This window comes from Cylas formicarius, unplaced genomic scaffold (assembly GCF_029955315.1).
Source record: "Cylas formicarius isolate icCylForm1 unplaced genomic scaffold, icCylForm1.1 PGA_scaffold_6__28_contigs__length_40554024, whole genome shotgun sequence".
Taxonomy (NCBI): domain Eukaryota; kingdom Metazoa; phylum Arthropoda; class Insecta; order Coleoptera; family Brentidae; genus Cylas; species Cylas formicarius.
Genome location: NW_026844347.1, coordinates 7206777 through 7350183, shown reverse-complemented (window position 1 = coordinate 7350183; position 143407 = coordinate 7206777). Strand labels below are relative to the sequence as shown.

The 143407-nt window shown below is 33.1% G+C and overlaps 12 protein-coding genes across 24 annotated transcripts in view; 9 read left to right on the top strand and 3 right to left on the bottom strand.

The window, feature by feature from the left end:
- LOC132703379 (helicase domino) overlaps window positions 1-37257 on the bottom strand; it is a 55643-nt gene extending 18386 nt beyond the window's left edge. For 2 of the 4 annotated variants that reach the window (XM_060672602.1, XM_060672600.1), the window contains exons 1-18: window positions 36870-37256; window positions 35756-35931; window positions 29597-31939; window positions 27471-27607; window positions 27226-27412; window positions 26171-26468; window positions 24547-24750; window positions 22909-23039; window positions 22709-22840; window positions 21275-21549; window positions 19071-19443; window positions 17905-18101; window positions 17038-17152; window positions 15352-15684; window positions 10668-10889; window positions 5901-5936; window positions 1089-1621; window positions 192-377 (exon numbers count right to left, since the gene is read on the bottom strand). In XM_060672602.1, coding sequence (XP_060528585.1) covers window positions 192-377; window positions 1089-1621; window positions 5901-5936; window positions 10668-10889; window positions 15352-15684; window positions 17038-17152; window positions 17905-18101; window positions 19071-19443; window positions 21275-21549; window positions 22709-22840; window positions 22909-23039; window positions 24547-24750; window positions 26171-26468; window positions 27226-27412; window positions 27471-27607; window positions 29597-31939; window positions 35756-35920 — 5867 coding nt within the window. In that variant the 5' untranslated portion in view covers window positions 35921-35931; window positions 36870-37256. Of the gene's footprint in view, window positions 1-191; window positions 378-1088; window positions 1622-5900; window positions 5937-10667; window positions 10890-15351; window positions 15685-17037; window positions 17153-17904; window positions 18102-19070; window positions 19444-21274; window positions 21550-22708; window positions 22841-22908; window positions 23040-24546; window positions 24751-26170; window positions 26469-27225; window positions 27413-27470; window positions 27608-29596; window positions 31940-35755; window positions 35932-36462; window positions 36711-36869 lie in introns of those variants that run through there. The other 2 variants (XM_060672601.1, XM_060672603.1) reach the window with 2 other exon arrangements.
- A 736-nt stretch (window positions 37258-37993) lies between these two features.
- On the top strand, window positions 37994-43026 carry LOC132703955 (protein-tyrosine sulfotransferase). The gene is made up of 4 exons (XM_060673534.1): window positions 37994-38217; window positions 38320-38650; window positions 38728-39279; window positions 42520-43026. The coding sequence occupies exons 2-4, from the start codon at window positions 38376-38378 to the stop codon at window positions 42839-42841; spliced, it is 1149 nt and encodes a 382-aa protein (XP_060529517.1). The 5' UTR covers window positions 37994-38217; window positions 38320-38375; the 3' UTR covers window positions 42842-43026.
- A 2429-nt stretch (window positions 43027-45455) lies between these two features.
- LOC132703375 (Bardet-Biedl syndrome 1 protein homolog) lies at window positions 45456-62994 on the top strand. Its single transcript, XM_060672597.1, has 10 exons — window positions 45456-45536; window positions 48522-48784; window positions 51424-51619; window positions 51680-51896; window positions 53364-53606; window positions 53657-53885; window positions 56395-56547; window positions 56602-56729; window positions 60974-61108; window positions 61747-62994. Exons 1-10 carry the CDS (start codon window positions 45526-45528, stop codon window positions 61948-61950), a joined length of 1779 nt encoding a protein of 592 aa, XP_060528580.1. The 5' UTR covers window positions 45456-45525; the 3' UTR covers window positions 61951-62994.
- Window positions 62995-64070: 1076 nt separating this feature from the next.
- Window positions 64071-65461, top strand: LOC132703376 (putative acyl-CoA-binding protein). The gene is made up of 3 exons (XM_060672598.1): window positions 64071-64222; window positions 64281-64395; window positions 65205-65461. Exons 1-3 carry the CDS (start codon window positions 64208-64210, stop codon window positions 65330-65332), a joined length of 258 nt encoding a protein of 85 aa, XP_060528581.1. The 5' UTR covers window positions 64071-64207; the 3' UTR covers window positions 65333-65461.
- Window positions 65462-68958: 3497 nt separating this feature from the next.
- LOC132703265 (solute carrier family 25 member 35-like) lies at window positions 68959-83797 on the top strand. Its single transcript, XM_060672414.1, has 4 exons — window positions 68959-69481; window positions 72395-72633; window positions 81320-81545; window positions 83247-83797. The coding sequence occupies exons 1-4, from the start codon at window positions 69238-69240 to the stop codon at window positions 83456-83458; spliced, it is 921 nt and encodes a 306-aa protein (XP_060528397.1). The 5' UTR covers window positions 68959-69237; the 3' UTR covers window positions 83459-83797.
- A 529-nt stretch (window positions 83798-84326) lies between these two features.
- On the top strand, window positions 84327-90718 carry LOC132703266 (solute carrier family 25 member 35-like). Its single transcript, XM_060672415.1, has 4 exons — window positions 84327-85674; window positions 86909-87147; window positions 88575-88797; window positions 90459-90718. The coding sequence occupies exons 1-4, from the start codon at window positions 85431-85433 to the stop codon at window positions 90668-90670; spliced, it is 918 nt and encodes a 305-aa protein (XP_060528398.1). The 5' UTR covers window positions 84327-85430; the 3' UTR covers window positions 90671-90718.
- A 365-nt stretch (window positions 90719-91083) lies between these two features.
- LOC132703435 (methionine aminopeptidase 2) lies at window positions 91084-97627 on the top strand. Its single transcript, XM_060672691.1, has 6 exons — window positions 91084-91219; window positions 91270-91604; window positions 92141-92480; window positions 93672-93806; window positions 95183-95357; window positions 97292-97627. Exons 1-6 carry the CDS (start codon window positions 91099-91101, stop codon window positions 97542-97544), a joined length of 1359 nt encoding a protein of 452 aa, XP_060528674.1. The 5' UTR covers window positions 91084-91098; the 3' UTR covers window positions 97545-97627.
- A 9-nt stretch (window positions 97628-97636) lies between these two features.
- On the bottom strand, window positions 97637-114483 carry LOC132703434 (mutS protein homolog 5-like). Of its 6 annotated transcripts, XM_060672690.1 has the most exons (14): window positions 114236-114280; window positions 114104-114183; window positions 113961-114050; window positions 112879-113279; window positions 110734-110968; window positions 110232-110405; window positions 109684-109885; window positions 108558-108759; window positions 105707-105897; window positions 105301-105346; window positions 103846-103984; window positions 101453-101819; window positions 99442-99712; window positions 97637-97800 (listed from the first exon to the last, which is right to left on the bottom strand). In XM_060672690.1, the coding sequence occupies exons 5-14, from the start codon at window positions 110958-110960 to the stop codon at window positions 97691-97693; spliced, it is 1929 nt and encodes a 642-aa protein (XP_060528673.1). In that variant the 5' UTR covers window positions 110961-110968; window positions 112879-113279; window positions 113961-114050; window positions 114104-114183; window positions 114236-114280; the 3' UTR covers window positions 97637-97690. The 6 variants fall into 6 exon arrangements, with proteins under 6 accessions (XP_060528673.1, XP_060528668.1, XP_060528672.1 ...); XM_060672685.1 differs by lacking the exon at window positions 112879-113279 and adding an exon at window positions 114462-114483 and having other exon boundaries at window positions 113961-114183; window positions 114236-114391; XM_060672689.1 differs by having other exon boundaries at window positions 112879-114050.
- Window positions 114484-116331: 1848 nt separating this feature from the next.
- LOC132703536 (histone RNA hairpin-binding protein) lies at window positions 116332-120203 on the top strand. 2 transcript variants are annotated; one of them, XR_009619101.1, is made up of 5 exons: window positions 116332-116508; window positions 116596-117083; window positions 119176-119325; window positions 119720-119919; window positions 120061-120200. XR_009619101.1 is itself a non-coding variant. In XM_060672855.1 (4 exons), the coding sequence occupies exons 1-4, from the start codon at window positions 116452-116454 to the stop codon at window positions 119844-119846; spliced, it is 822 nt and encodes a 273-aa protein (XP_060528838.1). In that variant the 5' UTR covers window positions 116332-116451; the 3' UTR covers window positions 119847-120203. The 2 variants fall into 2 exon arrangements, 1 of the variants encoding a protein (XP_060528838.1); XM_060672855.1 differs by having other exon boundaries at window positions 119720-120203.
- A 370-nt stretch (window positions 120204-120573) lies between these two features.
- On the top strand, window positions 120574-128729 carry LOC132703559 (palmitoyltransferase ZDHHC23-B). Its single transcript, XM_060672885.1, has 4 exons — window positions 120574-120819; window positions 122224-122722; window positions 126305-126481; window positions 128444-128729. Exons 1-4 carry the CDS (start codon window positions 120795-120797, stop codon window positions 128694-128696), a joined length of 954 nt encoding a protein of 317 aa, XP_060528868.1. The 5' UTR covers window positions 120574-120794; the 3' UTR covers window positions 128697-128729.
- Window positions 128730-130309: 1580 nt separating this feature from the next.
- LOC132703560 (protein RER1) lies at window positions 130310-133134 on the bottom strand. 3 transcript variants are annotated; one of them, XM_060672888.1, is made up of 6 exons: window positions 132965-133134; window positions 132591-132675; window positions 132262-132366; window positions 130964-131060; window positions 130688-130905; window positions 130310-130604 (listed from the first exon to the last, which is right to left on the bottom strand). In XM_060672888.1, the coding sequence occupies exons 2-6, from the start codon at window positions 132663-132665 to the stop codon at window positions 130512-130514; spliced, it is 588 nt and encodes a 195-aa protein (XP_060528871.1). In that variant the 5' UTR covers window positions 132666-132675; window positions 132965-133134; the 3' UTR covers window positions 130310-130511. The 3 variants fall into 3 exon arrangements, with proteins under 3 accessions (XP_060528871.1, XP_060528869.1, XP_060528870.1); XM_060672886.1 differs by having other exon boundaries at window positions 130688-130908; window positions 132965-133133; XM_060672887.1 differs by having other exon boundaries at window positions 130688-130908; window positions 132591-132920; window positions 132978-133132.
- Window positions 133135-133673: 539 nt separating this feature from the next.
- On the top strand, window positions 133674-139165 carry LOC132703841 (NECAP-like protein CG9132). 2 transcript variants are annotated; one of them, XM_060673347.1, is made up of 5 exons: window positions 133674-133836; window positions 133901-134106; window positions 134343-134527; window positions 136045-136238; window positions 136704-139165. In XM_060673347.1, the coding sequence occupies exons 1-5, from the start codon at window positions 133751-133753 to the stop codon at window positions 136750-136752; spliced, it is 720 nt and encodes a 239-aa protein (XP_060529330.1). In that variant the 5' UTR covers window positions 133674-133750; the 3' UTR covers window positions 136753-139165. The 2 variants fall into 2 exon arrangements, with proteins under 2 accessions (XP_060529330.1, XP_060529329.1); XM_060673346.1 differs by having other exon boundaries at window positions 136042-136238.
- The last annotated feature ends 4242 nt before the right edge of the window (window positions 139166-143407 follow it).

The window sequence follows — 143407 nt, the reverse complement described above, 5'->3', positions numbered from 1 at the left end:
ATAGAAATAACACGTTAAAAAATGAAATATGGAAAACTATCACTGCAATTTATCTGAACTTTGCGATATAACATTTACGTGCTCCACTCTGTTTAATGATACTTGCCATTGCAAATTTACATTGCATTAATCTCTTGCACTAAGAAACAAGTTTCCCACCCAAAGTTTCCCGTTAAAACCCCTTAGCTCACCTCTCGTTCATAATCTGCGTAAACGTCGAATTGTTGTCTTGAGCGTAGAGCTGCGCCGTACGCGCCGGTCTGCCCGATTTCTGCACCGGAAACTTCGGCAGCTGCCCCGTTTTCTTCTTCTTTTTCAAAATGCTATCGATCAGCGGGTACCTGCCCTCTTCTCTGTGCATCAAATAGTTCTCGTATCTGAAACAACGTTCGAAAACGTGGGGAGGTAAAAAACGACGAAAATTATCTGCTCACGGTACGCATTTAATACATTACTACCTACCCGGTAGCCAATTGAGGGCACTCGGCCCTATCACCAAAAGTAATTGACTTTGGATGACAAAACTAATAACCAAAGCACCCACGAGAAAATGGGAAAGTTTCTATCTATGGTTTTTTGAGAAACACAGATAGTTAAAATGGACACTGAGATAACTTCGGTTTCCTTTCGTAAGAGAAAGCGGTGGAGCGTGTCCTAATAATTTCGGAAAAAATTGTCAATAGCTTTATAAATCAACCCTTAAATCGTTATTTTTTTCGTTCTCCTCCTCATTTTTTTCACTCAACGCATCAAATAATCAATATATGATTTGAAGGCGGGATATCGGTCGGTATGCATAGTTTTTCTGTTAGGTCTGATTTTATATGAACATTATTCGTTTCTACTTCAATGGTGAAACATATGTTGTATCTGGAAGGGATTATTGACAATGAGGCCAAATAACTAAAGTGTCATCAACGTAGCGTCTCCATAGTTTGGATTTTACATGAACAGTGTGATAAATATATTTGCGATGCCGACCGATAATGGAGAATAATGGTTGTTCCTGATATTTCTTCATAAATTTCACCGTTACAACAAAATCGATTTTCGATTTTTTTTTGGCCCGAGCGAGTCTAAATGCTTACCGTTGTCTACACTGCTTCGGCGATCTATAAGCTATGGAGACGGTGTTGACGTACTCCGCGACAAAGTCCCAGTTTGGGGTGTGGCCCGGACACATCACAACTAAATTCAACGGCAACCCTTGGAACGACTGTATCACCTTTAAAAGAGCCATGTCCTCGTGGACGGTCCACTCGTGATACAAAGGTTGATCAGCTACCGATTTCTGAGCGCTTTGTTTGCCCGGCATCGAGACCAACGGTCGCATCAGACCTCGATATTTTTGCAGTTTCAGGTCCCGTTTCATCTTCAAAATGGCCGGCGAATAAAAAAGGGACTTCGGCGCGATAACCGAATCGTCTTTTCTCGGAATTTTCGCGGCCCTACGGCCGTCTAGACCGATGTCGGCATCGACGCGGGTCCTCTTGGTTTCCCTTTTTACATAGATGGGTGGCAATTGAGACTCGGACATTATGTTGACGTCGTACAAGAAGGAAACCGTGTGGTCGATGTAGACGTCGGTTTCTAGCTGGGGCGGAGTTGGAGGACACCACATCTACGAACAAGTTCCCATTAACTTGGATTCTTTCCAGTTGGGATTAGTGTTTAATTGAGGTAGTTTTCTGGTATCAAACTCGATAGTAAGTATCAAGTTAGTGGTAGAAATTAATGATAGCCAATGTTTCATTTTTGAAGTTGGAAAAAAAATTAGGCGAAGAAGGCTATGGAAACAAATTTCGATGCATTTCCTGCAAAGTTTAATTCTTTATTATCTCTGTCACTTCGTGTTGTATGCTTGCTTGTATTGTTGGGTCTAAACCTTATCAATAAATGGCTCAACGATGGCGTGATATGAAACATCTTTTACCTTAAGAATGTGCCGCTGCGATAGCATTTGTGGAAACAGACATACCACAAATTCAAGTGGCATTCCGATGTGACACAATATTCAGAGCACTGGCAGAAACCAGAGCCCAGACATGGACAAAACACGAGCGAGAAAAAATAATCAAGATCGGTTTTTGCTCATGCACTATGAAACTGATTTATTACACGGAAAATAATATTATTCCTTATAGGGCTGTAACTGGTCCTTTACTAACCATAGAAAAGAGCAAACGTAACGTCTTCCGTTCGCCCGCGCAAACCAAAATTGGAGAAGCCGCGAATGGAACCATGTACTGTTTTCTTACGAGTCATCACAATCTTGCGTTCTATGCGATAATCGCAGGAGAAGAGTGTATAGACAGGCGATACGCCCAATGATCAAAAAAAGCCTCCAAAATTGAGGTTTATTTAATTATTAATGAACAATAGCACAAAATATTGGACAAGCTTCATATCCCAGTATAACAACCAGAAGTCCTCTGACGATGGGCGTGTCGCCAATGAAAAGGCTTCGTCTAGTAATATCAAAAAAGAAAATTCTAAAACGTCGATTTTAAATTGATTTAGTCATTTATCAAAGTTAGAGTTGATTATTTTGTTATAAACTGATGAAAAAAATAACTTATCGGAAAAGAATGCGATTTGACGAATTAAAAAACTCGATACCACCAATGAGAGCTAAGATAGTGTTGTTATTTTTATTTTTTTTTAAATCACTGTAGTTTTGTTATGATCGTTAAAAATGGGCAGTGGAAGGGTCAAAATTTCATGACCTTGGAAATAGTTTCATGTTGTAGCTGTCAGTCAGTATGTGTTAAATGCTGGAGCTCAAAAACTAGGCTCGGACCCTTCAAGAGATGGTTCTCACCTCCATAGTTCAAAAATCGGTGGGGATAATTTTTGGTTAGTCTTGGCTCGTTTAATCGAAAAACAAAGAAAAATTTAACACCAAATAAGATGGTTTTGACTACCTATTATACCCATATAATATTGTCCTCGTTTTAAACAAAAACAAGTCCCGCATAACAGAGAAGGGTAGCTTCATAAATAAAGCTATAGTTGTTTTTTAAAAAAAATCTATTTCCGTTCTTATTAATCGTATCTAGTTTTTTTTTTAAATTCGTCAAATCCACTTATCGGCGTTTCAATTGCATTATTTTCCAGTGAATTATTCTATTTTTTTATAACAAAAAAATGAAATTTAACTTTGGAAAATGATTTAAACAATTTTAAATAGACTTTTGATCATTTTCTTTTCTGAAAAGAAAGTTAAGAAATGAATGGTTAAAAAATATTGACGATATTTACTTGAAGTTTTCAGGGCTTGGTAAAGGTCCAATAGCTCATTATGTTGTGCTATTTGTATAAAACTGTTTTTGTAGATTCGGCCGCGATTAAAAAAAACCTATTTTTTCTAATCCCTTCTGTAAAAAAAATAAAAAAATAATACACTATAATTGTTAACAAATCGATAGTTAACCCAAGTTTCAACATGAAACATTGCCAATTCATTTCTACAACTCTCCTCAAACTTACTTTCGAGTCTGACATCCCCTAGATGGCAATTACAGATGCCCTAAATACTAATTCTCTTGCATTATCACAACAGAGCACACAAGCCATTGGTATTGCCAATCGGTTTCTAATAGTTAGCGCACTAAATGTAAATGTTTTTAATGAAGTAATATACAATCTAGAAAAAAGAAACAACCTCTTCCACAATAATTTAATACAAAACACTTTTTTGCAGAGGCAACCATACGTCAGTTTAGTATGTCTTAAAGTACATCGTTCGAGTTTCGAAAAAGTTTCTTATGAATATATCACTAATTTTTCCGTTATGTCGAATCAAAATTACTTATATGCAAAACAAATTGTGTAAAATATGCGTGTGAATGTTTAATATCATTAAAAGAAACTTGCCTACTGACAAAAACACCAATATCCTCGACAGAGAATATTGTTAAGAGTAAATTGGATAAAAGGAAAAACGTTGTGATTTTCAACCCCAAGCTGACAGATGAAACCAATATAATGATTAGCTCTGCCACTCTCCACAGGGTTGTTTGTAAAATGGTATTTAAATACCGTAAACTTGGTTAGACTATCACGAAGATACAAGTGCAAAACTTTTTGATAATTAAGCTATTATCTTCATTCGGGTTTAAAGGCCGTCGTCGATTGGAATTACTTCCTAACGTTTCGCTAGCACGAGTGGCGAGCTTCTTCTTCTTAAATACAACCTGCGCAGGAGAAATCGTCAGTCTACGTCCAACATCGGAGATGGAAGGACCTCTGAAGAAGCTCGCCACTCGTGCTAGCGAAACGTTAGGAAGTAATTCCAATCGACGACGGCCTTTAAACCCGAATGAAGATAATAGCTTATCAACGGGCCGCGAAAGCCTTAACCAATTTATTTTTGATAATTGGTTTCAAAATTACCTTTTAAAACCTATTCCGGATAAAAATGTGACAATTTAGCTGATCAGATGGGGGATAATGTTTTACGCCTTCCTCTATATCATTGTATATTCGCTCTCCCATAGAGTACGTGCACCAAGTAAAATCAATTGTAAGAGCAGAAAATTTTACATTAAGTCCAATTAATACTTAATCTTTATATTTTTAATACACCTAAGTCCGACCCTGCTATATTATGTAAATACTACTGGATAGGTGCTTTATTTTGCAGTCAAAACATAACACTATATACTTTGAGATGGTACGCGCTCTATTACGAACATCTGAGTGATTCCCTCTCTGATTCGAGGAGCACGAGTTACATTTTTCCGACTGCCTATTTAATCAAAAGATTTTATTTTAGGGTAGTATTAATTGTTCAGTTTATTTGGTGAAGATCTGAAAGTTTCAACATTTACGGTCGAGATCGGTTAAATTAACACGAGTTCCTTTTACTTTCACTTATTTTAGCGCATCAAGATTTACTCCAACCTGCTACTTCTGGGACAAACGTAGTATTTGTATTTGCGTACCTAGTATCATGTCAAAATCTTGACTTGAAGTGAAAAAAATTATAAGCGGTCAAGAGAAAATGCTGGAAGTTATTTTTAAGTTTCTAGAATAACCAAAAAGGGCGTAATTGCATTCTTGATTTTGAAATCCCATTTTTAGAAAAATAATCTTTTAATAAAGAGACCTGATAGAAAAACTGCTTTAAAGCTTGATTAAATTTGATTTTTTTATTGGTAAATAGTTTTTGCTCTATCTGTAAGCGAAATTGGTAAGAGATGTCCAAAAATTTTCGGACATAAAAGTGTTGTAAGTGTAACATTTAGTATTCCGATTTACCGCTACATTAGTTAGTCCGTGAACACTCCACACATAGGCCCTAGCTGAAGATAAGAATTTCAGTGCTTGCAACATGTATTATGCGTAAATGCCCTTTTAAAAAAAGTGTTTTGCATTAAATTCATTAAATTACGATGGAAGACAAGGTTGTTTCTTTTCTCTTGAGTTTCACTTTAACTGATCAACTCATGCTACTTTAAGACTATAAGACAATTAAAGACTATAAAATGTAGCTCTCAAGACTTGACAACTGATTTTTTTTTCAAATTTGTAAGGCCGTGTGGCAAGAACTGATTGATTAAATTTGATATTGAGCCAAATATGCATCCTTAGAGATATACAGAACATTAAAGCTTAATTCTCGAAGTTGTTATTCCTCTATATATCGCTGTTTTTGAAATCGACATAAGGAACAATTAAGTTGTATTTTTCACATAATATGAAGACAGCGCTGGTTTGACCCCTATTGTTAAATTTTACCTCCGACATCAATTTATTATTTTTGTATAATCCTCCTTACACTATTTTTTGTCCAAAACATAACTCTAATTTATTACAACCATATTTGAATTCGTAGAGCTGAATATTAGATAAATATTCTGGAAGACAATTAAAAACCCACTCAATGATATACTTACTGGCATTTGTTCCAGAGACCCCTCAGACATCCAAACCTACAACGTTAGCTAACGTTAGATTCTCGTCAAGTCACGCACAAAATAACCTGCGACCTACATAGGGAGAAGGAACCAACTTTGCTGGACTTTGAATAAAGGGACCTTTCTGAAGGAATTCACCGACTTTTGTCTCATGTTTAAAATTAAGTTACCGACACAATTAAAAAAAAATGTATTTTTCATTTTTTATTTCTTCAAACTACCACCGATAATAAACATAAGTAATTAAACCGGTTGCCGGCACAAAATTCCTACTACTCCGATATTTTATATACTCAAGAGAAAGTAAAAATATAAAGGTATAAAATAAAAATGTAACGATTTTAGAGCATATATATAATAAATTTTTCAACCCATGCATTGCTTTAAATTTCATTTTCTTATTTGGAAAACGGAGCCATTATGAAAATATTGCAGAAAGTATTTTCTATAACAGCATTACTTCCATAAATTCTTCTATTTATTCTCAGTTTTTAATACAAAAAATAAAAAAATATTTTTCCGTAATATATAGCAAACTACTCTTTATTTTAAATAAAAAATCACCTTCATAAGTTCTTCGCATGTTTTGAAACATCGAGAAGAGCATACAAAAAAATTTGCCGAAGTTTGCTTTAGTTTCCCTCTAAAAAGTATTGAATATAATAGAATCTAATTTAAGGTTCAGAAGTTTTGTATATTTTGATACACATTGTTAAATTGTAAACTGGCTTTAAAAAACTTTAAAAATATGTAAATTTGATACCTCTGTAGACTTTTTTTCAAGCGAATTTTTGAAATTCGACTAAGACCTCAGAACTCCGTGCTTTTTTAAACATGTATGAGATCCTTTAGAGAACTCTTCAAATGAAATGCCGACTTAACATATGTCCTGTTATGGCTAAAATGTATAGGATAAAACTGCAATACTATTCTTAAAAAGTAATAAATAAGTACCGAATAGCAATTAAAGAAGCCTCAACAATGATTTTTAAGTATTAGTATTTTCTGGTAAGGCGACATAGTTATTTTTGTGAAAAAATATCATATGCAATTTTTAACTTTTTTCTTAAAAATATTTTTTAGATCATTTTCATTAAGTGTCCTTTGCTCTAGTTATTTTTTAAAGTTTCTGAAAATTGGCACTTATTGAGTTATTATTTTTTTGCAAAAGTTAAACTAGACCAAAAACCCTCGAGTTTTCCATATTGGTCTGTAGAACTACCAAACTTTTCGGGTTTTTTCCGAATCAGTGAGGGGAACGAGGAAACGTACAGAGGGAAGGTCGCAGGCTTTGATAATTCAAAGAAGCCCCCTTGCTCATGTCCAGCGGGGCAAAGTTTTGGTGCCCTACGCTGCTGCGGACATTTGAGCAAAGAGGCACCAAAACCCACGTCCTGCCCCGCCAAATCAAACGAGACGCGACATTTACAAGAGAACTTCTTTATTTTCCAATGAGAAAAATTAATTTAAATCACATTAAACCTAATGGTATGTACATGGCCAGTAACCGAGTCCATCTTGCCACTCTACGCGATTTTCGCTCGCACAGCCCGAAAATATTTAACATCGAATAAGTTCAACACGACGTGCACATATTTACACAGAATGTACAGGGTTTGTTTTCGATAATGATAAAAGTCGACCTCCCCCGCCCCTTGGGACTCTTTGGAATTAAACTTAATAGCGCTATAATACAAAAAAAAGAGAAAATCGAAAACACGCGAGAGGTCGGCCTTTTTAAGATTCGAAGAGATGATTTAAAAAAAAAGCTTTATTAAAAGCGATTTAAACAAAAAAAGTTCATGTGGCGACGATATACACACTCATACTGATATAATTTACAGTTACTCACAACAAAATCGCCGGCTCTGTAAAAAAGATATATATATATATGTATTACATACATCGTAGATCACAAATTTGCACATAGATACAGAGACGAAGTTTCAAGTTTGGTTAGGCCTTGCACTAGTTTTGCACTAACAACTTCGTGTGAAGTTCTTTACGAAGCATACTGGTTTTACACTGGGAACTAGCTTCGTCAATTTATTTGCCGTCTCAAAACCTCATCTAACAATTCAACCGACTCAAAGTATTTAGTGGTTATGTTTAAATGTTTTTGATGTTTTGGTATAGGCTTTATTCATAATAGTAACTAAGGTGGTAGTAATTTTTGAACTAGTTTTCTTGTTTCTAACTGAAAACTTAAGTAGGTAAAACGTATCTCAAATTGGGATTGGAAAAAATTAATTTTTAAGAAGTACGTAGAGGCGAGTTAACTCCTTCGCATTTTATAAACCTCATTTGATGGAAATCCAGACTGATATTAGAAAAGCCAAGGCAGCAAGTCTTGTGCTCGGAGTCTCAAAAATTCATTATTTCCTTTTTCGTGCCAAAAGATTATATTTAGTAGAGGAACATTCGCTACCTTTGCGCACTAATTTTTGCGCGTAAGTTAATAAAAAATTGTTTTTTATTATTGTTTCATAACGCTGGTCGCATTTATATTTTATGGTATATCATAATATAAGCTTGCCGTTTGATTTCAACAGTTGGCTTTACTTATTGACGAAAATTAGAACAAGTTCTGTTTCATGAATAAATTACCCCACACGAAATAAACGAAAATGGAATTCAGTATGCTATAAAATTAGTAATTTTATTAAAAAAATCCGATTTACATATATTTTTTGAGATATTGGATGTCGATAGTTTGATAAAAAAAAAAACGTTTTATAGCATGAAGACAATTGTGTGTTAAAAAAGTGTGGTAAATTTTCAAACTCACAAGACATTGAAACGTATATTGTCTGTGAACATTGTTATTGTCCTTTGTCTAAACATTTTTAACCTGGAAAATTGTTACCAGATAAAAGATAAAAAAAAACATTTTTTTATAATTTCTCAAAAAAAAAATTAGTTCATTTTAGTAGCGTCTATTATTTGAATAATCTTCAAAAATTTTTTAAGCACGTATTTTAAATTATGTTGAGATAATAATAATAATAATAATAATAATAATAATAATAATAATAACGATAATAAAATTGACAACTTCCTGGTTTGGCAGATGTTTTTAAAAAATATTATAGTCAAAATAGCGGTCACCGTTAGAATAAACTAACTTTTGATATATGCCAAAATAACATTGCATGGCTCAGGATGATAAAAATTAACTTATTTGTTTTAAAGAAAATGAAAAAAAAAAAGTTTTTAAATCTTTTTTACCCATTCCTCAATGAAAACGAAATTATCTACTGTCAATTTTTAATGTTAAAGCGTAACAATAAGATTTTTTAATTATGCTTTAATTACTAATCTTCATAATTTTTTCAAAAAACAAAAACAATGTTTAAAAACCTAACTTGAAAATCTAAACTAAAAAAATTCGTACCTTGAAAAATAGACACTAATATTTTTTGGTATGCTTTTTTTTGTTTGTACCGTTTTAATAGTATCCAAAGAAATATTCGAAAAACTATACTTTTTTAACAAAAAACTAACCACTTTTATTACCATTATGCTTAATATTAATAAGTGCTTAAAAATATCATTAAATTCGGGTGAAGTCCATTTTCCCATGTATTTTATGAGGGGATCTTTATATATTTGGATATTTTATATATTTATATATTGGGATATTTATATATTTGGCGAGTAATTTTGATATCAAAGTGAAAATAATAACATAACCTTCCTTTCTCATCAATTTCAACAGTTGGCATTGTTAAATTGACGAAAAAGTTTGCCGAAAATTAGAACAAATTCTATTTTCTGAATCAACTTATGAAGAATTTCGTGACGAATACTTGACATCAGAGTGATAATAACATAACCTTATATTTTCACTTTTCAACAGTTAAATTAACTTCGCGAAATTCACAAAGAAAATGTCAGCGTAAAACTAGTTTTGGGCAGTTACGAGGGATCGCCGCCATCGGCCATATTACCGTCCGCGGCGTCCTTACCAGGCGTCGTTTTAGTAACCCACCCGTCCAAAGTGTTGCTGGTAACTTGCTTGTTACTTTTCCTGTTTAATGTTTTACACTCCGAGTCGGAATTTATATCGTGAGAACGAACAACGTTACAATCGACGTCGTTCTTATCGCGGGTAGCGTTTTCCAGGACGTCATCCGGTTCTGCTTTGTTTAAAATTTCGACGCCGTCGACGTCCGCCATTTTATAATGACCCTCGGCCATGATATCGTTTAACATGACGGTGCACACTTTTTCCACCTCGTTCAACGAGTTTTTTTCCGCCTCCGGTTCGTCGTCACGCGACGCCATTTTTTTAAGTTTTCTCGCGAACCGTTTCGACTCGTCCGAATCATTGTTCTCGTTATCGGACACCCGTCTCACCCTCTTTACGAATTTTCTTTCGACGTATTTGACGGGCTTGACACCCGGCAGTATCGGACTGACGTCCAGCGTCCACAAATTGATCGCCACCCTACCGTGCGAACGCGTACGCGGCGAATTGTGGTCGACGCGGTTGTTCGGATGCACAGACGCTTTCTGCGCCGTCTGCGTGGTATCCGCGTCGCTATAGCAACCATTTTCGTCGCCTTCGCTCCGCGTCGCGTCCCCGTTGGTCACGTTGACCTCGAGTTTGCGTTTGCGTCTCCTTCTCCGTTTTCGCATCATCCTCCTCGAAGATCCTTTGCCATTATCGGGCGGACGGTTGCCGAATTTACCCTTAACCGACGCCGCGGTGTTTTTAGATTTGACGATTTTTTTTATGCTAACCTGATTCTGCGCGTCCTCTCTCGCGTACGATATGATCTCGTTGTCGTTCTCGATTTCCCTCGCCCGTCTCTTCTCCTCCTCCCGCATCGCCGCCATACGGTTCTGTTCCCATTCGCGCTTTTGCTCCTCGATTTCGCGTTCAGCGGCGGCCAACTGGTCCGCCGACCATGCCGATTCGGTCTGCTCAATGAACTTCATCGCGTATTTTTCGATCGGCGACAACTGAAAAGAGACGAATAAAAATAATACATAAGCAGCGAGAAATTTTCGAAAGTAAAACGTTACCCATGTTAAAAATTTAATTTTTATGGGTAAGGTGGAGTATTAGTTAAAAATGCTTTGGGACTTATTGTTACAATTGGCTCTAACATTTGATCTATTTTCTGCCTTAATATCTAAAACGTATCTAAACACTTACACGTATTATTCAGAAATACTTTTAACTGCGTAAAATTGGGTAGATCAAATCTTGCATGCTTCATTCCAAATCCCTGTAAAGTATCAGAATCGAGTTTCATTAAGAGCAAAAAATCCCATTCCGCAGTACGAAACTTCAATAATTTTAATGCTTCCACATTTTCACAAAATTTGTCAACCACATTACGCAGTACACGATTGGATGGATTTAAAATTTTGGGAATGTTCATTATTTCATTCAAGTAATGAGTTGTGAGTGATTATATGTTGATTTTAAAGCCGTACTTTAAAGTCGTTAATTTTATTTGGATCCTGTGTAGCAGTCGTAGATTTGTTTTAATTTTTTTATGAATCAACTTCTTCTATTTACTTTTGCGTCTGTCATGCTCAAAAAATGTAGCTTTAAGGTGACAAATCATAAAGTTATGTGGCGCCAAAACACCACGTAATTATTTTAAAATCTGCAAACGTAAACCCCACCAAAAATAATAATAAAAAAAAATCCTATTTGTAAATAAATTGGAAGACCGCAAAAAACTCTAAACCTTTTCATTCTTTACCTATTTTGCAGATACTTAGCGCAATTTATGCAAGGTTGTATTTATTTTAACGTATTTATATATAATACAAAATCACGATTATTTCCAACAATTTTTTAACGAAAATCAAATTTAGAAAATGCTATTAAGGAAAAAATATTTTTAACTACCGATGATTACGACACGAAATTAAGACACGGCGAAACAAACGATCGAACTTAAAATTCTACGCCTACCTTCTTTGAATTCTGGAGTAAAACAGCCGGCTTAGATTTTGTTGTCCACTCAAAAAGACAATGGTAACAATGGAGTGGGGATTGACCATCGCGCACACGCGGAACTATAACCGCGATAATTCGGCCGAAAACAAACCCCGGGAGTTCGTAATTGGATCGTGAAATAACACGCAGTTGGTATAAGAAATTATTAGAAATAATTTACTTAATGAGAGATATTGGTGGAAATAATTCACGAACACTAAAAAGATTAAAAAATCAAAAGTATAGAAAATCAAACATTACCTAAAACCTGAACAGTGATGTTTCATTGTTTTAAAAACTTACGTACAAAGAAAACAACATATTTTTAAGTAATTTCTAACAACCATCCGCTTAGTTGAATAGAAAAACTAGATTTCGATAAAAAAAAGGTTGACGAATCTTTGTTCTTAACAAATCGTTTAAATTTTCTCGGAAAAAACGCCTGTCTGTTAGACCCAAAACAGCGGCTGCAATGGCTGCATTGATTCAAGATGAAAGAAGCAAGCGATATATTGCCCATTTCGAGTATCACTATACACAACACGTATACACGTCTTTTAAAAACTGGAGGTTACACTAGAAGAACTCGAACTAGTGCCAGTCTGCGAGATCGTCATATATAGTAATCAGCAATCGACTTCATCACACTGAAAGCCAATATCGCCAGTCACAGACCAGCAACAACAAAGATTCTTAACGTCATCGGATTGGGCTACTTCAGTTTGCCAGGAATCATGAACAAATGGGTAACAGTATATTATGCAACAAGTGCGGCCAACGGCATTTGAGCGAGTGTTTTAATAAACGAGGGGCTTAAAAAGTTTACCGAACGTGTTGCATACTGTTCATACATTTTCGCACAACACGAATAAATTCACTGACACGACCGTCAGAATTGACAAACGTCAAAATTCAACATCCGATTGCTCCCAAAACAGTGCGGTAAAATCTCGGAAATGTCCGAAGTGGCTCAGATCCGTGGGAAATGAAACTGACGCATTAACGTGGTGACTAGATCAGTGTGTAATTAGGCCGTTTTCCAGACGGGAATAGAAAATTAGTATATTATGCAACAAGTGTGGTAAACGTTATTTGACTCACGAGTTTATTTGACAGGAGCGGAGCGAGTGTTTAATGAACGAGTGACTTAAAAAGTTTACCGAACGTGTTGCATACTATACTTTTTCTACGACCGTTAGTTTATCAGTACATTTTCGCAAAACTACACGAATACATTCAATGACATTACCGTTAGACTTGACAAACGTCAAAATTCAAGGCCTGGGAAATATGCGGTAAAATGTCCGAAGTGGCTCGGATCCGTGGGAAACAAAATTGACGTCGTCAAGTGACGCTTCCCGCACGCTAGAAATTTAACCTGCAATCTCCAGATGGTCATGGGAGGACATATCGAAGATCACAAGAACTTTTTGCAGAATATACCAGCAGTTCTAAGGCAAGCTAGGGGGAGGGGGGAATTTTTTTCGAAGCACACACAGGATTGTACATCGATCCAAGGGGCGCTTTAACTGTTGTCTGAGAGATTTAATTGTCTCTTATATGGATTTGGTTGGATTTTATTCTGATCCACCGTAAGCCAGACTATATACCGCCAAAATTATTGAACAGAATTTACACGATATGAACATTCCTGTTTTGGAGTTACCAGCGTTAAATCGAGATGAGATCCCCATTAAACATTTTTGTTTTTTCATAGTGTGGTAACAAAAGAGTTTTTTTTTCTCTTTAATATATATGGCTGGTTGTTGCTAAAAATTATTTAAGAAGTGTGGCTTTGTTTGTGTGTAAGGTATGAAAACAATAACACACAACATTAAATCTTATGTATAAATTTGCTATTTTTCGTAAGGCCAGTGTAGAATAGAATATAATTTTACTTGACTTCCTTTGTATAATATAAATTTACAAATTGTACATGATCTGAAATATCAAAACTTTATATAACAATTACTTTAACAAAAAATAAATGCACTCACTACAGTCCAGAAGTAGCAATTTAAAGGTTTTCTTCAAGTTTTGAAGATTCAGCCTCCACCAGGGAGAAAATAAAAAATCTTAAAATCGAAACACACTCACACCAACCATTATCCGAAGAACTCTTTTCTTTATTATAAAAGTCCATTTTGCAGCAGTGCTACTACTATACCATAAGCCAGCCTTGATGGAGTAAAAAAAAGTTCATAACATAACTGATCTAGGCAAGTTTGCTGTCATCGATAAGAAATTCGCGAAACTGTCATGATGGTCCAGTCATTTTTATCGCAAAACTAAATTATTGTAGTATACATCTATTGTATTGTAGCCTGGCGTTGTTTCGCCACAAGCTAATCTGTCAATACGGTTATGCTCTTCCAGACAAAAGCCCTAATATCTAAGAAATGGCTAAAAATACGTCTAGGATTATGTTAATATTTTTTTCTCTGAATTGAACTTTGAACATAATAAAATAAAATTACAGAGTGTCCCATTTCAAATAAAAATATCATTAATACTTGTCAAAAAGTAACCATTTTTTGGTACACTCCAGCCTTAGGAAATGCTAGGCAGCTTCGTGGTCAATTATTCCTGTATACATCGTGCTTTTAAGTTGTTTACCTATATTGAGTAATTTCATTTTAAACAAAGTCTGCATCTGACATGAGGAACTTTAAATAAAAGTTTTTCAGAATTTTATTGAGAATTCAAAAATGCAACTTGTTTCCGTTTAAAATAACAAAGCTTATATTGACGACGACTACATGACACCCTGTACAGTTAAACCTATTTTTAAAAGGTGAATTAGCTAATAATATTAAAAAAAGTCCTTCTTGACATACGTCTAATAGACCAAGCCGTTTTTGACCACTATGTTGCGCGTTTTATCGCGGTCACGAATACAGGCCCTGTAGAGGTGTGATCAGAAATTAACACCCAAACGACTACCTCAAATTTCCCACGAATTTATACAGTTCGTTAAAAAATTCCTCAACTAGGTTCACGTTAAATAGGTAAGTTAGGTTATTTTTTAAGAAACAATTGAAAAATGAACAAAAATATAGGACTCCTCATTTAAAAATATAAAGTTGATGCCCCCACTATTCAATACACCTTGCAGGCATGAAATTATTATATTTTAAAATATCTCAACAAACTGTTAAACTTTTGTATTAAATTTTTTCCTATATCTCTGCAGATTTCGAGATGTAGGTAGCAGTAGTATAGTAGATAGTATAGGAAGTTTTATGTACACAATGTACTTTTTTTTTGCAAGTACCGGGTGTCACAACGATAGAATAAAATTAATTTTTGCCACTCTGGTACTCTCTACCTCTCGTCTACACCTATCTTCAAGAGTTACTGGGAAATGTCAATTTTTGCCCTTTACTCTATTTTTGAAAAACTCGGTGGGATATTGTATACCTCGTCGTCATTACAGTGATACTTTAAACGAACCGCTTATTAGCTCACCTTTTCGATGATATTGCTGATTTCTTGCTCGGCCCTGCTGATCTCCGGCTCCTTCTCCTTCTCCTGGTCCTGATCAAACGGAATGTTCTCATCGAACTCAGCCAAATCGGCCACCGCCTCAGCTTTCGCTGAGCAGGCGGCTTGGGCATCTTGGTCATCTTCGCACGCCGCCAAAGCGTTCTCCAACGCGCCCACCATCGTCTTGTCGTCACTGACGTTACCAGAATCGTTCGGCGGCTTATCTTGCTCTTGACGCGTCTCAGTCAACTCTTTCATACGCTGCGCCGCGCTTTCCACGGTGTTATCGATATTAAATAAGTCCTGTATGGTGGACTGGTGAAGAAAAAAACACTTTAAATTTACAAATATAGGTTAGGTATATTTTTGAGGGCTGTCTGAATCTGTTCTGCATGCATTTGAAGTTAAAACCTAAAATGTCTAGATCCGGACGGCATACTATTGCGTTTAGCAAACAGAATTTATTTAAATTCTGTATCTAAGGGGTCTTTTTAATAAAAAAAAAATCTTTTTGTGTTTTACTGTTATGTATGGGCAATATACAAATCACATTGTGGCAATAAAACCATAACTTAAAGGCAACGAGAGTTCAACTGAACTTCTGTTGCTGAAAGTTTATACATACACTTTCGTTGTGGAATTGACCTGTCAAATTTTTTTGTGTGAATTGACCGAAATAATTTTAAAAATACAATGAATTTATATTTATTTGAATTGGGCATCGCGTCGTTAGTATCTTATTCGTGTATTCATTGAAGAAGGTTCTAGATAAATTGGACATCACAAACGCATAAGAATTTATTATAAAATACATATTATTTATGAATGATAGATAACATTCTACAATTGTTCTTTCATACATTTTGATCGAATATGACTAGTTAATTAAGAAATGGTCGATTGGCGGTCAATTGACAAGTTTATTAAGAAGTGATCAATTGACACTACAATGGAGGGGAATTACCGACATTCATTGGTCGAGCTGAGAAATTTAACAATATAGCATCCTTTCTCTCTGTTTCAAGAATTTTCAGGGTTTTGGTTTCCAACAAAAATTTTAAGATATGAAAATCTTAATCTCACTGGGGAATAAAAGTTTTCCTTTTTCAATAATAGCTACATTAAGTTCTAGAAGGTGGCAAGTCTCCCCTAGAAATATTGCTAATGAGAGATGAAAGTGGGAAACCCAGCGGCGTTCTTGCTATTTGTTCATAAATTTGTCAGTTACATCTCAATCAGCAGATAGTTTTTCGGATTTCCGATATCTAAGTATTCTGAAACAGATGATGCTTTGATAACGCATTTAATGTTACATTCTATATGAATTTTGTCTTGACAACAAATGCATTTCTTTTTTCTACTCTGAAACTCTGATTTTGTTATATTCACTTTGGGAGGTCTAGCTTGCGTTCACATTCATTCAATTAAAAAGATACAATTTCTCAGAATCATTTAAACAAAGTAATTCCGTAATTCGGTCATCCGTGAAGCAATTAATTTCCCCACCCCGCTTCCCATGTCACGGACAGATATTAAGATGGATGTAGAGCAATTGATCCTCAGTTTCAGATAGCGCTTTCAAGAAGCCAGCTCTATTTTTGGCGAAATGTCAGCAACCATGACAAATAAAGAAGTAAACCCTGACGTTAAATTTTAAATCAAACTTACGCTCTTGAAATACGCAGTGGTAAAGTTCCCGCCTTCGATGGCTAAGTCTCCCAGCAGTCTTTTCTGATTCGCTTTTTTCAAAATGTTCTCTTCAATTGTTCGTTCGCTTACTAGTCTGAAAAGGAGAATTTTTTTGGATTAAAATGGTTAGTATTGGTATTTTTAGTCTTTTTCGAAATCGACACACTAATGAAAGCTTTATTTCAGAAATATTGTAATTCATGACCTTTTATGCCTTTTTATTGTTGCTTTATTGTGCAAGAGATGTAGGTGTCAACTTTAATATTGATTATGCAGTTAATAAAGCATTCAAATTACCGTTTTGTTAAAAGAACTTATAATGCATTAAAATCCCATTTTGCTCTTATGTAACGTCGATTTTGGAATATACTTGTCAGATTTGGTTTCCCTAATCATTGCATTCAGTCAAATGTTCAAAAGAATGAAATAGTGCAAAAGAGGTTCATAAAATTTGATGGGTTTTAAAAAGATCTACAAAATGAGGATATTATATATGAAGAATTACTCCACTCCCTTAATCTCAACAAAAGGAGAAAATTTGTTGATACCTATCTAAAATATCGTTAATAGATTGTCCAGAATTGCTGCCTTTGATAGGACTTAATGTTCCACAGAGAACTCAGAGAGGGATCTACCCTTACAACAAAATATGATTTATCTTCGTCTCTGAGACACTTTTCGGATAGTGCAAATAAATTGCATACGTGGCGTAGAGAGACATATTTAAACGTGTTTAGCTAGAAAATTAAAAAAAGTCCTGTGACTTATACTAATTATATTTTTGTATCTTGTATTTTTCTCCTCTATTCAAAAAAGTGGTGCCCTTTAACGAGCGGGCCCACCCACCTGTAAATATGTACGTCTCTGGTTTGACCGATCCGATGGCACCTGTCCTGCGCCTGCGCGTCCATGGTTGGATTCCAGTCGGAATCGTAAAATATTACGGTGTCCGCGCCGGTCAAATTCACTCCCACTCCTCCGGAACGGGTGGACAATATAAAAGCGAAAATGCGGGGATCCCCGTTGAACCGCTCCATTAGGACCTAAATTTGAAATTGTGTAATCAAATCGATTTGATTGTGGGATATTTCAGTTAGCTTTGCATCACCACCCGCTGGTTTCCAAGAAACTCTTGATGGAGTTCTGACTAACATTAGACACCAAAAGGATATTGTCATAATGGGTGACTTAAACTCTAGAACAGCAACAAAAGGAAAAGATAATATTGGTGCATTTGGGGAAAATATACCAAACAAATAATGACTATGTAAACACACCAACTGATGATTATTAATGGATATTTCTATCATAAAGAAATCCATAAGTTAACACGGCATCAGGACACAAAGTTTGAAATCCATAATTATATCACGACAAATTAGCAAATGGAAAATAATTGATATAATAGTACTTAGATGAATTGAATGTGGTCAGACCACTACCTAATGAGGGTAGGTAAGCAGAGTAAAAGGAAGAAGAATCAGAAAAGATCAGTTTTACCTAAAGGCACCTAGAATGTTACTGTTATCCAGGTATATCTTTTAAACTATTTCATGGAACCGCCATGACTTAAGTCTAATAATTATTTTTCCTTTTACCTTGCTTTTGCTAGAAAACTGCAATGTAACATTATTTCGGAACAATTAATTACTTATTGTGGAGCCATAATTAACCAAATAAATAAGTAATACTAATTACAAATATTCTGGATGCGTCCTGCGTCAGTTGTTGATGTTGAAACAGTTTCAGTTTCAGTTAAGCTCTGAAGACGCCAACAGGATGCTTGCCTAAACGTCAGAAAGTTCACTTCTTCAACAACCGACGCAAAAGGAATCCAGATTTGTAATTAGTATTACAGAGCTCGTGGAAATTTCTTTGAAAAAGTTAATAAATAAGTAATGTGTCCAGAGGTTTTCAAAATTAGAAACGAATTACTATTGACGTGGTACGGGGAAATATTGACCCGAAATAAGTGAGATATCCTATAAAACTGACACCCCGTAGGGACCCACCTGTCGCTGATCGATTTTCGTAGATCCGTCCAATCGGAGATAAATGTGTCCGTGGAAATTCAAAAACACCTCCAACACGTCGAGCATTTTCGTCATTTGTGTGAAAATTAAGACGCGGTGATTTTCGCTTTTCAAATGACGCAGCAAATTGTCCAACGTCTGCAACTTGCCGCAGTCGTACTGTATAAGTCTAGGATCCGGGAACTGGGTGACCATAGCGGAGGCGATATGATGCAGCGGCGTCGCCGGCTTGGAACACAATTGCTGGATCAGCTGTTTTTCGTGCTTTCGAGCCCAATACTCGCTAGGCGGAGGATGCCACACATGCAGCTCCGCTTCGCTACTTTTCACCGCGGGAACGTAAAAGATAAACCTAAAACAAATAGAGTTTATATGGTTTTTCCAGTTTTTGTGTGTATTGTTACTGAGTAAACACAACAACCAATAATTTATTCCTATCCAAGGAACAAGATACAAGAGAATTAGGTAGATGCCGACTTACCGAGTATTTGCGATTTTAAAATTCAATAAAACCTCCGCCGGAAAAAAAATTTTTACAGTGCCTTTATGGCTTCATCGTAAATTTTAATTTTAAAGGAAAAGCTAACCTGTTTTCAATACAAATTGCTCTGTCGATGGATGTCACTCTAGGAATATTTAATAACAATTATTCTAATAATAGTTCTTGGTGTAAAATTTTGTACTTTAAGTTTATCGGTTCCTGCAGTAAACTGAATTACATGTTTTGCTTATAATAATGCTTCGTCTTGTACAAAATTTTTATATTATAGTTTAAACACGATAAAAACCGGTTGGTGTTGGTCTGCGAAGAATATTAAGGACTCTAGTTTGGACTATCATGACCATACATGGGCTGAATTTTTTGAAAATTGGTTTGAAAATTATCTTTTAAAAAATATTCCGGCAAAAAGTGTCACTGCATTATACTCTATTTTTGAATATAACTATCAGACTCTCCTAAATATAAATGCATACGCAGTCATTTCTAAGCAATCTTATGGCCCCTTTTGTATAATAAAAATTATTTATACTAAACACGAAAACAGCTAGCACTTGAAAACGTAAAAATGCCGGCAAGTAATATAAATAAAAAAATTTAGCTTTGAGTTTAAGTATGATTTGGAAGCATAAATAATAATTTAACGTTTTATTTGGTAAATTCCAGATATTCATAATAACCCGTTAAATTTTTTATTAATATTTTAGGTTAGGATAGATATTGGCATGTGGATTTCACTGGATTATTGGATTTATTTATTATTAGGTTAATTACCACAAAAATAACTAATAGATGCATTACTTCCTTTCTTATAAAATTATTTTTTTGCTATCATAACAGAAAACTTAACCTGTTGGCAAGTTGAGCAATCATAGACATAGCTCATAGCACCGCAAAAGCCCTTCCAAGTTAATTAAAATTAAAGTGCATTAAGCCTTTTTGGAAATATGGACAATTATTTAATAAAAATGATCGAAATCCACAGTCCAGTTTCCTTTCAGGGCATTAAGCAAAAAAGTTTTAAATTTAACATTAGAAATTTTTCAAAAAACTGAACTTTAAAATTCAAGATGAATATTTTTTTCAAATTTCTAGGAACATTCGGTTCCCTAATACACCTCGATGCCTTACTGGGATACAAGTACATATTATTCTAAAGTAGTATTATTTCTAAAAGCACAAGGTGTGCCAGTTTTTCGCAAAAAAACAAAATTTATTTCCCCTAAAACACTGTTTTAATTGTTAGTTCGACTAACTATCTCATGTCAAGGGTTAAAATTATTGTATATAAGGTTGCTGCATATAATACAGGGTGCGCAAGATATTCTAAGTGTTCCCAATTTTCAGCTATCAACGCGAAATTTGATTTCAGAAAAACTCTTTTTATGAAAACTACTTGCAATATAGGCAACTTTTCAAACCAGGAAACATAAGAGGTCTGGACCTACAGCTTTTATTGCAGAAATTTTGTTGGATTATGTAGGTTATGAGACACAAAAATAAAAGTTTTGCGATTTTTGGGAGTAAATTACTGACAGTAAGTGAAGAACCATGAAAATTGGTGCAATTTTCCAAAGTATGGCATATATATAAGCCTTTACAAATTTTAGGCTTTTTACAACATTCTTTAATAAGTACAAATACAAGAAAAGGGCGAAGATATATTTTCAAGCAAAATTATTACCTTTCACATATACTTTTCAATTGTTCTATCCTCCGTTCCGGATTGTGCAGCGCATTCCGGAGAAAATTAGTCGTGTTTTCCTCATTCTTATCGAAAAGGGCGTTCAAACAATGGATATGTCCGCCGGTCCACGAACACATCCTATGGGGTACCAGAATTTTGATGACGTCTTGAAAATCTCTCCCGTACAGAGGCAACGAAGAACAACGGCGTTCGTTTACTTTGGTCATTAGTTTTAATCTTCTTTTCTCTTCGCTATTTACATTTTCGCGTTCCTAAAAATATTACTCGAAATTAAACGACTTGTGTAAAAAAATGTTCGTTAGTCCATCCTAGATTACATAGGGTAGCTTGCTACTGCGATATTCTTTTATACTTCCATATTAATTAATTATTATAAAATATTAACTTTGCTGCGGAATTTTGTAAGTCGTGGGAAATATACGCCCTTTCCTGAATATTTCCATAAATATCTATCTGGCGAAGAAAGACACATAGTGACTGATCCGTGATCCGGGCCAGAGCGTTTTTAATATATTTATTGGCAAGATTATTCAACAAAATGAGGGAGAACTTTAAATAAAGGTGAATTCTTCAGTTCATATTCTGTGGCTGTCAAAAGGAATGTGGAAAACGATGAAGGTATGGTTGCACAACAATTTTCTCTAACTGTTGTAGACAGAGTTGTTTAAATGCCGTTGGGATGAACGACTTCGCTGAGGCAAATGACTAATATACTTATATTTCATTAGCAGAAATAGGACAGAGGAAATCGCTTTAACAACAAAATAGATTGAGAGCTCCAGGCTATCTCACGGGTGGTGTGGAAATGAGCTAGAAGTGCAGAATCACAGGAATAAATAAATTATGATATGAACACAAACACTTCGTTATAAATATCTTGTTTTATATTAGCCTAGTAAAGAAAGATCTGCTCTTCTGATTGTGTACATTTTTTGCTTTCTAATAATTCTCAATATAATCGCCGCAGGGTTAATTTTTCCCTTCCCGCTCAGAACTATTTTTATTTTCCAACGTCATTTTTCAGAGTTGGTTTGAAGATACGCATAGAATATAAAATATAATATTTTCTCATCGAAGTTACGGTTTACGGGCAAAAAGCTGAAAATGGCAGTAAGGTGATGCTGATGATATACATATATACATTTATGTATAAATTTTTCGTTTTATTTTTTATACCAATCGTAACGTAACTGGTACGATAACGCCTAAAGAAACTTCGTAGATAAGAGAACATATCAGAATTATAGTTACTTACCATTGTCATTATTTTAACTTGTCAATTTCCTGTACTTAATAAAATAAAATTCCTAGAGCTACATCCATACAAATAACCTTTGCATTTACATTTTTCGATAAAATAAACTATAATGGAGAGAAAATATTTCCACGGTAGGTAAGAAATGTTCTTACCTCATCTGTTACCTCTTCGCCGCTCCACCGGATATCGAGATTGTTTTGTTTTGAGTATAACCTTCCTAAGAAATCCGACTGCACGGACCTCAATTTGTCGCCCGTCTTGCTCAACACCGAAGTCGACGAATTCTAAAATTGTTGCTATATTGCTTTCGCACCCTACCGCTTCTTTTCCAAGTCCCATTTACTTTACCTACCGTGGACGTTATTGTCGATGCCGTGGTCACGGACGTGATTTGAAATTTGACAAAAGCTTTGGTAAGGGGCTGGTTCGTGCCGCTCGGCGTCAGAAGCGGCTGCTTCGATAAAAAAGTAAACTTGGAACCACCTAAAAATTATTGTTAAGAAATGTTTAGAAATGCCTAAAACGTTAGTTTTGCCAGCCCATTAGGACGTTGGTACTCTGAATATTGAGATTAAATGCACCTCTGGTGGGATTTGGATTATTTGTTTCTTTTTCCAAGTATTTAATTATATTTAGTATTTCGAACACCCAAGATTTTCTTTCAATTCGAAGAGTAGGCAAACTGACGTATCACAATGAAACATGACAAAACAAAAGAACCGAGTACTACCGAAATGGCATCTACTCTATTTTTTAAATTTTTCAAATTTCTAAGACCGAAACAAATTTAATTAAAAAGATCTTAACATTTGCTGTAATAACACAATAATAAAATAGTGACTAATTTAGGTGGTCCAAAACTGTCAAGCATTAATTTTCTAAGTCACAGAAAGTCAAAATAGGCATGCCTATTTAACTTTCTGGTTGCCATATTTCATCGAAACAGCATTTTTGGAAAAACGTTTTATTGCTAATATTTCGAAATATATAGCTTTTTCAAATAGGAAACCCTGTGGAATATAATATAATAATAATAATAATAATAATAATAATAATAATAATATGGTGTTTCCATTTCAAAAAACAAAGGCTTCTTTAAACAAATTTTAAATCTTTTAATCACTTTGAATGAATGGTTTAACAAAAAAATAAGGGTTAAAATGAAATTCTTTCCTTACTACGAGTATCTTACTAGGTCGTCTTTGGTACAGGGTTGGTGAATGGATATCAATAGCCAAATTGCATAAATTGACTCAAACCCAGGTGATACTACCTGCACTCGATATGAAGAAAGAATTTTGCAATGAGTTCGATGGCGCACAATGAAAGTGGCTTATGAATTCTTTGGGTCATTTGGGTCACTTTTAAATAGACTATAACTATAGTCGGAATTATACCCATTGTAGTAACGTCACGCTGGTTATGGAAAACGTATGTTGGCTCATTATTACAAATTACAGACGCCTAATTGAATTTCACTATTTATACAATAATGCAGAAAAATATGTTACCTTGATCATATTAAGATAACGCTCGGTGCGTAGAGTTTCAATTTCATTTTTAAAGGTACCAATATATTTAAAATTATCAGCTGCGATTGTATTGTATTCTTTTCTTGACATTTGATAAAATTTTTCGATAAATTGAGAAACCCAAGTTTATGATAGAATGTGACGGAAATTTTACATAACCTTAAATAAAGAAATTTGTTGTCACCGCTGTTTGGAATATATTAAACAAATAAAAATGAAGTCATTGCAAATGAGTATAATTCTGACTTTATATCCGATACATAATCCCCACAAGTTGGCAATAAGGACACCCCTCGCCGATAGAGTTTTCCAAAAAAAAATTCTTCTGTACAAATTAATTTTTAAGTCTAATCAACCACCTGTTAACACTTAAAAGACGATTTACGTGAATTACCCCAGTAACCGGAAAAAAAAAATCGAATCAGTCGTTCGCAGATAAATAAATACGCGTTCCTTACCGATAGCGGACGATGATATCGGAATGTTGCCGGTTATATTTGGGTTTGAAGTTAGTAACAAATGCTTGCCGGTCGATGTTTGCACTAGCTGAGCGAAATTTGCCGAAATTTTATCGGCAGATGTAAGCACGGACGGCACATTTATCGCAGCGCCTTGTATTGGCCCAGACGAGTTAGTCTGGGAAATATTGAGTAGAGGGATCGCTACAATACAAGGACACGTGGATGAAACAATTACACACGAGGATCAATACAATACGAAACGACAACAAAAAGGACTTTTTGCCGACGTCGCCATACAAATTAATAAATGAGCAAAGCTCTATTTCTTAATGCGAGAGTGTAAAAGTTAGTGGTCTTAGCAGTATTCCATAAACGCTTCATTCATTTACTAGCTTATTTTAAATAAGAAGCAATTTCAGAAAAGGAGCTACAAGAGATTGTAAATTTAAATAACCCTGGAATATGTGATTGAAATAGATAAAAGAATGTGTGTTATTCTTCTTTCTATACATAATGCTTTCTTTAATTGATCTTAAAATAATTAATATCACAATTATTTGCTCATTCCTACCAAAACTAAAATACGGAATTTATCGGAAACTATCATTGCAATTTGTTCAGCTTTAGTATTTAACCTTCAAGTCCAATACTCCCTGTTATTGCAAATAACGCTGGATAATTAACGGATTTATGGCAAATTATCAAGTAAGCAAAGATGCTCTCTATGCTCTAAAACATTTAATTCGACAGAAAGCTCAAGCTTCCAAATTATTATTTCTAACCTTTCTAAAATAGAAATTAATTTTCATTATTTCAAATAATGTTTAAGTGACTCCAAACTAATAGTAATTGACTTAAATTTCAAATGAATTCACTTATAATACGCAACTAAAATGCGTTTGCGAATAGGGTTAAAAAATCTGCATACTCCGTAATACGTATCGAGTGCCCAATTAAGAAGCGCACTCGACCCTATCTCTAAAAGTAATAATCGTAACGACTTGTGGTGGAAAAACTTATTACTAAATCGCCAAGAGAAAATGCTGGAAATTATGGACAGCTTTTAAAGTTAGGATCAATTCAATTTTTTTCGTAGAATACTTTTTGCTTTACCTGCTAAAGGAAAGTGATGGAAGCGTCCCAACATTTTCGGAAATAAATGTTAATAACTTCAGAATGGGTGAGAGCATTGTGTCAAATGTTGAAGTCGTTGAAAAGGGTTCTTCTTACCCCATTGTATAGTCGCTAGAGGCGTTTTTTCACCCCAAGTCTTTTCGAGATAAGACCGAGTGTCCCTTTTAATTGGCGACCTAAAGAATGTCAGTACTACTGTTGGTCCGATGGACGATAGACCGAGATATTTTAGAGGTCGATTCCTTGCTAAAATATATATTTTTTTATAAAAATGAGGCCACAAAAATATCTGCCTATATATTGCTTTTATAAGGAAACTGCAACACTGTCCGGTATAATTTGACATAAATCAGATACTTCCTCCGATACGACTGTAAGTCACCCGGCATACCTTAGAAATTAAAAAAAAAACTACGACTTAAAACAGGCGTCAACATCAAAATAGCTTTTGTACACACCAAAGGATCGCACCTTTTTCTCTACTCACTTTTTATTATGCCTTGGGATACCAGTTGGACACCGGAAACTTTCATTTTCATATTCGACGGCACGACACTGACTTTCGTATTCTGCGGTTGCTCTTTTTTTTTCGCCTTGACTCCCTCCCCGTTTTTCAGGTTCAGTTTCATGCTAAGCCTGCAGGGAGGACAGGGCGGATGAATTTCCTTGACGTGATTCCCGACGAAACACTTTTTCGCGGACTGCCTCATCCTGTAGCACTGGTAAGCGTTTAAATGTATTTCAAGCATGATCAGTAAGAGATTCATTGCGTATAGGTTTACGTGCTGAAATGGAAATAAATTCATCAGAAATGTACAGTCACTAGCACTCGGCTATTTTGTACAAGAAAAACAAAATTTAATGTTTTATTTATTGTTCTAATATCTTGGACACAAAACAAAACAACATATTTTAAGTAATTTTTAACAACAACCAACCATATATATGAAAGGGGAACCCTAAAAAACAGAAATTTATATATTGTGTTAATGCAACCTTCACAAAAATTAAAGTGTATTGCTTAGACCAAAAAATCGAAAAGAAAATTTTTAATGAAAAATATATCGACATAATCATTCACAATGGCGAAAAAAATCATACATTGCTTTTATATTTTCAAAATTTTTGTTCTAGTCCCATAATATATAATATAATTTTGAAGGAAATTGAATTCTCTATAAAAAAAAAGCTCTGAAACCCTAAACATTAATAATTTACCCTTATTTTTTTTTTGTAAAACTTCTTTATTTCGGAATTTTTAAATTTTGCAATAAGAGCTTTTCTTTCTAGAGAATTCAATTTCCCACAAAATATATTCAAATAAATCTCATCAATCGTTTGGCCGTTAAAAAACTACTACTAAAAATAGATTTTATTAAAATGTAGTAATTTCTTTCACATAAGCAAGTGATAGTTGTTAGAAATTGTTTAAAAGACGGTTTGTGTGTGTGTAAGTTCTTAGAACAATAAAAAATAACAAAACAACTCTTTTGTATAAAATGGAAAAGTGCCTTATAAACACCAAAGGCAGGGAATAAAAACCTTAAAGGGGTCGTATCGCACGGCCTCGTACACGATCGAAGGAATGTGCAAATTGATTTTTTCGCATTGAAACGACGAAATGGTCGGCCTGACTTCAAACAAATTCGGATGGTTGCACACTTTTCTCAACTGCATGAGAATGTTTATTACGCTCAGCAAGTTGCCACTGGCCAGGGTCTCTTTGGTCCTGATAACAAAACAAAAAATTAAAACAGCATAATCGGTGTACGAGAATGTTGGTTTACTTTGTTCGTGACATATAGTCGTCGTAAAGAAAACGTTGTCTCTTGGATAGTCGACACATCACAACATGTTCGTATTTTTTTGGCATCTGTTTCTCCACTTCCGACTTTAGTCTCCGTAAAAGAAATGGCCGCAACACCTAAAATTCAGTTTCAAAATCCTCAAATTCAGAAATTTTCTGTCAAATGGTGAAGTTCGCGTAGAGTACATACTCTAAGATTAGAAACTAATGCGTGATTGACCACTTACAACTATTCAAATACCCACTTAGAATTAAACACTAGGTACAAACAAAAGCTTTTAAATTCATTTGTGCGTTTTGGTTTTATGGTGAAAAATATTTTTCAAAGTGAAAAAGATTATTACTATTATTATTATTATTATTTATCATCCAAAAAATGTGAAACATCAGCGAAAGGTCAATTTTTTTACTGAATTTTAATCAATTCGGAAATAAAATTCTTCACCAAATTTTTATGGTAAAAAGTAAGTATATCAAAAACATGCAGTCATGTACTGAACACTGGCACCAAACAGTTTTTGATGAAATTAAACAAAAAAAAGTAAGTCAAATTTCATCTTCTTCTGAATTTCAATCAAATTCCTACCAACACCACCTTGTTCGCCAATTTCTGTAGTGAAGAGTAAATATAGTAGAGTATAGTATAGTATAGTATAGAGAGTAAATATGTAGTCGTCAACTGAATAGCAACACCAAAGAAGAGCTTTTGATAAAATTAACGTAAATTACAACAAAAGTAGGTGAAAAACCACATTTTCTTCAAAATTTTAATCAAACTCCGATCAAAATCACCTTGTTCACCCATTTTTGAAGTAAAAAGTACCTTAAAATTGCAGCCATAAAATGAACACTAGCACCAAAGAGCTTTTTATGAAATTAATTTAAATCACTACAAAAAGACATTGAAACTTTATTTTCTTCTGAATTTCAACCAAATCCTGAAATATCAATATAACCTTGGTCAACAATTTTTGTGGTGGAAAGAACCTCAACGCCTGCAATTATCAACTGAACTTACACACAAATTACTACAACAAGTCAATGAAACTTTCTTGTCGATTTTTTATTAAACTCAATTAAAATAATCGACAATTATCAACCAAAAACTACTAGAGATTTTCTTTTGAATTGTATTTAAATTGTGGCCCGTAATCAATTGAAAACTTTACTTCCTGGGTTGTGAACACTGGCCAAATTTGTCAAAATAACTACTTTTTTGTGGTAACCTCGAAGAAAAAGACTTTTTTCTACTCCCGTCTGTAAAATACCTAATTACCCACCGATCTAGCGTGCGGGAAGCGTCACTTTACCACGTCAGTTTCCTTTCCCACGAATCCGAGCCACTTCGGACATTTCCGGGATACTATACTATACTTTTTCTACGACAGTTAGTTTTTGGGTACATTTTCACAAAACACGAATACATTCACTGACATCACTGTCAGAATTGAGAAACGTCAAAATTCAAGGCGTGGGATGTATCTCCAAAAACACCCGAATGCTCCCATATCCGTGCCGTAAAATCCCAGGAAATGTCCGAAGTGGCTCGGATTCATGGGAGACGAAACTGACGTGGTAAAGTGAAGCTTCCCGCACGCTAGATCGGTGGCTAATTAGGTATTTTACAGACGGGAGTAGAAAAACTTTTTAACTCACTCGTTTATTAAAAACTCGCTCCGCTCGTGTCAAATAAACTCATAAGTCAAATGCAGTTTACCGCACTTGTTGCGTAATATACTATTATCTGAAAGGTTTACAGTAACTCAATATATGAGGACAGGATTATAAAACTAGGTGTGCAGAAGTTTAAATTCTACCCCATAGCTACGGGATCCTATAGGATATATACCAAGTTGGTAAGGTGAGAATGCGGGCTTCAGCTAATACAAAAAAAAAACAAATTTCAGATCTTTAGCAGCAGAATACCCAAAACTTGAAAAAACGATTAGAAAAAAATGGTAATAAGTCAATTTTTCTTTAACTTTTACCTATAACACTCACTCAATTATCTAAAATCTCAAAATGATGGTGGATTCCACTACCATAACCTTCATTCCTTATTTCAACTATTTCGCAAAACTACTGCAAAATATACAAAATGCTTACCTTATGGAGCCGCTTTATAATACTATCATTGTATTCGGAATTCCCTTCGATCATGCCCGTCACCGGGTTCGAGAACCACTCCTTGAACTCTCTGTGCGATTGAAAAACGTTTGGCATCAGAAAGTGCATCAGCGACCACAGCTCCATCAAATTGTTCTGCAGGGGGGTACCGGTCAGTAGCAGCCTCCGGTCCGTCTGAAAGTTCAAAAGCAGCTGCCACCGTTGCGACTTGAAATTTTTTATGTTCTGGGCCTCGTCGAGTATGAGATACTTCCACCGTTTTCTGCGGAAACTTTGATGGTCCTGGATGACCAGCTTGTACGACGTGATGCATACGTGAAACGTGTTGGGCTTCGTCCAACCGACACGTTTCATCCGTCTCTCTTTCTGCGTTCCATAATACGTTAAAATCTTAAAGGCCGGACACCACTTTTTCAACTCCATCTCCCAGTTTAACATTACCGAGGTCGGCACGACGATCAAGTGCGGACCCCAGTTGCCCTTTTCGCAGGCCAGGTGAGCCAGGAGCGCGATAGTCTGGATAGTCTTGCCCAAGCCCATCTCGTCGGCCAAGATGCCGTTCAGTTTCCTGTCGTACATGGTCACTAACCAATCTAACCCGATGTGCTGGTACTCTCTCAAAGGCAATTTCAAAAGGAACGGTATATTTGTGGAAACTTGCGTGGAAGACAACGTATTCCCTTTGGGTTGGATGCTTTCGGCGATCGCAGCCGCGTCGTTGATAATGTCATCTTTTTTCTCGTCATCAGTCTTTGTTTCTCCATCGTCCTCGTTTACGAGATGTTTGAGGCAAGGGTTTTCCGTCTGGCAGCCGTCCTTTTCATCGCCGCTACGAAAACTGTCGTTCGAGTCGTCGCTGTGCGAATCCCCCTCTTCCTCCGCCACAAAACTAGGACTTTTCTTCTCCCGCTTATCATTCTCCGATTCCGACTCGCTCAGTCGGATATTATCCCTATTCAGGAGGTAATTCCTGAGGAAGTCATCCTCCAAGAGGTCATCCAGCTCCAATTGAGATTCCCTTCGCAGAGCTTCGACCTCCTCATTCTGATCTTTGGCGCAGAGCGCCGCCTCCTCTTGCTCTATCGTTTCCTCGTCATCTTCGTCGCTCTGCATTTCCGGATCGAATTCCTCGTCCGATTGTGCTCTAGACACGGACCTGGAGGACACCGTGCTCGACGGCACCTCGACCGCGCTCTTGTTCATGCCCTCCGCCAGCAGTTGCGAATACTTTTCCGTCTGATCAACGATGAAACTGAGCTGCTGGTCGAGTGCTTTCTTTCGCTTCTCCTCGAGAATCGTATGCTGCTTGTACTCGACCAGCTTCTCGACGTTGTTCCAGAATATCTTGATCTCTTTCGCGCAGAAAGCCGCTATCCTGCGCAGGTGTTGCTCCTGAGCTTTCTCCGCTTTCTGAGCGGCCAAAGCTTTGTCCTGGAAATGCTTCTGGACCATTCGGGCGCATTTCTTGGCAGCCGCTTTCTTCCATTTGCGTTCTTGTGCGAAATCGGCCGCCAACCACACCATTTCTTCCAAAAGGAAATCCCAGTGGGCTTTCGCTCTCGGCATCTCTTGCAATTTGGGCAACCGCTTTTCCGACCACAGGCCGTCCCTTTGAAGGTCCATGATCCGTTGAACGACGTATGCTTCCTGTTTGGCCTTCTCCACGATATGTTCCTGATTCGAATTCGACGATTTGATTTTCGTTTGAATTGTTTGAGGTTCGGGGGTCGATGGAGCCGATATCGGAGGAGTGCTAAGGGGCGGAGGTGATTTCACTTGGTGCGTATTAGAAATACCGGGGAGAGAGCTGGCCGCGGTAGCGGATGGAGCTACAACCGTCGGAGTGGAACATTTCTCCTCGTGATCGCTAGGATCGATGGAGTGCTCCCGAAGGTACGCCAAGTAAGATTGACTTTTCGGTCTTTTCGCGTACTGGTACAAATCCAAGATGTTGCCGCCGGCGTCCAGATAAAAAGCTTCCAGCAAGTGTTCCGCATATTTCTCCTTCACCAACTTGGACCTCACGATCCTGTGGTTCATGACGCGTTGCAATTTGGCAGAGTAGGAATCTTTGTCAGCGATGATGGTGGCCGATGGTCTTTTGAGGGAACGCGCGTGCGTAGGTGACGAATGGTTAGCGGTGCCATTATCGTTAGGGAACAACTGTAATCGCACGTTAGAGCTTCCCCGCGCTTTGAGGACGTTAACTATCGATTGATTAGTCAAACTCGGACGCAACGGGGACGTTTGGCCCCTCGATGGGCTGATGTTTATAATGCGCGTGACCGCGCCGTCCGATCCGGGCAGACCGGAAGAATTTATCTGGAACAATATGTAATTTTCTTTCAATTCCGCAAAATTATAGATTTTTTTAAGTCCGAATTAGGCTGTCCAACAGAATTTTATCTACTGCGTTTTTGAGATATAGCAAATCGTTGTTGATTCTCTTATGGAATACTGAAACTTTGATCTAGTTTTATGTTTAATTACTTTTTTATTTGATTTTCATTATTTTGTTGAAAGCTGTTTTAGTTGTCCTTAATTATCTTATATATTATAACATTTTCCGATTGGGTTCTAGATCATGCAGCAATAAACCAAACTATCGTTTTTTCATAAAAACCTTAAAAACGGAATTATCATGTCCCATAGTTGACGAGAAAATCACATTTCGTAGGGATGCATGAAATATATGCATAAACTTGACAATCGTGCTTGTTATACGCAAAAGAAAATCGCCAGTAAGTAAAAGAAAACGTAAAACAACAAGCAGGAAAAATGTCCAGTATCTGTCCGAATACCAGTATTCCATGTTGACCGAGGACAGAGGCTTTGAAATATTGGAGCTTGATACTAAGAAAGGTTGATCCGTTAAATTTTGCAGTCAAAACCGAAACCAAAAGTTACTAAATATAAACACTTATTAGACCTAAACTTATAGGCTATATAATCCTGATTACAATGATTGAATCAGGATATCTCTGGCTTTCAGCTATAGATTTGTTACAAAAAAAAAAGAAATAAAAATATTTTTTGTTGATATTTCGCAAATAAAATACAAATGCAGTACGTTTATTACATAAAAAGTATTTTTTAATACTAACCTGAAATAAAAAACAAAAGTGATACAATTTGTAAATAATCTACTAAATAGAAATTTTTTTTAATAAAAAGATTTTTAACATAACTTTCAAAAGCTTTAAAAATTTCTTATTTGCAAATATTTGTGAGGTTAGAACTACATGCTTCTAGTACTTAAAATAACTTTTTTTTACATTATCACTATTTGTAAAAACAAGCTGCTTTCATACAAAACCCAAAGACAGCTAAAATATTAATTTTTTAAACATAATCTCTAACATTGAGTTTTTGGTTTTCTAGCAAGAGAACGTTTTTTTCTTTGAGTAACAAAAACATTTATAGTGATGGATAACCAAACGAAAAAACAGGCATCATATCCGTAGCCTTTCGTCAACATTAGCAAAATAAAATGGAATCAGGTAGTTGATTTTTAGCACTGATTTTAATTATCTCAGAACTTTGGGAATATACTTTTGATATTAGGTATTCACAGTTGAAATTTGTATCAATATATAGACCAAGAAATGTTATATTGTCGCTAAAAGGGATCTTTTATTTGTGCAATTCAATTTTAGTAATTATGTATTTATTTATATGAGTTTGACTACTATTAATTTTTTTAATTAATAGTAATTAATTTTTTTAATTTAAAGACGAAGCGTCATCTTCTAAAACTGTAAATAAATCATAGTGTCAAATGGATTAATAAATAATATGAAGAATATCGAACCCGGTTTGAAATATTTCATAAATATTAGGTAAAATATTTTGAAGTGAAGAGGGTAATTTTTGTTAAGTTTAGTGCAGTCCCGGGAGGTACCCTAACGAATAATATTGTCAAATAGACGTACGGCACTGATTTTTTTAGCTTTTTTTTGTTACACGTTCTATGAGCCACCAAAAGTATTTTTTTGACTCTTTGCACATCTTGCCTTGTTTTCAAGCGAAAAAATAGAAGTTGTAAATTGAAATACTATATTCAACCTGATCTGCGTGGAGGCCAGTCCAAAATGTCAATATTCGCATCATTTAAATAATTTTGTACTACTCTTGGCACTATGTCATCTGGTCACCTAAAACTCCAAACTCCAAACTTATACATTAAATTCAGTATTTCACTTAATAAATGAGATAGGAGACGTAAATACAAAAACAGATGAGAACACATGGGACACGTCCAACTGAAAATTTTATCGAAATTTCATAAATTTTCCAAAAAAAAAAAAAGATTTGCAGGTCTTTTGTAGTACTTGGACTTCGAATCTCTGTCTAATGAAAAGCCTTGTATATCCAGTTCGGTGATACCTAATAGTTTTGAAGTGGAAAGTCGTACACTTCGGGGCAAATGTTTGTCCAATGCTTTTCTTTTCCTAATTGAACTAGCTTTCCAAGAAAATCTCTTTGAAAAGACAATAAGTCAAATTCACGATGAGGATTGTTACAATTTGTTACCAAAATCAGGATAAATTGCAATTTTTCTGTGGTTTGTTTTTTCCTAACTTGTCTCTATAGCAAAATTGCTTTCCACACGCTTCAAATTTACTGTGATACTTAAAAAAACCAGATAGAAAATAGAGAAATTTCATTTTGACAATGACTCACAGACCCGTCGAAGGGAGGTTTAACAAATAAGGTTTATTTGGGAACATTTGACCGTAAAGAGAGAATATTTATCCAATGAACAAATTTCAAAATTGTAAACAAAAAACACTATATTTTTCAATAACTAAAAAGCAAAAATTAGCAAAATCTAAAAATACGAAGTCAACGAAAAATAAAGCAAAAATTGGTACTTATAAATGATTTTCAAACCCCCTTACAAAAAACTAAAATGATAAAAGTTTGAAAATCTCAAAAACAAATGAGTGCTGAATCCGGCTCCCTCGATCTATTTTCGTGTGCAATGCAGACGGCTATTATGCTGATAACACAGAAATTTATGAAGCAACTATGAAAACAACCAACCAACATGACCGCTGAGAGAGATCTTGTCTTGACATGTTGTGACAAGTGAACTTTGAATTTATAGTATTTTTTCTCCTTTTCTTGTTCTGTTTTGTTTTCTTCGTTATCACTAAAATTTTTTATTTGATTAGTTACCCGCTGTGCAAATGATATTATCCGGTTAACTGGTTGTTCTATCCCTTTGTATTACAAGCTTGGTGTTCTTCGAATTAACTCGCCTTCAATAATAATTTTAAAAATGTTCTGCTGCCAAAAGTGCATACCGGGTGTTCCTTTTAAGTGATTGTTATTTCCGAAAAACTGATAACTTTTGACGCCAAATTCTTTTTTTTTTGTTTTATTTTGTAAAATGTTGTATCGTGCGTCTGCGGTTGACATCTTATAAAATTACAGAGGTGCATCAGACGCATAACCTAAAATTATTTTTAAATATACAGAATGTTTCATAAATAAAGAAAAAATATCCCAAAAAAATTGATCCAATTTATTTGTGTCAATGGTTGATTCTGTCACGATAAAGATATATAACAAGAATAAACTGCCGTTGATTTTCATTAAAACTCACAGGAACCGATTGCTTTATTCCTAATATACAGGGTGATTCGGATCTTAGTAGTGAAACTCAGCTCATTAAAAAAATAACAATAACTTTAATTACTGTGTAAATTAAATCGCAACACGGCAAACAAACAATTACTTTAATGCAACTCTTACAAAGTACATTTGGGATTATCAGACGAACGACTGCTTTTTAACCATTTCCATTGTAAATGATCCCAAGCTAACTTTAAAATACATTAAAAAATACCCGTTCCCACTGAAATCACCGTAAGATCAAGTTTAAAACATGTTAACAAATAGGTGGCAAACTAGATTTGAATACACACGTTATACTAAAATTCAAACAAAATTCAGAAACAAGTTGAGTTAACAAACAATGTCCAATTATGTATTAGAAGTTTTAAATCAAATCTTCCAAATATCACTGGTAAATTTTTATAAGTTTTTCGCATCAAAACGAACATATTGTTATTTGAATGTGAATTTGAACATGAATCACTTCACATATTAATAATGCGTACTATAATTTACCTGAGTAAGCACTGAACTTCCATGAGGTTGTGGAGTTAGAACATACTGCCCACTAGCAACCTGCGTTATCCTCATAGATGTGGGTCGGTCTACTGACGATTGAGGAGCTTGTCCCTCCATTGGGGGCGGAGCTCCCTGCTCCACCCCCGGAGTATCTTCATTCATCTTTGATCAATCTATTAACCATATTTTGCGACGGTTCATTAAAATTGAGAACATTACTTTGAGAATATGAAGCAATCTAGTTTTGTCAATGCCATATTTCATTTAATAAACAATATTACTTATTTGATTTCATTTTTTAAAGGTGTTTGAACAAAATATCCTTAAAATGTAATTTTGAATGTTTTATTAATAAAATGGTCCTTCAACAACGCGCATATACAAAAAAATTAAATATTCCTCAATAAAACTCGAATTAAGAAGATTAACCATCTCAACTTTATCTTTCGAAATGGTCTTATGGCTATGGCCATGCAGTATTAAAAAATTATTTTCAGAACTATAACCAATCGATTCGGCTAAATAAAAACAACTAACGTATAAACACAAAACGCGAAGTTTTCAGGATTCATGACTTCCTTACAAACGTGCTTATTTTATAATGTAATCCCTTTTGGTTGAACAAAGCCAGATTCGAAAAATCTACCAAATAAAATTTATTAGAATGACATCGAAAAAGCCGGGATCGTAAAATAGTTTCTAACCTGTATTAACAGTCTGAAGATGTTTTTGTAATAACTAAACACAGTAATTAATAAATAACTCAAAATTAAACAAAAACATGGAATACATTCATTAAAATTATTACATAGGTGATTCAATATTAACGAATAAAAACGTTCCAGAATAAAAAAAAAAAGTAACCTTATCCCTAGTATACAACTCCCTATTTCAAAATACGGCTAGGGATAGTGAATTTTGAAATATTATAAAAACAAAATTTGCAAAGAAATAAAAAGCTAGTTGTTCCAAAACAGCTAAATTTCACTTATTTCTCACACGAAATACTTTAAAAAACGAATTATATTATTTTTAAAGATTTTCATGCAACATTGGGCAAATAACAAAGAACCTTCCAGCCGCCATGTTGAATTTCAATCGTCGAACTTACCATAATGTATTCCCAAAATATCTGGTCAAAACTTGCTCGTAGGATAATAAAAACAACACTATCGTAAAAATTAAGGTTCCAACAGCAATTGGATACTTCACGTTATTAAAAACTAGAAAATGCTCCCAACAATAACAGCATTAAACGCGCTCACATCAAGGACACGGCGTCCTTTCCAAACATGGCGACTTCAAATTGTGAGACCGACGGCACTAAAGCGCAGTCGATGTTGCCATGTTACAAAATTGAGTTTTTATTTTTCCAATTTAAGGAGGAATGATATTGAAGCTTGAAATTTGTCGTTTTTTCATACATATTGTTGAAAAAATGCTTCGTTCATTTCGAAATCCATTCATTAACAACCCAAATAATTTTTGTAAGGAATGTACTCCATTTTAATTATAAGAGACGCACGGACGCGTGATCTGTTGAATGTGTAGAAGGTGGGAGAAGCCCCCATAGATTAAATCCAAGGAAGTGTTCGAATTTGCTTATTACCCTTTTAGCTTAGATGGAATAGAATGTATTGTTGTTTTGGTTAATTCGACTGCAAGCAACAATAATAAGATTCCCATTGTCTAGTTTATAAATATGTACTACATATATTATTAATTATTAATTATTAATATTTCTGCTATTTTCAAATTATTTGCTACTTAAATAAGCAACAATAGATTGCTGTGCTAAATTTTTTCCATTGAATTTTCGTTTTATTTTCGTTGGACCCATGTTTTTTAATTGAGAGGATTATAACGATGTGTTTTTGTGAAGTAAGATGTGGTTCAAAAACAGAAACAGTAAATAAAAGAGGATAGTTACTTCTCACATTAGCCAGATGCCGGTCGACCGCAAATGTCTCTTAGTTCATAGATTAGGCATTAGTTATTATATCCTTCTCTAGAAATTTATCTTTCCAGGAAAACATTGAATTAAAAAGCAAAGTAATAGATTAAAATTCTAAGATATATATATGAAAATCCTTGGCACGACGATTGAGGACATCACTGCTTGTTCCAATCTGGCGAAAATAAATCGTTAATGGTTTCCTGTCCTGGGGTCAAAAAGTAATATAAAATTTTATACTCTATATAAAAATTTATAAAATTTGCTTTCATTTATATTTGTTTTCTATGGTCTATGGTTTACGTTATCATGGTATAACTGAGGTTGTCAAATTATATCTATCGTCAAATGTTTGTCCAGCGATCGAGGAGAATAGTAAATAATACAGCGACAGAATGCGGAATCAAAATACGAGGAGTGTAAATAAAACATAATCTAAGCTAACAGTAAATGTGGCATTTATTCAATACTAACAAGATTTGAACAACTGAAATTTGGGGTCTAGGTAAAATTTTCAAATTTATTTAGGTTGCAGGTTTTGCTGAAGTACTTTTGAAATTTATCAACGTGTTTTTGCTTAAGGAACCATACTATTACTATATTTCAGGCAAGATTTCGGAATTACTGAGATGCTGTGATTATAATGACAAAATACTAACCATCATGCAGCTTCTGAGACGACTAAGAGGCAATATACGGAAGGCCATAGGTGGTTTTTTACTTATCCTGGTTCTATATCTGGTACTGCATCTTATTATTGGCAGTGCTGATATAAAACCTTTTGCACAAATGGTATCTTCTGAAAACAAAATCATAAAGGGTTCCAATAAAAGGGTGTATGAATATAATAGGAAAATGCCTTTAATATTTATTGGTGGAGTGCCCAGATCAGGTACCACACTAATGCGAGCAATGTTGGATGCCCATCCTGACGTCAGGTATGATATATAACAGTATTACAATATATATGTTGTATTAAAACCAACAAGTTACAACTAGTTCATTATTTTTATAGATGTGGTCAGGAAACCCGGGTAATCCCTAGGCTACTTCAACTTCGTTTCCACTGGCTAAAGTCAGAAAAAGAATCAGTAAGACTGGAACAAGCTGGAATAACAAAAGATGTGTTAAATGCAGCCATTGCAGCTTTTACATTAGAAATTATAGCAAAACATGGTGAACCAGCACCAAGACTGTGCAACAAAGATCCATTATTGATTAAAATGGGCACCTATGTTGTTGATCTCTTTCCCAATGCCAAATTTATTTTTATGGTAAGAGATGGTAGAGCCACTGCACATTCGATCATCTCTCGAAAGGTAACCATAACAGGTTTCGATTTGACAAGCTATAAACAGTGTTTAAAGAAATGGAATAGCGCAGTGGAAGCAATGAACAATCAATGTAAAGAGCTGGGTCTGAACAAATGCCTAAGAGTGCCCTATGAGCAACTAGTTTTGCATCCCAAAGAGTGGATGCAGAAGGTTTTAAAGTTTTTAGACATTCCGTGGAATGAGTCGGTCCTTCATCATGAGGATTTTATCAACAATGGAATCAGTCTTAGCAAGTAAGAGCTTTTCGGTCTTCTACAAATTTTACGTATTAAACCTTTTCTCTGTGTTTAAATTTACAAGGAAAACTGCAAATTTAAAACTATTTACATTTATGCTAAGTAGACCTATTTAGCCTTTAGTAAAATGATTCAGAGGTATTCAGAGGTCTTATTACTTCAACTAACACCACAAAAAGCTCCCCATTAATTTCTGGTATTGATTGTTGGTCATTTTATGCACCTTTGATTCTAATTTTTCTTTTCATTTGTCATTAATTCACAGTTTGAAAAAACAGCAACACTAAGAAATGGTCTCTTTATCGATACACAGGATAATATTTTTAGTATTCAAGAGCTATAGGTAAAGTAGAAATTTAAGTCAATATAATTTTTAAAACATATCGTGCTCATGGAACATTGCCCACAAAATAACATAATTCTTTTTAACAATAGCGAGGTGGTTGGTAAGAAATGTTTTTTTATAAAGTAGCTTACTCTGTTGTAGGGGAGATTTCACGTGCGTCTTGTACTACCTCTGCTTTTGTTTATCTTTTGTAAGAAAAGTGACTTTGAAAGTGAAAACATGTTTTTGGATTTTGCTATTACAAAAACTGCTGGTAAAAGTATTGCAATACTGCGAAGTTTGCAATGAACTTCAAAGTCCTGAATTCTGAAAAGTGTTTAATATGCAAGTGTACTTATTTTTTTGTTTTGTGTATTTGTTCTTAGTATTATCTATTGTAAAATTTCAAAGAATCTTTACAGGCATCCGCTGTGGTTTGCATTATCCCTAAAAATGTGTCAAATTTGTGAAATTTAACTATTTTTAATGTAAATATCATTAATCATTTAATATTTTTTACTTTATAATAGTTTCCATCCCGCACCTCCTCAAAGAAGTCTCAGTACACATAGTATTTTCCAGTTTTCTTTTAGTTTCTTCTTCCACTTACATTTAATTAAGAGTAATAAAAATAAAAAACAAATCATTTGAGACACTTAATTTGAACGATAAAAAATAAGGGAGTTTTAGAAGCAAGAAACTATGTCAAATAAGCCTCCATACAGTTCAATAAATCACTATTCAGAACTGCAGGTAGAACCGTTTATTATCAATATTTTATCAAGTCAGCTTGTATCAACCTTCGCTCAAAGAAATGAGTTACACTTGTTTATTTTTGACGCCACTTTTAAGTCAGTGGTTTTGAACCAAAAACAAAATTAGCGCTAAAAATTGCGAAATTCCAATTGTGTTTCGATAAATCATAGTAGATTTATGGAAAGAGAAAAAATCCTTTAGAGATATTGGTAAAATAATTTAAAAATAACGTTCAAATGCACAGTATGTAATAAATCAATACAAATCCAACGGATCTTATAAAGTGCGGTCACGCTCTGGTCGTCCCAGGAAGTTAACTGCACGAGAAGAGTCTTCGGTTGTGAAAAAAATTAGAATTAATACTAAAAAAAGCGCTCCAAAACTTGCACGGGAGATCGGGGAAGAGTTCGCAAAAAATGTTAACCCTCAAACGATTAGAAACTGCTTGCATCGAGCAGGTTATAACAGCCGCGTTGCCAGAAGGAAACCATTAATTTCGGAAAAAAATCGAAAAAAACGTTTGGAATTTGCCCGAGAACCCATTAACAAAACCAGGGAGTTTTGGGAAAACGTTATCTTTAGTGACGAAACAAAAATTAATCTTTTTGGGTAAGATGGTCGGGATAAAGTTTGGAGATAAAAAAAATACAGCTCTGAAAATCGAAAATGTCTGTCCTATGGTGAAGCATGGTAGAGGTAATGTTTTATTGTGGGGGTGCATGTCAGCTAACGGGACAGGCAATTTATCTTTTATTGACGGAATCATGGACCAACATGGTTACTTGAACATCCTATAGAATAATTTAAACCAAAGTGTTGAAAAATTTAACCTTGATGGGCGTTATTGTACGTCGCTGGATGATCTATAATTTCCGCCAACAATCTCATACATAACCACAATCTCCGGATGTTTCCGGATGCTAACCCCGTAGAGCACCTGTGGGAAAAATTATAAAGCGACGAGCGAAAAAACGTCAAGTTAGGAGTAAAGAAGACCTCAAAAATAGGATAAGAGAAGAGGAAAGCATATCGCCAGACGTTACAAGAAAACTTGTTTTAAGTCTACCAAAAAGACTTAATGCCATTATTAAAGCAAATGGCAATTGTACAAAATATTAGACTTTAAGAAATTTTTTAATTTATCATAAGAAATAATAGTGTACTTATAGACTTATTTGATAAAGCTTTTTGCTTTTAAAACTGCCTCATTTTTTTATCGTTTAAATAAAGTGTTTCAAATGATTTTTATTTCATTTTTATAACTCATTTTTATAAAGAAGAAACTAAAAGCAAACTGAAAAAATACTGTGTGTACGGAGAATTTTTTGGACAACTGTATGTCTATATTGAAAACTAAATATCCATACAGACTATCTGAAGAGTATTCTTTCATCAGAAAACACAACACAAGCTTGTTCCCAATTATTTCAGCAACCGAGAAACTAACAAAAATCAGCAAGCGGAGCCGCCACTTGTAAAAAGTTTTCTGAAAATGCCTTCATGAAGACTTCAGAAAACTGTCAGTTGTAATAAGTTGAAAGATTTTAATATTACCATGCAAGGTTATTTTAAACTTTGTCCTCATACTGTGCCGTCGGTTATCTCGAATAGTTTTCAGTATGCATTTTTAAATCCACCACTATCAAAAAATCATAAAATACTGTCAGGAATTCAGCATGGATTAGAATTGGTAAAAGTACAATGTCAGCGCTACACCTTTTTTATGAAGGGCTGATAACTTTAATCAATATGGGTGCGTTGTTGGAATCTTATGCGATCTCATCAACGCATCCGACTCTGTCGATCGTAATAAATTTTTTGTTATTACAAAAAGTGTAGTCTTGTTAGTGGGTGTTTTGATTGTCCAAAATCTTTTTTAACAAACGCGCAACAATATTGATTTAAAAATAATATTAAAAATTTCACCTCAGCCCCTCAAGATATTTAAATACAAATATATATAAAACAATACCATCTACCTTGATATGCCTATAATTATTGTCGATGAAAATAACCTTATTGCATTGTTTTGAATCACAATAACAGCTAGTTTATGAATGGCTTATGGGGTTTCTTGTAATTGGACGCCTATGCACTATAGTTAATTGCCTCCAGATGTAGTATTAACTTTTAATCAAATTTTTTCGTTTCTCCAGAGTCGAACGATCATCGGATCAAGTCATAAAGCCTGTGAACTTGGAAGCGCTGGCCAAATGGGTCGGTCATATCCCCGACGATGTTGTCCGCGACATGGCCGACATAGCCCCGATGCTTTCAGTTTTGGGCTACGACCCTTACGCCAATCCACCTAATTACGGTCGTCCCGACGAACATGTCGCGGAAAATACCAAAAATATTCAAAAAAACAAATTCGTGTGGGAGAAAAAAGCCAAAGAAATGTTCAGTGTCGCCTGGGACAATAACGGCGGCGACACTTTGTTAGATAGGGAGCCCAGTGACAACCCGAACAACACGTGATAAATGCAATGAACTTTTGGATTGGATCATCCATTGAAGTGATTTGAATTTTCCTTGAAGTTGTTTTAAAAAATCGTCGGCAGGGTCGAAATGCGGCAATTAATTAGCTTTTCATATCTTTAAAAATGAAAATGTTGTATAATTTAAGCAGATTTTAGATAGATATATTTATTGTAAAATTTTAATTATTTATAATATAAAATGTTTCGGGTCACCATTGAAATCATAAACTTTTTACGACAAACTGCGCTTTATTGTACCAGATTTCCTACTAAGGGCATGAGAAACCATTGTAATGCGAAAACGAAAACGGAATTTTTACAAAATCTTATCTAGGAAAGAGGTGTTAACCATTCATTAATCGCATCGTTTTCGTAAACGTCATGGCAGAGGCCAAAAATCGAAAAATATACAGATGAAGTATATCTCGGGTATACATTGATAACTCAAAGTAGTTGATTTGTCGAAAAATAAATTCGACTTATCTAGACTTCAGGTGTGTGGAAGGTGGGTATCACTGGGGCACTAATTTTTTCTTTTCATATTATATAAAATTTAAAACAAAAAAAGAAACATTCTTTTTTAAGCTATCTAATGGAAGTGTCTGTATAATTTGATTTTTAAATGTGGTTTGAAACGAAAATTATAAAAAACAGTGACAATGTATTGTTAACTTGTCATTGGTCTTAGTAATAAAGTGATCACTAAAGAGCAGAAAAAATGCAATCGAAAAACCTCAATATATGCGCATTTAAATGCTTAAAATTTTCAGAATATATGCGTAGAAATGACCAAAAAATGCAAAATGCAACTATGCATTTTTATTATATGAAAAATTATGAACGGTTATGTTATGTTAAATATAGCGAGAACTTAGGGTTGTGGAATTGACCGAAATAATTTTAAAAATACCATGAAACTTATATTTATGTATTTATATTTTGCCTTACGTCGCCGTCAGATCGTTCTTTGAATCAAATGGTGTCGCTATTATTATTGGGATTCCGCGAATCGCGAAGTATGGTATTGGGATGTTCCTTGAATATTTGTTATAGATAAAACACACATGCATAATAATTTATTATAAAATATTGACCAGTTCCAACACTACGAGAACTATTTCTTTATAATTAAACCCGATCTTCAGAAATCATATAATTTATTACCTATACCACAGACCTATTAAAATAAATCGTAATAAAAGTGTTTTATTCATAGATACACACATTGCAACTTACATGACAAATTGCAAAACATAAAAAGTTTAATAGTGACACAATATTATTTGCGCTTATAAAAAAAATTATGTGCATTAATGAATTCTCAATAAACATTTTTTTTTTAATCAACAGTCCTGTTGAATTGTTGAATTAATAATGGGTACATTCAGATAATAGGAACTTGCACAATATATAATTGACAAATTAAACTATTCTTTGCAGTTATAAAAACAATTGATAACTAAAAGTTTTTCAAAATTTATTATTTATTACTACCACTACTTATTTTAAAGAGTTAAACCAAACCTGAAAGACTAAAACACAACAAAATAGTGATTAAATGTAATGTAAATAAAAAGAATTCTGCCTCTTTGTTTATGCATAGTTATGTGGATTTGGTACATTTTGATATAACTTCTGCCAATACTGGCAACATCTGGAATGTCTGAAAAATGACAACGATGATAATTTTTTTCAGGGTAATTAAGGGAGTTTCATGTTCTGATTAATCAGAATACTCAGATAAACTATAGTCGTTGGAGTACAGAAAAATAATAAGGATGGCTTGACCCGCGCTTTTTAAATTTTTATTCATTAAGTTACTCAACTTTCGTCCAGATAGTAGGTATTCCTGTTTTCGTCTTTATTTGTAAAAAATGATTTTCGGTTTTGGCTTTTTTCGTAACGAAAATTCATTTCTTTCAAAGATTTCGACAATTTCTTCTTACCCATGGGTGGAATCAAATAATGCTTTTTCCAATCAGACATTATTTGTTCCAAGGTAGGTATTTCTTTTTTTAAGAGTATATTTCTGATGGCAGTCATTTAATTTTTTTGTCATACTTCTCTTTGGGCCCCGTTTATCTTCATGCACAAGTTGATATATTGTTGACTGTACAACACCAGTTATATTCGAACATATTTCAACAATTTTTGCAACTCCTAACGTAAGATTTCAGAATAATAATTATAACAATAAAGTGCAGTTTTTCTAATCTGTTTTTCAACAACAACTTCATTAATACTAATTATTCTCAAGAACCTGAGTATTACTGGAATTATAATTTTAAACACACTATCTGTCCGCTACTCTCAAGACCGTTGACAATAATCATAGGTTCAATAATTTTACATTGTAATAACGCGCTCGCGTCAAGAAACAGAGCACAAAAGGCAATCAGAGAAATTTTACGAGATCATGAATATCTTCGTAATAAATGATAATGGCTTCACATTCCTCTGCATGTTTTATACAGAAACCGTGTTTCTTAAAAACTGTAACATAGTAGTAACATATTTTTTTAGGATCTTTTTCGAGATCACACAATTTTGTCGTAAAATAAATTCGCATTATCATTTAAATTTGGCAATCCTGATAACATTAACTTGGAACTGTTTAGTCCTCGGTCGCCTAGCAACCTATTAGTACACCTCATTGTAAACAACGCTGGTTGAAGGGTCATTATGAATAGCAGGTACGTATGGCTTTATTTTTCAAAATGTTCATGATACGCCTTACAAAAGTTCTACCAGCATACTAACACTTAAAGTGAGTATATGCAGTCAGCCATTTTTTGACCTATACTAATGGAAAAAGTAGTGTCATAATAATACAATTATGAATAAAATTATCGAATATTTTTTAATTTTCATATTTTTTTAAACACTATATAGCAACGAAAAAATAGTTAATTATAATATATTTCAGTGATCAATCTTGATAGTGAAAAAAAAAAGCTACACGTTTTTAGAATGAAGGATATTTAAATGATGATATTAGTACTTTGCCTCACTATCGAGCCACTCTGTAGGTGAGATCAATTATTATTACCTCGTAGATAATATATTAAATTGACAACAGTGCGCGGTTGTCTGCAACTGGTTTATTTTCATTGAAGTTAATACTCAGTGGTTTTGCTTTCCTAAAGTCTATTTCAGGAAAGGGGTGGAGTAATTTTTCAAAAAAACTTCCACAGACTATTGTAAGACTATTTACAGAACTTTTGGATTCCTTCTTCGTCGGTTGTTGTTGAATCGAACTTGCTGACGATTCGCCAATCATGTTGTTGGCTTCATCGGAGCTTGCCTGAAACTGTATTATTATGTATGCAAAAGCAATGCACAGTGACCCAACGAATACTAACGTAGTCAATAGTTGCAATTCCGGTTTCAGCGGAAACGACAATAACTTTCGAATTTTAAATGGCACAACCTATATTTTTTGCATGTTTTTATTCAGGAGATTCTACGTAGGATAGGACGGTTTTTCTCTTTTTTTTTGTTTTTTTGAATTTTTATTTAATTTTTGAAAATTGTGACCATCATAAATACTATTTACCGTGTCACCTGATCATGGGAAAAATTGTAAATGAAACTATTTTTTACTTGTCTAATGGCAAATAGTATTTAATATAATGACCTATTAATTTTTTAGGATAACCTAGTTTTTTCATATAGCAGTAGAAAAATAGTGCGGTAAACGGCATTTGACTCACGAGTTTATTTGACACGAGCGGAGCGAGTTTTTAATAAACGAGTGAGTTAATATCCGAGGAAATCTGAGGAAATATCCGAAGTGGCTCGGATTCATGGGAAACGAAACTGACGTGGTAAAGTGACGCTTCCCGCACGGATATTTTCGAGGTTTTACCGCACGTATTTGGGAGCAATCGGATGTTTTCGGAGATATTCCCCACGCTTTGAATTTTGACGTTTGTCAATTCTGACGGTCATATCAGTGAATGTATTCTTGTTGTTTTACGAAAATGTCCCCAAAAATTAACGGTCGTAGAAAAAATATAGTATGCAGAAAAAGTATAGTATGTATCGGTAAACTTTTTAACTCACTCGTTTATTAAACATTCGCTTCGCTCGTGTCAAATAAACTCGTGGGTCAAATGCCGCTTACCGCACTTGTTGCATAATATACTATTTTCTAATCCCGTATGTAAAATACCTAATTATCCACCGATCTAGCGTGCGGGAAGCGTCACTTTACCACGTCAGTTTCGTTTCCCATAAATCCGAGCCACTTCGGACATTTCCGGGATTTTACCGCACAGATTTGCGAGCAATCGGATGTTTTCGGAGATATTTCCCACGCTTTGAATTGTGACGTTTATCAATTCTGACGGTCATGTCAGTGAATGTATTCGTGTTGTTTTGGGAAAATGTCCCCAAAAACTAACTGTCGTAGAAAGTAGTATATTATGCAAGAAGTGTGGTATACGTCATTTGACTCACGAGTTTATGTAGGCAAAAACTAACGGTCGTAGAAAAAGTATATTGAAGCAACACGTTCGGTAAACTTTTAAACTCACTCGTTTATTAAAAACTCGCTCGTGTCAAATAAACTCGTGATTCAAATGCCGTTTACCGCACTTGTTGCATAATATACTAATTTTCTACTCCCGTCTGTAAAATATCAAATTACCCACCGATCTAGCGTCACTTTACCACGTCAGTTTCGTTTCCCATGAATCCGAGCCACTCCGGATATTTCCGGGATTTTACCGTATGGATTTGGGAGCAATCGGATGTTTTCGGAGATATTTCTAACGCTTTGAATTTTGACGTTTGTTAATTCTGAAGGTCATGTCAGCGAATGGTCGTAGAAAAAGCATAGTATGCAACACGCTCGGTAAACTTTTTAACTCACTCGTTTATTAAAAACTCGCTCCCCTCGTGTCAAATAAACTCGTGAGTAAAATGCCGTTTACCGCGCTTGTTGCATAATATACTATTTTTCTACTGCTATATAAAAAAAGTAGGTTATCCTAAAAAATTAATAGTTCATTATATTAAATGCTATTTGCCATTAGACAAGTAGAGAATAGTTTCATTTACAATTTTTTCCATGATCAGGTGACACGGTAATAGTATATTATGCAACAAGTGCGGAAATGAAGCTGACGTGGTAATGTGACTCTTCCCGCACGCTAGATCGGTGGGTAATTAGGTATTTTACAGACGGGAGTAGAAAAATAGTATTTATGATGGTCACAATTTTCAAAAATTAAATAAAAATTCAAAAAAAAAGAGAAAAACAGTCCTATCCTACGTAGAATGATCTCCTGAATCCAAAAATGCAAAAACAATAGGTTGTGCCATTTAAAATTCGAAAGTTACTATCGTTTCCGCTCAAACCGGAAGTGCAACATTGACTACATATTGTCAAAAAAATGTAGATCTCAAATCGCAATCTCAAGCCGTTTAAAAGTTATAGAGTGTACTTTTTTTTTAAATTCTCTCGAAGGGCACCGCATTACCCCATAGCTGACATTTTTGAATATTATCAATCATTTTTCCATTAGAAATTACGAAAATAATATCCAACATTTTGTTTTGACCGAATAATTTAATTTTTTGTTCAACTTTGTTAATTCTGTTTTGGCATAGTCCTTCATTGAACTATTGCGAAATTTGAATTATATGTATATCTTTGAAACACTGTATTTCAGAGAACTCACAACGTCCCGATGGTTGGAAGCGTACGTTGACAGGAGTGCGGGCTTAAGGACCCTACCGAGAAATGCGGTCCTAGCTGACGTAACGGGAGACGGAAGCTACCGCTTGGTGCTCACCGACATCAATCTAGAGTATTACTCACAAAGCAGGCTTAAATCATATAACGGAACACAGCTGGTATCAGACGAAATTCTTCACGACGTACCCAATTCGTTAATTACGTTTTATTGCGACGAGTTAGAGCCGAGGATACCAGGTATGGTCTGTTCATTGGGATTATCCAAGGGTGGTCATTAACATACAATGCAACAAGATTATTACCTAAAGTTTCGGAATTTAAATTCAGGTAAAATTGTGGTCCGTAATAGAAAATAATTTTATACCTGCCTGTCTTTAATATTCTTTGGTTTGATGTACTATTTAGTATAAGTTTATTAGTAATCATTCGTATGTAATACAGTGTGTGTTGAATCGTGTGCGGATTATGCAAAATATATGCGAGTCTAGTGTATCTCAGGAGATGCTTCCGCCCAAATGTAGAAAACACAAGTTATAAACAATGTTTATTTGACTCTCATTGAACGTGGTGCCAGCAAGCAAGCATCTTTAGAAGAAACGGCCACATTGACGAAAATTCCAACATCAACTGTATGGAAAATTGTGAATAATCGCGCCATCAAAAAGAGATAAAAGAATAACTATTTTGCATGCTGGCTCTAAAGATGGTTGGATTCCAAATGGACTTTCTCTGTCTGCGAAAAATATTAAAAATTCTTCTTTGGATTACCATGACGACACCACCGCTGATTTATTTGAAAGTTTATTATGTGAATAATTTTAAGTAATTTAAGTAGGTAATAAAAATAATTTGTAATTTTATTTTAGATTTAAACATAAATACATACATAAATAAATAAATATTCTTTAATATCTTTACTAACAAAACCTCAAATAATTAAATTCTAAGCAAAGTACGGACCTGTTCGGCCATATTTCATTCTTACAGCTTGCCCGGATCTTTCCTTAATTCGTATCAGTTAATCACTTTCTTAAATCTATGAACAGACTTTAATGAAAATCAAAGTTTTCGGCAAATTAGAAGCTATCTACGTAATTAACTATGTGTCAGTAAATTCATGTAAGCTTTGGTAAGGTCGCGATCCACGCGTGTGACACGCCAATGTCCTCTGCTATATGTGAAATTGTAAAAAATGTGTACGAATGTTTAATACGTTGAGGATTCATTAATCTACAAAAATGTCAATATCCTCGATGAAGAATATTGTTAACAGTTGAATGAAAGAAGAAAACCTAATGATTTTCAATCTCACTTTAGATAAATTGAAATGGAGGCTCGAAGAAGAAGAAACCGACATATTTATTAGCCCCGCCACCCTCTATTAGAGTTGTTTGTAAAAAAAATTATTTTAAAAAATATCCCCGACAACAATGTCATTACAAATCCAAGCTTTCACAGACGCCTACAACCAAAAGGGCATCAAGTGCAAAAATGATTCTTATTTCGAGCCCAGTTAAAAGAAAGGGTAACTTTTGGAAGGTTTAAATTCATATGCTGTTGAAAAACCATATCGTTAACTTTTAGTCCCACGGTGCGTACTTTACTTTCGATTGCAGCGAAGGTATCTAGTATTTATATCTAGTGAGGTGTTGGCAACTATGTCCACAGCATCTGCAAACACCAATAATACTTTCCGTTCATTGTTCGTATAAAGACTACGGTAGTTATGCATCTCAGCTTTTCTCACGACATATGCCAATGCAATATTGAAAAGAGTTTGGGATAGAGCAGTTTGTTTCAAGTCACTATTGATTTCGATAACATATATGGATTTGCGGACTATTCTCACCTTACTTTGCGTTCCGTTAATGCAGGCTTGGCTCATCTTTACTAATTTTTTCGAGATGCCCAGTTCCTTCGCAGCTTTCCACAGTTGAATCATCTCGACCCAATCAAGTTCTCAGCTGCTTTTCATCAGCTAACTAGCAGTTAAAAGCTGCTCGATGATAGAACTCCTTTGCCTAAACCCGAACTATGGTTTTAATCTTTCTATTGTGATGCTCGCTGACATATCCATATTTCCACGGGGAGGTTCATGTATGGCTCGGTGTAATCTTCTCCATAGTATTTGAAGCATTCTGAGGGTATAATACCACTTCCTAGCGCTTTGTTACCCACATCCAAATTCACCCAGTAATATTCCTCTGATCTAATCAAGGCTACACCGAACCACCTATACGAACTAATAGCGACACTATTTAGAATGAGTCTTCGGGTAGAGCCTACATCTTATCTTCGTAGAGGGAATCCGGAATATTAACTGTTAACTGCATTTTACATGGCCTATTCATAAAAAAAATAAATATTGAACAGTTGAAATAGCTCTTATATGTTTTATATTTTTTAGACAGGTTGTTCCAATAAAAGAACACAAGTTTAATAAAACGCGAATGCTTCTTGAAAATAATTATTTTCGCATGGTTTGAATGTTGTTTTAGCGCCATATTTCGAAAAATAATTATTTGTGGACCTAGGCTTTAATGATTTTTTTAAAATTACCATGTAATGTTAAGATCCAATAATACTAATATAAAATCAAATTTTGCGGGACGGGACGAATTAAATTTTGTGAAGGTCGCTGTTTAACATGTATTAAAATGTCATACCTGCCAAAGTTAAGCTTAGCCAAAGTATTAATTTTAGGCCCACTATATTATATAATAGCGATATGGATGTTCGTAATGGATGTATGTAATTTCTGTCGAAATATTTGCACCATAAAATTGAATACCGAAATTTTGAGTTCTACGTCCGCCACATTTATTGCAGTTTCCGAAAACCCGAAAACCGAGTGATACGATGTTTGTTTCTTTTAGCCATCGGAGTGGCATGTGGATCAGACTTGTTCATGTACAAGAACTTAAAGCCATTCTACAAATTCCGCGTGCCTAGCTGTCCTCTGACGTCGGTAGAATCGGAGGCGTGGAAGAAGGTGCTAGATGAAAAGCAGGTTCAAGTCGGCACGTTTTTGGAAACGTTGAAAAGCGTGCCGTACCATTCGTTGAGCTCGAGGTGAACAATTAAAATTGGTAAGTGAATATGCGTATCGATTAACCAATAACGTTTCGTTAGATCTCAGTATCTCCTCAATTTGCCATCCGACCTCAAAACCGAGGAATTTGTCAACAAATATATGAACAGTTTACCGACGAAGGATAACACTATAACGTGCACCACCACGCTGAGAAAAACTTCGCATAATAAACACGACTTGTCTTGTCCCGTTGTCGCCACGGAATTTGGGAACGTTTATGTTTTGGATCCGCAAAATTTTTCTATTCTTCAGCAGGTAAGGGCTAGAATCTCCACGTTGTATAACTTAGCAAGTCTTGTTCGGTCTTGGTCGGTTCTATATTTGGTTTTTTAATGCGAGAGACATAGATCATTAATCAGGGTCAACAACTTAAAGGTTATATCTTAAGGTTCTAAAGTTTTCGGTATTTTAGTTTTTAAAACCTAGACATCTCGAACCGTGAGTCAAGATTAATATTACGCAAATAAAGTTTAGACGCATTTGATAAATTTGTGATGTGACTATCACATTGGTCCTACTCCTAAAATTATAAAACACGTTAGCACTACGCTGATTCTAGCGTAGAATTAAAAATGGGACAGTTTGAAAAATTGTTGACAAGTTGGACAACCTGAACTTAAATAGTTAAATAGTTTGAGTAACAAAAATTGATCAAATCACCTTGGAGGATAATATTCATATAACATAAGTGAACATATTTTCGGTATTTACGCTGGATACTCTCCAAACTAGGAGTACGATTTTCGTAAATAGGGGAGCAACATATTATAGATGACTGAAAAATTATGAAAGTTTATTCCTTATAAACGTTGTGTCAACAATTTTAAGAGGGAAGAGATGTTGGACAGACCTCGCCATTTTCTAACACAGTAGTCCACTAATTTAGATGCGCTTGCCGGTATTCTTGATACGTGTTCAATAAAACTAAAGTTAGTGTCAAACACAACACCCAGATCCGTTAAGTTTGAACATACGACTATTATTTGTAATTCCTTGCAATCAATCTGTTTGGTGATGTCCAGAAAAAGTCTTTAGGTCATCCGAATACGACAAATGAAGCAAGTTTAACTTCATGGACAAATCGTTGATGAAAATCAAAAAAAGTAGGGGACGGAAATTCGACCCATGAGGCATCTATGCCGCAGCAACAAAAACTCAAGTTTCTATATTAAACATGTTGTCGAGATACGATTCTATTAAAATTCTAAAGTTCAATACTCTGAAAATTACGCAAATTACGACCTGTTGGCTTTTGTTCAAAACTTCTGAGATATTATGAGTAATATAGACAAGGTTAGTAGTGCATGAGACGGTGCTGGTGCTGGAAATTACAAAAAATACAGACATTGTCATGCCTTCAGAATTGGACAAAATTTAGATTTTTTCCATATATATGGATAAACTTTACTCCTTAAGACATGATTGAAATATAACCAGAAGCCGTGATATTTGGAGAGCAAGAAAATACATTTGAAAAGAACTTTACAACAAAACTGTGACGGGTCACTGTTGTTTGCGCCATCCTCCATTTCTCAGTTTCTCTCCATAAGAGTTTCCAATTCGTATTTATCAAGTCAAAAAACCTAAAACTGCCAATTTTCGATTTCGATTGAAGCATGTTGACCTCAATAATAATATTTTCGTGCCTAGTATCTCCAGTATATTCTTTATGAATGACCCCGCAGATTATTTAAAATGTTCTGCGATTGCATTTTATTTCAGGCGAACGTTTGCAGCATTGAAACCACCCCGTTCATCATGAAATCCGCGGGAGCGTACGAAATAGAGTATAAAATTGTAATCGCGACCAGGGAAGGGCACGTCTGCATTCTAAAAAGAGAATGGCTTGAAGGAAAATCGATTATAAACTGGAAAAACGATATCGTAGATATGGAATTGATACCGGGCGACAATCTGATCGTGATAGCTTGCAACGACAAGACCCTAAATTGTTTTACAAAACGAGTAACAGTTTTTCAAATTGTATTTTCGAAATTCCTAGTATCTACCTTTAGGGTCATCGGTTGTGGTCTATCGTCATGACGAATTCCATTACTTGTTTGTGCGTAGTCGATATCCTCCATTTGAATACGCAGTTGCTCGCTGTTGGTGTTAAAAGCGGACCCATTCACGTGTATAGCAGTAGACATGTGGTCGACTACGTGTCTGTACCCGACACCCCGTCTGTTCTAGCTTTTGGTCACCTCGGTCAAGAGGAAAACGTTATGACCATAATCACTTCAGGTATAGTACCCTAGTTATCCTACCCTAGTGGTTTATTGTGATTATTTTCAAATATGTCAGTTAGTTTTTGTTAGTTGACATTTCCTGTAAGTATTGTGTGTTACGTTAATAAATCTGTTCTTCAATATTTCTTCTTATAAAAAGCTTCTAGATGATAATTAAATATCTGTAACACTGTTATTATTATTATTATTATTATTATTAGGATTATTATTATTATTAAATTGCTAACCATATCGAGTGATTTCGAGGTAAAGACCAAACCACAGAAATTTTCAAAAAGTTCTCTCTTAACGCAACTAGAAAATATGTTGTGGTACAAGATGCGAATATTTCTGGTAATTGCCGTTCTTTTGAATTTATGAATCTTTCCATTTTATTATTGTTTTATATATCTATAGATAGATAGATAGATAGTTCTTTATTTCAGGTTAACAATAAATGAAATGATGTTAAAGACCAAAGGTCTTCTACGACTAGAGGCACTTATTGCTAGAACAATCGTAATACTACATTATATGTTACATAAGGATTATTTACATGTTTAGATAGTTGCTATAAGGCTTAAGTTCAATTAAGAGTTTTTTAATTTCTATTTTAAACGCTTTCCTATTATTAATACGTCTAACATTCAGAGGTAGTTTATTAAAGAGTTTTACACATATATACTTAGGACGCTTTTGAGTGATTTGTAAGCGATAGGTGTTATATTCCGATCTCGTATTATAATTTTCTGTATTTAGTTGTTGAAATAAATGTTTATTTCTGTGAAGGAACATATGGCATTTAAATTTGCATAGAGCGTATACTGTCAACCCATTTCGGCACATTTGATTATATTCCATTATAAAACTTATAAAACATGAATAGTAATATTTTTCCCCAAAAGATTATTCCGTATTTCATTCCTGATTCGTACTTAGCAAAATATAAAACTGTTAGTGTTTATTAGTTCATATACCTACCAACCGCCCTAATACGATAGCAGAATTAATTTTTAATTATTAATTGTTTATGTTCAGATGTTCATTCAGTAATATGCCCAAAAATTTTGTATTTTCAGACATGCGTAGGTTTTTATTGTCTACGCTGGGATTGCCTATTGTTTTTATATTAGACTGTTTGGGTTTTGGTTCTGAAGAATACGGCATTTGCTTTGTCTGTTAAAAATTAATTTGTTATCCAGGTACCATAAAATAATTTTATTAAGAAACGATTGTAGATCAGTGTATGTTATATAGTTAACAAATGTTTTTTTTTAAATTTGAAGAATTTTAAATTGTTTAGAATGGACACCTTCAAATTTTATAATGAATGTTTAAATTTATTGAAGCGCACACCTCAACTATTTCGATTTAAGGATAAATACTTCATGAATTTGTTGCATCTTATAGGAAGCAGTTGCGACAGCTTGCATTATCCATTATAGTGACACGCTATTATCCAGAATATTTTTTAAAACATCATTTTTAAAATAGTTTTAAACTTCTAAATTTGTATCTTCATGATAGTCCAAGCTAAAGTCGCAGAAAATAGCAATCTGTTTGTAATAAATCCCTCTTCCGATCCAGTGATATGTTTTTTTTATGTGAAGGTGCCTTTGTTTGATACTTTTTATTAGAATCAACTCGCCCTTTGGATTATGTATCGGTCCAAGTTTCATCTACATAAATTATGGATCTATTTTCGGATCTACACCTTTTAATTTATTGGAGGTAATTAAATCTCCAACTGCTATTCTATTACTATTAAGATTCTATGAGAATGGCATGTAAAAAGGCTTACTTTTGTATACATTGCTTAGTTTGATATGTTAGAGATTCTGCTTGAAGTGAAGAAACTTCGTAATTTTTGACTGCCTATAAAATAGCACAAACAGTGGACAGACCTAAGTTTTGCTACTCGTTGAAAATGCAAAGTCCAAACATTAAAATTTCCTATTTGGTCACACGGAACAAAGGACATTTGTAACAAAAATGAGACGAGTTCCCTGCAAGGACTGTTTCGGAATCTTGCAAAATTCATAATCCGAATATAACCTCCCTCAATCAAGGATATGAGCATATAGATTTGGCAAATTCACATTTTTTATATAAGTGCTACCAACTGAATCATGAGCGGGAAATTTAAATTCCAATTAATTCAGCCCTATAGTTGGCGATGGTGGTTTTTAGCAATCGCGTCATCGATGACGTGACTAAAACATTATACCTACGTATAAATTATCGGTTGCGTGGTCATAATTACTTTTTGGAGGAGAAACCGTCAAAAGCCAACTTTGAGACCCACTTTAGTGAAATCAGAAACGCCCTGTATATCCTAAATCCACAAACTGCTGCAGTTTATTAATCGTTTATAGTGGTCATACGTCCGAAATCCCTGAACTGCTGTAAAGGCACAAATAAATTCTAATTTTAGAAGTTTATTCCTATTGAACGGTACATGATATTGAAAAAACATATGGCAAAAGTGTGACAAGTGACCATTAACATATTGTAAAATGTTTCAGACGGCTCTATAATATTCAAGATATTAAAAAGGACTGCCGAATTTAAAGTCAGAAACCAGGAGTCCAATCAAACTACTCAGGGTACGTTGTCTTTACCCAAACGCAGCAAACTCTTTTTGGAACAAACCGCGAGGGAACGACAACACGCTGTCGGTCTGTATTTCCAATTTGCGTCTTCTTTTGTTTTTAATATTTTAGCTTTTTCAGAAATCCACCAGATGTTTCAGCAAGATCTGTTAACATTCCGACTGACCGTCGCCAAAGCAATTTGCCAAGCGTTTACCGATCAATCCTCCACCGGCAATCAAAAAGAACAAATAAAATTGTCAGCGCAAGTAGGTATTTCAACAGGAAATAAATGTCGAAGTTTAGGTGAATTGGCTTATTATTAGGTTTGTTCCTAATAGTCTCCGCATCGGTCCACAAAGTAGTCAGCTAAATCTTTACCGTTGAAATCATCCATCCGAAAAGCTTGTAGTAAAGTTTGCATGAATTTCAGGTTCAAAAAAAGCATGTATAAAGTTGGCGACGTAGGTACGTCATATGAAAAAAAATTTTATTAATAATTTTAAGAACAAAAACTTATTATTCTTAAAATCAGGCATCCATTTTTTCCAGTAGAGTACTAGTTTTTTGCTCAAGAGTAAAGAACCTTTTAATTTTCCAATATCCAAAAATGTTTTCTACAAAAATTGATTACTAAACGCTACAGCAAAATATGGGCTTGAAAAAAAAATTCAACATCCATCAGTTTGTCAACCAATGTTAGATTACACGGAACTACAGCAAAATTTGCATTGTTATTGGTGCGGGTGATCCATTATAAGATCTAATTTGGTTTATATATTTTAGATAACAAAGTTTAATACAAAAGTTGCAGTGTGGCAAAAAATTATATTATATCAAATTGTATTTTTTACATTTTACATTGGAAATCCTGTATATTATATGGAAAAGAAAAGCCTTTTACGCTGATTTCAGAAATATTTAACATGTTATAATAATTTTCTACATTAAGGTCAGAATTATCCAAAAGGGCGCCATGCCAACGCCTTTTGTTTAATTATGACAGTTCTGGTATATCTTGAATTGTTCAATTCAATTATCCAATTGTTCGAAAGTGGCGAAAAAATAAAATAAATTCGAAATATCTATTGAGCTAAATGTTGAAAATGTCCTTCATTGCAAATTATTAATATTATATATTTCACAACAAATTAATTCTTTAACAATGTCATCTATATTGCAATGTCATGTTTTGTAAACAACCCCACAAAAAATATCTGGAAGAGTAATCTCTGAATATTAATTGCAGCAACATTATAAGAAGAAGCGTCATCGTATTGCCATATAATTTCAGTTAATTTATTCATTCCGATGTTTTTTAAAAGATTTTGTAAATCATTTCTTCATAATTCCTAAATAGATTTCTCCAATCATCGTCGAGGAGTAAAAAATGTGATGTTAGTTATTTTTTAAACCCCGCCAAAGGTTTACCTATTAGGCACCCCTGCTGTAGCAAAAGCTAATTCGCCAGTCATTCTATCATTGCATCATATATCTATATCTATATATTTGGCAAATTTAAAAGGGTTGAAATAATTTTTTAAAGTTTTCCAAATTTTTCCAAAACTCTTCTGCAGATTAAACATTAAATTAATTTTGAAAAATATAAATTTGATATAATACGCTTTTTTTTAAATACATTTCAAAAATGAATATTTTTTTTTATGTGAATTGGTGTAATCGCGTTAGTCCTGGTCAACTTGTTTTAAGAACATTTCATTAACATTAATAATAAAAAAAGTCTCCCATATGGTTCCAACTTACTCATACATATTACATAATATTCTACTTAATATCAAAAAGGAGCCAACACGAACATTCCAAATTTTATGCAAGTTAAGAATATCGGCCCCCTTCTATCTTCGAATGTTAAGGGCTTAAAATGCGTTCTCGCGTCATTTAAGTCCTGGATGATTAACATTTTCTTTGTAAGAAAGGAATTTCAAAAATTTTTTCTGTAAACTTTGAATTGTATTTTTATCGATGTTATACTTATACTACTTCAAATGATAGAAATAAACAAATTAAGAAGGTAACCACGCACCCTAGTCGCCGTTTCAGATACTCGACAATAATTTCCAGAATAATCCTCATATTATTGTAGATGAAATATATCCTTTAGTTTAGTTTTCGCCAGCGCGATATTTATTTATTTATTATTTCTGCATGCAATTACAAAGGGTTATGTTTACATTATTTCTTTTTGCGGACGTGACCCGAACACAAAAGCAAGCCGTTTTGCGGTGTTTCCTGAAAGTTCGGGTCTACTTTTGATGCGTACCGACGAAGGGTTTAAAAGCGGGTCACGACACTTGACCGGGGGCATTATGTATTAGACGATTAAACTAAAAAGACGCAAAAGACGTGGGTAACGCGGAATGCCGTGCCGCTTACTCTTTTTCTTTAATCAGACGAAAAACGAGTAGACGAATTGTTAGACGAAAGACGAGTAAACGAATTGTTAGACGAAAGACTGGTAGACTAACTGTTGTTGTCCATGACAAATGTAAAAGAAGTTGTTGTGCGCTGTGTAAATAAGTGAAAATATTATAGTCTTATTTAATTTACCAGAACGTCGGACTGTGTTTATTTCCTCAGAACCTTAGACTAACGATAAACAATTCTACATTATTTTTCGTTATTTGGAAAGTGTTGTATTCGTTACAGTTCTTACTTAGTTGAAATGTTTAAGTTACAGTCTTTCTACTGTCTTGGTAATTAATTGATGTTCTTGATTATATATATATATATATATATATATATATATATATATATATATATATATATATATATATATATATATATATATATATATGTGTGTGTGTGTGTGTGTGTGTGTGTGTGTGTGTGTGTGTGTGTGTGTGTGTGTGTGTGTGTGTGTGTGTCGAAAGAAAGTTTTGATATAATGCTAAGTCTTGTGAAAGCCCAGACGCAGTAGTTGACAAATTTCTATTCTGAATTTGTTGCTCAGAAAAAACGGATTAATAAAATTACGCTTTCCAAAAATTCGCCACCAAAACATTCGGAGTTGGAAAAATAGTTAAAATGTGTTTAAATATGACTGCAGTTGGGCAGTCAATAATATACCGACTTGTGTACGACAGTAAATGCGACCTCATCAGGTCACCAGAAAAGTACAAGAAAAAAAACTGTAATAAATATATCTGAAAAGACTGACAACAGAAGAATAATACATTCGTTTTATTTGAAAAAAGAAATGCTTGCCTGGGACAAAATAACATCGGAAATGGAAAGGGATGATTTCATGACAGGTTAAAAATTTAAAAAGAGCGAGGCAAGCGTTTATAGGACGGTCCACTGGAATAAAATCACCATCGGGAAAAGTAAAAGATTAGCAAAGATGGATTGTTCGTGGCGGTTTATTAGCATTTCAATGAAAATGGTCTGGGGACTGTCATGTAGACAATTTCCAGCAAATGCTAGATCTTATTCCTTCACTTAGGAAAATCCGAAAAAATACCAACGTTTTCTTCGAAAACAATTACATAATTCATTGGCTTACTTTGGAATAAACCTCTTTATACGAAATTTGTTGTTGAAGAAATTGCTTCAAAACGAATATTAAGCCTACCTTAGGTTTCAATAGTATTGAACCAATTTCAATATTGATCATTGAACGTGTAAGGAGTACAGTTTTTTTCTTATCATATAATAATAATAATAATAATAATAATAATAATAATAATCAATAATATTGATTCAATAAAATGTGTAGGGTAGTCCTTTTGCCACATCAATGTGAATTAAACCACATACTAATCTATTTTTTTTTTCAAAGAAACTTCCACAGGCTTTTGCTTTTTACAAAACTTCTGGATTCCTCCTGCGTCGGTTTTTGCTTAGTCGAAATTGCTGACGTTTCGCCAATCATCCTGTTGACTTCTTCAGAGCTTGACTGAAACTACTCTACTATTATCTCACTACTGTATTATTTTCTTTCTAAACAGCGATATATACATCCTTTTTACCTGAAGATTTAATGGGATCTGGGCAGATTTTGAGAACATACTGACGTAAAAATCCTGTCTGCGGCCATGTTGCTTGTTGAATGCCTCAAGATTCTTGGTGAAAAACGAGATTTTAAATCTCGCTAACACGTATATTGATTAAAGTTCCTGTATTATCAACATCGGCAGGGCCTTTATATTTCTAATAGCTATATGATTACACCAGTTGGCGTTACTGAATTGACGCAAAAATTTGCCGAAAATTAGAAGTTTAATTTCGTGAATAAATTTGATAAGAACTTCGAGAATTTGTTTGACGAGTATTTGCTATCAAAATGGTGCATACTATTCGTCAAATTGTTCGCGAACTAACGTCGTGAATTATGTTATGAACAAATTGTCAATGGAAAATCTATACTCTTCATATCATCATTACAACAAACCAAAACTTCTTGTATGGTATTACATCTCTTCGGGAAGCCAGAATACAGTTTTTCTTAAAGTATGTAATATCAGCAACATAAATTAATTCAGCAATGTTTTAGGTTTTGGGTTTGGGTCCAAAGTTCACGGTCGTGCTTAGCCTGGAGAATATCAACCCGGAAAATCACGTCAAGGGTGTTTTCGTTACCTTTCACGTCAATCCGTCATTATACAAACTTAGCCGCCATTTTGTTGAGGTAAATACTTAAATGACCACCATTATTGTTTGAGTTTATTATTACATTTTCTACCGAAATTGTTATTTCTGTCGCAAGGCGTCTATATAAAAGTTGGTCGATTACATTTTTGTTAGATTTCATAAAACATTTGCAATAAATCTGCCGATTTTCATAACAGTTGGATGAAAAACATTTAAGAAAATGACGGTATATTTCCCTCCAAGATCGAAGATAAGAAACACTCTGTATGAACGTATAATAAGAGCATTCAGTGTGTTTTCTGTTTGTGTTTAGCAATAACCAAAATTTTGAAAACTGAAATACAGGGTAAGAAAAAATTAAATCTAAATTCCAAGATTTTATAAAACGAAAAAGAGTAATTAATTGAAAGAAAAACACGAAAACTTAAATAAACATTAACAAATAACAGGAACAATATTTTTAGTAACAAATCTCCATACACTAAATATTTCAATTTTCAATGAGTAAAAACTTTCAATTTTTGTGAGTGTTTAAATATCATATGATATTTGTTGTATACACACTTACTTGACGTTGTTGAAATCTTTCCCCTAATTGGATGAGCCTAGAATTAAGCTGATGACAACGACGAGATTTGGCATTTTTATTTTTTATATTCGTCACAAAAATTGTAGATACCACTAATACCACCTGGGCTGTCATACAAAATCGAGACCAGAGTTATAGAAATTGTCGACGCTCAACTTCAAGACCAAATTCAGGATAATACGGGACTGCTCAATAAGAAAATGTTAAAAGTGTTCGTCGCTAGGATTGGTCAATCACAACCGATACTTGCAGCTACAATAAATATGCCTCCTACAGAATTTATTGTTTAAAAATATATTCAAAGTTAAGACACCTAGTTTATTATTTACTGTACTTACGTTAATTACAGTAATTACATTTATTGAGAACTTAATTTGAATATAAAAGTTTATTTTGATTTTTTTTTATTTTTGACTTCTGATAAACGTTTGCAGGGTAAATGGGTAAATGGGTAAAAGGGAATAATGTTCTCCAAATTAATATTTGAAACTGGTTTATTGCAACAAAACTTCGTTTTTTTTCAATTACGACACGGTAAAACGAACTGATAATTTTATTCTACATATATGGTCTATTCCTTTCTCTATATATAGTTATTTTGAACAAGCATTTTGTTATTTCATATGTTCTATCAAAAGTAAATCAAACAACAAAATTCTTCCTAGTTACTAATCATTTTGACAAATTTTGCTATTAGTACTGGTACAGTGGCAGGAACACAGTCAGCTTGACGGTAAAAATTCCATAGCTTTAGACAAATATTCAATTTTGTCTTCTACCGGGTGTCCCACAAATTGAATTTTTTACATAACTGGATAACCATAATCACTAATTTGCTTCTTTAACTAGTAATGGCTTTAAAAAAACATCTATAGGTGTATACAAATTTTGGAACAGTCAAATTTTGCAAATTTTTATCAAAAGAATTTTTCACAGCAATGTGCGATATGAGATTTTTGCATTTTATCCTCAATGGTCATCAATCGAGCAAACATCCAAGAAATCGATTATTTATAAATGATAAACAATCATAAAAACTTTCCAAACTATGACAAAATTCAATGGCGTAGTCAGTTTTCTTCTAAAACTTGAACATTTTGATACACAAGCTAAACCTATGTTTTTTCAATGGAATATCCGGTATGTATTTTAATAATTTAATTAGGCGTGTCAAAACTATGTAACTCATGAGAGGTATTTCAAATGCAAAGTATTATTTTTTTAATGGGTGGTGCATGATTTGTTTCGTAATTGTTATTGCCCCAAAATATGACAATTATCAATGCATATTTTTTGTAAAAATGTATGTAATCTATGTAAAAAATTCTTTATTTAGTAACAAAAAGAGATGCTTTTTTTGTTTTTGGAACGCAAGATTAGTTTTATCATTGAAATTTGTGCGTTTCAGACGAAAATGACGCCACTGGATCCTGTGTAAAAAAACAGTTTTCATTTTTCAAAGAAACTTCCACAGGCTACTGTAATACTTTTTACAAAACTTCTGGATTAATCCTGCGTCGGTTTTTGCTGAGTCATCATCCTGTTGGCTTCTTCAGAGTTTGACTGGAACTGTTTCAATCAAGCTCTGAAGAAGCCACTGGATGATTGGGGAAACATCGGCAAGTTCAACTCAGCAAAAACCGAAGCAGAAAGAATCCAGAAGTTTTGTAAAAAGCAGACCAATTTTCATTTTTTTCCTTTACGCATAACCGAACGGGGCATCAAAAAATTCAAATTTTCAAAAGATCACCCGGTATTTAAAAAATCAGTAAATTTCTCTATGTCCCGCCTTTCACTTCATGAAAATATAGCCACCTAAAGCCGGAACATTCTGGCTTTAATAAGCGAGTTACACCATAAAACCATCATAAATGAGACACACTGTACACATTTTGATGGAAAAAATGTTACCAATAAATATGTAAATTTGGAACAGTCCAATTTGTTTTTTAGGGGATTTAACATACTGAAAAATGGCACAAAAATTGGAAAAATATATGTATGGTAGTATATATATATTTGTTTAGTTTGGTTTTAAAAACTTAAATTGAAAATAATTTTATAATACAAAAATGCATCATAAAAAAATTTTTTGGAATGGAGTTATATCTTAAGTAAACTTCATGTTTGTTTTGTTTGCTGTATATTTTTGGATGATTAATCGACGACAATTTCACAATGGACCGTTGTCACTCAAGATCCGTATTAATATATTAAATACTTGCCACCAGATAGATAAACAATTTGATGCACAAAATCCGCGATTATATTATTTGTATTATTTTATGACTGATGGGTCTCAAAAGTATTGCAATAAAAAAGTCACCCGCCCATCCGTCAATGAGCAATCTAATCTAGCAGTTATAAAATTGTTCGTAACTTTGTCAAGCAGTCAGTTGCATAAAATTGTAGGTCAACTTTTCCTGCCAGGTGCATTGTAACATTAATAAATTATAAGTTAAGAACTTCCAAGTTTATATAAAAGCGAACACCGCCATTCTATATCATACGAATTTCAGAAATTGTATTGGAAGAGTGAAGAAAACCATGTCCTTAGAAACGGTAAATATCAGATTTAATAACATTGAGCTAATCACCAATTGATTAATGGTTCGTTTAGCAATTTCAGTCAGCTGCAGATCAGGTTAGGAAATTTTCAAAAAAACCATCCGATTCAGATATGTTGGAGATATACGCCCTGTATAAGCAAGCGACATCGGGAGATGTCAATACACGTAAGCGTCCTATAAGTAAATTTTTAGTAGATAATTAGTTAGTTAGAATTTTTAGTAGATAATTAGTTGGTTAGAATTTTTAGTAGATAATTAGTTAGAAATTTCTTGTTGCCATCCATTTTATTTTCGTTTCAGTACATATTTATTAAATTATTTTAATTGAATAATTAATTTTAATGGTTTAAAAATAAAGAATAAAATATTTTCCTTTTAGTAGCATGTTTTTTTAAGACACATACTCTTTCATACTTTTCGCATGTCGTGTATGTAAATGCCTTGGAACTCGGACCTTTGCATCTAATTTTTCTTTTTTCCTTGTCCTATGAAACCTTTGAAGATATATATATTGAGTCTCTAAAACTCTTTTATATAAAAACTAAGCATTTACTATTGATAAGGTCACTACAAATAGACAAGGAGTTTCAAGTTTTAAAATCCTACGGATGAAGTAGAACTGCTATGAAAATGAAGTTGGCTTATATAAATAGCAGATTTTTTCTGTCTCGCTCTTTGTTTACTACATTTTCTTTTTCTCTTGTTGCTACCCTTTTCTTGTAGTAGGTTGTTTCTTATTTTTTCTTCTTTCTTTTTTCACCACTTTACTGGGCAATAACTTTTTCATTATGCTTTTTTTTTATGGAAGCTCTATTTGACGTAATTTTGAAATACAATTTTACACCGAATCTAAATGTTTCCAAAAGGCAACCAATAATTATATGTTTGACACATTCTAATGCCTGCCATTTTGAAGTGCTTGTCCATTTCTTATATTCGAAATTCACAAATAGTAAGTTTGCATTTTTTTCAAGCGAAACCTGGAGATGCAACCGGCAAAGCCAAATGGGACGCCTGGAGCAGCAAGAAAGGCCTGGACAGCAACGCAGCCAAAGAAAAATATATCGCAAAAGTGCAGATCTTAGCTCCGAAATTTGCATAAAAAATTAAAAATGTTGTAATAACTTGGGAGGGTTGTTACGTTTAGTTTTAATTAGGGTCCGCCTACATGATTGATAATTACTAATATATTTAAGTGCACTTTATGTTTTATTTTCCCATATCGTCGAAGTAGCCTTCTTTCGATTCACCAAAACTCGCAAATGTTATATATCATCTTGACTGTTGATTATTATAGATATTTATTAAATTGAAACTCTCTGTTGCACAATATATATGCACAATGCAATGCTATTATTGGTATCGTGGATTTTTTGTGGCAGTAATAAATTAAACACAGATCATAAACTTTAAACGTAAAACGCCGGTTGGAAAGCTGTAAGAAGACCAAACTAAACACAGAAACGAACAATTGAGAAGATATGAAAAGAGAGAAGTGCTCGGGGAACTTTGAACAAAAGAAAAATTTATGACTGATGAAATCCTTGTGCTCATTGAAGAAAGAAGAAAATATAAAAACAGAGATAAACAACAATATAACGCCATTAATAGAAGAATTAAACGTGAAAGAAAAAAGGGTAAAGAGGACTGGATGAAGAAACAATGCAAAAAAATTGAAGAATTACAGAAGAATCATGATGTATTCGATTTGCACAGGAAAAGAACAGAAATAACTGATAACAACAAGAAAAAAATGCCCTGTGGAACGAGAGACAATCAAAACAATCTACTTTTGGAAGAGAACGATATAAAAAATTATTGGGAAGAGTACGTCGCAGAGTTATTTCAGGATAATAGAATCAATAGTACAGACAGAACAAACGAAGTCGAACACGCGAAGATACTAACCTCTGAAGTCAAACACGCCCTAAAAAATTGCAAAAACAAAAAAGCTAAAGGTCGAAATGAGAAACAAATTGAACTTCTAAAATCACTGAACTATGAAAATATAATCACACTCACCAACACTCTAAATCATATATATACATCAACAAATACCTCACCAAAATGGTTAACATCAACATTCATATCTCTACCTAAAACGAACATTCTGAAATCAGGAAACGAATACATACTCATAAGTCTCATGTGCCACCTCGTAAAAGTCCTACTGAAAATAATCCAAAACAGAATATCCAGAAAATGTGAAGAACAATTAGGTAATTCATAGTTTGGCTTCAGAGAACCAGAGAAGCATTATTCGTAATGAAAGTTCTCCTCCATAAAAGTCGCGACTACAATAAAACTGTTTACATATGCTTTATAGATTATCAAAAAGCATTTGATAGAGTGCAGCGCACGAAACCCATATATGAACTGAAGAACATACCAAATAGCCACCGTGAATATAAACAAAATGGAAATAAAAGAAGTGCCTATCTAGCGAGGTGTTAGGCAGAGGTGTGCACTTTCACCTGCACTCTTGAATTTATATTCACAAATAATATTTTATCGGGCCCTTTGGGAATGAGAAGTTGTTAAGATAGGAGGTGAGACGCAGACGATACAGCAATCATGGCTGAATCCCTGGAATTACTGGTGAACAGGGTCAATAACGAAAGCTTTAAAATGGAACTTATAATAAATACTGTGAAAACTAAATTCATGATTATTTCGAAAAACCCAGTCAATCAAGGTCAGTTGATGATATAAGGAAAACCCGTACAGTGCCCGGAAAAATATATGCCTTAAACAAAGATTAAAGTTTATTGTGTGCTACATGTGGTCACAACTACTATATAAAGTAGAAACTTGGAATCTCAAGGCTCAGACCATCAAGAAACTGCAAGAATTACTAACGAGGAAGTGTTAAGAAGGACAAGAAAGGCAATTAATGATTTCGATCAAACGAAGAAAAACCATATGGCCATATTCTTAGAAATAATAAGTACAAACTACTACAGACTATCATTCAGCGAAGAGTGGATGGAAGAAAAGGCATAGGAAGAAACAAGAAATCCTGGCTAAGGAACACCAGATAAGTGTAGGAGAGCTGTTTCAAGTTGCAAGAGATAAAGACGTATTTAGAAAAGGGGTCGCCAACCTCCGTTAGGGGATGGCACTGGAAGAAGAATTTTATTGAATAATTAAGGACATTCGTGTTCAAAAAAGAGGTTCCGATAATTTTCCACTATCAGTTAGTGAAGAAGTTATTATATTTAAGGAACATCTAGCGACGGATGTTCTCTAATGACTGGAGTTGGAAGGTCGACTATTTTTTAATTATTGCGGGAGAGAAAGACAGCAGATATCGTGGATCCTCAGAGTACATTCCCAGTATGCTTCTTCATTATTGTTTTGTTCATTATGTCTATAAATAGTCATAAGTCACTACAAGTGGATGCAGTACTGTTAGATTCCCAAAAGGCTTTTAAAGTAGTACCTCATGCTCTCTTTATTGATAAGTTCTGGGATTTGAAATCGGATCAGACGGAATTTTTCAAAACTATCATTGAATGTTATCTGAAATTTAGGATATAACCTGTAAGTTGTCCGCCCTGTTTAATGATCCTTGTCATTTACAAATTCACATTTTATAACCCTCCCGCGTATAGAAAATATCGGAATAGACATAAACAAACTCTGGGAAAAATATATATCGAAGAATACGAATTTCATCTGGTACTTAGTTTAATTTTTGATACAAATAATTAGTTTTTACATTTTCTAACGGTAAAAATTGATCCGTCTCAGGTGGCTATGGTCTTCACAACATGCCTCTATATTGCAACTATTACTGCACTTTTCTTCTTTTTAAATAGCGATATGTACACTTCAATTTCCTTTTTGCCTGAAGATTTAACGGGATTCGGACTTATTGACGATCTGTCAGCGGTTATGTTGGTTATCGAATGCCGCAAGGTCATTAGTAAAAAACGAGATATTAAATCTCGTGCATACGTGCACCTTCTAAAAAAAAATAAAGTTGCTTTATAACTGTAATATCAGCATATATCAGCAAAAACCCAAAAGCTTCATGCGCTGTATAAAAAGAAAAATTTGAAAATTTGCGAAAAGCCTAGGTCTAATTTATCGGGTGTTTGTGTTCCACAATGTGTGTGTGCAATGCCTAATTCTGTAGAAGTTTAACGGACAGTTGGTGAATCATAATAGCGAGCAGAAATAAAGAAATATTTTGGTGTTCGAAGTGTTTTCGGAGCGCGAGCATTGAAGATGCCAAGTGAGATTTTGGCGAAACGTCTGCAGGATTCCAGTCGGAGTTCAACGAGCGAACGAATGATATCCCGGAATATAGTGTCATCATATATATATATATATATATATATATATATATATATATATATATATATATATATATATATATATATATATATATATATATATATATATATATATATATATATATATATATATATTCTCGACTGAAGGTAAGATTTAAAATGGCTGTTCTCATTAACCCCAAAATATTTGAGCCAATGCCAAACTACAAAAATTGCTTCAGTATTCGTTGGGCGACTGTGTAATAGGTTTTATTACTCTACACCTTTCCGAAGTAGACTTTACTACACCTATTATAATAGACATAAAAATGCACCCGAGACTAAATTGGAGCGTAGACATACGCATTTTGGCGTATTACACATTTTGCCACAGAAGGATTCAAGGTTAACGTTAAAAAGTCTTATAGCGAATGCTCGATACGTGTTAAATATTTTATGCACATTACTTAATTATCTCGTGGCCGCGCTATTGTCTCCGGGACTATAACAATTATATTTTTTTCTACAATTTTTAATTCTCTGCTTCTAAATACGACAATTACCTGCCAGCTCACGTTACACTTTAACAAAAGGTTTCAGTTATTTTTAACGACAAACGATCGTTCAGTTAAAAGTGAATATAGTGCGCCGCTCTGTCTCAAGTGCGAAAACAAAAAAAAACGTAGCAAATGGTGCGTTAAAATCACGGACCACGATAATTCTGAAGATGGAATTTCTGATCGGTGGCTTCGCTGGCATGGGAGCGTGTTTGTTTACGAATCCCCTGGAAGTGGTAAAAACTAGGATGCAGCTGCAAGGCGAGCTGCAAGCTAAAGGTCGACACGCTGTGCACTACAAGAACGTCTTCCATTCGGGCTACGTCATAGCGAAGAACGACGGATTGTTGGCCCTTCAGAAGGGCCTCTGTCCCGCATTGCTAGTGCAACTGGTGATGAACGGGCTACGATTAGGTAAAGCCCTCGGAAGGCTCTGTCACGCTGTATTTGCACGTTAGGTTCAAACTATACCGTCCACTTTACAGCAAATAATGCGTAGATTTTCGCATATTCAAACCAGGAGTTTGGACTGAAAATAATTTAATGAAATTTTAGCATCATATAATACCAGTTTTTTTTTAAGTAAAAGTTTTTATATATACTTAATGAGTGGTTCTCAAAGTTTGGAAAAAGACCTATTTTTCGTTTGTACTATCAAAAACATTAAAAACACACCATCATAACAAATAATGTTGAGAGCATTCAGTTTTGTTAGATATTTGTTAAAATATTATGTTCAAAAATAGTTGTCACAGTCAGGATATACCAAAAAACTAATATTCTTTGGTGTGTTTTTATTCCAAGTTTTAATAGTCACCTCGTAACAAAAGTAGGTTATTCAATATTTTGCTGTACTTTTTTCACTCAAAATTATCTGTACTTTATATAATTTTAATAAGTACTTTTTTCTCTCGCGCAGTTTTAGCCATAAAACTTAACAGCCAATATCCCAGAAACTAGAAACTTAATATATATTTTAAAAACATTACTATTACTATAACTTACTTTTAATTAAATTCGGGTGAATTTTTATTACACCTTCAAAACGTCAGTAATGATAGTGACAGATCACCCTCTCGGAGGTTACTGAAATGATTAATTTGGAAATGGAAATAATTGTGAGTGCCACACTTTTTAAGCTAGTTACTAACACTAATTTTCAGCGGACTATTTGAGTTAAAAATTGTAAGATGGACTGGTTAGGAATTTGAAACTAATTCAGAAACCCGGTAATTTATCTTGTGCAAAAATTTGAATTTTCATTTCGCGTGAAATTTAGTTGCTTCGCGAACCAAAGCAAACTAAACATTTTAAGAGATTTCATCATACGGAATAAAAAATAATATTAAATAGTAGTTAATAAGTGAAAGGAATAGGGAAGTGCCTGCTGCCCGGGAATAATGATTTCCATCGGCCACCATTAGTACAAAAACGAACGCTCCGACGCAATTTTTTCAACTCATTAGCGTGATGTATAGATAAATCCGTATGGGCGAGGTCTGGGAATTCGAAAGGTCGCTGGTTGAGTCCGTTAGATTCAATCCATTTCGCTTGACAGCTGGGTTACTGCAAATGCGCAATAAATTTGTCACTGAACCACAGTTTTATTGTGCACTAAAATTTAAAAATTGCTTTTCCCGCTAACCTACCAGTGTGATTTTGTTATTTTTTAACTGTAAATTGATCTACAGGGCGTCCCGCGATTAATGAAACATTATACGATTTTCAATGTCGCAACTGTTACACTCTGATCATTTTCGTAAAATATTTCCTTTCCTCTTACCTTCTCTAGCGGTTAATTATTTTCCAAATTTTTTCCATGTTTCCAATTGTTAAAAAGTTAAAACTTTGAGCGCAATAACGTAATTACTCTTCTGATATGTTACCAAAATCAAATCAAAATACATGAACACTACACAAAATTGGAGAAAAACCATTTTTTTGCAATGGTATTATGAAAATATTATTACTTATTACCAAGTATTCTGATGGATAATAAACCGCTTTCAATTAATACATTCCTATACATAAATGGTAGAGTTTTCGAAATAAAAGCAGTTGTGCAGAGCGCCAGTAAATTGTATTAAAAATTTCATCCTTCTAAATATTCAATTAGCACCGAAGATAAAAAACGCACGATATACAGGTTATCTCATAAAAAAAATCGAAGTTGTCATTACTTTTCGGTGCGAGCAAAACTGCGATACCGAAAATATTTTAGACCGATAGAGGAGAGTCAAAAACCTATTTGGCCAAATTTTCAGCAATTTGTCGCTTTCCTTATTTCCTTAGTTTCAGAAAGGTGTAGAGTAATAAAACCTCGTCACGCCTGCAAAAGGACTACAAATACTTTCATTGTTAATTTTTCAAAGAAACGTCCACAGACTACTGTAATATTTTTATAAAACTTCTGGATTCCTCCTGTGTCGGTTTTTGTTGAATCGAACTAGCTAACGTTTCGCCAATTATCCAGTGGACTTCTTCAGAGCTTGACTGAAACTGGCTCGCATTTTAGTCTGTACCTGCTTTTATATTGTTTGGGGTGGGCGGAGCTAAATGAGGGGCATAAACACGGTCTCGGATGACTGATTCCCATATTGGTGACAGGTAAACACCTGATTCGCGGTTAAGATTGTTATATAGACCCTCGGATTTTTCCTTGGTAGAAGGATTACATGCAAGAATTTTAGTTTTATTGAATAAAATTTTATGACCGGTTGCGTGATTGTGTTCGACAACTACAGGTGTTTTAATTCTGGGTTCAATGACTCGGGCTGAGATAGTTTTACGGCTCTGTGAACAAGAAACTTGATAACCCTTGATTTTTGGACCGGATGGTGGTGTGATAATGCATTATGGTATCGGTCAGTGTGCGGAGATTTGCCATTGATAAAAATATCTAAGAATGGGAAGTTGTTATTAGTTTGTTGGGGGGGGGGAGTTGTTGTTGTTGTTGGAGTAGTTGAAAAGGACTTTTTTTGGGCTATCAACGCTGCTCCGAACAAAAGATAGCTAAATAACTAGTGAAAATGTAATATTGATAAACTTAATGAGAAACCTCCCAACATACAATTGACACACAGAGATAATTTATCTTAGAGCATTATCATATTTATTTTTTATTTAAATTTTGTTTTTTAAGTAAAATCAAACGAAAAAATCTAATAGTGAGGGGCCCGGCGATCTAGGAGGTCTTCTTATTGGTATATCTCATCAGATACCGAAATTAAGCGTCAAAAATTGAATATACAGCGTTTTTCATTTTCCTGAAGAGTCGATGAATCGCTGGAATAGTCTTGATCGCCGCAGGGTTTTTTTTTGTTTTAGGAACATTTCAGTTCGCAGACTCCAGGGGATATATTCGAGACGACCGAGGAAAATTGGTATTTTCCAAGAGTGTCTTGGTCACCGCCGTTGGCGGGGTTATAGGTCAGTTTTTATCCAGCCCTCTGTTCCTCATTAAGACGCATCTTCAGTCTCAAGCTGTAAAAACTATAGCTGTCGGACACCAACATCACCACGACGGTTTTGTTTCGGCATTAATCACCATTTACAAAGCAAATGGGGTAAGATTCTGATTATTAGTAAGATTTTGGTACCCCTACTCTAAAATACGCAGCTCCCTAAACACCAATATGTCTTTGATATTTGACGGGCTAAACCAGAACGGTTCGTTCATAGTCATAATCCATAGTAACGAAATTCTCTATTTTAATTCGGAATTTAAAGATCTGTCTAGGGAGATAAATATATACAGGGGTTCTAGTATACCAACCCGTAAATGTTTTAAGTTTGTCCTTAATATGTGGCGAATGACGTGACAAAAGTTTCACAATTTTTATTGAACTATAAGCATTTTTGTCAAAAAATTTGGAAAACATCAAATTTTAGCAATTTTTTATTTTCGAACGCATATTATTTTATATTGTAATAAGTCCTTTTTGCTGATTTTAAATATGCAAGTGTGACGTTTTATCCATTAGTTTTGGAAATATAAGGGTTTAAAATTGCTTTAGTCTTAAAATCTAATAGTACATCCATTGAATTAAAGAAAGATACTTTTAAGCGAAGAATCAGAACAACGTACAATGGGCTAAACGTCAATTCTAGCACATAAAAAGTAATTTAACTTTTAAAAATATTTTAAGGCATCACATTTTTATTGGAATTCTATCTACAGGGAGTACAAAATTTGTAATATATAATACATAGGGTTATCATTTAAATGTATTTCGCTACCCATCTACAGTTGTAATTACAGGTTTTAGATAAAACGTTGAATACAAAAATTGTAGAGGTTTTCGTCCACCACCTTAAAACTGATATCACTTATTATACAGGGCGTTTCAAAAAGAGGTATTCCAACAATGTTTCTTTTCTCAATCTTATTACATTCTTGAAGATGTTCGACAAGTTTTGTTCACCGGTCATATTGGCTCTATTCCCAATAGTTTTTGAGTTAATGAAACTTAAAAAGTTTTGGTTTTTACATTTTGTCTATTGTAAAAATAGATAAAAGCTAAACCATTGAACGGAAAGCAAAATAACCTTTATATTTCTATATTTTCACTTGGATTTTTACTTTTTTATATTCCATTAAACTTACGGTTTACAACACATGATGAGTCAAATAATGTGCATCTGAAAAAAATACAAAGAATTATACTGAAAAATTATTTTGGAACACGCTGTAATTTTTTTAAAACCGCACATTTTCTTAATCAAAAACTCTGTTTCGCATCATATATCAAAGATCTTTACTAAAAAAGTTATACCACTTGTCGGAAAATTTCGGCAATTAAAGTTAGCTTTAAAATATTGATAGGGACCCGAGGATTATATGAAAAAATTATCAACTTATCAATATAATAAAAGTATATGAAACAGATTACCACAGTTCATTTTGATATAGCTTAGCAAAGGAAAAATATGTCAACATTTGAAAAGAAATATGTGCTTACATCTAAAATATATCATCAAGCAGCTAAAATCAAAAATATGAAACAGAATTACCCAGCTCACTGAATGAAAAAAATTAAACAAACTAGTTGAAAAACTTTAATCCAATAGAAACTTAAGTTTTCTATTAATCTATTGAATGTTTGTCAGAATTGACGTTTATGTTTTGGATTGCTATGTGTAAAACACGGTTTTAACAACCAAATCCCAGTCTTGTTTATTGAACGATATTAAATTTGACACTTAATAATTGCTAGCATGTAAATATTTTATTATACTTTGAAGTTATTTTATTAATATTAACCTTTTTATATTTTTATTGCTTTATTATTACAATTATTTTCAAAAAGTTGCGGCATACAATGTATTCAGTTTTGAAATATTATAAACTTAAGAATTATACAATTTTTACCTGTTCAAAAATTTAGTGATAAAATAAAATTTATCGACCACCCACCAAACCAGTTAAATCTATCAAATATAATTCAGCATTTAACGCGGCAGGAATGTTCAACAGGAGAAAAAAAAAAGTGTACTAACAGGACAGAACTATCACGATTTGTTGCAAAATTAAATTAAAAACTTTTAGAACAACTATGTGTTAATTCATATGAAAATTTAACATGGCAACAGGACAATGGCCTGCTAGTCAACAATTTGGTTACTAAGGCATGGATCATTGAGATGGCCACCCAATAGTCCGCTTGCCTTCTTTTTATGAAATTTTAGAGGAAATAATAAGACAAGTAATCCTTGATTTAAATAGAAATGTATCTTACTACATCTACAAATTCATTCATACAAAATATCTAGGAATTATTCCAAAGGAAAAGATAATATGAAATAATACAGGGCGTTCTATTGGAAAAAAAAATGGCAACTTGCCGAAATTTGGCATTCTTAAGAATAATTTGGACTATTATCTGTATCGCCTATGAGTAATCCAGTAACTAGGGCTTAAAAATAACACGGGAAAATAATGTCCGTCAATAATGCATACCCGAGAATTTAGTCGTTAAAAACTTTTCAAAGAAGTCGATATTGATGGACGATTGGGTTGTTGATTAAACTGACAACTTGTAAACTCCATATTTCAACAGTCAAGTGGTAAGGTATATAATTTAAATTTAACGTTCCTTAAATGTGGTTTAAATGTCCCAAAGTGTTTTTGCGTGTATATTAGGTTCATTAAATATATAAGTACATGTGTATATGTGTACTTGTCACTGTTATTGGTTGGTATGCGAGGCTAAACATAGGACGCTGGATTCGGTGAAATGGACGCTAGTCCAATGCCACCAGATTGGTGTACTTAGGTATTACATTTTAAATGTGAGTAAAGAATATATCAGAGAATAGTAAGCGCAAATTATAAGTTTTCCGATTGTTTTGCTGTAATCGAGGAAAAAATATTTTTTGTTAGTTTACACTAAACAATGATTGAAAGTTCAGCATCTGATTCTCCAGCTAGTTAGTAAAGAGACATTAATATGCGGTTTTCACTAGTCAGCTATGTTTTGTCCCAGTAAAAATGACATCGCTCCATTTAATATTTTTGAGAAAATAAATTTTATTTGTACTGATGTCGCAAAACGCCGTCTAGCGTTCAGGGCAGCGTTGATTGTTTAAGAAGAGCCCTTTTCAACGACTCCAAGTTTGACAAAATGCATTGACATTCATTTTCGAACGTGTTCGATTGTTTATAGATAATTAATTATATTCAATATGTCTAAACCACTGAGAAAATAACAACGATTGTTAAAATAGAATAACTACGTTCGATTTAAAAATAACCTTCAATACTTAATTTGAAACCAGTCAACTAATTTAACAGGACGGAAAAAAATATTTTAATATTTAGCAATATGATAATTTTTCGAGAACTGATATAAATAATAAATCAATTAATAATATATAATAACAGGCCCGACAATATTAGAATATTTTCTGTACTAAGCCCCGCCATTTGATGATCAGATTGGATTATTTTCCAACATTTTTAATATTTTTATAATAATTTAACAATTTTTAATATTTACCACATCCACCCTTATCAAAATTCAGCATTATAGATACGGTGGGAAATAAGTATATCCGATTCTTAAACTGCATTAATATTTAAAAATTAATCTTTTACTAAATACTATTACATTTTTGGTAAGCCAATTGAAGACAATCACATATTTTACGTTTGGCTTCACTCCATACATGTAGGAAATATCTCAACAAGCACTAAAAACTTTAAGCCATCGCAGTCGATCTTAGGTTTGAGGAGACCTTGTTTTTATTCTTTGAAGTGCTGAAAACTATTTTTTTATCACATTTTTCGATCAGTGTGACAAGCAAGTGTGGTTTTAATTTATTTGAAAATAACAAGATTTTTGGTTTGAAAGTATGTGGAAGTGTGTGAAAGTATTGTGGAAAAAGTACGTGTGGAAAATTAATGGTATTAAAAAGTAACCCCTCATATAAACAAATGCTGGCCCGTGAATTTATAGTATGAATTATTGAGGAGAAGGAAGAAACACGTTCTACTTGGTACACAGTTCCGCGTATTTGTATCTTTTCTATACAACTCAAATCTAAATTTTCAGCTAAATAATTCCAGATGGGTAGTAAATTGTAGTTTCTTTATATAAATATGTTTTAGAGTGTATTTTTATATTCCTCACATATAGAATTTAATACTGTTTTCTATTTCCTAAATACTGTTTGTTTTTTTTGTGTTGTAATTGCGCTTGTGGTGATAAATAACTTATTTAACACAGTTACTGTTATTCTTTGTTAAAAAAAGAAATCCATGGTGGTGTATAGCGCTTTCACAGTGCTTATTAAATGCAATAAAACTACCTGCACCATCGTCTAAAAGAGCAACGTAAAAGATGTAGTGCAAGGTCGGATTCTCAAAAAGAATAATATTGGCATAAAAGTTTTATAATTAATTTAACGAATTTAAAAGTTAAACAAAATAAGTTTTCAAATATTACTTATCCTCTACTTGGTATATATATTTACACTTATATATTATAATATACAGCTTTATATAATGCCATGGATGCTCTGCAATAACAAGATATTAAGCAAATATTTCTAAATATACAGGGGGTGTCTCATTAACACATTTTTCTTAATCTATAAAATTAGTACTTAAAGTGAGTGAAGCATTTTGTGATCTAATATTTAATTTTGGTGACATGCATTATAGAGAATTGTCGGCACAATAATATTGGGGAGTAGCACTGTTGAATGCTTTTAAAACTTCCTGGTTTTTTGTTTATAATTTACTTCACGAAAAAATTTTGTATGTAATTTTGAATTTCCCCTCTGTTTCGTTAAAATATTGCTGGCACCCAAATCTTTACGCTTCCTTCTTTTTTTTACACTTTTTTTTACAGAAGTGAAGAGTACCATAGCCAAATCGCATAATTCTTTTGTTGCAGCACTATAGCTTTGTCTTCCATGAAGTAAAGAATTACGAAAAATAAACGATTCTTTTCCTTTAATGAAACTCTGTTCATAGCACCAGGAATTAACAAAAGAACAACAAATTAATTGTGTACAACTTGTTTCTTAATGCGAGAAAGTAATAAAATGTAAATTTGCAATGGCATGATAAAACTTAACTTAACGGTTATATCGTTAAAGTTGAGATCAATTGCAATAATAGTTTTTGATAAATTGTGTATCTCAATTGTTTAGACCTACACACCTCGAATGGTTCCTACATTAGCGTCACACTAATTTGCATACCAGAAAAACGAGTTTGGCGAATGACACTAATGTGACAACGACGTTACTTACAGATACTCTATTAAAAAAAATAAATATAATAATAAGTATACATCATTATAATTATAGATATGGCGAAAAAATTGAAATATTAGTTTTTGTAAGATCAAGTAAATAAAAACGTATATAAGAAGTAAAAATGTTATAATAAAATGAAAATAAATAAATTGTAATAAATATTATTTAAAAAAATCTGCCATTTACAACTTTATTTGCAAATTTTAGTGAACCATAATCGTTGGAATCCAGAGAAATAATAAGCGGTCCTCAGCTTCCTACATTTTCTATTCTATTTCAATCATATGTTCGACATATTTATTCCCTCTTGCAAAAGGGTTTCTACGTCCCCCATTTTAAAAGTTGTGGTATGGCTTGCCACAAACTCTTTTACTTGCGCCGTTACCAATTCCATGGGGTTTAATTTGCAGTGGAATTCCGTCAACAACAAATTTCGTACGTTTATTCCGAAGTTTATTCAAATTTACATTCTCCAGTAGCTCGTTTTTTACGGCATCATTCTGAAATCGCTTCTTTTTTAAAGTAAGCGAATAAATGATTTGTATGTATTTTTTCGCACGTTCTTAATTGGTAGGTGGCGTTATCCAGGCCTATAATAGAAACACCAACAAAAACATGAACATCTATGTTTTTATGATGGTCTCCAGTACATTCCGATCCAAATGTCAGTAGGCCGCAACCGACAAATCCATTTTTGCTACCAGATCATTTACCTTTTCCCGACGGCGCTTGTATTACATGAAAGTTTGCCTTTCGCTTTTAAGTTTTTACATTGCCATGTTTTACTAACGGCATCTCCTCCATTTGTCCAAATATTCTTTTTCCTGTACTCCTCAACTACTGTACTGTAACTCCGTATGTTGAGTATTGGTTGCGAAGAGCTTTGAACACATTGATAATCAGAATGTTCTCATTTTTGGAAAACGCAGTTTTACTAATCAGTTTCTCAGCAATAAATTCGAAAACACCAGCCACTTTCAATAACGCCCTTTGCCAACAACCAGCGGAAAGTAGTTATAATATTAATTTTAAACACTAAAGCCAAGGTACGTCAAGTACTTTGCTTAGAATTTAATTATTTGGTGTTTTGTTAGGAAAGATATTAAACAATATTTATTTATATATGTATGTATTTATGTTTAAATCTAAAATAAAATTACAAATTATTTTTATTACTTACTTAAATTACTTAAAATTATTCACAAAATATTATTAGTATCGATATCGCTATCATCGCCTGTTCTAATTATTATTTGTTCTATATTATAACTACATTCTATATTATAATAGTATAACTGCTAAATTTTACGCCGTATTATATCTTGATCACTTTCATCTACACTCGAGAAAATGTCAGCATCGCTTCTTTTGTTTTTCGTCGAAATGGGATTATTCACAATTTTCCATACAGTTGATGTTGGAATTTTCGTCAATGTGGCCGTTTATTCTAAGAATGCTTGCTTGCTGGCACCACGTTCAATGAGAGTCAAATAAACATTGTTTATAACTTGTGTTTTCTACATTTGGGTGGGAGCGGGAGATACACTAGACTCACACATATTTTGCATAATCCTCACACGATTTAACACACGCTGTATTATACACGAAATAAGAATGATTACTAATAAACTTAAGCTAAGTAGTATACCAGACCAGAAAATATTAAACACAGGTAGGTTTTCTTTTACGGAGCACAATTTTACCTGAATTTAAATTCCGAAACTTTAGGTAATAATCTTGTTGCATTGTATGTTAATGACCAGCCTTGGATAATCCCATTTAAAAGCAATTGGTCACTTTCTTATATCTATCAACAGACCATACAATACATTCAGTCTTTTATCATAACATATAGTAATATATTACCATTCATATATGCAGTAATATGAATATATCGGAGATGCGTACATATAAACACATTACTCATTCTCTACACATACAGTTGCACAGAAGCAGATTTTTTGGGCACAAAAATTTTAATTTACAATACTTAAAATAGTATATTTAAAAAATGATTTTACAGATATCAATAAACAATATACAATGTGTTTAACTCTGGACAGATATGCGTAGCTGTACGTAAGTTAATTTGAAAAATACATAGTCTTTTTCAGCGATAACATTCATTACCATTAATGAAAACACAATTTTGGATATCCAATTTATTTTAAAGAATATAGTATATTATGCAACAAATGGGGTACATTTTTGTAGAACACGAATACATTCACTGACACGACCGTCAGAATTGACAAATGTCAAAATTCAAACCGTGCGGTAAAATCTCCGAAAACATCCGATTGCTCCCAAACCTCTGCGGTAAAATCCCGGAAATGTCCGAAGTGGGACGGATCCGTCGTAAAGTGGCACTTGATGGGTGTGTAATTAGGTATGTTACAGAAGAGAGTAGAAAATAGTATATTATGCAACAAGTGCGATAAACGGCATTTGACTCACTAGTTTATTTCAAACGAGAGAAGCGAGTGCTTAATAAACGAGTGAGATAAAGAGTTTACCATACGTCTTGCATGCTATACTTTTTCTACGACCGTTAGTTTTTGGGTACATTTTCGCAAAACAACACGAATACATTCACTGACATGACCGTCAGAATTGACAAACGTTGAAATTCAAGGCGTGGGAAATTTTTCCGAAAACTTTCGACTACTTCCAAACCCGTACGGTAAAATCCCGGAAATGTCCGAAGTGGCTCGCATCTGTGAGAAACGAACCGACGTGGTAAAGTGGCGCTTCCCGCACGCTAGATCGGTGTGTAATTAGGCATTTTAAGGACGGGAGTAGAAAAACAATGATTTATACATTTTTTCTGCGCTTAATAACGTTTACATCGAATAAACGGTCGAATTAGTTCAATTTTTCATTGTCTACTGATACAGCAAATAAAAAAGTGGAAAATTTTGAACTGTTTACTCAATATATGTATGAACACATAGTTGTTATCAATCACTCTGTGGTTTCATATGTTGACCCCACTTTGGAATGTTTTGTATTAATTAATAGGCACTATACTACTCCTATGGAATACGGCTAAGGCTACTAAATTTGATAGTTCAATAATGATTTACAACAGTTCAGTTGCAAAGTTATGATTTGCTCTACGTAGTAACCACGGCCGATTAAGGAAGTCTTTTTTTCGCCAGCTATTTACGGATTTTAGTTTTTAGCATTCAGTATTCGGAATTCAAACTCTTATATGTTGAGTAGCAAATATTATTCTTTTTAAAACGCAAGATGTGTAGAGTATAGACATTTTAGTTTTAAAATGGGACTTTACGCCTCCTAAATGGGATATCGATATAGGTATATTTACATTTAACATAAAACGTCTTCTTTTTTTTTCAAAGAAACTTCCACAGACTACTACACAGTTAAGCTCTGAAACTGTTAAGTTCAGTTAAGCTCTGAAGAAGCCAACAGGATGATTGGCGGAATCCAGAAGTTTTGTAAATAGTAAAAACGTTTTAGATTGCCGGATTGTTCAGGGGCGCAGCGGCGTCGGTTCCCAGAATTCTCGTCGGGGGACCTGTTCAACTAATTTCGTTTGAATATGCGAAATTGGGATTCGAACGATACGACTACATTGCCGATCGACCGCTATTAAAATCGTTTTTGGCAAGCATGGTCGGCGGGATCGCCCTGACCGCGGTGGGGACACCCTTTGATCTTATATTGACAAGGATATACAATCAACGTAAGTTTACTATACGCAATTGTTTTGAAAATAATAAAATATTAATGAAATTTAATTTTACTGTTAAAATAAGATAAATTATTTTTAAAATGTCAATAATAATTGCTAATTCAATATGAATGAATGAATATTGTCCGTCAATCACATTAAGACTTTATTTCTAAAAAAATGCCTTTTCCACCTCTAGAAGTTGGTGCGTATTTTAAAAATCTTGAAAACGCATCTGTTTTTGTTAGAATCTATACGATGGAGCATCCTGCATTAAAAGCTGCAAAGATCTTAGTATTTTATAGGTGTTGTTGATGCAACATATATTGTTTTCCAATCAAATGGAAATGACATTTTAGATATAACGTTGGCACTTCAACAGTAGATAATCTCTTCTTCTCCAGTCATGATGCGTGATGGCTAACGTTATCCATAACTAGCACTGAATGAGCCAGAATATATTTTATCATTTCATGGTGGCTAAATAGTCTTCAAAAACATTCGAATGCATGTTCTCAAGGTAATTTCGTATGGCATGAGTAAAAGATTAGCAAACCTTCTTCTAAAAATCTCCCTTCACTTTCAATTAGGACGAATATTACTTCTTTTACAGACGTTCCATCAAAAGATTTTTGTCTGCTATTTCGGTACTGCTTTGTATTTCTCAAGTATTGCTAGACTTTTGCCAGGTACAATCCACATTTTTTTAAAGCAGTTCATACATTTTTTCTAATAATCCTAGGAACAATTATCATTCTGACCAAGCTCCGTTAAAATGTTATCCAGGGTGGGTATTTCTTTTTTAAAATAAAAATAGGGAACTTCGAATTACACTTTTGGTGTCTTTGTCAAAGATTATTACTGCCTAGACTTTTCTTGGGAGGTTCTCGTTCTCTACCTCATTAATTTAAAAACGGTAGACCTTTTTACTCCAGTCATTCAGTAACATCGGTCGACAGTTTCTTGCGCAGTAAAATTCGGATAATAGTATTAGAGATAATAATATTAGAGAAAAAGAGTACTTTTAAAATAATAGCTGATGGTAGAGAATTATCGCAACATCTTTTCGTTGGTGTGAATGTTGCCAGACGAAACTTCCTAAACTGAATTTGTTTATTTTTCTTATCTTCCATTAATTCACTGATGTCGCTATAACACGAACATATTATATTTGTACAGTAACTATATGATCAATATATGCATAAGTGTATGAGAGTCCAGGAGTATAACAAAGTTTCAGCAATGTCTTACAATGATTATTAGATGCACAAAGAATAAAACACTTGTTTGCAACGTTAAAAGCAAAGTTATCGATTTATCACTTGGTTGTCAATGTATTTTAAACTCAAAAAATAAGTCAAATCAATTTACAAAACTTCTGGATTCCTTCTGCTTCGGCTGTTCTTGAGTCCAACTTACTAACGTTTCGCCAATCATCCTGTTGGCTTCTTCAGAGCTTGACTGAAACAGTTTCAGTATCTTTGAAAAATTAAAAATTCAAATTAACTTAAAAGAGTGGTGCACACTGAAACAAACCGAACACGAGTGAGGCTAGCAGAAAGTTCTTATAAACACCTTAGTCATTTGATAACCGACTAAATTTCCAAAAATCGTCGGTAAAATGTTTTAAACCTGTTTGTGATTCAAGGTTGGAACTTTTACTATGTTATCACATCAAGGTTGAATGTTTAATAGTTTTATTTACTGTCTCAGCGATCGATAGCCACGGAAAAGGAATCCTGTACAAAAACTACGCGGACTGCATCAGGAAAGTTTACAATTCCGAAGGAGTGATGGGTTTCTACAAAGGAATAGGGCCCATGTACCTCAGATTAGGACCCCATACCGTGCTATGCTTGATTTTTTGGGACCAGCTGAAGTCGTTACACGCTCAATACGCTCGAAACGATTTGGTGCTAGTCTAACGCGTCCAATATACGCCAATATACGAAAATCAGTCTCCTATTTGGTTTTAATCGTAGCTATAATTTTCAGGGCATTTAAGTTCATTTTTAAACAAAAAAAAATTATGCCCTTGATAATTAACACTAGATTTTATAAACGTGATAAATAAAAAACTATTCTATTCTATTCTATTTTTTAAACAGTTTTACTGTTTAAGTGTGTGGCTCTCTCATTTGTATCAAATATTTATTTTAATTAAAATATAAACATACATTAATTCGTATTTTATTATGCTCAATACATTTTCGGCTTATTTCTATGTAACACCATCACTTTCAACAAACTTTATCCTAAAAATTTATCTTTTTTACAACGATTTAATAACTGCGATGGCTGTTTTTAAGTAGTTATTTTCGAGATCTAGGTGAAACACCAATTTTTTTGTCTGCCTGAAAAAATCGGATACAACCATTTTCAGTCAACGTTAACACAGAAAAATATTATAACTTTATTGTTTAATGCTTAACTTGAGGATTGTACGTATGTTACAAAGCCAATTTTATACTTTTACTTGATCGTTTTCTTCGGGACTCTTTTGATCTCTTTTAATGATCAGGAAAAAGGGGTAAGTATGTATTTTTTCTGTAGTATTATTTCAAGAAAAACAACCACATGTTATATTTACCTAAATATATACATTTAGCCAATACTTTTTATTTTGACATAAATAATACCAAAAAACTGATTTATTTTAATTTATTTCTAAATAAAACAGAAAAATCTACATGATCATGTCATAGGAATAATAAAATCAAATTAACAATATTTTAACAATTTATATATTTTATCTGTATAATTAGATGAGTTGTTTATAAAACAAAATGAGATATGCAAAAGATCTAAATGCCATACTTACCCAGAAAAACATTTTTTCTTCTGCCAATTCTATATACAACACAAAACTGTAACCCTCGAAATTAGTGAAAATATATCATAAACATTTAGGTCAAAATAAAAAAAAATTATTAAATATAAATTAAAATAGATATAGATAGATAGATAAATAAAGGAAATTAATTACAAAAACGAATGCTCCCCTTCCTTAGTCCGTTATTCAACTATTACTTAGTATATCTTAACTGGTCAGCTGGCTAATGACAATTTCCAAAAAAAGTACCAGTTAACAAACGATTTAATATAAAACGATGTGTTGTTAAAATTATTTGGTATTATGTTTTAAAGTGTATGATAAAGAAAATAATCCCCATTATACTACCCTTACGCATTACAGCAACGATAGTGGTTCGATAGATCGAGTTCCCTAAAAGTATGCAACGTCACCATAATATCACCGCACCCAAGGTCATTTCTACACCCTACTTTTCTTCACTCAACTAACGCAAGTAGTGAAACACTGTGCACTGTATTGTGTTCACATTTTTTATCGTCTGTCGATAAACTACTTTAAGACAAGCTGTGAATTGTCCAATTTCTCTTATTTACGTTCTTAAATCACACTCTGCTTCATACATAACTTTATATTGATGCAAAGAACAAGAGATCGTATAATATTAATGTATAGACTGCTCACTCACACTTTCAACAAAATTGCTTCCGAAGGTAAAAAAATAGCAATACGGACCTGCGCTCTATTAATATACTACGAGGATTGTCGCCGTACACTCAAATGACGCACTTAAAGTGTCGCAAACCATAATCGAAGCAAATGGACAAGACGAAAACAAACTTGACGTTCTCTATAACAAGAGTTCGTCGTTCGAATGATGTAAAACATACAGAGCCAGAATTCAATAATACCGCACTGCGCGGAGTGTACGAAACGGATTTTATCACTTATTTGTCAAAACTTAACCTTCGCGTTGTGTATACTACAAGTATTAAGAAAGATATACATGTTGATAATAAATTTGTCTTATTTTTACGCGCAAATTAAATGCGAGTGTCCTTTCGTCGGTTGTGAAAATAAGAAATATGGAATTTGTTATCGGCGGCACCGCAGCGATGGGTGCCTGTTTGTTTACGAATCCTCTGGAAGTATTGAAAACGCGTCTGCAACTACAGGGTGAACTGAAAGCCAAAGGTCAACACGCCATCCACTATAAGAACGTGTTTCACGCTGGTTATGTGGTTTTGAGAAACGACGGCATGCTGGGACTTCAGAAAGGTTTAGTGCCCGCACTTTGGGTTCAACTGATCATGAATGGAACTAGGTTAGGTAAGTCAATGACAGTGGGGATTAAGCACAGATCGAAAGTATAGTGGCTGGCCTTTTTTAATATGGGATGATACCTTATATTTCAAAGCCTGTGAAAAACATCAAAAAAACTTGGAGACAAAAGTCATTTCGATTCACTTATACTTTTTAAAAACTATATTATTATATCTACAGGATGGTGGTATTTCCTTAGTCAAGTAACACCTTTATTCTTAATTGAACACCCTCTATATTAAGACAGTTTTTAATTTATTGGAACTTTCTATACGTTTTTCACATATCACATCACATATATCCGCACAGTGTTGCCAGACTTCGATTTAACCAGGAAATTATAAAAAACCTTAAAACGTAACTATTTAATACTCAAGTCAATAGAGCTAAATTGAATTAAGTTTGTTCGAAAAGTTGTGCAATACATTTGTCTTTATCAAAAATTGATTGGCAACTTCTCCCACATTAAAAACAGTTTGTGTTTAGTTGAAAATGGATTGCCAATTTGTGTTCTACGAATTTATCGTCATTAGAGTGAAGAGTCGGTGATATATTTTTCCTCTTTTTTCTAGTTTGGAATAATTTGGAGTTATAAATGACGGAAATTTTTTATTTTTCTGTATAGATCTTCCGCGAAAATAAATTAGAAATTGAATAAGAGATCGTAAAATACCTAATTACCCACCGATCTAGCGTGCGGGAAGCGTCACGTTACCACGTCAGTTTCGTTTCCCATGAATCCGAGCCACTTCGGACATTTCCGGGATTTTACCGCACCGATTTGGGAACAATCGGATGTTTTCGGAGATATTTCCCACGCTTTGAATTTTGACGTTGGTCAATTCTGACGGTCATGTCAGTGAATGTATTCGTGTTTTGCGAAAATGTACCCAAAAACTAACGGTCGTAGAAAAAGTATAGTATGCAACACGTTCGGTAAACTTTTTAAGTCACTCGTCACAAATGTTCTGGATGTAATAAATCGATATAATAAATTTATAGCAACTAAGATTTCTAGTTAACAGCTGAAAATTTTCGGAACCTAATGAAAGGATTCGAATATCAGAGTCCACTATTACTTTATTCCTACCAAATTTCTACAAGTAACTTGTCAAAATTTGTCAAACATATTCGTGAACCAACATAATGATGTTCAAAAAAAATTATCAGTATTTAATAATTTATTATTATTAATATCTCAGCATATTAAATATTACATAAGCAAATATTTATTTTTCAGGTGTATTCGACTGGGCGAATTCCCGCGGCCTATTAAAGGACAAAAATGGAAGGATAGTGTTTTTTCAAAGTGTTCTAGTGACTGGCGTTGGCGCGACTATAGGACAGTACTTGTGCAACCCGTTTTTCTTAGTGAAAACTCACATGCAGGCTCAAGCTGCGTCGCAAATTGCTGTGGGATTTCAACATAACCACGAAGGTTCTTGGAAAGCACTAAAAATTATTTACGAAGGTTACGGGGTAAGCTCATCAATTGAGGAAGTCGGAAGGTAATGGTGTAAGTCGATATTTGAAACTGCTATCGCTACTTATGTAAGGCCCCCACATTATAATTGATTTTAATAATTTTTCTTCCAGTTTGCGAATCTAATTTAAATTTAGCACACTTATTACTAATGTCCTTTCAACCAGATTTGGCATAAAACCCTTAATACCAAAGCCAAATGTCCATGACTTTAAGAAAATAACCTCGAACTCTTTGTTAAAAGTTTTTCGCAAATTTTAAAACACCCATCTCTAATTTGAGAATATATTGTATCATTTTTGATTTCTACGTTTTACATTTATATTCATTTCCAAACGGGCTGCCTATTCCCATAACTTATTTGATCTTGAAAAAAATGTTACGCCTCCAGAATTCGGGAATTATTCTAAATTTTAAGTTATATTTGGCACTCGAGGGCACTCTGTGCATCTTAGCGGTATGAAACTAACCTAATCTTATGGCAACCTTAAAAGGTAGATAAGCTAAAAGGCCTATAAACAATAGTTCTTTGAATGCAAAAGATAAAACCATACTCTAGAAAAGTGTTGAGGCAATCTGGCAAATCTCCTTAATACATTTAACTAATTTTTCATATTGTGCCTTTCTGTTCAAACGCGGTAATGTTTGTTGCGCATGTCTTAAATCCAGATAAAAGCACACAACGACCGTCTGCCAGACCGTCACAAAACATAAACTGTGACCACCACTTAATTTCTTGAGTAAACTCAGGCCTTAGATTTTTTTTGCATATCATTTGCGGACACCCTGTATAATTTAATAAATATACTATATTGTTGGTGGAGTTCTACGATTTTTCACTTTATATATTGGAAACTATATACATATACATATACAATTTCCACACACTCGTTCTCCCAGAACATTTAACGAGATCTAGATGTGTTTTGAGACAATAGGCTTGTAAAAATACCGCATCCAAACTTATTGACGATCTGTCAGCCTCCGTGTTGGTTGTTGAATGTCTCTAGGTCGTTAGATAAAAACGAGATTTTAAATCTTCTCTATCAATTTTTTTTTCATGGTTGCTCATAAGTTCCTATATTATCGTCATAGGCAGGGCCTATATATCTCTAGTAGCTGTATGTACATATTAGATCATATAGTGGCCACACTACGGAAAATATCATAGCCGCGATGTATGTATGTCAACGGCGATGTTGAATGCCTCAAGATCAGTGGAAAAAAAACTATATTTTAAATCTCGCGCATGCGCAGATTAAAAGGACCTTCTCAATTTTTTTGTTCATAGTTGCTTTATAAGTTTCTGTATTATCAGCATAGCCAGGACCTCTATATCTGTACGCTGTATAAGGAAAACCAATACAACACTTTCAACGACTTGGTTGTTCCCGCTTTCATTAACTTTAATTAATTTTTTAAGGTTAGGGGATTATTTCGCGGAGGCGCAGCTAGTGTTCCCAGAGCGTTCGTCGGGGGTTCCGCGCAACTGATATCGTTTGAGTATGCCAAACAACTGATACAATCTTACGGCATCACGGAACATTTCCTTTTAAAATCCTTTTTGGGAAGCATGGTCGGTGGAGTATCTCTTACAATAGCGATGACCCCGTTTGACTTAATTTTGACCAGGCTGTACAATCAACGTAAGTACCAATAAAACTACATGTAAAACTAAATATTGAAACTTTGAATATTTGACTGAATACTTAAATATTTCATCAAGCCCTTTCAGAAATAAAAATTGATAAAGTGGAGAGGACAATTTATTCACAAAATAAGTCAAATATTTATGAATGGTTTGGTTGCTATAATCCAGCCAATAGAACGGGTTTTTTATGGTTTGGCTCAGCCAATCACGTTTACATTTGGAAGTGTTGGATCTTTCCCTGTATGCTGTGTTTCTGGATAAAATGTCAATAATTTATCAAAATTGTTAAAAAATAGTTTTGGATTCAGATTTTTCATCTCAAAAAAACCTATAGGAAAATTCTACATGCTTTTGGGAAATTACGTCGAAATCCACTTTTGGGCCGGGTTATTCGGCCCAAAACTCGACGGTCTATATCTCTTATTAATAATCATGATAAATTGAAATTTATATGTTATATAGCTTTATCCTTTATCGGATGATCATAAAAAGTCTAATAGAAGTTACACTATTCGCCATCTCGAACGGTTTATGTGAGAGGCTCAAAAATTTCAAAAAAAAATTACAATTAAATGGTTGGGTGCGCGGATTGGAGGTGGAGGGGGGGGCTTTTAATATCCGATAGATCTCATTGACCGCCATCTCTAATTCAAATTACAATATTCCCGAAGCAACGTAGGTAGTTTAAATAATTAAAACTTAAAATTTTTGAGAAAAATCACTGCCAACTACACACACAAATTTTGGAGCGAGGTCTTTTTTTTTCTTTAGAGGTCTTTTCTGACACACCTCTTGCTGAAAAGTCTTCAAGTCCTAAGGATCGATAGACCGGGTTTTCGCAGTCCGTAGCTATAGCTGTAACTTACCTTCGAAAACAGGTTAGGACGATCGCAACTGGTTATTCCAGACTCAACACCACAAAACTGCTTTCCTTTCCATTAATATTCAGGAACAAAACACGTCTCAAATGGAAATATCAATAACAGCAAACAACCAAATTCGGCGTTTAAATTCTAAATGTCCGAAATATTAAGGACTTTCATTTGGGTCCTGTTTATGAGCACAATTATACATATTATTTCTGGTATAGAATAAAAAACAAACAATAAGATTATTTTATTTAAAGTTTACTTGACTTTTGTAAAATAAAAAGGATCGTTTGAGCATGATTTAATTTAAAACATTCTACTATTCAATTTACACAAAGAGTGTGTGGAAAAGAGCAGTGGATTCACTGAGGCAGAGTACACTAGCCTATTATCGATATCATAAAATAGTTTTTCTATAGTATAGCTGGGGTCGACCACATTATACACATATAAAGCATTCTTGTCCATAACATTCAACTAATTTTTTATATTGATTATTTAAAAAGAAATGAAGAAATTGTCAGTTCAAAACTAATATCAAAAACAGACTGAAGTACAGTTCTCACTTCTTAAGTGAATATGAAAATTAAGAAAATAATTAATCGAAAGAAGAAGCTCGCTTTAGCTCTCATTTCACAGAAACATAAGACCGATGTGGATTTTTCGTTATTTTACAAATGTTGATTTATTTTATCGAATTATTTATATAAGTAAACATTATTATTGTTATTGTTAAGCGATAAGAATAGTCGAGTTTGCCCTAATCACGTGATCTGCTATTTTTCAGCAACGGATGAAAAGGGAAAAGGCTTATTGTATAGAAACTACGGCGACTGCATAGTTAGAATTTATAAAACCGAAGGTATTTTGGCGTTCTACAAAGGGATTGGACCAATGTACTTGAGATTAGGTCCCCATACGGTACTGTGCCTCGTATTCTGGGATATTTTGAAGAATGTCTACGATAAATATTTTTTAACTAACCCGGAAAATTTATAACAGTTCGTTCTAGCTAAAAAAAATGTTCATTTAACAAAAATTTGTATATTTCATGGTTATCGATAATATAGATTTTTTAAAGTTACTTGTTTTTTTTACAATTTCAGCATTTTGCATTCTTTTTAAAGTTTATGAAGATGAAACTAGATCACCCGATAATGAAATCACGTATCAATAGTCAAAATTATGTATTGATTATTTTCGAAATTCACTCTTCGGTTTTTTAATATTTCATCACATTCCTATTATTTGTGTTAAATAACTCAAGTTTTATTTAACAATTAAATTCTCTCCCCACACCGGCAATGGGCGGATATTCCCAGTTATGTTTCTCAGATAAAGCACACTCAAAAGGAAGAAAATCGTTTCTATGATGGTTTAAAACCAACCAATCTCTTTTATCTATAGTGGGTGCATTTTTTTAAAGCATGGCTGCAGTAAAATCCGAAGAAATCGAAGAAAATGATTACCAAGATGAAAACAAAATTGAGATTGTTGAAGAAACCGTAGAAATTGGAAAGAAAAAGAAAAAGAAGAAAAAGAAAAAGGGTAAATTGTGCGCTTACTCTTATTTATAAAATCTAACTAAATTTTAATAGGTGAAAAAGATGCAGCCGATACCGATCCTCCGGCAAATCAGGAAGATGAACACGAAGAAACTGAAATGAAGGTATCGGAGGAGGGCGAAAAGAAAAAAAAGAAACGTAACCGCAAAAAGGGTGGGAAACTTACACAAACGGATCCCCCATCTATCCCGATTGCTAACTTGTACTCTGATGGAGTGTATCCCGTGGGCGAAATTCAAGATTACCCTGTCGTGAATGATGATAGAACTGCTAGAGATCGATTTACATCTGAAGAGAAACGTGCTTTGGACAGAATGCATAATGATATTTACAATGAAGTTAGATTGGCTGCCGAGGCCCACAGACAAGTATGGATTACTCAGTTACATCTCATGTTTAAGTTTAAAAAATAGTATAAGTTTTTTTTTTCATGTTCATGTTTGATTTAATTCCAGGATATGATAGTTTTGCGAACATCGAATTTCTTTTTATTATCAAAGCCAAAGCAGACAATGGAAAATTGGAATATATGGGGTCGCCAATTAAAAAGGACACTCGACCCTATTTTGAAAAGTAATTGTCAAAGACTTGGGGTGAAAACCCTTTTCAATGACTCCAAGTTTTAACAAAATATCTTCAACTATTCTGAAGTTATTGACATTTTTTTCTGAAAATATTCCAACACCACCACTTGTCCCTAAGAGCAATAATTTAAAATTCAAGCATGAGATCATTCCCCCTGGTGGGGCATTTTCTTTTGGCCGCTTTAGTCATAAATTTCTTCTCCAAATTTTTACCACAATTCCTTTTCGAGATAGGCCCCAGTGTCCTTCTTAATTACTTCCCTACTGATACATAGCAATTACCTAAATGTCCATGAAATAAAAATTGTTCAATTTTTTAGACTCGAAAGTATATACAAAACTGGATAAAACCGGGCATGACAATGATAGAAATATGCGAAACTTTGGAAAGCGTTGCTAGAAAACTGATTGATGAAAACGGGCTAAAATCAGGGTTAGCATTTCCAACGGGTTGTTCAAGGAATCACTGTGCCGCCCACTATACCCCAAATGCAGGCGACAAAACAGTCTTTGAATATGACGATGTTGTTAAAATTGATTTTGGAACGCATATCAATGGAAGGATAATTGATTGTGCATTTACGCACACATTCAATCCAAAATACGATAGGCTCATTGAAGCTGTTAGAGATGCTACTAATACGGGCATTAAAGCTGCGGGTAAGTTTTAGTTATTATACAGTAAATATCTCTCAAATTGGACACTATCTAAACCAGGGTTTCCCAAAGTGGAAGTGCCAATAATACCACAGGAAGTGGATGAGGATAAAGATATTGAAGCTTTAAATATGGCAATGGGCCGAAGCAAAAACTCGATACACTAAAGACAGAACAAATTGTTATCAGTACATAAAGTTCTTGGGAGTTCACTTTAATCCCAAAAGTTCATTTGAACCTCATATCAATATCTGTCAAAAAACTAAAACTAAAAACGCTTGATCTATTTCTTCTTGTTTGAGTCAATAGCAATAATATGGAGCCAGTCTCCTCATGCAAATGAACATATAGAGCTGATGTAAAACAGAAATATTGGATTACTTAATTTATATAAGAGAACATTTAGGTAATTATGCAAGACATAATGTTGTTACTCTAATAATGTATAATGTATTAATGATGAAATGGACCCAAAATTTCTTGCATTGAAGAAATATAATTAAAAAGTTTAATATAAAATTATTCAAAAAGTTTCCAAGTAATATTAACCCAATACAATTAAAAACTTATATACCGTTCTCCTTTAGTTTTTTTTGCAATTTTTATATGGATTCAATTATAGTAGAAACTTTGTATTTTCTAAATGAAATATTTTTATAGTTTATTGTAACATGACATTTTTCAATAAATTTTCTATATATTACTGCTTTTGTATATGAAAAATCCCAATTTTTTAGTAAAATTTAAATAAAAACACACAAATAATTTTCAATTCAATTTCCTGCTCTCATTCTTTTTTAAAATTTGCAAAAATGTAAAAATAATTTTTGAGTTTTTAAAATATTTTTTTAACAAAGCGTCTTAGATCAAAACTTCTAAAATTCACCAATAATCACTTTTGGTTTGTTTATTGTTTTTGTAAATTTTTATTTCTCGTTAATTTTTTAAATAAACTTCCACAGCCTACTATAATACTATTTACAAATCTGTGCAGGAGGAATCCAGAAGATTTGTAAATTTTTTCCCTTTCAGGATATTGTACACCGCCATTAACAAATTGCAAATTAGAAACACTCTGGTATAATTAAATTTGTTCACTTTAAAGTTTTATTTATTTTTATTTATTACTTAATTGCTTTTTATTTACAAGTGGATGTCTACTATATTGTATTAGTAATAAATGTGCACTTTAAGGCATTGACGTTCAATTGTGTGAAATTGGTGCTCAAATTCAAGAGGTGATGGAGTCATATGAAGTGGAATTGGATGGGAAAACTTATCAAGTTAAACCAATTCGAAACCTTAACGGACATTCGATCTCACCTTATCGTAAGTACTAAAAATACAATGAAGAGTTTATGTTAAGCAATGACAAATGTTGACAGAAATTTTCATAGCGCTTTTTGTGTTACAATTTTCATAAAATAGTTCTTTCACAAGAGCTATTGTTATTATTATTATTATTACACTATTTCAGTATTGCAATTGGAATGACTGTTGACCTATACACCTAGGTTTAAAAAACCTGTATGTGTTAAAGCCCAACTAATTCATCAAATTACAAACCTACAATGATTAAATCCTAATTGAAATCGGAAAAGTTAAATTAACTGAACAATAAAGAATATGTTTACCAGCCAAAGTTTTCACGAATATAGATTTTGGCCTCTCATATAGGAAGCAGATTATAAAATTTTGGCCCTAAATAAATTATTGCCTGCTGGAAGCTAACATTTCTGTGTATATGCCCTAGTTTCATGCCTGCGTGGAAGAATCTTTATGGATGTATATACATGTACTGAGTGTTTACCTTTCAGCCCTCCCCATAACATTTCAAGTATATATACCCAGCATTACTTTTTTTCAAGAAACCTGACCCAAGCAAACCTTTTTTTTTTTATTACTGAAGACAGACTTTTACTTCCATCAACAAGGGCGTTTTCCGTTCAGTGTTGCGTTTCTTTAAGACTGTAGTGGGATAAACAAGTAGAGCAACAGCGATTATTCCTAAATTGAAGTAATTATTTTCCGTATCCAATACCAATAGTGCGCTGGTGATCCAAAAATTGATTGTCGAAGTCGAATATTGAGCGGAATGACTGTAATTGCTATTGGAAAACTTTACTGTTTGTCTCTCTGCTCGTATGTTGTAAACTATCAATGAAACAAGTTCAAATTCATAAGTGCTCACATAATTGTCGACATTCCCAATAAGCATTTTTTTCTGAAAAACTCTAAATTGTATTCAAATTTTATATATGTGGACATATAAAAAGGTTTACTTCCGATATATTTCAAATAAACCTGTCTGTGTGCGTAGTAAATACCCGGGTTTTTTACATTTTGCTTTTCTAATATTTATAAATATTTTCAAGGATTTCCAATTTCATTAGTTTCATAGTTTCACTTTCAGTGAAGATTTTTGATTTTTTTTTACTTCTTTTCTTTACTCCTTTTTACAACAATTTAATGTTGAATTAAAAAATATATATAAAAAATCCCCTAAGGTTTCTCTATAAAAATGTTTCGCTATTCTCTTAATCGACATGGACTAATCTCCTTAGTCCAGTTGGACCATGTGATTTTCGCTGCATTTTTTTGCAATATTAATAAACTACGAAACGATTTTGGGTTTAAGTTTTCAACTTCTTTTTGCCAACTTTTTGTCCCAACAAGCAGAGGTAATATTCGATATGTCGTTTAAGGAATTCACGCGGGCAAAACCGTCCCGATCGTTAAAGGGGGCGAGGCGACGGTCATGGAAGAGAACGAATTTTACGCCATTGAGACATTCGGGTCCACAGGAAAAGGAGTCGTGCACGACGACATGGAGTGCTCGCACTACATGAAAAACTTTGACGCGGCTTACGTACCATTGCGGTAAGAAACGTTTAAACAGATAGCTGGCCACAGAGGGGAGCGAGTCACTGGGTAAAGTAAGTAAAGTAAATTTTGTCAGTTAGAGGTTCGGTTGTTATCGATATAATAGCAAAGGCTCACATAAACGAATGTTGACGAAATCTCGGTCAAAAATCTAGCGCTAATACCTCTAATTAAAAAAAAAAAAGATTAAATGTGGAAAAAGGTGAATAACTATATATTTTCAAAGGACTTTTTTCAAAAATTTTTCACATTGTTCGGGATCTGAGTGTTCCATATCTGTATGAAGAAATTAAGAATAAAGAATTTTCAAAAAAACACCTAGCCGTATTGCCATCATTTGTACTACCCGATCCAGGCTTTGATCAATCAATTAGTTAACTCAAATCTTTTTGCAATAAATAATTAATCTTTTTTAATTTTTTTAAATATTTATTATTGTTGTAAAAGAAAAAAATAAATATAAAATAAATGTATTAATGTTTAAAAGCCGACATGCGCGGAAGTACTAACTTTTTCTCTAAAGAAAAGGTGAAAACCAACTGGTAACTGAAAAATTTATACTACATTAATATAAAATTTCCTGTTTCTACAATACTGTATGATTAAATGAAGGTTATTCTATATAGATTTTTACAATTTACTTTCTAGACTAACTAATAAGAATTATTGAAAAACACGCAACAATAACTAAGTTGCAATATTTGATTTTTGGCCGGGATTTCCCCGAAATTTGCATCCGTAAGACAATCAGAAGTAATAACTAATATTAGGGAATTGAGCTTGCATTTTTTTAATGACATTTTTTGTGCTGAAATTTTACGCTCTTTTTACTTGCAAAATGTCAGAAAACTAGGAAGAATATCGGGGATATCGATATTATTGGTGTCAGAGCTTCACTCTACAATATTCCAATACGCTATTGCTGAACTGCCAGAAGTAAATTCAGAAGAGATCAGTAAATTAATAATTTGCTAAAATTACAAATGAAAAAAATATGACTGTTAGTTCACGAGCGCGTTTTAAATATTTATCGAATATTTATACTATTTATCATATTTGAATATACCGTCAAAATTTTCTATTTACTATTTGAAATTTTGCATTAGCACTAAAGTGTTGTCGCCGTCTGTGCGTAGCTGCTACACATGTTCTGAACACCTGCTATATTGTTTCCTATTTTTCTTTATTTCTCGCTTTCTTATATAGTCTCATAAGGCACAATTTTTGTTGCAAGGGAATGTTAAGGCCTGAGAGGCAGTTTAGAATGAAATTTAGAAGCTCACAGATTGTTAGTAAATTCGTCATCATTTGCGTTTCAATGCAAAAATTTGCCTGATTTTTAAAGAATTTACAAAAAATAACTTTTATGTTATTGTATAAAAACTATCAATGTCTTCCGAACTTACTTTTGACATTTGAGCGATAGTGTAGGAAATATATAAGGGATATAGGAAAAATAAAACTATGTAGACAAATCGTCGGAAGTGAACTTGATGAAAAAACTAGGAGATATAATGACCAATGTCAAATGGAGGCCCGCCCTACACGCTTACTATTGATAATGAATGTTTAATAAGTGGAGGGATTCATTAAACAAGAAGCTTTAAAGGGTATAGGCATAGGGTTATTTGGTTATTGAATACTGCAGAATAGACATAAAGCAAAAGCATGTATAATTTACATACATGAAATACTATTTACAAAACTTCTTGACTTCTCTTGCGTTGGTTGTTGATGAATCAAACTTGTTGGATGATTCATCAACACTACTTATTACCATTACTTATTTCTTCCTACGGCCTATCACTTGATATGTGGTAACTGATATAATTTACACTTTACCCAGTGAACCATTCTCCGTAGAAAGCTCTTAAGACCAGTTCACTAGTTAAAAGTAACAACCTTTAAGGAAAGTCTTTTTTCCACCACAGTTTGCAATCTTCCAAGGCTCTGCTCAACGTCATCAACAAAAATTTCGGCACATTGGCTTTTTGCAAGAGATGGTTGGATCGCGCGGGGGCGACCAAATATCAGATGGCTCTAAAAGACCTCTGTGATAAGGGCGTCGTGGACGACTACCCACCGTTGTGCGACATAAAGGGGTGCTACACGGCCCAATTTGAGCACACAATCATGCTGAGGCCTACGTGTAAAGAGGTGGTGTCGCGAGGAGATGATTACTAAAGCCGTTATATTTTTCACATAATTCAATGTTGTCGGCGTACATTGTTTTTACCGTTTAAATAAAACACACCCTAAACATGTTACGAACGTTTTATCTTTAACTGAGTTTAGTGCAACAGAAGAAAAAATGAAAAATTAACTCCTTACTACTCTGGTAATTCTACGTTTAAAAGGTTATAGAAAAATTTGCACCTTTCCACGATTTCCTTGTTCAGGATGCTTTCAATTACCTCAAAAGCGAAACTCCTGGCGACCCCTGAAAATACGAATTTAGAAAGCATTAAGGGTTTAACGCATTCCCGAAAATCTTAGCGTATTAAGAATGTTACGTAAAATACACTCTCCAGCCCCCAGTTTTCCGCTTCCAGAACGCTTATTAGCACTCTACCCTCTACACGTGGCTAATATTAATAGTAACCTATACAAGGTGTACCTGAACTATGGGTACAAAGTATGTTTCAAAACAATTTTTAAATGTTTGTATTTCTAACTGTATAGAGTGAAAAAAAATCATAAAGGGCTTATTTTCTTTTATCGACGACTTAGTATAGCCATTAAAAGTGAAAACACTGTTTGCGGTTATTAATTATTAGAATAGTTTACTACTCTTGCAATTGCATTCTGTTTTCTAGGCTTATTATTATTATTTATATAAATTCTAATTCTTAACAATCTTCTCATTTTGCAACAATTTATTTGGAGTGATTAAAAAAAAAGGTTAGACACACTTCTTTTTGATGAAAATATTTGAGGTTTTCTGTTCAGGTAAACTCCATCAAACACCGTCCACTTTTCAAGAATAGAGGCCGTGGAGTGAATGCGGTTTTAAAGCTGAGTAAAATTGAAATCTTTTTTGTTTAATGCTGTTTTTGATGGGGGGTGTTCGAAACTTTTCTTATATATTTCACAATAAATGTAAGAATATGACTTTTTATACGTCATTACATAGTCAATAGGGACTTAAAACTAAAAACTGTAAAGTTCATGCCTAATTTACCAAATTAGACATGAAAACTAACGAAAACCAATCAAGTGTTGAATACTAACATAATTAATTATTAAACAATTTAAGTAATCTAGAAATGAATTATTTCTGTCAATTGAAAGTTTTTTTCTCTTCCACTGTTTTTTTTATATTTTACTACTTAAATACGTCAAAATTAACAACATTTCTGAAAAAAAAAGTGAAAATACTAAATATTTATTGGATAAATAGTAATACAAACAATGAAATTTTAATAAATTGATCATAATTAAACATAAATAGACAATTAGGGAGGATTATTAAAGCCCTTATTTGATTATCCAATTACGAGCATTTTGCGATTATATCAGAAAACGCCATCTAATGGTAAGCTTGGCAATCGCGAGTTATGTACAATGATTTCTACGTAATAAGGATAGGACACCGTGAGATCTACGATGTCATTTGGCCACGATGGTACTACGAAGAGACCGTGAGATTCACATCGTCAGGTTTTCGGATACGAACCTATAAAGTCTTAGTTTTAAGTAATATGATTGTTCTTGTTGTAACTGCTGCTGCAGAAAACTCTTAATTTTCGATTGTATTTTGAAAATAAAGTTTTTAAAAAGTCATCTCGTCTTCGCTTGAACATAATTCGCGTCACTAAAAAGTCGTTTCTAACATCCGTAACCATCGTAACTTTCCAAGTAGAGATCGGGCAAAAAGTATTGAACAAAAAACATTTCAATTTATTACGGCATTCCGTCTAATCATCGTCAATAAAAGAAAACTTTGCCGAAAACTGGGTTTAAAAATCAAGGTGGAAATTATGTGCTGCTGGTGGATATCTCATAAACTCAAAGAATTTTTAATATTTTTTCTATTTGGGTACGTCAAAAATTGAGCTGCAAATTTCGTTTTGTGGCTTACCTTTAACCAACTTATACAAAAAACAAATTGGTTCACCCTTGTTTTTGATGTAGTCCATGTAAAAGTATTCGATCAACGGAGTCTTCGGTAGGTATTTCACTATGTCCGTTTCGTGCGTAGCGACCAAAATGTGCGGACAAGATTCCGAACTTACAAAAGTTTTGAGAATACCGGCCAACAAAATCAAACCGTCCTGGTCATAAGTCCCTTTACCAAATTCATCGACGAGTACCAGGGAATCCGACGACGCGTACTGAAGCGCCTGTCCTATCTAGAAAGCGGGCAACAAAAAGCATTTATTTTAAAAAGACTACTCCCTGATGCTGTAATAACAGACCGGTGTCGCTACCAGTTTGAGATGACAAGAAGTAGGATAGTAAGGTGGATATTTAACGTTACAATGCCCTCTACTGGCACAGAGAAGGAATCTACTACTACTACCATACGGGACATTTCAAAAAAAGTATATTAAAGTATTCTAAAAGTATCCTACAGGGAGATCAATCATTATATAGGAGAAACACGGAAACTAATGTCGGTATAGACTAAAAACACATGCGCACAGTACCAGTGATTGCTAGAAAAAAGTAATCTGTTTCATTCTTTAGAATTTATTTAAAAAGTTAAACTAAAACTTAAATCTTTATAACCAACATCAATGCGTTATCTTAGGTTGTCCAAAACCTACTTGTTGAAAACTTCTATTTTTTCCAGGAAAAATCGAGCAAAATATATAGTATTATATATTTTTAGGAAACTAATTTAAAAAAAAAATAAATAAATAAGAAGTAAAAGTTCAGATTTTCACCAAATTATATATTTTTACATGACAATTGTTTCGACAACACCGTGTCTTTATCACATTTGTTAAAGACAAGGTGTTGTCGAAACAATTGTTATGTACAAATATATAATTTCGTGAAAATCTTAATTTTTAGTTCTTATTTATTTTGATAAATGGATTTTCATCAAGTAAAAGCCACCTCAGTTCAAGTAATTTTAAGTTTTTCCAATGATCCAAAAATATACAGTCCTATATAAAAAATAGATTTTAAAGTTGAAGCTTCCTTCAGTATCCCTTTGAATTTGGCTCGCCCTGTACATAGTTACGTAAGTATGTGTGTATTGAGTTTTTTGAAAAAATAAGCACTGCTCTTTCCTAAGAAACGGATTCTTTTTAAAATGCTAGAAAGATTTAAATATTTTGATTATGCGCCTTTTGAAAATTTTGAAGAATTTAGATTTATTTATTTCATGCAAATAATGTATTCAAGCCCCAAGTGCAAGGGAAAAACAACAATTCTCATCACTACCGGGCTTTTCCTGTTAAAACAATCGCCGCACTTTTCTATAGTGCCGCATAGAAGCGAATTCCGGAGAAATGCCTGAGAATTTTAGCCAAATTGATTAGATTCCCTACAATTTTTGCAAACGATATCCACTGGTTCGAAGGTAAACACAAAACTTTTAAAAAATCTGTCATGAAGCAGTCCGTTAAGTCTGAAATCATATCAAGTTAATAAAATTGTTAATAGGTACCAGGCATTCAATGCTAGAAAATTTTCTGTAAAATTTGAAATATGAAAAAGAATGCTGCTAAAAAATTCTGCCAGGATCCAACAGAAGTTTCATCTAGGTTGGGCTGCAAGATTTCTTTGTCGGTTAAACTTAATTTCTAAAATAAACATTATAGTTCGAAATGCTAAGTGGTTGGCTGAAACTTTGGTGATATTCTTAACCGAACGGGTTGTGCTAATGTGAAATTGAAAATGTTCAGAAGTTCGATTCAGGTGGCGAGAGGCAGGTAAGTTCATGTGTCCTATTTTCAAATTTATTTTGATATATGTAACACACTATAGACATGTCAGGAACTAAGGAAGGATCGCAGTGGCAAATGTGGGGTTGCTTTCGGCGACCTCATTTTCTTTTGGAGGTTTGTGTAATGGAACTCTTGATACATCTAAGGTGTTTCAGGTTTTACGACCATAGCAGTTGGGATCGAGTACGTTACCTGGGAGACCTCCATCATAAAAGAGGACAGCCGAACAGCCGCCGACTCGACCGTCTGTATCCTGCAATGGATGCTGCGCGTGAGCCCTACGTTCGCCTTCTGCGCTGGTACGAAACATCCCACGTGCGCCAAATAAATGACTAACGCAACCTGTTTCAAGTAAATGCTTTTGCCGCTCCCGTTCGGACCAGTTATGATTTTGACTAAATTCGCCGACCGTTTCGAGACGAAATTGTTTTCCTCGAAATTGGTAAAAACCTGGGCCAACAAGGGGTGTTTGCATTTCTCAATATCGTGTACGCCGTCTCTGTTAAACTCCGGTGGAACGAAGTTGTTGTCGAGGGACACTTTTGCCATGGCGATTAGGCTAAATTTCAGGAAACGGATTAATAAATATTATATGGAACGGTTTTTAAGTGCGTATACGACATTTAAGTAGGCGAATATTGTGTCGAGATAAAAATAACGGTGCTGCAAAAGTTAATATTTTATAATTATTTGGTAAAGATTCAATATTTTCGTATTTTTACAGGCTATTTCAGAAAGGTGGAGTAATAAAATAGGAAATTAAATCCAGTTCCTCTCAATATCGTAGGCGTAGATAAATTTCGTGCAATAAAATTGGTTCTGAACCCTGTTATAAGACTTATACTAATGGAGAGGTTTTTTATCATTTTTGATTACTTATTTTACATATTATATTGGATGATTTATATTTAATATTTCCTGTAATTGGGTCATGTTACCTGTTGGAAACAAAGTGCTATTATTATTATTCGCTTATAGCGGAGTCAAGTAAAATTAATATCACTTTAATGTCAGGATAGTTGACACATACTTATGGTAGCGCCTTTATAAATATATAAAATTAGTAATAAAATTCCGACACTCACACCAACGAAATGTATATGACGATCTCATAAAATATGATTAACCGAATTTTCCTGTACAAGAAACCATTCACCAATGTTCCCGAATGACTGGATTTAGAAACCCCACCTTTGTTAAGTTACTTAACGAGAGGAATTGAAAGCTCCCAGAAAAGTACAAACAGTTCAGTAAATGGTCATGATGAAGAAACCAAAGATAAGAGAAATCTTCACCACCTTCAATAAGGTTTTAATAGAGCTTGACCAGAATGACGGTATTCGTTGATAACTTAACAACGTGACACCATAGAAGGGCAAGAAACAGTCCACACTCTGCAGTTCCAAAAGTAACAATTAGTCTAGATAGTTTTTTACATAGAATCAATTGGCTTAGTTTTCTTTTTAAACTCAGAAATTTTGATATATAAACTAATATTTTGTTTTGTTTGATTAAATGGAATACCATGCCTGTCTTAATAATTTTATTAGGCTTATTTTGAGACTTTCAAAAATAACCATAATGTACTTTTTGTGCTCATCTGACTTATCTATTTGTTTTTTAAAACTGAAGCAAATTAATTTTTAAACTAAGGTAAGATAAAAATATTTTTAAAAAATAAGGCATAATAAAAATTATAATTGTAACAATAAATATATGAATCTCCTTTTGGTTACTGCTTTTAAGATAAATAATAATTATAAAATGTCACGACTGTTTGATGACTAAAGTATATTAGGAACACGGAAACCTTTTTGCCTACTCGTACAAAAAAAAGATATGGCCATGTTTTATATTTGAAATACCTCTTATGTGTTACATATTTTTGAAGAGCTCATAAGAAGCCTAATAAAATTATCAAGGAAATATAACAAGTTTTGTTTTTATATCGAACTTTGTGAGATTCATATGAAAACTGACTATGCCACTGGGTTCTAAATAAAAAAAACTTGATCGAGATTAGTTTTTAGATAAGTTAACGCACAGCCGAACTGCAAAGGGTGTGAAACGCCTTTGACCCACCATTTTCAGTGTTGGTGAATGAATAACTATGGGAAAAACTCACAAATTGAGCTAAACAATTTTGCAATGAAATCAGTGCCAAAAATACGTTGGGCCACTCTGTAGTACCTTTGCTCACTTAATGAGATTTAATTACTGTGCACCTTTCTAAAATAAAGTAATTTTTTTAATTCTAAATGGGATAAGAAAGACTCCTACTACTTCCCTCCACTTAAGAAAGATGTTTTTCAATTTGGCTTTAATAATTATTTTTTACATCAACATACTACCTTTATTAAACAGACCTTTTTCTACAGAAAAGAAAAATTGAAATTGCAAAACTCAATTTTTCATAGGAAGTAATTAATACTTAAAATCTGTATAAGTATAATCAGTATAAGAATAATAGAGTATAATAAAATTTATTTTTAAAAGGACAGATTAATTTCAACCAAAATATAAAATAATATACACGCCTGTTTTTTTACGTAGAAATTATTTTTGCGATAAATCTAAAATCTTACCAATCCATTAAACCTATAATTTTTAACGGGTTTCGGATGTCTCTTTCGTACTTAATCGCGAACGAAGAAAGTCTCCGTATTATTCGGTTTTCGTGGTCGATAATTTCAGCATTAATATCTCCAAGACATTTGTCCAATTCTAATAACATATATAAAATAGTTTAATTAAGTCTTCACTTAGCATTCAATGTGATATGGCATTGGCAACTAACAAACTTAAAAAATTAACAAATTATGGGATATTACGTTATTCTGTGACGACCGCAGCAGCAGGCGCTGCGTTGTAAAAGTTGTAAAGAGAACCGTAATGCGTAAATATTAGTAATCTAAGCACGGTTCTTAGATAAGGGCAACGGGATGTGGTTTTAGGGGAACGACGGGCCCTAGAAATTTATTAAGTAAAGTATTTAAAAAATTATTAAGTAAATCGACAGAGACAAAATGTTGGAAATTCTTTTCCGAGTTTCTAAAATAGCTGCCAGAGTGCACAACTGTTATCTTAATTTTTAAAACTCGGTTTCTACAAGTATAACCGTAGCTAAATTCCGCGACAGATTAAAATCTTTTTTTGTTTAATCCTGTCTTTAATTAGTTTAAATTGCTAAATATTTGTTGCACAAAAAAGAAAAGAAAAATACTATTTTTTTGGAAAATTCGGGATACTTAACAACCCGCAAAGTGGACATTTTCCAAAAAATCCAACTTTTTTTGACCCTTAATTTTATTCATATTTTAGGTTAGGATGAAAATAGCGAGATGTGGTTTTCACTGGGCTGATGAGGCCTTATTTGACTATCAAATAACATAAAAATACTCATATTGTTGCAACTACTCTTTTTTTTGTCGGAAAACTCCACGTGAAGGCAAGGTAAGCAATCGCAATCGCGTCACACATAGCCTAGGAGAATCCCTATTTAACAACTTCAACCTTATTAAAATGCGTCAAGTCTTTTTGAAGATATGGACTCTTTTTAAGAAAACCACCCACCACTTTCCTTGCAGAGAGAGCAAACATCGTTAAACAAAAAAAAATTGAATTTGTCTTGTATTTATAATTGTACTCACTTTAACCGTGGGTAACATTTTTTGTAGAAACAGAGTTTTAAAATGCAAAATAACAGCCCCTTGTGGCCAGTCCAGAAACTCGAAAACAATTTCCCCTTCTTGAACGTTTTACTCTCTACATTTTTTTTAAATTTCTAGGACCGTCCATTTCCATAATACTGTACCTCGTTGTCCTTACTGGGACACCCGGTATATAGAGACGTTATAGTTAGTGACTTTAATTGAACAAATTTTAAGTTTTCAGTTTAATTTCACCGTCGTGTCTGAAGAACCCTAACCGTAATTGTCGATTTCAAAACGTGAAAATTCTATGATTGTTTATTAGAATGTAGTATAAAAAAAACAGTTCGGAAAGCAATCAAGATTAGTAAATATATTTAATAAACTTACCAACACATAACGGATTCTTGTAGTGTATCATACCTCCGAGTGAAAACTAAAACATTGAATAGAAATTAGCATATTGCTTTTCCCAATGATGATCATTTTGTAAAAAATGTACGAAACTAAATTTTTGTTGATCAACATCTTGTATATACAGGTAATTTACGTAGATGGTCTATTACGCCTAATTTTCTAAATTTGATAAGTCTTAATATACGTCTAATAAGTCATCTACGTGAATTACCCGCTATAAAAAGGCCAAAAAGGTTTCAAAGGTATATATATATATATATATATATATATATATATATATATATATATATATATATATATATATATATATATATATATATATATATATATATATATATATATATATATATATATATATATATAATACAGATAGCAGTACCATAAACTGAAACCCGAGGTGTTGCAGCTGCTCCGGGTCACACCCCAATTCCCATTCCTTCAGCGCCATCAGGTGACCCATCTCGGGCAAATACACGATCTTACACTCGTTTATATAATCCGGCAAGTCCTGCACTGCCAAACCAGCAGCGGCTGTTACGTGTTTCGCAATATCCTGCCGCCGTAGGAATTCTTAAATGGAAGACATTTTTTTTATAAAGCAAAAAAATAACTTATTAAGCAAAATAACAAAATACAGACGATTTTGTGTTAAAAAGTATAGTAAATATTAAAGACCCTGCTGTTGCTATTGAGGACTTTTGTATACCAGGTGCTGTCAAAAAAGTATGTGCAATATGTATGTGTTCGTTTTTCATTTCAACTTTTTAAGTCTTTCAACATTTTTTATTGTCTTTTTTTAATGGACAAAATCTACTACTTGATTGAGCTAAAAAATCTTACTGTTAGTATTAATGCTACTATTAAAAGCTATGACCAGATAATTTTGTTTTTATTACGAAGTGCATTAGAAAAAAATCAAGATTTTTTTTTCTAAATAATGTCACATAATTTTAAATAATTTTCTACCTCTACATAAAGCAACGACAATAATAATTTATATAATATGGACAAAATCTACTACTTGATTGAGCTAAAAAATCTTACTGTTAGTATTAATGCTACTATTAAAAGCTATGATCAGATAATTTTGTTTTTATTACGAAGTGCATTAGAAAAAAATCAAGATTTTTTTTTCTAAATGTCACATAATTTTAAATAATTTTCTACCTCTACATAAAGCAACGACAATAATAATTTATATAATATAATATTTTTTTGTAAAAATGTTTTAAGCATTTCCTAATGAAATATATATATATATATATATATATATATATATATATATATATATATATATATATATATATATATATATATATATATATATATATATATATATATATATATATATATATATACATATACATATAATATATATATATATATATATATATATATATATATATATATATATATATATATATATATATATATATATATATATATAACATATATATATATATATATATATATATATATATATATATATATATATATATATATATATATATATAGCTTTTGATGTTAAAGAGTAACAGTAAAATTTTTAACGCAAACAAAAAGAAGCAGTAAAACACTTTTGAGGCAGATAAACGTGTTGATATAGTTATATGCCCCAAGATAACGCCTCGCTGACACCGCATCGAAAGCCCTATTTATTCGATTGTCATATTGTAAAATTGCTCTTAATTATTCCAGCCTTTGTATCGGCCAGTTCGAATAAAACTTTATTTCGTTTTTTGTGTAATAAATGTTTTTGAACATTTAAATATATCTTCTACCTTAAAAAGCATAAATGAAAAACACATTCTATTTACATAATAAGATGGTTGAAAACTAATATTTTCGAATATGTTTTTCTTAAACATGGTATTAGTACTCAACGAAAATTTCAAAAATTATACTTTTTTCTATCTTTCTCTTTCACTAACTGGGTATTATTTAAAAACTTACAAAATAACTTTTGACAAGTTGACAAACCAATGTTTTTGAGTGACAGTGATGGACATTTCAAATAACCTTAAATTTTTTTTTTCAAAATTTTGTTGTCACCGCTGTTTGGAATATATTAAACAAAGATGACGTCATTACCTATGGCTAGTGTTGGACCAATTGATCGTGGTCAATTGACCACTTCTTAATTGATTAGTCAAACTCTATCAAAATGTTTTAAATAAATAAATAAATACAAATTTAATTGCATTTTACAATTATTTCGGTCAAATGACTTGTTAATTGACACAAAAAATTGAACGGTCGATTCCACAACTCTACAGACTTGAATGTTTGCTACTTTTTTAGCGCGTACTTCGTGCCGCTTGGCTTACTGAGTAGTTTTTTTCTCTACAGGAGGTACCCAAAAACCCTACTTTCCCAAAATTTGTTTGCCAATATCTCAGAAACTTAATGTAAATTGGACAGTTAAAAAAAATAACTAGGGTGTCTCAATATAGATCCTCTTAGCCTCTGACGGATTCTCCCTCAAAAAGTATTCAGGAGCAAACCGGGTGTCGTCCACGTATCGGTTCATATCAGTGGCAGAGTCAAATAACCCGTTTTACCGTAAGTTTCGAAAAAGGTTCTTACGAGTATGTCACTAAATTTTCCGTTATTTCAAGTCGAAGTCACTTGCAAAACAATTTGTAAAAAGTATGTATGACTGTTTATAAGTAGAAGATTCAATAAACAATAAGTTTTAAAAGAAACCTGCCTTCTTACAAAAACGTTAACATCCTCGATACCGCAGGGAATTCTTGAACCAAACAAAATAAAACGTTGCGATTTTCAATCTGAACTTCTGCACAATAGTGAGCAAGGAGATGGAGATGAATTCCTTAAATATACTCCTGCTTTATTGTCCGAGTATAATGTTCCATACAAAATAACAGAGATATTTTATTATAAACAAATATAAAATAACATTTAATCTTTACATTTCCAAAATTCCTTCAAGTAAAGACGATAGATATACTTTGAGACATACCATACTAGTTATTACTAATTCGCGCGGGGTTCTCAATTTATTCAAATTACTTTCAATTGACGTTTCCATATTTGATTCATTTCTAACCAATAAAATATTGACAAACGTGTTTGTAATGTTTCTCTAAAAACTGATATCTGATGTTAAGAATAAAAATGCCTAGAATGGCAGCGACTTGAATAGTGGTTTCTTTTACATCATATCAGTTTCTCCAAAATTATTTTCCGTCCTTGACGTCATTACTCACTCGCATCCAAGTTTTCGTCGAGACCAAATTTCAGTACGGGCCTGTCCCTTTTCGAGCCGGCCCTAAAATCTAGGGCGTTGTATATCGAATCCCGCAAGCCCATTAAATTTTCGGTAACTGCATCGTTCAGTTCCGCCAACAACGGACTCCTTCCTCTGTAGGGACTACTTATTTCATTGATGCAGATTGTATGATGAATAGTCTAAAATACGTAACTGTTTACGGGGCACTTTTTGATGACCAGAAATTATGTGTAAAAAAACATATGAGGTTTGTTTTGGGTTTGTGACTTGTTTGGAATGTGTGGAGTGTGTGAAATTGGTTTTTACATGAGTTTGAACGTGCATTCAAACCACTAGTATGTGTAGCATTTCCTAACAGTTTGGAGACTATCGGGGCAGTTCCTCCAGTAAATTGTCGGTCCATACCTTTAATACAACTTCATTACGTTATGAGGAATAAGTATATTCTTTACAAAAATAAGAAATTAAAGCACAGTTTCCAATAATATCGAAAATGGAAATTCTTTCGGAAGAATAAAATCAAAGAACCTGAGATTTTTGAAAAAATATACCTTAGTTTAATAACAATTAGTATATAGCAGAATCGGTAAATTCTTCTAAAAAAAAAAAAACAAATAAATTTATGAAAACATATATCCACACAAAATTAAATACAACAATAAACGTGATAGGATTTGTAGTCTCAGTTTCGGTAAATTTTTACTGATATATTGTGATACCAGAACCCTAAGTAATGGTGGATTCACACAAGCATCCACTATCATCAACACTCATTTAAAATTCAGACTACCAAGAAACATGGCATATTATGATAGAAACGAGCACAGTATGTTAGTGGTTTCTAAAACTAGCGGTAGGTTGATTCAATGAACGATTTTTGCAAAACGGCAGAAATTTGGTTATTCCTGGATCCTGAAGCGATTAAAATTGGTTTTAAGTCAATTGGAGACGTGGGCGCCATATTTGAAACGCCCTGTATGATATCGAAAATTGTGCTTTAATTTTTTACTTTTTTATGTTGATAAACCTCAAAACGGGAAGTTGTATTAAAAAATATTAAAATGTGTAGGGCACATTACCGTTATTAATCTTTGCTTTCTTACCATATAAAGAACGTTCCAATCGCGGTTTTTCGCCCGCGAATTTTGAATTTTTATAAGAACGTTGCCGACGTCACTCAGATGTTTTATACTGTCCTGGAGACTTTTGACGAAATCGACATTAGCCGGTTGGATCAAGAATTTGATAAAATTTAAACGCTTTGTTAATTCTTCCGTATCGTTAATCGGCATTAAAAGATTATGCCTAAAAAGAATATTGTTGAAAATTAAATTATTGATGATTTGATGATGATTGATTCAATTATTAATTAATTTTTTTAATTAAAATAAATATTTCTCAAAATCACACAGGAGGCGAGTATGTCAGTTTTGTTTTATCTAAATCAGAAATAGGACCTTTTGCCATGTTCCATAAATTGATATGAACTTTTTCCTTATTTTTAACTGCTGATTACGCTGTTAAAGTTTCTCCACAGATACTTTTAACCAAAGATTTTTAAATTTCTTATTTACAAACCTTTTCAAAACATATAAGAAACCCCGTACGTACCTACATGAATCTAAAGTCTATATTTTCATTTATAATATACCTTAACTGTACCAGTCCAATCTTTGATTTGCAGTGCGTCGAAAATAATTTATAGAGACTTAGTCCTTCCCTGTTACTCGACGGGTCGCCTCTTTTGAAACCTGCTTCGTGAGAGCGAGATGAGAATATCTGAAGTGCCCTGAATGAAGCACTATCCAAAAATACGTGATTTTTCCTTAAAGAAAAACGTTTAGCTTAAACCATTATCAGTAACGAACACCAATAATAAAAGCAACTGCAAATAAATTGTCTGTGACCTAAACTATAGAAAATTAAATTATCAGAGCTGAATTACAAATATTTTAGAGGAACCAAATTCATTGATTTTAGTCTCGTTCTTAGGTTCTTCGGTATTCACTTTTTTGTCTACACGGTGTAATAAAGTAAAAACCTATATAAATATTTTGCTTCATTCTTTATAAGAAATGAATTCCATTTTGTATAAGAAAAGTGAGGGATTCTTTGACAGAAGAAGAGTGCGTGTTGCGTTTTTACATACTTACATGGACACCTGACTGACATTTAAGCAGACAAACTCAGTGTAGCGCGGCTCCAAAGAGCGCCAGTTTTTTTCCAAATACTTATACAAGGCTCCGAAAGCTTGTACCGACAATTTGTGATTGGGATTTACGATAGAATGCATTAAGAGTTCCTGTTTCGGGTCTCCCTCTTCCAATTTATCTGGTCGGAATGTCTTCAAAATCAACTTCGAAACCAACTTTCTGCACATGTCATATGCTAAAAAACATTATTCATTTGTTCGTCTTTGTTTGGACATAATAACTCATCTCGGAAAGTGTACGAGTTTATTATGGGATAACCCTTTATCTCAGCACTAGTAAAAATATTTTTTTAAAAGGCTAAATGCAAAAATTGTTCGAATTCAGTTATAGTTTTCAAATATTATATTGTTGTAACACAGGTTGTTTGTATTTTGATGGGCAAGTAACAACTTTCTTATTTAAATCGAAAACCCTGTGTATTAAGGATTAAGGCCTCTTTCAACTCCTCGGATAATTCAAGATATCTTTTATATATATATATCATTTATCTAAGTCTTACCGTTTAACACGTTTGTTAATTTTATATCAAAAGTGAGGTTCGCAGTCTTTATCTATCTCTATTTCAATCTTTATATCTATTTTAATCTTTAAAAGTCAGTTTCTTCAAATGGAAATACCACGTAATTTTATGGTATTTAGCAATAAAAAAATGGTGGCTTGGTAAAAAGCTACCTATTTAAAAAAGTGTAGATTTCGTAATATTAGCAATACTTCGTCGTCGTCATTTTATAAGGTATTCAATAGTTATTTAAATCTATTTAATTTCTAGTAATGGAACAAATTTTATTAACAACATCGTGAAATTTGCTGAAAAACATCCAAATGGACAAAAACCTACAAGAAACTACATTAGACGAATAATTTGTTGTTTCATTTTAATAGAACCGTTTTATAAAAAATCTCTTTTTGATATATTTTTCTGAATGTTGCAAATAATAAACTATGCTTTTATTTTTTTACTATTAGCATTTTCTGCAGTATTTAATTTAAAAAAACATTTGTATACACACCATACCTTTTTCTCTTTATTAAAATAATAATAACAATTACAAATGACCAATGACCAAAATAGTAACGTTTGAATAGTGCTAGATTGTGCCATGTAGAATGGAAAAACGTTTTACAAACTAAAGATTTCCAAAAAAAAAACAGTCGCAAAATAAATTAACGCATTTATTTCTAAAATATCGAACACACACCACGAAAGCAGATCCTCTATTATGGTTAGCTGCTTTCGTAGAATTCGAAAATAATACACCAGGAAAGAATGTCTGAGCCCTTTCACGAACTATCTAGAAAAGTTCGGCTTTCTGTTTAATTAAAGCACGGACCTATTGAGATTTCTTTTAGGATCTACATTGCGTAAAAATCTAAGACAATATTTGGTTCCTTAAGGAGTTTCAGGAACCATTTAAGTTAAGGAAAATGTTGCCGCGTTTATACAGCAGCAACACTGCATACTTGAAAATATTTTAGATCGTTAGAGCACCTCCTTTGGCATCACCCTGTAAAATTTAAAGCAAATCCGTTAATGCGTTCGTTTGACAGATTCTGAGATATTCCTATAATAAACATGTAATTCGGTACATATACACTATGATAGAAAAATATTTTCAATTATTTAATGTGGTGCAGCAAACTGAATGGTGGTAGCTCAACTATTTCCTTCCTTTTAGATTCGTAGTACAAAAATAAAAATAGAATTCCTTAGACTTTACGACTTCTCTAATAGAATAAGTGCATCATAAACGGTAAAATTATGTAGACAATGCAAATGCATTGTCTACGACTACAAAAAACAAGAGAAAATACATCCTTTTTTATTCCTATACAAAACTAATTTTCGGTTCGTTGCGGTACTAATCTTCACTAAACATCTCTTTGCTTTACTGCTTTATACTTCTCTAGTATTTTAGTAGTCAACAAACAATTTTCCCATGCAAAATGCGTATTTTTTAAGTCGTTCATAAGAGTTTTTTAGTTAAAATTTAAATTTTCACTAAGGTGGGTATTTCTTATTTCTTTGAATTACACTATCCGTATCTTTGTCGAGGACTTTTATTGGTATGCCTGGACTTTTCTTACCTTCACAATAAATTAAAAACGCTGGACTTTCCAACTCGATCGATAGTTTCTGTATAGTACAATTCAGGTAGTACTATTTTATGAACTCATTATGTACATACATTCAAAATAATAATTTTTTCATTCACCGATGGTGGGGAATAATTAGAATCTTTTCGTTGCTGTGGATTATACGCCATTTATTACTAATAGTATAAGCCTGCGAACACCAACGCTTATGGTGGAAAGTAGTCTGCTTCAGTTGGTTTAAAATAGAAGTAACATGCAGGCAAGTTTCCTTCTGCTGGTTCTGCAACTCCTGATCAAAGTTAAACTGCTCCAAAGAATTACTGCTATTTGTCACTCTGACAAAGACTGGAGAAGTCACGTTCTGTCACACCTCCATGCAATTTGGCCCACCACTATCAACAGCTTAACAACAAATACTGATGCGATCAACTAAACCAATATTATTATAGGGCGCTATGTAAGTATCTTATAATTGCTCTTTCATTAAGTGTCATTCATTTCCCTTTACTCGGTCATAAAGGAATAATAACACTTCTGGAAAGATGGTAAGTGGTCAAAAATCACAAAATAGACTTTTATTAGTATCTGATTTACATTAAGGATTTTAAGTAGTTTTATTGCTCTTACGCCTATTGAGCGCAAACGGGGAAATATTATTGTATTCTTCACATATTGGTTTTGTTGTCCTTATAACCCAGATAAAAGCATGGTTTTATTTGGATCAAAAACATAAAAATAAAATTTGCCTTTTTCAAAACGGTGAAATATACATATCTAGCTAAATATCACAACCCTAGTTTGAAATAATACAGCTGAAAAATGCATACCGTTCTTTTTACTACAATTTGTAAGTTATTAAGTTAGAATACTATACATTTCATTTTATACAAATATTTACAAAACAAATTCAACAAAAATCTCCGAATAAAATGACTGACCAAGGAGAAAACTCTATTCTCCTCCTTTACCAGCCTTCTTTTTCTAATGTAAAATATACCTCACCTTTCTATCGCGTGCCTATAGAGTTGAACTAACCAAAAGATCGGGTAAAAAAAATCAAATATGAAACTTACGGTAATCGTTCAATGACACAAGAAACAAATTTTCCGGTTGTTGTCCATTGCTGGAGGTCGTGAATGTTTCTGTCGCGGAATTTCTGATCTCTATGAGAGTTTTAACATAACTTTGTGTTCTGTTTCCGAAAGTTAAAATATACTTCGGCGATACTTCTCGGTAGAGAGTGGCAGTTACCAAATGCTGAGGAGCCACGTCCGGCATTTCCTCGTACAGACAAACCTGGTCGAAAATAACATAAAAGAAACGTCGCGACGCGCAAATAATTACTTACCGATTTCTCTCGAAAATCATAACTCGCTGCGCCCAGTTTTCCGTTTCGGTTTAAGAGACATAGCATGTTACATATTTCTTGTTCTTGATACCCGTATGTATTGTAAGCCTCGCAGGAGGCACTGCTGCATATGTTGAACGTCTCCATACTTTCTATCTAAAACGAGAATGTTTTAAATACTCTTGATTATTTTTCTAGAATTAACAAAATAAATTGTTCAACACACTCAACTGTCGCTGAAACAAATGAGGGGGGGGGGGGTACACATATGCGTGCGATCAAGTTGGCGGGCAAAGTTTTACGATGTTGTCGCCCTCATGGTACATTTCAGTATTCCGTTATGCTAAAATAACTCAAATATTTATTCTTCAGAAATATGTAACGTTTTAGAAGCTACGATTTTATTGACTTTAACATATTATTGCAAATCTATTGATTGTGTTTATGCAATGTGAATAGGCTGGAAATGCAATTTGATAAAAGTGGCAACATATTTCAAACCAAAAGCGAAAATGTTGATACTGTAACTTTGATTGGTTGCGTTGCGTCACGTGGCCTAGTTAGCGTAGAAAAAGTTGCAACGGGCGTAACAGGTAAAATGCATTTTTGTTCTAGTGATTTAATTAATTTTTGAATTATGTGTTGTTGGAATTAACAATGGAATGCATAATCCTTGTATTCATGGTAAAATGACTCATAGTCACAAGCGTCAACAGATTTTAAATGCTTATAAAGAAAGTATAGCAGGGTAATTACAAATATATAAACTGCATAATCCCGAGTGTTAAAACATTAAGATTCGTTTAGATAAAATGTGAGTCCTTATAGTGATTTACGAGGTGCTTCATTTAAAAAATGTAAAAATTATTCCTGCGCATTACTGTTGACCCTTACTGTTATACTAACACAGGGCACACGGAATTGCTATTTTAATACTATTTTTTCATTCTCCAACACTTCATATGTATATGTACAGATAAAATAATTGTTTCGTGATGGTTGTTAGTATTTATTAATTATGCTGGAGTTTATGCGTCATAGGTCTGCAGTTTATTGAAATTTCTTCAAATGAATAGGCGCGTTCAATATTTAAAAACAAATTGCAGTTTCCAATCGAACGGTTTTGTTACAATCTATTAAACAAAAGATCAATTTTATTAACACGAACATATCAGAAAGCACATCATCTATTAACAATAATAATAATAACATGCTTTGCCGCATAACCGCATTTTAATACTATTTACAAATATTCTGTGTTCTTTCTGCGTCGGTTGTTGATAAATCAAACTTGCTGACATTTCGCCAATCATCCTATGGACTTCTTCAGACTTTAAATGAAACTGTTTCATGGCGAAACGCAGTAAGTAACAACCACTACAGGAGGAATCCAGAAGATTTGTAAGTGACATTATACCTAATAACAAATTTTAAAATCTTATAACAAATATTCAATTTACCTCAACAAGCTTATCTGGCAAACGATATTCTAAGTTAAAAAATATATTTGGCTCATTCGCAATAACATTTACTGCCGCAGTTCTTGACGATTAATTCAAAATATTTGAATATAGTACTGTTCAAACATACCTGAAGCTAGCCAACCGCACTACTTAAACTTCGGGGACACAGCATACAACTACAGCAGTGTGTGCCGCGGGTGACAATTTTACTTAGATGGCGCTTTTTTTGTTATCTATAGACGACGAGCCGAAGCCGGAGGCCTAATGGTAGACTTACCAAACTCTGTCGTGCGCAACTAACTGTGACTTCTATATACGGAAAGAAGAATATTAACGAAGTCACAGATTACCACATTGCTGGGTACTCGGTCATCGGCGTCTCGCTCTCTCTATGTCTACTGATCCGCGTGCATTAAATTCGATAACAGCCATAATCCACACATTGGCTGTAATATTCCTGTCAACGTTGGGTGTCAAAATATTTATTCAAATTCCTTTGGTAATAAAACCATGCATGACAAATATGTTTTTTGAACAAAACAAATGTATCTCTACCATATCGTTAATATTGTGTTCTTTTCACTTACTTGGCACAGATAAAGGAAATTAAGGAGATAACCTCACGATAAAAATGGTTCATTGCAAGAAGAAGAAGAAAAAGGCGCCTTTTTTAGGATGTTAGGTTTCTCCTACTGCGTGAATTTATATTAAACCTTTATAAAATTATAGCACTTTATAATCGATGAAAACAAAATGCAGAAGAGATTTTCAATAAATACTTCACTGAAAAATGCAAATATTTTTGATGATGTATGATCTTTTATCTATTCAGAAAATTTTCATTTAGTTTTTTTCTTATTTACTTTACCATATTTCTAGATAAAGTATAATTTTTAGGATGCTTGGCATGAAGTAAATGGTGTTCAAGTGAAGAAAGAAGTTAAACAAGAAAAAATTGATGATGAGTTTGAATACAATACAGCTCATCAAAATGGGGTTTGCGATAGGACAATCAAGCAAGAACCAGGTTCTTCAGATGAGAAAGATAAAAGTGAATCATTTATGTTAGACGGCAGAACCACTCTTAAACAAGAAACAATATCACCAAGCAAAGTGAAGGCAGAAACAAAACATTTGTTCGATGAGTCTCCTTTTAACAAACATGTGTTTGAATGTCTGAAATTGAAGGAATCTACAATTCAATCAGGGGCCGAAGTTAAGGACAATAGACCCGCAGAGGGTAGATTGACTTTAAAAAGTGCCAAAAGAGAAATTTTTGCCAGATCCTCTCCCTACAAAAGAGACCATGACTCTCATTTTGCCCAGAGAGCTTCAGTAATGGATCGTTTAGGTCCAAAAGTTTCTAACCAATTAGGTTCGATGGGGTAAGTATTATTAGTCTACTCTCTTAGTTTGTTGGATGTTGGTTTACATTAATTGTAAAATTTGCATTGAAATTAGTCGAACAAAACATTAGGCATTAAAAGATGAAGCATTTCCTGAAAACTTTCTCTTACTCCAAAAAAAAAAAAAAAAAATCAAAAAGGTATATTGCAAGAATGAACCACTTTTTTGTGAAAAGAGAGATGGTATCTTATCAAAATCTGCCTAACTCTGTTCCTTTTTAAGATTTATTTTATGTTATTTTTGTAATATCCGGTAGCGCTCTCAGAATCAGTAGATTCTATGGAAGGGCACTTATTTTTTAATTTTGATATTTTTTTAATTTTATAAAAATACCATGAAATTTGTATGTGCCGTAGTTCTGAGAACTAAATGAATTGGATATTTTTATTGGGACATCACAAATGCATAATAATTTATTATAAAATACATATTATTAAGTAATGCTAGATAATACTCTACAATTGCAAGATGTTATTTAGAACATTTTGATCGAATTTGACTGGTCAATTAAGTGCCCCAACACTTATAAATCTATGCTAAATCTGTATATTTGGCATAGGCATAAAGAAATATATTGCTGGTAAATAAACTATCAGTTACAGGACCATAATATTTTTATTAATCACGCTGTAACTAGAAATTGTAAGAAATACTTTAGGAATATAGATTATTTCTATTTATAGAATTGGATTCCAATAACCCAACCTTTGGGAAAACCTTTATTACAAGAGTTTGGCAGGAACTTACACAATAACTCAAACTTTATTTATTACAGCCTTAGCTTCAGATTTTTTTACTTATATACAGGGTGTCCTGAAAGAAACTTCCACAGGCTACTGTAATACTTTTTGCAAAACTTCTGGATTCCTTCTGCGTCGGTTTTTGCTTAGTTGAACTTGTTGACGTTTCGCCAATCATCCTGTTGGTTGGAGGAATCCAGAAGTTTTGTAAAAAGTATAGCATGTTCTACGTCTAAAACAAGATGTAGTTTTCTACATAAATATATGTCGAGAAGCGCCCTCTAACAGAGCCACATACCCATGGTTTTTCTATTAATATTTCCAAAACACATCTACAAAAGATGCTGAAATATTACCGTTTTAGTCATTTTGGCGTGCTGAATCTGATTCTAAGATTACCTTTTGAGCGGTAACACAATCTGCAATAATTTTTTTCTGGGTTTTAGACATCTGAGAGTATTTTAACATAACGTGGATTGTTTAGTTGATCTTAGCAGAAAGGAGGGCTATGGGGATATGGGATTATTATGAGAGCGTGCTAAACAGAATTAAGGAAAATCTTCAAATAGCATTAAAACCCGTGGCAGATATCACCCATATTCCTAAAGCAATTTAAGTTTTGCTATGAAAGAAAAAGTTTGTACGTTATTTTCTAATTTTGTGACGTAGGAATTTTTAGCTTACGTGCAGAATTTATGACCTGAAGACTAAAGGATAGAGGTTTTATTATAAATAAAACAAATTCAAAAAAATCAGATGCAAAAGAACATCATAAATGTCAAACTGAGTACAATATAATCAACTTATCAATTCAGTTTCATATTTGATGAATAAATAGTGTGGTTTTTAGTTATTATTAATATTATATCAATAATAAAAGAAAGACATTTTCAGGACCATTTCATTTACTGCCTGTGGCTCCATTAGGGAGCGTTGCTCGACATTTGTTTCAAAATTAAAGCTTATTTTGGTCGAAGAATATACTGTTATAGTTTGGGTCATTAATTTCGGACACCCGGTATATTACTGATAAAAAAAAACAAGAAATTTTGAAGATTTTTTCAGAATCATATTCATTTTCATCAATGCAATATTGATCAATGTTTCTGAAAATTTTTTAAACTTATCGTGTATTTTATGTATTATTTTGCGTAAAACTTGATAACAAACCAATGAAAAGTTATCAAGTCTAACCAAGTTTTGGTATTCGCTTTTCCGTTTTTAAAAGGTCAGCCATAGCCTAGTAATTTAAAAAATGCCGCAAATGATTGAAAATATCAAATTTTAAGTACAGATTATACAGATATCCAAATCTTTGTTTCTGTCTAAGGCAATCTCGAGAAGACTGCTTTTCCAAAAGGAGGCGAAAAGATGACGACTACATAGAGGCCGATCCTGCAGTTTTGGCCCGCAGGCAAAAGCAAATCGACTACGGAAAAAATACTGTAGGCTATGACAACTACATTAAGACAGTACCGAGGTGCGTAGGTTTCCATTATTATAGTTATTTTTTTAGTTTAAGGCCAGATTGGCCTTAAACTAAAAAATACAACTCCACGTCTGTTGTTTAATTATGCTAGTGGTAGCATCTCTAATATTATTATGGTTTAAAAATGAATAAAGCAATGTTTTCAATCAGTCAGGATGAAAATGATTAATATTATTTATTTCCCTCCTAAATATTGTTCTTTAACTGTAAATGTAAGAAGTCTTTCTTTTAATAAAATAATACTTCCAATTTGAAAAAATGTAACTTTGATATAGTATGTTTTTTGGCACACCCTGCATATAAATAAGTATGTAATATTAAATCTACCCAGAAATCCTACAACTTTTGCATTAAACTTGTACACATTTAACAATTGTGTTTTTAGAAGCGAACGGAAATTAGATGATCCACGAACCCCCAACAAATTTAAACGTTACTCAAGAAAAGGTTGGGATGGTTTAATAAGGCAGTGGCGGATACGCTTACATAACTACGATCCGATTGATTCATAAATTTTTCTTAGATTTTATGTAGATATATGTATTCCGTCTTTAATTTTCTATAAAATTATATGCAGATTTTTTGGTGAGTAGTCTAGACAAGTTTTTTTTTTATTCGCCGACCTTTAATTTTTTTAGTAGATACGACTATCGATTTTATTTTGCAATGGCACTAATTTTTTTTTTGGTTTAATCCAACAGTCCTTCAGCTAATATATTTTTCTAGATTTCTAAATCTTGGTCCCATAACATCAATGTTTGCGAATTTATTTCCCAATGGTTACACTGCTTAATATAAACAAACATTCTCGTTTTACATGATTGACATGAAACTTTGACCAGCGTGTATAAGCGACAATAAAGCATTATTATTGGTTTTTATCGTTTTTTGTAGTATGCGGTAAATGGTCTGGTACGGATGAGTACCGTTTATCACTGACCAATTGAATATAGTCTTCTATTTGCGGGAAAGATTCGATGTCCAGCGGAAGATCAAAATAAAATAAAATCTTTGAAATAGAAAATAACTTTTTTTTTTTAATAATGCCACAAATTGTTTATAATTAAGGAATTGATAGTATGCTTTGTGATAGAAACTTTTTTGTCAGTGCCAATTTTGCTGTATCCGTCTCATTTTGCGCAAATTTTGTATCGTAACAATTTTATCTTCTGTGCCGGCATTGGACGAATAAGCCCGGTGATTACGCCGGGCTTAAAAACCAAAAATGAAGAAGCGGAACAAGTCAACCTTAATGTTCTATTGTTGTTTAAATTGTTTTGTTTTAATGCATTTTATTTAGATCTACACGTAACAGCATCAACATCAAGTGGGTGCGTACGTAACCGATTTTAAGTTTGAAGCAGTTTTGGTATTTGAATATTTCTTCGATATATTTCAATGATAGCAGCGGTTTTATTCACTCAAATTCTTTTCTATGCCGCAGCCCCATGCGTGATTAAATGTTGAAATTTAAGAACATCAAGTGTAAGTATAGAATAATTTTTTTTATCAGCAAGCTATGGTTTAACTATTTGTGACAACAAACTTTTTATATTGTTTCTTGGTTGGTATCTTAAACATTACACTGGTCAACATGGTTTTGTTGCCCTTGATTTCCTATATATTTTTACCCACAGTTCATGAAACCACCCTTGTTTTTTTTTTAATCTTTATTTTCATTTTCCAATATGTACAAAAATCCACAACTATGAAAAAAATTGCAATTATAATTATAGTCTGAGTTTTTTGATTTAAAATTAGTGTACGTCTCAGTAAATAGAAAATGTTGACTTTCCTACATTACTTTTAGATCTTGGTGAAAGCGATTTTCCTTACCTCACGATAATTTTCTAAATTATTCTGAAATCCATGTACTGATTGCAAATAAAGTGTAACTTGATACTCTTAAAATCTTGCACTGTTCTGACATATTTCGTACCATTTCCTTATAGTTTGGTGTTTTACGATTGCCTAGGAAATTTTCTACTATCAATACAAAAGCCTTCCAAGCTTCACTAGTTATTACTTTGATAACATTTTCATTTCAAATATTCTTTATATCTACACGTATTTCAATCTGATTAAAATTTTTAAAATCTACTATGCAAATCTAGCGACCATTGAAATGATTTTAGGCTCTGTCCAGATCATAGGAATACCGAAATCCTTTCCTTCCTTTCGTTCACAACTGCAAAGACTCAACATAAGATTCACAAACATTATGAGTAGCTTTTCTAGTTTTTTAAGACTTACTGGGTAGGTTTAAGTAGGAAAGTTTAAACGAATTTTATGAGAAACTTAAATCTGGCCTCAAAATGATTCCAGCATTAATCGTTTTTATGAAATTGGAGAAAATATAAGAAGTTGGATTTATATTTTTGTCTTTAAAAATATGCCAAACATGATCTTGGAATTAGTGCACTTTCAGAGCTCTTTTCTTAAAGAGAATGTGCTGATGTAAAGGGAAACAGATTTCTTTTCATTTGTTTTTGAGGTACACCATAGATTTCTTAATTTAAATTATATGTGGCAACTTATCCAGATGTCCATTGTGTGTCCTTTAATTTTGTTGAGTAACGTAGATCCTGTTTATATTAATAAGAATTTAATAGCGTTTTTATCGGAAGTGAGATCAACTCTCTTATTTTAAATAAAACACTATATATTTTTCCATTTTTGTATCCTATGAGTAAATCCAAGTAAGAAATGTTCTTTATCTTTTTCGATTGCTCTAATAGTTTTGGAGATAATAGCGTTCAAAAAAGTAACTTCATTGATATTCGATAAATTCGTGAATATAGAAACAGCTTTAAAGTGACGATCGTAGGTGTCTTTTTGAAAGCTGTCAGTTTCCTTGATCCGTGAAATCAAATTTTTAATTTTTTTTAGGTGAAAACCGGATTTTTGGCATGGTTGCTACGTTTCAAGACCGTCTGCGTCCCAGATACCTTACCTTCGACGGTTTTCTGCCGGTAATTATTCTGCCATCCTTTTTGCTGGTCGCCTCGTTGAGTTTCTGGTGGACGATCTTTTCCTTTACCACCCTTACGATTTTCTTCGTACTCATTTTCGCGGTTTTCATAAAATTAATCCCAAAAACGAAATTTTTCCTCACGTGGACTTTAACTTCTCTAACTCTGTTGTATTTCATTTTCGAGTTCGTTGTCATACCGTTTCTCGAGATCTTATTAGAAGAAAATCTCTTTTTAAGCGTCCTGATATTCGGCTTTGTGATTTGCCTGTATCTCGTAAAATCGAGGGCGAACGAGCTAATATCTTATGGCGAAGGCGACCCCGAGACCAATATTTTTGGAAAGGACATTAGCAGGTTTTACACTTGCCGAATATGCGATTCAAAAATACCAGACAAAGATCATCACTGCATATGGTTTGTTGAAAGTTATTTTGGAGGGATTTTAAGCCACTTGCACACTCTAAATCACTTCATATCATTGTAATCTGTATAAAAACTAGCTTTATGGCAGTTCTATTTACAAATCTTCTGGAACCGTTCTGCGTCTGTTGTTGGTGAATCGAACTTCAAGTTTTATATGTCTTAAGAACATTTCCTTTGGGAGCTTGTGCTAAAATGTATTTTGTAATCTTCAATGTGGAAATTATTCGAGAGAATAGGAGATGTTCTAAAAAAAGATCTGAGAGTCCATAGAACTCTCTAAACAATCAAACAATTTTAACCGCCACTCAGGTCTTTACCTCTGTCGAATATGGGACATTATGAGACAATGTCCTTGGCCCTTCAAACAGTAAAGAAGCAAGTGCAAAATAAGATGCAAACCACATTCTGTTAACCTCTGAAGAAGCCAGCAGGATCATTGGGAAACATCAGCAAGTTCGTTTCATCAATAACCGACGCAGGAAGAATCTAAATATATGGCCGTTAATTAAAAATCGAAAAAAGACGAAATAATCTGGATAACACGAATTGTGTTACTATTCCTTGATATATTTTTATATTATCTTAAACCATCAATTGACAATTAGTTGTATTATTTTTATGTTTATATGAAGGAAGTCAAACCACGTGATTCCTTTGCAGCAGCACTGATGTTAAGTCCTCTGTTAAGTAAAGAGTTATAAACAGGTTCAACAATTGGCTTGGCATCAGTTATCTCATTAACTACCTTAACAAAATAAATAAGAACTAAAAGTTCAGATTTTCACGAAATTATTGGGATATTATGACATGACAATTGTTTAATTAGAATTTCGTGAAAATCTGAACTTTTACTTCTTATTTATTTTGATAAATGGATTTTCATCAAGTAAAAGCCACCTGAGTTCAATTAACTACTTTAAACACATTTTTGATAACAGTGGCTGAACAAAAAACAGTTTTATCATTCTATCTTTCTAGAACTTTTCTTTATTAATTTGTTATATAGTTGAGTTATATTTCTTTTTATATATTTTTTATATTGTTTGTAAGTTTTTTTATCCTATTAACCAGTCTTTCGCGAGTTATTATTTTGCTCTTCTCTTTTTTTTTCGTTTTTTTTTTGTTTGTTGTGTGTTCGATATCAATTCATTTCAATAAATGTATATTTGACCAGGATTATATGCCTGGGACTGGTTATTTGTTTTAGAGGCTTGCATAAGTTGGATGTCGCCCCTAATTAATAATATTCTACTTATGCTCTAGTTCTTAACGCAAGAAAATTATTATGTTTATATGAAGGAAGTCAAACCACGTGATTCCTTTGCAGCAGCACTGATGTTAAGTCCTCTGTTAAGTAAAGAGTTATAAACAGGTTCAACAATTGGCTTGGCATCAGTTATCTCATTAACTACCTTAACAAAATAAATAAGAACTAAAAGTTCAGATTTTCACGAAATTATTGGGATATTATGACATGACAATTGTTTAATTAGAATTTCGTGAAAATCTGAACTTTTACTTCTTATTTATTTTGATAAATGGATTTTCATCAAGTAAAAGCCACCTGAGTTCAATTAACTACTTTAAACACATTTTTGATAACAGTGGCTGAACAAAAAACAGTTTTATCATTCTATCTTTCTAGAACTTTTCTTTATTAATTTGTTATATAGTTGAGTTATATTTCTTTTTATATATTTTTTATATTGTTTGTAAGTTTTTTTATCCTATTAACCAGTCTTTGGCGAGTTATTATTTTGCTCTTCTCTTTTTTGTTCGTTTTTTTTTTGTTTGTTGTGTGTTCGATATCAATTCATTTCAATAAATGTATATTTGACCAGGATTATATGCCTGGGACTGGTTATTTGTTTTAGAGGCTTGCATAAGTTGGATGTCGCCCCTAATTAATAATATTCTACTTATGCTCTAGTTCTTAACGCAAGAAAATTATAAATCACTATTGCACTGAAAAACATAATGGTCTCAGCTGTATTCCATTGGCATAGTATTGTACGCACGATGATTGTCACCTTTGCCTTAGTGTTTAAAATTAGAATTACAGTTACTTTCAAGCAGTCGTTGGCAAAGTTTGTTCTTGAAAATGTTTCTGAATTTGTTCCTGAAAAACGAATTAGTAAAACCGCACTTTCTAAAAAAGTCACCAAGTTTTAAGTACAGAAAGATGGAAAAACTTTTACTTTAAAAAAAGAAATACCTATCTTGGACAAAATAATGTCTAAAATGAAAAAGGACGAAAAAAAAATTGTGGAAAAGATTGATGCTAAATCAAGTTTTGTAACAAAAACCACCAAAACGGAAAATCAGTTTTAATAAAGACGAAATTATCTGTTGGCAACGACTAGATTTGCGGAATGGAATAAAAGTATCTTCGGGAAAAAGGAAAAAATTAAAATAATTACTCATATTGTTAGCAAAAATTGATTTTTCGGTGGTGGTTTACTGAATTCCAATCAAACGGACTACTCGAGATTGTCAAGAAGACATGAATTCTGAAGTTTTTGAAGTCTTCCAGAAAATGTTTGATCTTATTCGTCCTGGGTCTGGTATAGTCATGGATAATGCCAGCTATCACCCAAGAAAATCAAAAAAAAATCCTCATGCCTTCTTGAGTCGTTGCCCGATGGAATTGGTATGGGCGTACGTAAAAGGGTTTGTAGCAAGGCGTAATACGACTTTTAAATTATGTTGGAAGAGGGAATAAAGACAGTGAATTATGAAAAATATAGTATGTTGAACATATGGTAAAAAATACTGTAGAGCAGCTTTATTATTTCTCTGCACTCCAACGACCATAGTTCATCTTACTACTCGAAACCTGTCTAAATTTACAAATGAATTTGTATTGTAAATAGTACATCTTAAAAAATAATATTTATTGCAATTCATATTATCTTACTTTTACATAATTTTTTATTTACCTTAGAATCATTAATATTTCAATTATCTGCCCATCTCTATAATTGTAATAAAGTATAATTATTATCATTTTTATTATTCTAATAAACGACTTGTAGTAACGCGGCTGTCATATTACTTTCATTCAACAAATTGGCCTTTCTATTGTAAGCAAGTTAGTGTGATCCTAATTTAAGAACGAAAGAACGATTGGAGATGTGTAGGTCGTAAATATTGAAATACAGATTTAAAAAAAAAACATTTAATTTTCTTTATCATTCTTAATCCGATTTAATGAGAGTGGTGTCGATGAACAAGTCGAAAAATGTATGGTCTACTACATTATTTTCTTAAATTACATTAAAAATACAAATAAATGTATTTATATTGATACTTAAATAAAAAAAAGCGATCCATGTATTTGAAATACATCTTACAATACATGTATTTAAATACTTAACAACACACATACATTGTACTTATATATATGTACTTATATATATATATATATATATATATATATATATATATATATATATATATATATATATATATATATATATATATAAGTACATATATATAAGTATAATTTCAAACAAGTGGCCTAAAATCTCTCTATTTGAACGCGTGGTTTGTGTGACAAAAATAACGTTTTAGGTTTGATTGCTGTATCAGTAGGCATAACCAATGCTTATTCATCCTAACTCTAGTTTTTGGGATTGCCGCGTTGCTTTATAGTTCCAATTTGACTCTTACTTCGGTGTGTCATCCCTTTGAATTTTATAAAACTATATTGCTGCCGGACGATTGCTCTGATGTCTATTTTCAATTCGAGTAAGTATCGAGTTTGTTTCCGAATAATAAAACAAATAAAGAAGAAAAAAACGGAAAGAAATGTACTTCAAATTCGCTAAACGCTCCTTCAATAGATATGAATTATTGTTTAAGTGTGTCCAATATAAGAATGGGATAGTATAGTGATATCGGAATCTATAGGACATACAGGATCGGTTAAATCAGGAAGAATTAGTAAAGTTAAGTTAGGAAAGAATTTTATTAAAGGTTAAATCTACCCGTATAATGATTCCAGAGTAAATCGTTTCTGAGAAATATAAAAAGTTGAATTGTCTGTTTTTGTCCGCAAAGTCAACATACGGCAAACATGACCTTGAACATTTTTTTTATGTAGAATATGATGTCATAAATGGAAACAGAAATTTTCCATTTGCTTTTGAGATTTTTGAAATTTCTTATGATCGCGTATTAAATATTTTCGTTATTAAATACAGCATGAAAATGCTTTAAATGATGCGTTTATCATCAATCTTAGGGTTGCAAGCAAAACTCGATTTTTTTGTAGTAGGCCACGATCGCTCTCAACAAATAATCCAATCCAATTTTATAAAATGTAATTGAATAATTAATACATATTGCTGATTAGTTTATATTATTGGTAGTAATATTTAACAGTCTCAGTTACAAAAGATACATTGTTAAGTACAAGGTGTAAGAAATAAGGTTTCCTATCCCCGTAACTCAGAAACTACGAACGATGAAAAAGTTAAATAGAAAAGTTGCATAGTTTCATACAGATTTTTTAATTTTTGCGGATGTATAATGTTTCTGTACTACAGTTTTCGGCAAAAATGACCATACTTGAATAAATAGGCAACCAGTTTTCTGGTCTTTTTTGGCTATAATCTTTCAGGGTAGGTCTATAAAGACATCCGTTCAGCTTCACTATATTTTAACATGTCGAACTTATTATCAAAAGAAAAAAATCATTCCATTTTTAAATAAATTAAAAGGCCACCGGGTAATTAATTTTCGTATTGTAAGCACTTCGCTTCAACTGACAATGAAAGCAATAAGGTCAATAAGGACATTTATTTTTATTATTATATATATATATATATATATATATATATATATATATATATATATATATATATATATATATATATATATATATATATATATATATATATATATATATATATATATATATATATATTCTCACGTATTGATTCACGGATGGAAAAATGTGACACTATATTCCGGGATATCATCCGTTCGCTCGTTGAACTCCGACTGGAATCCTGCAGACGTTTCGCCAAAATCTCACTTGGCATCTTCAATGCTCGCGCTCCGAAAACACTTCGAACACTGCCAGTGAGCGAACGGATGATATCCCGGAATATAGTGTCATCATATATATATATATATATATATATATATATATATATATATATATATATATATATATATATATATATATATATATATATATATATATATATATATATATATATATATATATATATATATATATATATATATATATATATATATATATATATATATATATATATATATATATATATATATATATATATATATATATATATATATATATATATATATATATATATATATATATATATATATATATATATATATATATATATGTTTACAACAATAAATGGACTGTCAAAACGTAATTTAATTGGTCTCTCAAAACATGTATTTGTGCTGTTCTGTTAAGAGCGACCAGGGCTTAGTACAAAAAAAAACAAATTGCATAATTATTATTTTATTATTTCGACTTTGCAGACAAAAATAGAAAATTCAACTTTTTATATTTTCTCGAAATTCTTAGGCCCAATTCACGCTGCAGCACTTTGCAACTTTAAAAGGAACTTAATTTCTCTCCTAATCTCCTTTATTTTTCGACAACCCATCTTTATATTGGACACACTGCATATTATTTATTTACTGACATGTTTATTTTTTTAGGTTGGGCTTATCTTTTGTTTCCGCTTTGTACAGTATTTTTCTCGCAAATTTCATGGTAATCATTCTGCTCCAACAGGTCATCCTCGTGTCGATTGGTATTTCTACTACGGAATGGAGAAAATTGCCCTGTGCGTCTAAATTGTGCTTAGGGTTAAACGCTAAAAGGTCTTACCATAAGGGATTTTTTAAAAACTGGGCCCAAATCATATGTTGCTTAAAGAATTATTATTCCACCGCAAACAGAGTGGCATGACCTATTTTGACAGCGAGAGAGATATATATATCACGATGTAAAGAAAAATTAAAGATATTTTAGTAAACTTCATAGGGATTTTATTTCATTTTATGCACTAAGAGACTCAGTATATCAGATATGCACCAAATTGACGCCAATCTAAAATATGTTATATAGGTCTTCATTATCAGTTACAAAGTGATGTGATGAGTTGTTTAGATTAAGATTTGGTTGTTCAGAGATTTCTATGGATTCTCTCATTTTTCTTTGGCAAAAGAATTGATTACATGCAAGAATTGGAGTTTGGTCAAATAAGATTTAATGTCTAGTTTAATGATTGGTTTCGACAACTGCTGATGATTTTATTTGTCGTGGCCTCCCTCATGTTCTGTTAGCCTATTTGATGTTTTTCATCCTGTTTCTCCAATGTATTTTGCGCCGCATATGCATGGAATGCTGTAAACTGTACGGAAATCTTGTGTTTGACGAATGTTGAGAGATTTCTGGACAAATGGTAAATCTCTAAATCTGTAGGTAATGCAAGGAAGGATCATTTGTGTTTGAATGAATGTCTGATTTTCTATTAATAAGAATATCTAATGGAAGAGTATTATTAGTTTCTAATTCATCGATAAAACGTATGTTAGAGTGTATAGTTGAAATGGTTAAGAAAATCTCGGAAGGATTGTTGACCATGAGGTCAAATAAGAAAAATAATGTTTCCATAGTTTTGGTTTTAGAAGGAAGGCGTCTAGGGCTTTCTTCTCAAGGTTTCAAAGAAACTAACCGCAATATCGTTTGGATCTCCGTATAAACGCGAAATTTCGTGAGGGTTAACAAGATTTTTTCACGGGTTCTAATAGAGAAGAAACTTTAATAGCCGATTTAAGGTTGCGTTCCAAAGATAATCTAGAATGTTTTGCTGATAGTTGTGCTCATGACTACTGCTACGTTTTTTCCTTTGTCTGCTCTTAGAATCACTATGTAGGGATTAGATTTTAGAGACTATAGTTATGGTTCCAGGCTTTGGAAAAATAGATTTGGATAGATCGGTTTGGACATTTTAAGAATAACTTTATAGCCTGTACCACGTAATAAAAACTGTCAGTGTACAGGGTAATCTTACCAGTTTCATTCTGTGATTTAACTTTATGCTTTTGCTCTGGATGTTCTCTTCATAAAGGCGTTTATGAAATAAACTTCCACAGGTTTTAATTTTGTCTCAATTAAAAATTAAGGATTTTTATAGACTGAAAATATTTTACATCACAAAATGGATAACGCAAATATAAATATTTTAATCCTTGGCACTGAACACTTCCAATTATTTTTTTAATTTAAAAGTAAATAACAGTAGCACTATTTCTTATGGTAAAATGTAAATAAAAGGAAATGATCACTTATGGAAATAAAAAAGAACTAAAAGTTCAGATTTTCACGAAATTATATATTATGACATGACAATTGTTTCGACAACACCGTGTCTTTATCAAATATGACATTTGATAAAGACACGGTGTTGTCGAAACAATTATCATGTCATAATATATAATTTCGTGAAAATCTGAACTTTTAGTTCTTAATTATTTTGATAAATGGATTTTCATCAAGTAAAAGCCACCTCAGTTCGATCACTTATGGGTTTATTTAAGCTGTTTAAATAAATATAAAACATGTAACCAAAAATATATAACTGAAACTATGTTCAAGTGAAACAAACAAATTTTACAACTTTATATACTCCTTTACTTATAAATAACACGTTTTTACAAAAAGAAATTCCACCCACAAATTTGGGTCTATGTTTTGTTGGAAATTAATTTCATCTCAACTCTATTTCCCAGAAATAAGTTTACTGGCTTCCTCGTGTCCTTGGTATTTCGGTTTGCCGTGTGTAAAAGGCAAATATCTGTATTTTATCATATGCTAAAAGAAAATCCCATTTCGTTACTAGTATTACAACTACTAAAATCATCATAATTTAATGGATCAATTATGAGGAATCTTACCTTAATTTGTCTTTTCATGGTTATACAGAAAAGTGTAATGAAATACATAACTAAGATTGGCCAAAATACTGGTATATTAAAGCACTCAAAGAAAGTACATATTAAACCTATAACTGTACTTTTGGTCACTGAATACCAGAACTTAAATTCTGGTAACCGTCTTATAAACGGCCGAAACTCTTCATTAGCTTTTGTGGGCAGTTCTGGCCCATTATCATCTGCTAAAAGTAATGCAAGTTTAAGCATGTTCGGAAACAGTATATACTTAGCGTTTACCATCAAAGTCCATCGCTGGGTCTATTTTTGGAGTTAGGAATGCTATAAACAGGTTCAAATGATATATACCCAAGGCATATGTAACTATGTACCATCCCTGTAAATAGTAAGGTAAAGCTTTATTGATATTTGATCACATTCAAATTGTCCAAAATACACAAATCAATATAAATAATTTAAGAGCAAAATATGAGAAATTGAGGGTTTATATCTTCATTAACACTAGTATTATAAGAGTGAAAGTCATTATGTGTTGCATAGCAATGCAATATATATCTGCAAGGTAGTGTTAAAACTCCTTGGTTTGGTGGTTTTTTATGTCAAACCAACAATAGTGGTAAAAGTATGGAAAAATATTTATATTATTAATTAAAGATGTAAAAGAATGTTTGTTATGCTTTTTTTTTTAAATAACGGATTTGTGATTAGAAATAAGTATGAAAACTTTATTTGTGTTCTAAATTATTTTTGTCTTGATTTCAGTGTAAATATCGAGTAGAAATAATTATTGATCATGCCCTGTCGTCGTTACTTTTCTTCTGCTGTCAGATCAAAATTGTGGGTTTATTTCAAAAAGTCCGCAACTGCAGTCTTTAAACATTTCTACAAGTGTTTTAACAAAAATATTATAAAAATATGAAAGTCATCGTGATGAGAGAAATGACTGGGTAAAACTACTTTGGGGTAGAAAAAACCATTTTAAATCTCGGATAGTTTGGCATTGAAATAATCCAATAGAAAGGTACGAAACCGTTTAAGCAACAGTCTTCATAGAAGAGTTGCTATTAAGAAACAACTTCTCTTAAAAAACAATAGAAAGGCCCAAATAGAGTTTAGAAAAATGAAATATGATTCTTTGGAGTAGTAAAAGCAGATACCTCCTGTGTGGACCTGATGGTACACCAAATTTAAAGTACAAGGTGATTGTGTTTTTTAAGACTAATAACCATTTTCTCTTTTTTTGATATATTAAGTTGGAGTCCACTTGCAACAAACTATACACCCAAGGCTGATAAGACCCTACCTATTGCTGTATCCAAAGCGTCAATATCTTTATTCATATCCACTTCTATGATATCAGGGGCAAAGAGATATTTTTATTATATTACTTTAGAAATGATCGTACACCTGATTCTTAAATGATAATTCAAACGTTTTGAATACAATTGAGTTATTATGGGTTTATAGTTCTTTAAGTCAGTTTTACTGCCCTTTTGGAATATGGGGATAATTTATTTTCTTATCAAACATTAACAATCGAATATTTGTAAACACAATTTTGTCAGACATGTACATACCTGGGCGATTATAATGCGTGCCATGAATCCGAGAATTAGTAATAAAGAAAATAGCCAGCGAGCTTTCTTCCATGGAACTGTTTTGTCCACCACACCCTGGTACCACTAAAACAGAAAAGTTTACTGCTTAGTTATTTTAGGGTAGTGGATTTTTCATACACTGATCAGATATAAATTGTTAAAGTAAGATGAGTTTTTTTTTTGGTAAGCAAATTTGCACATTTGCCTGAAATTGTGGTCAAAACTAAAAATTGTCCTTGAACATTAAAAACAAAAGTAATATTATTATTTGTATTAATCGACTAATGAGTATTTTTCAGCTGACTTACCTGAGATGCTCTAATGAAAGTTTGAGAAATTTTACTTTTAGTATTGCTCGATTCTCCTAATAATTCATCGTCCATGTTTAGTTCCCTAGAATAATGTTAAATGGTCACTTGGTTATACTGGTTTAGCAGAAATGAGCTGGAACTGCGATAAATCTAATTACTGATTTTGAGCACCAAGTCCCAGTACTCAATACTGGATACAAAATATTTAGCAAGGGGGTCTTGCCTGGTTCATCGTTAATGCTTGCGGCAATCAGTATACCAAAAAAATCTCACAAATTATCTATTTCAGGAGTTCCAAATTATATGTACCTCAGATTCTGCTCATTTCTACAAGAAAAGAACGTTTTTTTGTTATTCATATATAGACTTACTTGATATTATTACGTATAAGTTAAATTAATAATAAATTACTATAAATGTACTTTCAAATATTCATATTTTACAAATATCCGTCGAAAATAAATGTACACGTAAGAATATATTTCATAAATTAATTCCCTAATCTATGGTGAAATTGATAAATTTGTGGTTATATCATTTGCAATGAAAATCCGATCAGTTTTTCTCTGCTCAACGTCAAAGTAAAATTGGTGAGTATATGATCCTCGGGATACGATTGGAATAGCGAGGAGAGGGATTTCCGAATAATGTGACATCACAAAATTTACCATATTAAACACACGTTCTCCGGGCTTCAAAATATTACAGAAAGGTTCATGACGCTCTAGCGTCTGCCCGAACGAGGCCCTTGTAGTTTAAATCTGCGACAGACTATCTGAGCTGCCAGACTGCTAGAACCACTGCCAGTGGTTAGTTTTATTTTATCACTTTATATTATTTCGGAAGCGCGTGCATAAGTTTGAATATGCAGTTATCTTGTATTTACACTCCTTAATAATAGCTTTTATAATTTAGCAGCTTTGCACAAGAAGAAGGAAAAACATTGCTGTCCATTTTGTTAACAGTGTTTGTTACGGCCGAATAATTTTAGTATATCTGGCAACTCTTTACCAAAAAGATGAAGAGGGAAAACGTGCTTCTTTGATGTGTTATTCTTTGAGCAAAGTTAAATGATAAATATTGGTTAACGTTTTAGCTGTCAGCAGTTAATTCATGAAAATTTGGATGTTTTGTTCATATTAGAATATAACAATATTATGGATCTGTACGAAAGTGTTCTATTAGTTAAACCGGAAGTTTTTGTATATAATATTCCTCCGAGATCGTCAAACCGTGGTTATAGGTATTATTACAATTACCAACTTTGATGAGATACCTTATACATCACTTCAGATATCCCTTTTTAGAGCTGCGGATTGGAATTTATCCGAGCCGTCGTGGACAGGACGGATGCGACTGATTTCCAAAGGGAGCGAGTTAGCTATCAAATTAGAAGATAAAAATTCTGGCGAACTTTTCGCCAAATGCCCTATTGATGCATATCCTGGGCTTGCTATTGAAGCCGTCAGTGATTCATCCAGATATTTTGTGTTACGGATACAGGACGATAATGGTTAGTTTTAATATGGGTTTTTGCACATATAGAAAAATTATAGATGCAGGTGTTTAGGTTCAACTATAAAGCAAGCTTTGTGTGTATTTTGATCACTATTCATAAAATTTTAATTCCTTTGATTTTAAATTTCTCAATGCAATTTCGAGGAACTTAAATCTTTTTAAGAATTATGCTGGAAATAAAGACTAACAACATTATGCTTCTGAGTTCAGTTTCAAATTAATATTTTTTAGGGAGATCCGCATTTATTGGTGTTGGATTTGGAGATCGGTCCGATTCATTTGATTTAAATGTGGCACTGCAAGACCATTTTAAATGGGTTAAAAAGGAAAAACAAATTAGTGAAGAGCCCAAAGGTCCAACACTTGACTTGGGCTTTAAGGAAGGCGAAACTATTAAAATTAAAATGAATATAAGTGTAAGTTTTTATTCATATAACAAGTAGTAAATATTTTATGATTATCAAACAATCTTGCTCTTGTAACAATTCAATTACTTAATGACTGATAGTTAAATTGCATCTATTATCAGATGTTTGTTTAAGTAATCAATAAATGTTGTGAGGCAAATGTAATGGAAATTAAATTCAAAAATAAACTCGCCCATTGTACTAGGTAGCGAATTGAGAGGTATCCACTACAGCAGACAAGAGAAGATACTGGAAATGATTTTCAATTTTCTAAAATGGTTACCAGGGGACGTAATTGCATTAATTATTTTTAAATCCCTTTTTTGAGAAATAATCTTATACTACACATAACTAAAATGAACACCCTTTTAAAATTGAGATAAATTCAATTTTGTTCATAGAAGAGTTTTTGCTGTACCTATTAAGAGACAGTGATATGGCACTAACTTCAGAATGGCTGAACGCAACTTGGTCACACTTAGAGACGTTGACAACAGCTCTTAGGCCATCAACGCTGCCCTCAGTGCACTAATTTGCGTGTATCGCCGCTAGATGGCGTTTTTCTTAGTTTTGGACATTACTATAAATAAAATCCGGACCCATAATATCAGTAAAAAAAATAGAAACAGGAAGACCATTATTAAGTATTAAGATTCGATCTTTTAGCAAAATATATATAAATTTCTTGTTAAAACGCCAACATTATATTTAAAATGCAATCAATATATTACAATAATGAAAAACCATAACATGGATAAAACACAAATCTTTGCGTTTTAATGCAGTGTACTTTATCCCATAGATTTTAACAAAAGCAGTTGTGTTTTCATTGTTTGGAAACTAAACATGAAACATATCAAACATATCAGTAGAAAAGGCATTTCAGAATTACAAATTACAAAATTTACAAATCAAATTTTGAATTTCATGTGGACCGATGGGCAGTATTTTTAATTTTTATTTCGTTTACTAATATTCTAGGTTAGGAAAAATATATCGACTTTCAGTTTTCACTAGCCTGGTAGGCTCTTATTTGGCCATCGTTTGTTGTAATGAAAGTGATATCGCTGCATTAAGAAGAGCCGTTTTCAATGGTTCTAAGTTTGACGTAATGCGTTTTTGCCATTTTAAGGTTATTCACATTTATTTCCGAAAATGTTTGGACATTCCTCAACATGTTCTCTTAAGAGGTAGAGCAACTATCATTCAACCAAAAAGAATCGAATTTATCCCAGCTTTACTTTAGCTATCTGCAATATTAGATTATTTCACAAAAAAGGGGATTTAGAATACAAAAATGCGGTCATTCTAGAAATCAGACTTTTCATCTTATGACAATTATTTCTCTAGATAAGCCCGAGCTTCCTTCTTAGTTGACCACACAGAACTAGCTTCTAGTCATTGCAGTATTTTTCCTAAAAAATAGGACTTGGTATCCCATGTTATTTTAATAATTATTAATTTTTATATAATATATATGTCCTTGATATACACGATTTGTGTGTCACTCTCCTATTATTTAGAAGAAGGACGGTGCGGAAAATTCAAAGGCAAAATTGAAAACAACTCCAAATGTGGGGCTGGGGCTGCTGCCTCCACCACCCAGTGGAAAAGCCCCGGCTCAACCTGGGGTTTCTCCAGGGAACTCACCCGCGCATATTAGACAGGAACCTCAAACGAGTAACGATTCCTGGGGAGATTTCAAATCAGCTCAGCTGGGGTGAGTTATCGTGCTTGTAAAAATTTTCAATTTATAATTAAATAATTTAGTGAATTGATCAACTTATAAATAAATAAATAAATGAATGTTAATTAATTAATAATTATATTAAATTATTAATTTATTATAATAATTAATTTAATCAAATTGTAGAATTATTAATTACTAATTATGTTAATTATAAATATTTGAATTACTTAAAAATTTGAAAAAATATATATTTAATTTCGGAAGTTGGTTAATTCTTTTCATTAATTACATAATTAGTTAAATTTTGAAATTAAATTCTACACGAAATCTACAGTATCATTTGTCAAAATATAAATTTAATATATTTAATCCAGTATCTGAAAGAATGGATGAATACTTCAATTTCATGTTGTTACTGTACACCCTTATTTTTAACAATAGTCGAGTTGTTTTAAAAATACTGTTGTGTAAGTGTTTTTTTTTTCACTTTTGCAGTGAAACATCACAGGCTTCCTCGACAAATACAAATTGGGTTCAATTTTAGTCTTACATGGCTGACAGAGGGTTTATGTACTTTTTTTATTATTAGTGTTAAACGAAATTAGTAAGGGATGGTGCATAGTGCTCATCATATTCCAATATCAAGCTCTATATGAACCAATCTCTCTATAGGTATTTAATCCTTATTTCCTTATTAATTAATGTGTTTGGAATCGTTTTGGTTTAAGGGTTGGGTTTTGTCCCAGTTAAGTTGATAGTATAAAATATTTGTCTACTATAGTCTATTTCAGAAAGTTTGGCGTGTAACTGCGCAGAGGGACTACAGAGTGACCTAATGAATACTTAAGCTGTATCATTCTTTGGAATTGATTTTATTGCAAAATACTTGTTATCTAGTGCAGGTAGTACCATCCGGTTTGGGTTAACTTGTGGGTTTTTCCTGTTGTTATCTGAAAATACCGTGCTAAAGTCTTTCCAGTATCATATTCTTGCAAAAGAAAGAATTTTATTTTAACGCAATAACAATTAGGCATTATGTACATCATTTTAAGTGTCTCACTCGTTATGAGAGTTGTTTTCAAATATGATTAGATGTTTTCTTTGTTATGAAGGAAGACTTGTTGATGAGTTAGAACGATAAAATATGCAAATATCAAAGATACAAACAAAGATATAAACAAATTCCCTATACGTAACTGTGGCATTTTAAACCAGGAAATTTACAGGGGCAAATTTTGAGGTTATGCTATCCTGTTACTTTTTTTCACACCTTGTAGCGTCAAAATTTCCAAACACAAACAAATGTTTACAAACCGATCTATACATAATTAAAACTTATAAAACCTACCGTTGCCAAGTTATGTACTAAGATTTAACTTTAAAATACTTAGGCAGGATCAATCTTTCACTGTCGCCTCTAATACGAGCTTTGTCTCCATGAAATATTTGGCTCAACTCATCTGTTCGAAGTTTTTTGGATACTGGTTCTCAACTCTAGAATGGTTCTTGCGAGATTCGGTTGGAGCTTTTTTTCCGTGATACGGTTTCAATCGGCGATAGATTTCTGCATTACTCTAACATTTTTTCTAACATCCAATCTTTTACTTTTTTAGCCGTATGGCAACGGGCACCATCTTTTTGGAAGATATGAACATGAATCCCCAAATCATAACAGAAGTCTGAAACTTAACTTCTGAAACACTTTTTTAGCCCTTGTGACACGACTCCTAATATCACCAACCATTCTTCCAAATGATGAAGATCCATTAGTTCGGAGACCATAATTTATGTTTTTGCTCCACTCTACTCTTTTTTTTCTTTTTAATCTTTATCAGTAAGGGTTTCTCTTTTGAATAATAAAAAAATAATTTAAGAGTACCTTGTAAGTCTTAAATCTTAAATTTAAAATTAATTTAAATATAAAAATTGCAATCTTGGCAAGGTATGTTATTATTTGTTTTAAAGACCCTACTTTTATTTACAAAGTTTATCTACGCCTATGACCGGCATGCAAATTGGGCGGAATATGATGGAAGTTATCATTTTATGATTCTACAATTTTCTGAAATAGCCTGTAGACTACTTTTACTCCCTAATAAGTATAAACTTAAATATGTGTTTTCATTTCTCTAGTAGAACCAAAACTTTTTCCGGAAAATGAGATATGGAGATGACTTTTTAAAATAAACTGAATAAAATATATGTACCATTTTCTCTTAAACGATAATTGTAATATAATTTATTTAGATTATATGTATAATAATACAATATTTAGATGTCTTAATTGTGTTGACTTTATTGTTGAGTTTATAGCGATAGATATTTTGTATACCCTGTTTTGAATAATAAAATTTGGTTTAGAAAATTTTAGAAGAATTCGCCGACCTGTTTGGTTGAGAAGAGACTTCATTTATGGTACTCTCATTTTTTTTTAAATTTCAGTAACTCGGAATATTATTTTTGTACTTTGTTTTCTATGGTCTAGTTTTTGTTGGTTCATCCAGCTTTTAAATCAAATAAAGCAGAAAAACCCACATAACTTTTACCAAATTTTATTGTACATTTTCAACATTGTTATTTTATTGTTATTCATTATGCATGATACATTATTAATATGTAAAAACTGCTTAATTTTTTTAATTTATTCAACAATAGTTCTTTAAAATTTATTTTTAATAATTTTTGTATATAATTTTTTTTTAAATTAAAAACATCTATTTTCCATGAGGAGCGGGCAAAGTTATTTTCGACTCTAAGAATAATTCAAAACGAGTTGTTTGATTTTTCTAATGCAAAATTGAATATTGAATCAAATGTAAATCGCGATTTGAAACGATGTTAGGTACATTCCATTTTTATTTCGACTGAACTTTTCATGAAATCTTAAACTTAGGAGCGGAGGTACTAACAAAAGTTTGGTTATGTGTTCTAATAAGTATTAAAAAATAAATTGTTATCCAGTCTCTATTGTTTTCTTACCTTTATTTACTATCCGCATGAACATCGGCTTTTGCAAAGGCCAACAATTTGATTTGTTTTGTCCATAAGTTGCTTGCTATGCGACATTTTTCGCGCCAAAGTTTTCACTTTTCTGTTCTCAATTGCTCTTGAAACGATTGCCAAATTAACCTGCGAAAAAATCGTAGGGTATTAAAATTAAAAAAAAGGTGTTGTCGGATATGTGATTTTAGAGGTTTTTAATGCACTGATTCCAAAAATTGCATCAGATTTTATCTATTAGCTCTGGTTTTTCAGGTCCATGTTAATTGATATTAGTTCTGAATTAATATTCAAACTAGAACTTTCCTACTTGAAATTAGATTTTAATTAACCAAATTAACTAATCTTTCTATACTATATTTACCCGCCCACCGCTGTTATAGTGTATTATGCAACAAGTGCGGTAAACGGCATTTGATTCACGAGTTTATTTGACGCGAGCGGAGTGCAGCGGAGCGAGTTTTTAATAAACGAGTGAGTTAAAAAGTTTTTCTACTCCCGTCTGTAAAATACCTAATTACCCACCGATCTAGCGTGCGGCAAGCGTCACTTTACCACGTCAGTTTCGTTTCCCATGAATTCGAGCCACTTCGGACATTTCCGGGATTTTACCGCACGGATTTGGGAGCAATCGGATGTTTTCGGAGATATTTCCCACGCATTGAATTTTGACGCTTGTCAATTCTAACGGTCATGTCAGTGAATGTATTCGTGTTTTGCGAAAATGTACCCAAAAACTAACGGTCGGTAAACTATTTAACTCACTTGTTTATTAAAAACTCGCTCCGCTCGTGTCAAATAAACTCGTGAGTCAAATGCCGTTTACCGCACTTGTTGCATAATGTACTATTACCGAACTTGTTGCATACTATACTTTTTCTACGACCGTTAATTTTAGGGCACCTACATTTTCGCAAAACAACGCGAATACATCGACTGACATGACCGTCAGAATTGACAGACGTCAAAATTCAAAGGGTGGGAAATATTTCCGAAAACATCCTATTGCTCCCAAATCCGTGAGGTATAATCCCGGAAAAGTCCGAAGTACTTTACTTCCGTCTGTAACAGCATTTTTCTACTCCCGTCTGTAAAATGCCTAATTACACACCGATCTAGAGTGCGGGAAGTGTCACTTTACCAGTTTCGTTTCGCTCGAATCCGAGCCACTTTGGACATTTCCTTGACTACATTTAGTAATGCGATAATCTGTTATTATTTTGAATTTGTTAAATTGTGATTTTTTTCGTGACGATGGTAGAAAAAGTATAAAAAAGTACAACAAAAAGACAGCAAGTTTGGTAAAGTCTTTATCTTACTCGTTTATTAAGCACCCGCTCCGATGCGCTCCGCTCGTTGCGAAATAAACTCGTGAGTCAAATACCGCTTATCACACTTGTTGTCGAAAAACGCCACCTAACGGAGCCACAAGAATTTACATGAAAATGGTTTTGTATTAATATTTGCGAAACAGGTTGAGAGAAAGTTTTGAAATTTTAACGTAGTATAGAGGTCAAATTTGGGTCAGAGCGTAACAGGTAACAAAAGCTCCAACAAATTTTTTCTTATAAAATTGGAATGTGATTGATATCACTAGAATTGACCATGAAAAATAGGTTTCAAAAATACACTGCTTAACAGCAAAACTTTTTCTTTCCAAAGTAATTTATATAATAATGTGAAGAGAATCATAATAATAATTTCCCATAGTCCTTCATTGCCCCCGAGAGCGGTCCACGTTCTGTTAGATTTCTATTGAAGTTAGAAAATATTCTCTGATGTGGTTGTCGTCATTGTGGAAACCGTTTTTAGTACTCCCGTGCAGCTGGTAAATAAAAGGAATATCTGCTAATTCTCAAAATTTTATTCATTTTTTATTCGAACGACCTACCCAACGAGTGGAAATACTATATTGACACATTTTTCAAGCTGCACGGACATTTTAGTATAAGGAGAAAGCATTGACAAAATAGAGGGTTTTTGAATAAGGACTGGTCAATGTCGAAATAATAAAATAAAAATAATAATAAGCTTTAAATCTGCGCCGCGGCTTCTTACGGAGACACGGAGCTGAGTGGTCAATTTTCAATGACTCTTGCAGATAGTTCCGGCTGAGTTTGGGCGATTGCTTGGGTTAAGTTGATCGTAGATTGCGACTTTACAAAACCCGACAAGAAAAAGTCTAGCGGAGTCAAATCGCACGATCTTGGTCAAATTACGTCATCTCTGTGAGAGATAATCATACCATCAAAATGTTCTGTATGGCAGGTGGTCCCATCCTGCTGGAACCACATGTTGTTGGTGTTCACATCGTTCAATTTGGACCAAAAGTAATTGGTTATCATTGTTCTGTAACGATCGCCGTTGACGGTAATGTCCTCGTCAACATCGTTTTAAAAAAAAAATAGGGACCAGTAACACCGCCACTCCAAAATCCACACCAAAGAGTTACTTTTTGTGGATGCATTGCTACCTAAATTATGGTTGTTAACATAGCCAACGGCGCGAAATTTGCGATGTTGAAGTCTGGGACAGACCAGGTTCTTGTGCGCGGCGAGGAATTGATTACCTCAGGTTCTCCTGCACAGTTGCATGAACAGCCGCGATGTGTTCAGCTTACCAGGCGTTTTTTTTTTGACGTAGCGGCGTTGGCTGATTAGTAACCGAATAAATTTAGTTACCAAGCGTTGCAGAGTCAATTTTGAACGCCCTCCGCGAAAGCCGTAAAATAGGCGCAACCCGCGCAAAGTTTTTACTAAAGAACATTCATTTTGATAATAAATTTCAATCATTTAGACCTGCTGTTCAATTGTATAATTTTTCATAGTGATTTGATCCACATGTACAAACTGTATGAACAAAATTAAACAGGGTAAGTTGTGCAATCATGAGAAACATGAGAACAGAAGTCTTAAGTTATTGTACAAGATGGCATAGCATTTCAATCATAAACTTGAAGAAAGCTATCAAAGAAGGGTTAGTTAAACTAGAACTATATTCACTTAACTCAGAGACTCCTTCGTCTCTCGTGAAACAAGATTGTCAGAATTACATAGCTCTCTTAACTCATCAGTTTGATAACCTTCTTGACGCATTTAACTGCAAGCAGATGGTTCTCAATCCCACTATATATCAGAGATAAGGTGCGCTTGATTGACGTTATTATTCTGTCCGATGACCGTTTGTTAAGTGGCCATATTCATGACATGATATGCACGATCAGTCGGATCACCAATTAATTTACTGCTCTCTGAATGTAGAAATTTCTGCGTTCGAATAAAAAATTATTAGATAACGAAATTTTAAACAATTTAATATGGATATTTTTCAAAGAGATCTAGTAAATCTACCTTGGTGGCAAGTCTTTGATTGTGTTAATATAAGCCAGAAGACTGCTATGCTTTTTGACATGATCATAACTCTTTTTAACTATCACGTACCAATAACTGAAAAACGGGTAACGAGACCGCCTGCTCCTTGGTTTACCGACGCTTTGTGTATAATGAAAGAATATCGCAATCATCTCTCGAAATATAAGCGTAATAAAAATGTACAAAACTGGGAGGCCTATAAGGAAATTAGAAATCTTTTCACCTCGGCTGTACGGCTGAAATAAATCTTATATTGAGTATGTTAGTCGTACAAAAAAGTCAAAAGAGATTTGGATTGACTATTGACCATCTGAACATCTACAGCAGATCAAAGAAGCACGTCGATAGTCCTGAACATCTGAGGAATCCTGAGCTCATTAATCCATATTTTGATGATTAGGTGCATCAGATTCTTTATACTGTTGACTTTGATACTATTGTCAAAGATGTTAGTACAAAATGTACATCGGCATGAGTTGTCTGGGCCATGGTAGGATTGAAATCCAATGCATACGGCACAGTTTAGATTGACAATATTAGATCGAAAGCCTTTGATGTTGACAGGGGGGTCCCTCAAAGCTCATTATTAAGACATCTTTTTTTTCATTATTTACATACAAGATATGTGGGGTTGCTTTGGTGAGTTCACTGGTCACAGGTATGCTCATGAGACGCAAATACATATTTCTTTTCTCGGTCTGATGCAGTGGAAGCGGCAAAGAGACGAAATACATGCTTGGAACCGGTTTTTAAATACTCAAATGATCCTGGCTTGAAATTCCGCAAAGTCCGCATTAATATATTTTGTCCCCGCTAAGTACTGGGCCG

What these genes read in the sequence shown, in the direction of transcription:
- LOC132703955 (XM_060673534.1), top strand. Translation starts at nt 38,376, where the DNA reads ATGCAGCTTCTGAGACGACTAAGAGGCAATATACGGAAGGCCATAGGT. An exon ending in GATGCCCATCCTGACGTCAG is followed by an intron (nt 38,651 to 38,727) that starts GTATGATATATA and finishes TTATTTTTATAG; the next exon opens with ATGTGGTCAGGAAACCCGGG. An exon ending in AATGGAATCAGTCTTAGCAA is followed by an intron (nt 39,280 to 42,519) that starts GTAAGAGCTTTT and finishes TCGTTTCTCCAG; the next exon opens with AGTCGAACGATCATCGGATC.
- LOC132703375 (XM_060672597.1), top strand. An exon ending in GTTAGAGCCGAGGATACCAG is followed by an intron (nt 48,785 to 51,423) that starts GTATGGTCTGTT and finishes TGTTTCTTTTAG; the next exon opens with CCATCGGAGTGGCATGTGGA. An exon ending in AAATAAAATTGTCAGCGCAA is followed by an intron (nt 56,730 to 60,973) that starts GTAGGTATTTCA and finishes GCAATGTTTTAG; the next exon opens with GTTTTGGGTTTGGGTCCAAA.
- LOC132703376 (XM_060672598.1), top strand. An exon ending in ATCGGGAGATGTCAATACAC is followed by an intron (nt 64,396 to 65,204) that starts GTAAGCGTCCTA and finishes ATTTTTTTCAAG; the next exon opens with CGAAACCTGGAGATGCAACC.
- LOC132703265 (XM_060672414.1), top strand. Translation starts at nt 69,238, where the DNA reads ATGGAATTTCTGATCGGTGGCTTCGCTGGCATGGGAGCGTGTTTGTTT. An exon ending in GATGAACGGGCTACGATTAG is followed by an intron (nt 69,482 to 72,394) that starts GTAAAGCCCTCG and finishes TTTTTGTTTTAG; the next exon opens with GAACATTTCAGTTCGCAGAC. An exon ending in GACAAGGATATACAATCAAC is followed by an intron (nt 81,546 to 83,246) that starts GTAAGTTTACTA and finishes TTACTGTCTCAG; the next exon opens with CGATCGATAGCCACGGAAAA.
- LOC132703266 (XM_060672415.1), top strand. Translation starts at nt 85,431, where the DNA reads ATGGAATTTGTTATCGGCGGCACCGCAGCGATGGGTGCCTGTTTGTTT. An exon ending in CATGAATGGAACTAGGTTAG is followed by an intron (nt 85,675 to 86,908) that starts GTAAGTCAATGA and finishes TTTATTTTTCAG; the next exon opens with GTGTATTCGACTGGGCGAAT. An exon ending in GACCAGGCTGTACAATCAAC is followed by an intron (nt 88,798 to 90,458) that starts GTAAGTACCAAT and finishes GCTATTTTTCAG; the next exon opens with CAACGGATGAAAAGGGAAAA.
- LOC132703435 (XM_060672691.1), top strand. Translation starts at nt 91,099, where the DNA reads ATGGCTGCAGTAAAATCCGAAGAAATCGAAGAAAATGATTACCAAGAT. An exon ending in ACATTCGATCTCACCTTATC is followed by an intron (nt 93,807 to 95,182) that starts GTAAGTACTAAA and finishes ATGTCGTTTAAG; the next exon opens with GAATTCACGCGGGCAAAACC. An exon ending in GCGGCTTACGTACCATTGCG is followed by an intron (nt 95,358 to 97,291) that starts GTAAGAAACGTT and finishes TTTCCACCACAG; the next exon opens with TTTGCAATCTTCCAAGGCTC.
- LOC132703434 (XM_060672685.1), bottom strand. Translation starts at nt 114,382, where the DNA reads ATGGAGACGTTCAACATATGCAGCAGTGCCTCCTGCGAGGCTTACAAT. An exon ending in ATGATTTTCGAGAGAAATCG is followed by an intron (nt 114,184 to 114,235) that starts GTAAGTAATTAT and finishes ATTTTCGACCAG; the next exon opens with GTTTGTCTGTACGAGGAAAT. An exon ending in TGTGTCATTGAACGATTACC is followed by an intron (nt 110,969 to 113,960) that starts GTAAGTTTCATA and finishes AATGTTTTTTAG; the next exon opens with CATATGACATGTGCAGAAAG.
- LOC132703536 (XM_060672855.1), top strand. Translation starts at nt 116,452, where the DNA reads ATGCAGAAGAGATTTTCAATAAATACTTCACTGAAAAATGCAAATATT. An exon ending in ATGCAAATATTTTTGATGAT is followed by an intron (nt 116,509 to 116,595) that starts GTATGATCTTTT and finishes TATAATTTTTAG; the next exon opens with GATGCTTGGCATGAAGTAAA. An exon ending in AACCAATTAGGTTCGATGGG is followed by an intron (nt 117,084 to 119,175) that starts GTAAGTATTATT and finishes TTTCTGTCTAAG; the next exon opens with GCAATCTCGAGAAGACTGCT.
- LOC132703559 (XM_060672885.1), top strand. Translation starts at nt 120,795, where the DNA reads ATGTTGAAATTTAAGAACATCAAGT. An exon ending in GAAATTTAAGAACATCAAGT is followed by an intron (nt 120,820 to 122,223) that starts GTAAGTATAGAA and finishes AATTTTTTTTAG; the next exon opens with GTGAAAACCGGATTTTTGGC. An exon ending in GATGTCTATTTTCAATTCGA is followed by an intron (nt 126,482 to 128,443) that starts GTAAGTATCGAG and finishes TTATTTTTTTAG; the next exon opens with GTTGGGCTTATCTTTTGTTT.
- LOC132703560 (XM_060672886.1), bottom strand. Translation starts at nt 132,665, where the DNA reads ATGGACGATGAATTATTAGGAGAATCGAGCAATACTAAAAGTAAAATT. An exon ending in CACGCATTATAATCGCCCAG is followed by an intron (nt 131,061 to 132,261) that starts GTATGTACATGT and finishes TACTATTTACAG; the next exon opens with GGATGGTACATAGTTACATA. An exon ending in CCCAGCGATGGACTTTGATG is followed by an intron (nt 130,909 to 130,963) that starts GTAAACGCTAAG and finishes CATTACTTTTAG; the next exon opens with CAGATGATAATGGGCCAGAA.
- LOC132703841 (XM_060673346.1), top strand. Translation starts at nt 133,751, where the DNA reads ATGGATCTGTACGAAAGTGTTCTATTAGTTAAACCGGAAGTTTTTGTA. An exon ending in AAATTAAAATGAATATAAGT is followed by an intron (nt 134,528 to 136,041) that starts GTAAGTTTTTAT and finishes CCTATTATTTAG; the next exon opens with AAGAAGGACGGTGCGGAAAA. An exon ending in TTCAAATCAGCTCAGCTGGG is followed by an intron (nt 136,239 to 136,703) that starts GTGAGTTATCGT and finishes TCACTTTTGCAG; the next exon opens with TGAAACATCACAGGCTTCCT.